The 129,865-nt window shown below is 46.8% G+C and overlaps 1 protein-coding gene and 1 long non-coding RNA gene across 4 annotated transcripts; both read right to left on the reverse strand.

Moving 5' to 3' along the window:
- Positions 1-254: 254 nt before the first annotated feature.
- ALOX5 (arachidonate 5-lipoxygenase) lies at positions 255-62,079 on the reverse strand. 3 transcript variants are annotated; one of them, XM_081158113.1, is made up of 15 exons: positions 61,808-62,079; positions 55,379-55,577; positions 52,305-52,386; positions 34,013-34,135; positions 14,425-14,531; positions 13,476-13,648; positions 10,250-10,396; positions 5,926-6,129; positions 5,125-5,211; positions 3,416-3,594; positions 2,985-3,106; positions 2,524-2,624; positions 2,037-2,207; positions 747-969; positions 255-532 (listed from the first exon to the last, which is right to left on the reverse strand). In XM_081158113.1, the coding sequence occupies exons 1-14, from the start codon at positions 61,955-61,957 to the stop codon at positions 790-792; spliced, it is 2,025 nt and encodes a 674-aa protein (XP_081014239.1). In that variant the 5' UTR covers positions 61,958-62,079; the 3' UTR covers positions 255-532; positions 747-789. The 3 variants fall into 3 exon arrangements, with proteins under 3 accessions (XP_081014239.1, XP_081014240.1, XP_081014238.1); XM_081158114.1 differs by lacking the exons at positions 55,379-55,577; positions 61,808-62,079 and adding an exon at positions 54,674-54,790; XM_081158112.1 differs by having other exon boundaries at positions 256-969.
- Positions 62,080-116,785: 54,706 nt separating this feature from the next.
- Positions 116,786-121,384, reverse strand: LOC308566752. The gene is made up of 2 exons (XR_014000229.1): positions 121,311-121,384; positions 116,786-118,750 (listed from the first exon to the last, which is right to left on the reverse strand). It is a non-coding gene; the product is annotated as an uncharacterized lncRNA (long non-coding RNA).
- Between the last annotated feature and the right edge of the window lie 8,481 nt (positions 121,385-129,865).

Here is a 129,865-nt window from a genome sequence, read left to right on the forward strand (position 1 = left end):
TCATTCCATTGTGTGTTATATGTGTCACCGCTTTCAAGATTTTCTCTTTAACCCTGGTTTTGAGGAGCTTGACTCTGACGTATGGCTTACTTTGTGTTTATTCTGCTTGGGTTTGGCTGAGCTCCCTGAAGCTATCCAGACGGGGGGTAGTGGGCGGCTTCTGCCTAGATGGAATCACAAGGACTGTGGCTTTTTCTGTAGCGGGGAGGGGTGTGAGCTGCTTGAGTTGGTTGGAATGCAGCATGTGGAAGCAAACCTGTTTTAAATGAACTTTATTTTTATGACAACCAATTCTTAATTCAACAAGAACTTATTTGGGCATGTCCTACACACAAGAAATTGAACTAAGCATAAATAGAACAGAAAACAACCATTCCATGTCTCCAGCAAGAAGCAGCGCCCACAGTTGTCCTGCTTGGCTGGGGCAGAGGCGCCGAGCTAGGCGAGGCAGGAAGTTGCACCATCCTGCTCTGCGAGGAGGGGCCCCTGCAGTGTCTCCACATCTCGATCAGAGTATGGGGTTCGCTCAAGACTGAAGAATGAAAAAGGAAGGGGCACTGAAGCTTAGCTATGCTGTTGCCCACCCTGGGCAGCCTTTGATTTGAAGCCAGTCAGCCTGGGGCCTGAGGGCAAAATCCCCAGGAATCCTGGTAGGTGTGGGAGAAAGAGATGCCAGGAGGCCTGCCCCAGGGCCGCCCTGTGAGCCCCCCGCCCGAACAGGCTGGAGTCTGGGTGCCGAACAAAACCTGGAGCAGGCGGCCCTGGAGTGCCACTGGCTCAGGCAGCCGCTCATATGGCAACGCTGTTGGGGATCCGGTCTGGAGACAGGTAGTAATAGGGCAGCTTCTTGTTCTTGTTGCGCTCGGCAATCACGCTGACGATGGCGTCCAGGTTCTTGCGGAATCGGGTCATGGCCTCCTTGACTGGTTTCTCTATGAAATGCTCCTCTGGGTACATGCCCAGGAACAGCTGAGAGCCCAGACAGACGGACATTCAGGTTAATCAGCAATGCAGCCATTTAATTGTCAGGCCTCGTCCCACCCATAGAGATCGTCCCTTGGTGGTCATCCTCTGCTGCTGCTGAGAATGTGGTGACTGCAGATATCACCTGTCACCTGGCTTTCCCTGAGGGTGGGGTTGGGGGTTACAGACAGATGGGAGACATAACTGCCCCTCTCGGGGGGGTTATGAGGACAGGTGATGGTGCAGGTAAATGTGGAGGCTGTTGGTCCCAGCACGTAGCCGTGGACTCCTGCTGGGCCCCATGCTGCTAGCATCCCCTCCCCCCTCCACCTTCCCATCTCAGCTCCAGGCAACCGGCAGCGGGGCCAGCACTGGCCTCCTCCGCCCTGTTGACGTGGCGTGCTCATTTGTACACTCATGCAGACATTTGCAAATTAAAACTAGATCGTGGGAGAAGCATCACAGGCTATTGATTGGATTTGGGGTTTAGTCTGTGGAGGGCAGTTCAGACTCAACATTCTTTGACCAAGAAACTCCCCTACTAGGAGTGTCTTCTCTCGTCCTACTGAACACGTGCAAAGACACGAATCCAAAGATGTTAGCGAGGGACCAACACACTAGCAAATGCCCCAGAGTAACTTAAACGCCCATGGTTCTGGGCCTGGGCCTGGTACAGTCATTCTGCGCAGCACCGAGCCAATGCCCAGGGTTGTGTCTGCTGAGATACCCAGCTTTGGGACCAGGCTAAGCAAGGTGTAAGTGCATGGAAATGCCTGGAAGGATACTCAGGAAACTCTTAGTTGTTGTCTCTGGGGTGCCAGGGAGAAACCCGCATGAGAGAGCTTTGTCCACAGCTGGGTGGGGGCCCCTGTGGGGAAGGTCACCATGGTGCAGAGTCCCCTCTGCTCTCCTGCCCCAGCCACCCTGAGATCCCCAAGCCTCCGGCCTGAGAACCCTGTGGGCCACTTCTGCCCGGGAAGTCAGGATTCCTGAGTCCTGAATCACAAAACCCCGTGGCTGAGGAGTGGGTTACACCTGGGTGACCTGCCCACCAGAGGGGCACATGGCCTCACCTCATTTTCTTGAAACTGGCTCAGCGCCCACACTGCGCCCAGATGCCAGCAGGAGCGGCCTCGGTCTGGCAGTGTTTCCACAATCTGCTCAATGGTGACCACACCCTTTGCCGTGGGTGGCGGGGCTCGCATGGTTGGGGGGGCATTGGGGATCCAGGAACACCAGTCATACTGCAGGGAGAGCCACAGACACACAGTCCAGCCGCTGCCTACTGTGTTTCCCGCCTCCCACCTGTGCACCCATCCCCCTCCAACAGGGCCCCAGCAGTGGGCCACAGCCCCCTTGCTCGGGGCCTCTGCTAAGCAGGCAGAACCCTCAGTGGGAACGCCAGATTCGGGCTCTGAGGTCGCCTAAGGTCCTCCTGGCTTCCTCTAGCTGACTGGCTGGTCGGAGGTGAGGCAGCCTCAACCTGTGGGTCAGTAGCCGTCAAGATCAAGGTGACCTCGGTGATTTCCTACCTGGAGGACTCGCCCTGCCCTTGCCCACCTGGCCGAAGTTCACTGCTGCATGCTGGGCTGAGGCCGTGAAGATCACCACCGTCAGGTACTCAGACAGCTTCTCCCTGGTCTTGACGGACTTGGGGAAACCTAAGGCGGAGCCAGAGGCTGGCTAAGGAGGGACACGTGGCCAGCAGAGGCCCACTCCCACCCCCAGCCTTCCCTGGGGCACCCCCACACCAGTGCTGAAGGGACCCATATGGGCAAGACACACTGGGAGGAGACAACGGCTTGGTCCAGTGTCCTGGTGTTTCTAACCCAGGCTATCAGAGTCACAGGGTCTCTGATATGTCCTCATGAAGCACCCTGGTGGCCAGGGGTCCCTTGGGGACTGTGGCCCCAGCATCAGGTGTTAAAGTGAATGGCACAGGCCAGTGTTGCCCAGGGAAACTGAGAGGTGCAGGGCAGAGCAGAGGAGAGGCCTGGAGGAGAGCAGGGAGCGGCCCCTACCTGACGCCTTCTTGCCCCGCATGCCGTACACATACACGTCCTTCACGAAGTCCTGCAGCTCCTGGTCCTCCACCACCACCTGGTCGCTCTCGTAGTAGATGTCCACCACGTCGGCTGTGAACCTGGCTCAGGAGGAGCGGCCCGGCCGGGAGTGGGTGATCCAGTGGGGTCCACAGAGCTGGGCCCCCGGGCCCCAAGGCAGGACCCCATCAATGACCCTGTCACTTACCCCTTAATGTCCAGGTCATTAAGGTCACCCCATCCCCATACACCCCCTTTTCTCCACCAGTGCCCTGACAGCAAAGCCAGGCCCCTGGCTGCCCAGGTCAGCTGTGCAGGCTCCTGGCTGGGTCGCTCAGTGCCCATGTCCACTCCCCCGCCAGGGCATCCACTTTGGCCACACAGTGGGCCCCCAGCCCTCCTGCACTCACGCCTTGATAGCGTCCCACACCAGCAGCCCGTCATCCCGGTAGAAGTAGTAGGGGATGTCCTCGGTGCTGTCCATGCCCCGGGCCTTGATGGCCTCAGGGAAGCACAGGGAGGTGTAGGTAAGGTCCTGCATGGCCTTCTGCACCATCTGCACGTGCCCGCCACCCCCTGTGGCGTTGGCCTTGAGTGGGAGGGAAGAGAGAGAGCTGTGAACCGAGGCCAGCTCCCCTCCAGCGTCCAGCCCCAGAGCTCAGGCACGCAGAGGGCCAAGTGGGAGGGATGTTCAACCGGGACAGTGCAGCGCAGACAATGAAGGGCCACGGGGAGGAGCCTCTGCCCGATCTAACGCACGGTTGAGCTGGACAGGTGTGTGCAGAGCCTGGGGCAGCTGCCGGGGGAGGCGAGCTCCACCCTGAGGGGGGCAGTGGGCACAGCCGGCAGAGGGGCACCTGGGCTGCTGCCCCCTGTGCCTGCTCTCGTTCTGAGCACAGGCTGCCCGGAGTTTGAGTGCTGCTCTCAGTGACCAACCTTTGGAGGAAACCAAGGAGCAGATACCAGCCCCCAGGACCTACGACTCTGAGGAGGGCCTGAAGTGCAAGGAGGGATTGGTCCTGCCAGCGGCTGAGATACAGGCGCAGGTGCTCTCGGGCTGGCGCGTGCTTGCACACAGACACGCACACACACACGCACACAGACACGCACACACACACGCACACACGGGGGGGCAGTCAGGCCACAGAGTCTTTCAAGGAGGGCTAGGGTGCGGGGGTGCCAGACATGCGTCCCCAGGAGTCCTTTGACCCAGGTGGGACTGGTCAGAGTTGTTCCCGGTACTGTTTGGAAGGTAGATGAGCTCACTGCCTGGAAACAGGGGCCTGCAGCTCCCCGTGATGTGCGCCCCCCCCCCCCCCGGGGAGGCCTCTTTGGTGGAACGAGGCCAGTACAGTGTAGAGAGAGGAGGCATGTGAGCCAGAGTGCGGGACCTGGGGACACTGGGTCCACTTTGGTCGGAGGTTCCCTCACCCCTACATGTCCAGGTATATGACAGTCCATTTCCTTTCCAGCTTCCTCTGGTGTGAGCTGGGTTTTGTCTTTTGCAACCCAAACAGTGGCTCAGCCTTAGTGATCCATCTGGCTGCTGGCTGATGGGAGGTGGGAAGGAGGGAGGTCGGGGTGAGGGCTGCAGGTTGGGGAGAGGATGGGGAGAATATGGGCTTGGTAAGGCTACGGGGGGTCAAAACAGAGCGGGGTGCTGCCTGAGGGAACATAAGGAATGAGTAGGGACCAACGCCCACTGGGGAGGAAAATGGGTTGGGAGCACTGATGGCCTGGAAGGACAGAGGGTGGGAGGCTGTGTTCAGAGCCATGAGCAGCAGAGTGGGGACACCCAGGTCCCTAGTGCATAAGAGGTGAGGAGTGGGTGCCAGGAGGCAGGTTCTCTGCACCCACATGCCAGAAGATGAAGAGGGTAGGGGTGGAAGAGGTGACAGGAGACAGGTGAGGAGGAAGAACTGGTGGCTGCGGGCAATGCACTCAGAAGAAGAGAGCTCAGCCAGTGGCCAGGTGGAGGGGCCGGAGACTGGCCACAGAGCCTGGGGAGCCCTCACTCTGCTCGCCTGGCCTCCTGAGAGGACATCTGTGCTGGTTTTGAGAAGTGGGTGCCCACCAGGCTGGGGTCTGCCCTGCATGGAACAGGGAAGGAGGCACCCACCTTGTCAAAGAGGCCGTACTCGCAGATGAGCTGCTCACGGGCCTTGGTGTTGATGGCGATGGTGAACCGCACGTGTGCCACCAGGAGCTGGGCGGAGGAGCCAGAGAAAGCATCAGGGAAGGTGGCCAGGGCCCCTGACAGGCCTGCATCTCCTCTGGAGCCCCCGGGACCCTCAGATCTCCATCCAGTCCACCATGGTGCTGGAGCTCAGAGAGGAGATGCAGATTGGCACGCTGGTCCTCCCACCGACAAGCTGCTGGACGTCTGGGGCGCAGCTCTGATGCTCAGTGATGGTGATAATAATAAAAGTTGACACAGCCAACGCTTGTGCAGAGCTTATCTACGTGCCAGGCACTGCTTTACGCTCTCTACATGTGTTAGCTATTGTCATTCTGACAATAATCTTATGGGGCAGGTCCGCTATTTCATCTTTGATACATAGATGGGGAAACTGGGGCACACGGAAATATTTTTAGCCTGCAGTCACCCCAACAGTCAGTGCTGACAGGACTCAGGAAGAGAGAGGGGCCGTGACAGCAGGGCTGCCACCTGGGCTCAGGTAAGGGTCATGCTGAACTAAGTTGCCTCTTCAACTTGGTTCTCCCCGCTCAGGCCACCATGAGGTCAGGCCCCAGGCCCTGTGTCCTCAGGAACCAGCGGGATTCAGCAGGCATTTCTGCCCCCTGAACACCTCTCCACCATCTCTGTCTGCTGGCCCTCCCAGCCACGGTCCTGCCCTCCCGCCTGATCTCTCCATATCCAGAAACCTCCCCCACTGGGGGAAGCAACAGCTTGTCGTACCTTAAAAATGGGGTGCACAGCGGGCAGCTGGCGGTACATGGCGATGCCGAAGACTTCGGACACCAGGTGTGTGCGCAGGAGGTGAGTGATGGTCTGGTGGACGTGGAAGTCACAGGAGCGCACCCAGATTTTGGCCAGAAGCCAGTCATATTTTGCATCGGAAGGAAGGAAAATGGGGTTTTCGTCTCCTGGGACTTGGTTGAGCTGGTACATAGAAGAGAGAAAATACGCTCGGTCTTCCACCCCAGACCAGAGCTCCAGGAGAGCCTGGCCGCTGAGGAAATTCCAGAAAACTGCGGATTTCTTAAACAGCGACTTCTGAATCATGGGAGGATCATGGGGGAGGGCAGGTGGCCCAGGGTTTGTGTTCCCATCCCAGCTACATCGCTGACTACCTGTGGGACCCTGGAAACTTGCTGAGACTTTCTGAGCTCCGGTGTCACCATCTGGAATAAGGGGCCTTTATTTGCTCAGCTCCCAGAGCCATCGTGAGCCGTGAATAAGAGGGCATGACTGCATCAGCAGGACGTGAGTGCCTTAGGTGCTCAGGGCACATGCTGTGGTCTCCCCCCGCCCCCGCCCCCTCTTGCCTTCTTCACCCTGCACACTCCCCACTCGTTCTGGCTGCCTTTTGGTCTCTGGCTCTATCCCTTCCTCTGCTCTTCTGTTAAATGCTGCTTGTCCCCAGACTCTGCTTCAGTGCTCCTGACTCCCTGCTTCCCTGACTAGCTCCTCCAGTTCCCAGGTCACTGCCCCTCTAGCCCAGACCTGGGGCAGGTGCCTCCCTAGTAGAGACCAGGCTGTCTTCCCTCTCCAGATGCAACTCCACACTGGGCCCAGGTGAAATTTCTTCTAAAATGGAAATCATGTCATGCCAACCCCTTCTTTTAAAATACTCAGTCACCTCGTAATGCCTGAAAAGAAAGCCCCAAACTCCATGGTCTGGCCACTGACAGCGGGTCCCTCCCTGCGTTCCTCCCCACTCAGCAAGTCCTGGTCCTTAGCTTTGCTCATGCCCATAGTCACTGGCATTCCTCACTCTGGCTCAGCTTTGGGACCCCACAGCGTGATGTCAGGTGCGTCTGCAAGGTATGCGTCCTCATGACCCCCTCTTTCAGAGGAGAACACAGCGTCTTGGAGCGGGGGACATTCATGATGACAATGAGTTATCCCGACCAGGGTGGGGAAGTGGCATTCCAGCTGCAGAAGCAGGTGAGGGCTGGGGCTGCACTGGGTGATGGGCGGCAGGCCCTTCGGAGCTCAGTGCAGCTACAGCAGGTGACCATGGAGAGCTTCCTGGGGGTGGGGTGGAGCCCGAGTGGGCCCCTCAAGGTCATACTAAAGGTTTTGGAAGGTAATTTCCCTGTCTCTCTCTCAAAAACAGTAGTGTCCAATAGAAATATAATGCAAGCCACATATAGAATTTTAAATTTTCAGGCAGTCACAGTAATAAAAGTAAAAAGAAACAGGTGAAGTTTATGTTAATGGTATAATTTTATTTTACCTAATATATCTAAAATTTCAACATAAAAATAATATAAAATTATTGAGATATTTACATTCTTTATATGGATATTATATTTTATTGTTAGCATGGAGAAAAGCTAATGGTGTTTTTGTGGAGTATATTTATTGACACCTTGTTAAATTAATGTTAATTCTAGTAGCTTTATAAAAAATTTGAGTCTCTTAGGTTTTCTAGGTCCACCATCAATCATATCATTACCAAAATATAGTCTTTTCTATTTTCTCACATGTTTATTATTTTCTTGTTTATTACATCCAGGACAATGCTGAATAATAATGGTGATATCAGCATTCTTGGATTTAAAAAAAAAATTATTGAATTTATTGGGTGACATTGGTTAATAAAATCATATAGGTTTCAGGTGTACAACTCTGTAATGCATCATCTGTACGTTGTATTGTGTGTTCACTGCCCCTAGTCAAGTCTCCTCCATCACCATTTATCCCCCCTGGCCCCCTTCTACCTCCCACACTATCCCTTTCCCCCTGGAAATCACCATTGTGTTGTCTGGGTCTACAGCTTTTCTTTTTCTTTGCTTAATCCTGTCACCTTTTGCACCCAGACCCTCAAACCCCTCCCCCTCTCTGTATCTATGAGTCAGTTTCTATTTGATTAGTTTAACTATTTTGTTCATTAAGCATTCTTGTTTCTGATTTTAATGAGAATGGCCATAGGATTGCTATTTTTGAATTATATTTCCTGACTTTATCATATGGAATTAATTTCCTATTATTATTTTAATTTTTATGAGTTGTGGCTACTGAATGTTAGTAAATCTCCTTTCAGTTTCAATTTATACAGCCAGAAGAATTTCCTTATCAGTGTAGTGAGTTATGCTGATAGTTTTCCTGCTCTGGAGGCATCCGGAATAAACTCCACCTGGCTGTGACATATTAGCCATTTCTTACACTGCTGCACTCACTTTGCTAATTTCCAGAGTTCTCTTAAAATCCGCAAGTGTAATGCGGAGTGGGCGGCAGCCTCGGGGCCTGCCCGTCAGTGTCAGCGCAGGTTGTGCCCGCTTCCCAGAATGGCCTGTGGGGGGCGGTATGCCCCCGAGAGCTCGGGAAATGTCTCTGTCTTTTTTCTTTATGCCCAATCTTGTATATTTTTGCTCTTTTTTACTTTTTCATTGGCCTCTTGAGGGGGTATTTTCTTGGGCCCTTTTCATAACCAGATTTTGAATCTTTTCTCCTCTGGCCTTCATTTGCATGGTTCTTTATAATTTGGAAAGTCTCCATTTTCAGGAGAAGGAAGACATTCAGGAACATTCTGTGACTTGCCCAAGGTCTCATGGTCTGTAAGTCCCAGCAGAGCTGGGACTCAGGCCCCTGACCCCAGGCTATCCTCTGGGGGACAGGCTCTGCAGAGGCACAGGCTGGTGGGAGGTGTCCTCCCCCTCCTAGCTGCTGATTCCTCTGTCATCACCTGTCCCTTTACCAGGTGCACAGGGCTTCTCTCTAACAGGCTGGGACTCTCCTGAGGAGCCCCGCCCCAGGGACTGGGAGACCAGGGTCGAGGGGGGAGGTTCGGGGGGAGTACAGACTCTAGACGGCCTGACCTGAGTCCCAGCTTTGTCACTGACTGTGCGCACCTGTGCCTCGGTTTCCCTCTCTGAGGAAAGTGGTCCCTAGCGATAGTGTCCGCCTACCTTGAGGGACTGTAGTGACGATTACATGAATAGAGGCAGGTCCTTCCTGGAAACCCTGGTGGCTAAATGTTTCGGCATCCAGGATTTCAAGGACTTTAGCAGTGCGCGTGCTTCATTGTGTGGCACCTTTCTCTCCCACCTGGGTCTGGGCAACATAGTATTTTACAGTAGAACATATTAGTGTTCCTGCAGAAGTGAATTTCACACCGAAGGGGATGAAGCCTCAGTAGCCTCTCCTTTTGGTTCAGAGCAAGTTTTTCTCCCAACAAATTTGCTGCCAATTTTTGATGAAGCTAGCAGTGTTAGAACTTTTTAGATTTCAGAGTTGAGGGTAAGGGATTGCGGACTGCAGGGGTGAACCCTTAGGGACAACCTTGGCATGTGGTTAGCACCTGGCAAAATCAGCGGCTGTTATGTCTCTAGCACCCAATGCCTGGCTCACGGTTGGCTCAAAGTGCTGCTTGCTGTTTGCTGTCTGCCTGTCGGCCACGGGCCCCTGTGCAGACCACCCAAGGGCCTCTGCCTGGTCCTGCCCGGGTGCTGTTTCCTGTCTGCACCCCAGCTCCTACGCGTCGCAGCATCCTGGTGCTCTGAGGAAGCAGGGGCAGCCAGGAAAGGGGGGAAATGAGACTCTGCCCCCACCTGCCTCTCCCCCTCTCTCCTCTTCCACTGTCCTTGGTGGAGACAACAGCCCATGGGCACTGGAAGGCAGCCTCCTGGGACTGGCCCAGCTCCTGGCCCAGCCTCCATGCTGCCTCTCGGTGGCTCAGTCTCCTGCTCATGTCATAGCTTCACCTGCTTGGCCCCTGCTGGCATTTTGATTTGGGGCCACTGCCCATGTTTTGGGCAAAGTATGTTATCCCAGGGCGGCTCCTCTGCAGAGCACCTTGCCTTGCCAGGGTTTCTCAAGTGTGTCTTGGGGAGGGGAGCCCTTTCTGCCCCTGTGGACAGCCCTCCCCACAGCTGGCAGGAAGCCCTAGGTTCCTGTCTACCTGGTAGAGCTTTCAGCACCCTCCTTAGGAGACGCAAGGCAGAGCTGCCCCCTCCTCCTGGAGGTTCGGGTGAGGCACCCAAGACAGTTCCTCCCTGAACACTGTCGGCCGAGGGTGAAGCCACCCAGGGAAATAACAAGGCCGGCAGCCTACCTGGATGGCAATGGGGGTCATCTTGTTGGCCAGGTTCTTGTACAGCAGGCAGATGGGTGCGGCCAGGAACTGCAGCGTGCAGGGGTCTGTCTTGTTGGCATCGATGCCATCCAGCAGCTCAAAGTCCACGATGAAGATGTTCCCTTGCTGCAGGAAGCAAGAGGAAATATGTCCAAACCAGTGTCAGCTGGAGTCGGTCCCTGGCACGAGGCCCAGAGGGAGGGACATGCAGCTGAGGAGGCCCCGGCAGCGCAGCGGACAGAGCTCAGAAGTTGTAGCTCTTTGGTTTCCCCACTCGAAGGCTGATTCACGGCAAGTTTTCAGGTTGCAGACAGTTCCCCTGGAGGGAAGGAATGACTGGCCCGTTTTGCATTTGCCTACCTGAAATCTGCTTGGCCTTTATGAAAGATGTTGAAGGACCACCCAGAGTGACATTTTAATAAGAAAGCAGATAGAGTTAAATGGAATGAAGACAAATCAAGTAGCAAAGAGTGTCACTGTAGGACTCCAGTTACAGCTAGTTCAAAACTAGGCAGACTCCACTGTCGGTTTTGGTGGGTTGCCCTTGGGAGAGAGCAGGAAAGGGGCGGGTCTTTGGGGCTGGGAGGTTCGCAGGGGGGTTCTGTAGCCGTGGGGTCTACAGAGGCAGGCAGGGATCTACAGGGTCCTCGGGTGAGGTGCTCTTCTGGAGCAGGGAGACGCTGTGGGGGCTGGGGTTGCCTGCAGGAGCCGTGAGCTCTGTGTCGGCGTCAGAGCTGGTGGCACAGTGGGGAGGGCCGCTTGGTGCAAGTTCATCGAGCTTGCTGGCGCTCCTGACCCTCGCCCCCTCTGTAGTTGTGATGTTCCACTACAGGACAAATGTGCCTGGGGTGTGGGGAAGGTGGAGAACTGCCCTTTCCAGACGATGCTGCGTGCTCTAGCAGGATTCGGCCTGCATGCCCGGGCTTCCCTTGTGCGGTCGGGCCAGCTCGGGCCAGAACTTGGAGTTTGGGGAGTGGGGAGAGGGCAAGCTTCGCTTCTTAAGCCGTGTGTGTGTGTGTGTGCACGAGCCTGTGTGTGCGCGTCAGGTGTACAGCACAGTGGTTAGACATTTATATGAATAGTTACTACAATGTCCCTGACCATGTTCCCTCTGCGTGCTCCACATCCCGGGACTGTGCTGTAGTGGCCTTTCCTGTTTTGAGTGCGTGATGGAGGCAGGAGTTGCGGGCAGCTGGGGAAGGGGTGGGTGGGTGGCTACCTTGTGGCACAGACAGGTCAGCAGGAGCTTAGAGGAGTTGCTTGTCCACAGCTCTGCCTGCTGAGGGCCCAGCGTCCACTGTGTGCCCTTCAGGATCCTGGCTGAGGGTACCAAGGGCCAGAGAGCTACAGCCCAGCTACGACCCTCCTCCACTGTGAGCGCAAAGGACCCCGCAGGCATGCAACACCAGCCCTGCGCTCTGAGCACCTGCTTGCAGTGCATGCAGGGCTGGGGTGCGACAGTGTGGGGGTCGTGCCTCGGCCACCCAGTGCAGAGGGAGGTCTCGGAAGGGTGTGTGATGGGACTCCTGAGGACACCTCGAAAGAAGGTGGAGACACGCGGGCTGGTGGGTCACAGGGCTGTCTGGGCTTCTGTGATGGGCTGGACAACCAGCCTTTCGAAGCAGACGTGACCATCAGTGACTGCTGCACAGAAGGGACGGCTGCCAATCCAACCGTGAGAGGACCCAGGTTGCTTACATGATGGATGACAGGCTACAGGGAGGGAGGCCCTGAGAACCCAGGCCTGGGCACCAGGAGGCCTGGGATGTGGGCCTGCGGCAAGGGTATTGTTCATCCGTCTGGGAAGTGAGGGAGCCAGCCCTGTCTCAGTTCTGACCTTCTAGGCTCCTGCTGTAGACACTGGTGCTCTCGCCTGCCCAGTGTCTGTCCTCTCCGTTTGGCCCTGGTGATTGGTTCAGGGAATTAAGAATTGTGCGGTCAGCGGTGGGGTGGAGCGTGTGTATGACCCTAGTCAATGGTGGCTATTAGATTACTGAGTGGCAACAACCACAGCTGAGTGTCCAGACCATTGGACAAAGATGGCTACAGCCCACCTGCCCTGGAGGCAGCAGGGGCCGGGAGCAGAGGGAGTCCCCTTCAGGATGACTGCTCTGTGCCTCCCAGTTCTAGGCTTTCAAGGTTCTGTGATTGTCTGGTGGGAAGTCTGAAACCTGCAGCACTGACTCAGTGTTAGCACACCCAGCAGTCGTTCTGCGGAGGGCAGCTGCCGTGTGTGCTGCCCGCGGGGGCACGTGCTGCTCAGCCACCCCCTGACCGGGCGGTGTCCGGGGCTGGGCAGCTCCAGGTGACTGGGACTGCCTGCCTGGGGCAGGGGCCTTTCCTGGCACTCATCTGGGAAGGCAGATCCAGAGTCAGGTGGGCAGGCCGTGGGGTTGGCAGATCTGTCCGCAGATGGTGCTGACCATCCCTCTTCGGCTGGGGCCCCAAGGCAAGCCGAGCAAGTGAGACAGGAGGACTGGAAACAGCAGAAGGCCACCTAGTCACCTGGGGCAGATGCTGGGAGGCTCAGTAGCCCTGGTTCTAGGGGGAAGAGGTCCACTGATGGGAGACTCAGGGCCATTCCTGGGGCCTCAGTCCCCAGCATGGAAAGTGCCTGACGCTGAGTCCCACAGACCCACAGCACGGGAGTTTGAAGCCTCCCTTTCTCAAGACTAGGTCTGTGTTGGGACTGAAGAGGCCCTGCAGGGGGTGGCTAGAAGAAGGGCTGGGAGAGGCTGGGGGCTAAAGCAGGGGACACCGATGTTTCAAATTAGAAAGTCAAACATCCACCAGTTTTCTCCCTTTTGTTCTGCTGCAGGCCTCTTCCTTTTACCAGTTTCCTCACCTGTGCAAGGTGGGTGACAGTCCCACAGTGCCTAAAGGCATCTTACCACGCCTGGCCCACAACAGGCCCTAGGCAGGGGGGCTCTGAATTGTTGATACAGACACTGAAAGTATTGACGTTATGTTCCTGGACCCAAGCATCACGGGGCGATGCCCCGTCAATTCCTCGTCCCACAACAGATGAGACCAATCCTGTGAATGCCCAGGGGAAGGAAGAAGCTGCTCCGCCAGCCTGAAGGTGGCGGCCTGGGGCCAGCAAGCACTGGCCAACGGGACGTGATTTCTGCCCAGCAGAGCGTGGCCTGGCCATCCAAGCTGGGCCTCTGGCCTGCACCACTGTCCCCCGCCACCCAGGCCCTACCTCGACCTCCTGCTCCAGAGTGAGCTGCCGCTCCAGGCTGCACTCCACCATCTCCGTGGTCACTGGCAGCTTCTCGGGCAGCTTGGTGCAGCGCTGGATCAGCACGGGGTTGCAGCCGTTCAGGAACTGGTAGCCGAACATGAGGTCTTCCTGCCAGTGGTTCATGACCCGCTCTGTGGAGGAGGGAATCGCTGCGGCCTGAGACCGCAGTGGGGGCAGCCTGGCCCTGCGGGGGCCCCTCTCCCAGGCGCTCCCTAGACAGCTGGCTGGCCACGGGCTCCACCTGTCATTTCCAGCTGCCTGTCCCCCTGCCTATCACTGGGTCAGGCCCTGGCACCATCCTGTCCTCCATGAGCTGGCCCTTAGAAGGTTCCTGGGGCACCCTTTTCTCAGGTACAAAAATTAAAAAGGCAAATGGGATATTGCATTAAACTAAAAACATGTACACAGCAACGGAAACAATCAAGAGTGAAAGGCAACCTACAGAACTGGAGAAAATGTTTGCAAAACATATATATATCAATGAGGGGTTAGTGTACAAACTAGGTAAGGACTCCTACAACTTAACAACAAAGAACTAACAGCTCAGTTAAAAAATGGGCAAAGGACTTGAACAGACATTTCTCCAAAGAAGACACACAAGCGGCCAGCAGGTGTATGGAAAAATGCTCAGTGCCACTAACCATCAGGGAAACGCAAATCAGAACGACCTCACACCTGTCAGGATGACTGTTACAGAAGACGAACGACAAAAGGCAGCCGGGGACGATGGGGAGCAATGGGAACCCTGTGCACTGTCGGTAGGAACACAGAATGCGCACCCGTGTGGAACCCGTGTGTGCGGGGGGGCCTGGGCAATGGGGAGGCTGGGCAGCGGGTCTGGCGGGCAGCCCTTCCCAATGCCCGGCCAGTCTCTCCGGCCCCACGAGAGCCCCACGGGCACACTCACCAGAAATAGTGTTGCTGATCTTCACGAAGATTTTTTCGAAGTCAGCAAAGTCGCTCCAGGATGACTGGAACATGTGCATGAAGCGGTTGATGAACAGGTTCTCCATCCTGCGCAAAGGGGGACAGCATCACCCTCGCGAGCCAGGCGCGGCCCCCTCCGCACAGCCCCTTCTCACCCTGGTCCTGTGGAGTCTCTACAACCCACCAGGCAGCGGAGACCTGAGCCCAGGGCAGCTCCTGGCAACAGCTGACCGGCCCGTGGAACCAGGACAGAAACCGGCACCCACGCCGATGCGGTCCTCCCGCACCTCCCCAGTGAAGGAGAGGGCAGCCTGCCATCGACGGCAGCTGCAGTGCCCTTCACCCCGCGCACGCCCCTCCGTCCAGGCATCCGTGCACCCGTGCATCCATTCATTCTCAGTGCAAGCGTCCAGGGCAGGAGGCCACATCGCCTATGCAGCTGCTCTACCAAGGCTCCTGGATTTGGGGCACTAAGGATTTCAGTTGACTTTAACCCTCACTTACTTTCTACCTGACCCTGGCTCTGTGCCTGGTGCCGAGGATGACAGTTTCCGAACGCACATTGCACAGGCTAACAAAATAACCCGGGACAGGAGCTTGATAAATTCAAAGTGCAGACTGTAGGCGATAAGGAGCGAGATCTGAGTGTCCTGAGCAATCCTAGGGGCTTCCTGGAGGAGGCAGGCCTGGGAAAGTGGAGAGGAAGGAAGAGGCTTCCCAGGCTTCCCTAGAGATCCCAAGCAAGGCACAGAAGAGAGGTTTGAGAGTTCTGGCCCTTGCTCACTGTTACCCAGTCTGCCTCAGTTTCTCCCTCTGGCACACATAGCAGAGAGTGACAAGCAGGTCCCTATTTCCCTCCCTCTGACAGCGCTTGCTCCCCACGCCTCCAGTATCCAGGCCTCCAAATGCTCTGTCTTCTGTACGTCCTGACTCAAGGGCCTTGCACGTGCCAGTTGCCCTGCATCCCTCTGTCTTCTGCTCCTGAGTGTGTGGGGTGAGTGTATCCTGAAGGTGCACCCATTGTACCCCAGTCCTCCTTCAGTGTCAGGGAAGCTTCCCCTTCTCCAGGCCAGGCTGGCCCTGTGACGCTGTCTTGGGGGCACTGATGGCAGGTTCCATACAGACCCGTCTGTGGGAGCCGCCTGTTGCCGTAGCGCAAGGCTGGTCTGCATGGCTCAGGGCCGAGCCTGGGCCCCCTGGCACGAGAGGGGCCCAAGCAGCACTGAGCGTGGTCTGAGAGGGGTGGCAGATGCCTGGGGCAGGGGACCATGCCAGAGGTGCTCCTTCAGTGGGCTCCTCTTCCTGCCCCACCCCAAAGTGCCAGGCAGAGCCGGTCCCCTCCCCGAAGAAGCAGCCCTGCTGGAGAGGGCCCGGCAACCCCAGGACTCTTGCCGTGGGCTTTGGCTGAGCAGTGTCACGGGAGGGTCTGAGAGCCCCGGGGCCTCCTCATGCTCTCCCCGACCAGCGAATGGAAGCACTGAGGTTGGAACGTTTTATCCAGAGTGCACCTGGCTGATCGGGACAGAGGCCTCTGCCATCCCAGGAAGCCACCTGTGAGCACGCATAAAGGCGACAAGTCCGGGTGCCCGCAGGGAGGGAATCGGCTGAGGAGCGGAGACGCTGGGCCCCTCCTGGCTCTGCCGGACAGGGCGGGCCTCAGACAAAGCCCCGCACGCCCCCTCGCGGCGCCCATTCTGGGTCTACCTCAGTTTAGCGGATGCTTTCCCTGCGGACCGATTGCCCTGGGACCCTAAGAGCCACGTTGCTCAGGGGAGGGCCCTGGGCCTCTGTGAGCCTCGATTTCTCCTCAGGCTGCCTGCAGGTCATTGAGACGCCGTGACGCCTGGACGGGGTTGGAGCAGCCCGGCAGCGGCCGCCCCACGGTCAGCGCAGCCCTGGAGGCTGGGGAAGGACCCGGCGGCGTCCTTCAGTCTCTGGCTGGTGTCCGCACCACCGTGATCCCCGCCCCTCACCAGGAAGGAAAAGCTCTGACACCCCTGCCTGTCCTACCCCCTGCCTGTCCCACCCCCGCCTGTCCCACCCCCGCCTGTCCCACCCCCGCCTGTCCTACCCCCTGCCTGTCCCACCCCCGCCTGTCCCACCCCCGCCTGTCCCACCCCCGCCTGTCCCACCCCCGCCTGTCCCACCCCCGCCTGTCCCACCCCCGCCTGTCCCACCCCCGCCTGTCCCACCCCCTGCCTGTCCCACCCCCGCCTGTCCCACCCCCGCCTGTCCCACCCCTGCCTGTCCCACCCCCTGCCTGTCCCACCCCCGCCTGTCCCACCCCCGCCTGTCCCACCCCTGCCTGTCCCACCCCCTGCCTGTCCCACCCCTGCCTGTCCCACCCCCTGCCTGTCCCACCCCTGCCTGTCCCACCCCCGCCTGTCCCACCCCCTGCCTGTCCCACCCCTGCCTGTCCCACCCCCGCCTGTCCCACCCCCTGCCTGCCCCCCTGTTGCTGGCTGCAGCCCCCCCTCGTGTGCAGGCTGCTAAGGCCCAAGAACGTCCCCGTTTACCTTCTTCCTCACCTGCCTCTTGAATGATCCTTGTTAGTGAGTCTCTGGGGACAGAAGCCCTTGCTAGGCTAGAGGAATAAATCTCATGTGGCATCTAGTGGGAGAGGAGAGGCCTTCCCAGGTCCCTAGACCCCCCAGAGCCCTGAGGATGGCCCAGTGCTAGATGGCGCCCAGGAAAGAGGCCCTGGACCCGGGATCTTGTGGGGAACTGGAGCAGGTGACAGTCCACGGCCCCGTCATACCCCTAGGAGTGGGTCACAGTCCACAATCCCCCCTGGGAGTGGGTCACAGCCCACAGTTCCCCTGGGAGTGGGACACAGTCCATAGTCTCCTCTGGGAGTGGGTCACAGTCCACAGTGCAGTCATTCCCCCTGGGAGTGGTCACAGTCCACAGTCCCCCCTGGGAGTGGGTCACAGTCCACAGTGCAGTCATTCCCCCTGGGAGTGGTCACAGTCCACAGTCCCCCCTGGGAGTGGGTCACAGTCCACAGTGCAGTCATTCCCCCTGGGAGTGGTCACAGTCCACAGTGCTGTCATTCCCCCTGGGAGTGGTCACAGTCCACAGTCCCCCCTGGGAGTGGGTCACAGTCCACAGTGCAGTCATTCCCCCTGGGAGTGGTCACAGTCCACAGTCCCCCCTGGGAGTGGGTCACAGTCCACAGTGCAGTCATTCCCCCCGGGAGTGGGTCACAGTCCACAGTGCAGTCATTCCCCCCGGGAGTGGGTCACAGTCCACAGTGCAGTCATTCCCCCCGGGAGTGGGTCACAGTCCACAGTGCAGTCATTCCCCCTGGGAGTGGTCACAGTCCACAGTGCTGTCATTTCCCCTGGGAGTGGGTCACAGTCCACAGTGCTGTCATTCCCCCTGGGAGTGGGTCACAGTCCACAGTGCAGTCATTCCCCCTGGGAGTGGGTCACAGTCCACAGTGCAGTCATTCCCCCTGGGAGTGGGTCACAGTCCACAGTCCCCCCTGGGAGTGGGTCACAGTCCACAGTCCCCCCTGGGAGTGGGTCACAGTCCACAGTGCAGTCATTCCCCCTGGGAGTGGGTCACAGTCCACAGTGCAGTCATTTCCCCTGGGAGTGGGTCACAGTCCACAGTGCTGTCATTTCCCCTGGGAGTGGGTCACAGTCCACAGTGCAGTCATTCCCCCCGGGAGTGGGTCACAGTCCACAGTGCAGTCATTCCCCCTGGGAGTGGTCACAGTCCACAGTGCTGTCATTTCCCCTGGGAGTGGGTCACAGTCCACAGTGCAGTCATTCCCCCTGGGAGTGGGTCACAGTCCACAGTGCAGTCATTCCCCCCGGGAGTGGGTCACAGTCCACAGTGCAGTCATTCCCCCTGGGAGTGGGTCACAGTCCACAGTCCCCCCTGGGAGTGGGTCACAGTCCACAGTCCCCCCTGGGAGTGGGTCACAGTCCACAGTGCAGTCATTCCCCCTGGGAGTGGGTCACAGTCCACAGTGCAGTCATTCCCCCGGGAGTGGGTCACAGTCCACAGTGCAGTCATTTCCCCCGGGAGTGGGTCACAGTCCACAGTGCAGTCATTTCCCCCGGGAGTGGGTCACAGTCCACAGTGCAGTCATTCCCCCTGGGAGTGGGTCACAGTCCACAGTGCAGTCATTTCCCCTGGGAGTGGGTCACAGTCCACAGTGCTGTCATTTCCCCTGGGAGTGGGTCACAGTCCACAGTGCAGTCATTCCCCCTGGGAGTGGGTCACAGTCCACAGTGCAGTCATTCCCCCCGGGAGTGGGTCACAGTCCACAGTGCAGTCATTCCCCCCGGGAGTGGGTCACAGTCCACAGTGCTGTCATTTCCCCCGGGAGTGGGTCACAGTCCACAGTGCAGTCATTCCCCCTGGGAGTGGGTCACAGTCCACAGTGCTGTCATTTCCCCTGGGAGTGGGTCACAGTCCACAGTGCAGTCATTTCCCCCTGGGAGTGGGTCACAGTCCACAGTGCAGTCATTCCCCCTGGGAGTGGGTCACAGTCCACAGTGCTGTCATTCCCCCTGGGAGTGGTCACAGGCTCTCCAGCTGGGTCCCTGAACTGGAACAGGGCGAGTGTGACAGTGCTCAGAGGGAGCGGCTCAGGGAGGAAGTGGAGTTAGGAGGAAACATTTGTGTGACCTCTGGAGACACATTTTTGTCTACTCACAGACAGCTGGGATACAGGGAACTTCAAAGATCTATTATTGTAAAAAGAGGAACCTGTGCCCAGAGAGGGCACCCAGCTCATTTGAGGTCACACAGCCAGGTAACAACATGGCCAGGTAACCGCACAACCAGGTGGAAGCCTGCAGGGAGCTGCTGGCCTGGGCTGGGAGAGGCAGGAGCTCTTGTTTCCTCTACTTTCCCTGCTACTTTCCTCCTAACAGTTTCTTCATTTTCCATTTCACAGTTTTGCCGTTTGGAGGCAGGGTGGGGGTGGGTGGGGGGCAGGGGTGAGGCGGCTTACTGAGGAAGGCTGGCCTTGATCCAGGCAGAGCAGGTGGCTCAGAGGAAAGACACCAGTTACTTAGAAATGCTGCAGAAACGGAACTGCCCAGAGGCGGAGGCCCAGTGCGGAAGCCTCTTTGCTGACCTCAGCCACGAGCTCCAGTCTTGCATAGGCAGGACTGGGTTCGGCCGTGGGCAGAACGGCACCACTATGGCCTGAGCCGTGGGGACACAGACCACTGGGGCCTGTGGATTCTATCAGGAACCTTCAGTGCAGAGCAGGCTGCCAGGCAATGGTGGGTCAGCTTTCCTCATCAGACCACTAGGGGGCTGGACCAAAGGGTCTTGAGCCCCAATCCATATGCTGGCATCCAGACACAAGAACTGAGGGTAGGAGAGAGGGCTGGGAGTCCGTGTGCAAGCCCAGGCCAAAGCGAGAGGGCAGCTGAGATGGGTGCAGATCAGCACAGAGAGTTAAGGACCTGGCCTGAAATCCCAGCGTCATCGCTTCCCAGCCCTGTATCCTTGGGTAAGTCCCTAAACTCACTGTGCCTCAGTTTTCCTCATCCTTGAAATGGGCATAATCATTGTCTCTGCCTCACAGGGCTGACATGATTAGAGAAAGCACCAGTATATAAAGAGATCAACAAACATCAGCAACTAGTACCATGATTTATTTACTGTTACTATTAAAGGCTGCAGCCTTAGGCCACAGTGTTCTGGGGGGACCACTTTTTCTCCCCCTTCCCCAGGGGCCCTCATCTAATTCACTCATCCCCTTTCCTCTTACCCAACTCGTGGAAGAATCTTCACCTATTGACTCCTCTTTACTTCCTCTCATCTGTCCCCCAAAGTGTTCTCGCCCAGGGCACTGGTGACTTCTGAGTGGCTGTATCCAAAGGGCCTGGTCAACCCTAAACTCCCCTGATCTCCTTGAAGCATCTGACAACCAACCCCTTTCTTCTTGACACTAACATGCAGCATTCGAGCCCTTGGACTCCGGCCCTGCTTCAGACCCCATGGTCCTGACCTCCGCTACCCTCCCCTGGTAAAGTTGGACTCTTGGCCACCTCTCTGCCTTGGCAGCCTCGGACCCACAGGCCCAAGTCTAGTCCTCCTGAGTGCCCAGAGTTTGCACTGCCTGGAATGCATCCCCTCTGCTCCTCCCATTGGAGTGGCGAACTCCTATGAATCTTCAAAACCCAGGTTGGGCTGCTCTCCTGGAAAGCGTTTTCTGACGCTGTCCCGGAGTAACTGCCTCCCTGGCCTCGAACTTCTCCAGAGCTCTTTCCTGAGGCATATCTACCCCGTGCTGTTGTGACAAGCTCTCCACAGCCCATCCCCCCCAGACTGAAAGCTTCTTGGGTTGGGACCAAGGGGCCGTTTTGATTCATCTGGGGCCCCACCCCCAGGCGCTCAGTAGCATGTGTCAAGGCAGAGCAGCAGGCAGCCTCCTCCTGGCCGGCTCCCCGGGCTGGGGGAAGCCCAGAGGAGCCAGCAAGCAGGCGGTGCCTGAGCCTGACAGTCAGCCCCCTGGTGAGCTCTCGTTTTTTTGGGGGGGGGGGCTCAGGACTGAGGAGAAAGTCCTCATAAGTACCCAGAACGGAGAGTCTGGAGGAAATTCACCTATAGTGTGCCATACGTCACCATGGGGACATCGCTGACACGAGTTCGTTTAAGTCTCATAACAATTTTAGCAGCTACACGTGATGGGGCTCGTATCACAGGAAGGAAACTTGGGGTCCAAAAACTTCACTCTCCCAAGATGGGCAGCTAGCGTCTGAACCAACCCCAGGTGGCCGGACCTTCAGTAAGCAACCTTTCGCTTTTGAAGGGTAATGAGGTGAGCTGACACTTGTTAATTTTAAGAGATTAATAGGCACCCCTCCCCCGCCCAGGAAAGCAGCAGTAACCTGGTGCTGCAAGTGCGGTCCATGGGCCAGCAGCCTCGGCCTCACCTGGGGGCTACCTGGGGGTTCAGACTCTCATCCCCCCACCAGAGCCTGAGGACCAGCGCTCCCCGGGGCCCACACGGGATGCCGGGGGACAGCCCCTGGGCCCGGTTCCCCCTGGGAAGCCTGGCTGCCCAATGACCAGGAGAAGCCCGGCTGTCCTGAAATGGGCCTGGAAAACCCAGCCATGTTAAGATAAACCTGCACCTTCCTTTATTGAGTATTTTTCAAGGAGAGAATCCGTATTTTCTTTTTTTTTAATCCTTACCTGAGGATATTCTTTCCATTGCTTTTCAGAGAGAGAGGAAGGGAGAGAGGAAGACATTCATGTGAGAGACACGTCGATTGGTTGCCTTCTGCACGCGCCCCGACCGGGCCGGGGATGGAGCCTGCAACTGAGGTACATGCCCTTGGCCGGGATCGAACCCAGGACCCTCCTGTCTGCAGGCCGGCGCTCTAACCCCCCAGCCACACTGGCTAAGGCAGCATTTTCCTTCCTAACCCCAGGGCAGGCTGAGGGCAGGGATGGAGCAGGGCACCAGGAAAGCCAGAAACCAAGCTTGCTGGGAACCAGAACAGCCCTGGAGCTGGCACACGGGAGGCCTCCGTGAGCGCCCGCTGAGCAGCGGCAAGGGGGAGAGGGAAATGAGAACGGGAAAGGCTCACGGTCCTCAACCCCGGTCCCACCGCGCACCCGGGGACACGGAGTCCCTCTGAGGAGTCGGGACAGCGCTGGGACGATGACAGTAAGCAGATTTCTTCACGTCAGGGTTCCTCAAGCCCTTAAAATCTCCTAGACAGGGGCTCTCACTGTGGTCCCCAGGCCGGCTGCATCTGTACCCCGGGACCTTGTTGGAAATACAGACTCTCAGGCCCCACACCTGGCCTCCTGAATCGGAAACCGAGATTTTAACGCGCCTCCAGGGGATCTGATGCAAGCCCTAGCTTGAGAATCACTGCTGAAAAGCTGCGATATTTTCAAATCAAACTGACTACAGGACAACCCCTCTAGGGAAGCACTACCTTATGCTTTGGTTAACTCTTGCTCTTATGCTTTGACTCATTTTAAACAAGAAAAAAAATGCTACTTTAGCAAATATAATTAAAAAAATTTTTGGTTTAACTTTTAGGTGGGATTCCTCCCCCCAACCCTACATTTTCTCAACAAGTTTCTTTTCCGACGGGACAGAGCTCTGATTGCGTAACTAAATTCAATAGAGGGAAACAGGATTGGTACAGAAATGCAGGTACCAGCCAGAAGGAGATGACTTTAAAGTTCCCGAGAAGATTGGGGGCTGTGGGGTGGCATTTGTGGAGCTAAGGGAGAGAGTCCTATTTCCTATGAGTGCTATGGGGACGTGGAGCCAACTGTTTCTGAGCTGTAGTGGCCATAAGAGGGACCAGTGGTCTTCCTCCCAGACCAAACTCCCGGCTTTGGCTTCCACAGCCAAGAGAGTGAGCTCTCTGGGCGCCCCTCTGCTCCACCCTTTCATCTCAGCCTCTCTTGCCCCCCCTGAGCTTCGCAGGGCCCTGCCCCCGGGCCTGCCAGCCTTCTTCCATCCCCTTCTTCTCTCCCTAGAACCCCGACCCATCTTTAGGGTTCCATCTGCTCTTGGCTCCTGCTCTTTGTCCCAGGGCCAGCTCTATCCTTCCCTCCACCACCAGCGTCTTTTAAGGAGCTGCCATATATGTAATGATTTTGTCTGACCTCCAACGAGCACTGGGTGGGTGGTGCGTGGGGCTGGGAGCCGGGGGGGGGGGGGCTGGGGGGACGGAACACACACTCCTCTTCCTGCCTCCCCCCAACAACAGAGCCTCCATCTGGCCTCCTTCCCCCGTCCCCGTCCCCCGCAGGGCTCCCAGCCTTGCTTGGCCTCAATGCTCTCTGAAGCCTTTCTGCACAGCCCCAAGCCTGCATGTCCCACTGCCCACCAGACCCGCCAGCAGAGGCTGCATATGCCTCTCAAGCTCAACATGCCCCCAAACTGGACTCCTCTTCCCTCCAAACCTCTTCTTCCTCAGCTTCCCTTTAAAAGAACCATCTACTTTCCCTACAAGCCAGATGCACATCAAGAACGCCTTGGGTTCTGCCCTCGGCCTCTCCCCATTGTGATCTGAATTCCCCCTGGATCCTAGGTCCGTCCGCACTACCTCCCTACTCTCCTGTTCCCTGTATCATTCAGCTTCTTCCCCACCTCTGGGCTCTCTCGTGAGACCCTCGAAGGCCCCCAGTTAAACTTCTGCATCGTGGCTCCAACTCTCCTCATCTTTCACTGAACATCACAACCCCAGACCCGTAGTGTCAGCTGCAGCTCGTGGCAGCATTTCTGGTGCAGCCTTTTCAGGAAGACGACTGGGGTATGGGTGAGGTGCCTCTGCCCAGTGAGCAGGCTGTGCCTTCAAGGAGCTACCCCACCCAATCTCACCTGATGGGAAATGCATAGTGGGTGAGAGTCTGAGCACCCCGGTCCTTGCATGAGGCTGGTCAGTTCCCCCCAAACTCAGTCACATTTCTGCACTGTCCTCTCTACTGGGAAGGAAACTCTCTTTCTCAATTTCCTTTAAAGAGAACTTTCCCCTATCAACCTGCCAACCTCCTGCAATCAAGCCCCAGACTGCAAATGGTGAGTAGTGAGTAAACACATAAGATGCTCCTCCTTTGATGCCATCAGGAAATTTCACAACTCACCTGGCCCTGTGAGCAGGCCCAGCCACCCGGACTTTGCATGTGGTGCTCTCTCTGCCCCAGCATACTTGCCCTACTTCTCTGTGTCTGCTTGGCCAGCAGCAAGGCCAGCCCTGATGCCCTTCTGCTGTGAAGCCTTCCTGGGTCCCATAATGAGATAACTGCAGAGAGTGAGAGTCCCTCTCCGAGCCCTTGAGGGCAGAGGCCATTAGAGGGAGTGGTGATGGAGAAGGGGTCCTGCCTGGCATGACCACATTACCAAGAATAAGGGAGACTGATGTATCTTTAGAGAGAAGCTTCTCTGTCCACGGCTGACATATGTGGTGCATATGCACACTACATTCTTACAAACCCCCAAGAAGGAGCCATGGTCTTGTTTTTCAGACGAAAACAGCAAAGCTGAGAGGAGTTAGACAGTTTTCCTAGAATCACCTTCTACTAGCCTAGGCACCTCTCCCATGCACCCCTCATCTCCCCGGGGTGGGGGGATTCTTCTGACCTGCTTCCCTGAGGTCAAGCCCCCTTGACTCAGGCTTCACCCTCCTCAAATGCAGAAGCCATGTCCCTTATCTCCTCCTTAGCCCTCCATGGGCCTCAGTTCGCTGTGCCAACAGAGGTGTTACTCAGCTGACTGCTCCAACTGTGCTTTGCCAGGAGAGGCTGAGAGCCCATCTCAGCATTTCTCCCATGTCACTTGGGCCCCATAGCTCAAGAGGCCAAGTCACATGGGAGATGTAAATAAATATGGGGTATGGTGTCATTTGAGAGGTGGTGGCCTGTGCGGCAAATACTGTGGAACACAGGGGAGAAAGCATCACTCAAACCCAGGGGCTTCTAGAAATTTCTGAAAAATACTGAGTTGGACTTCTTTGGGCAAAGAGAAAAAGTAGGGCATTCGAGGCAAAAGAAATGGAGGGCAAAAACAAAGGGGCATGAAGGCTCCTGGCAAACGAGTCTGGATGCACATGGCTGGAATGTCCTATGTGGGGGCAGGAGAGAAGGCTGGGCTCTTGCCTGTGGTTGGGGCAATCCTTGAAAGATTTTCGATAGGGGGGGTAAAAGAGATATACTTGCTTTTGCAGATGAAGCCTCCAATAAGTTATATGACCCCTGAGAAAAACCTTCCAATTGCTCTGTGGAGTGGACCCCAGAGAAGCAGGCAGAAAGATGTTTCTGAACATCCCAGAGAGAAATGGTGGAGCTGGGAGAGGAGGATTTGCACAGTGAGGCCCTAGAATGTGAGCCTGAGCCCAGAAGCAACTGGGAAGAGGGTAAGCCCAAGGAAAAAAATCTAGGCCAGAAGCTTCAAACTTAACTGCACGTTGGAATCACCCAGGGAGCTTGAAAAATATACCAATGCTGCCAGCTGGTGTGGCTCAGTGATGCAGGGTCAACCCATGCACTAAAAGGTTTCCAGTTCTATTGCTAGTCAGGGCACATGCCCAGGTTGCAGGCTCAATCCCCAGTACAGGGCCTGCAAAGACAGTCGATCAATGTTTCTCTCTCGTTGTTTCTATCTCTATCCCTCTAACTTCTCTCTCTAAAATCAGTAAAAACATAAAAAATCTACCAATGCCTCTGATTGAGGTTTACCCTTATAGTTAACCAGCCTGAAAGATTAACTCCACCCACCAAAGGGCCAAGAGCATTCAAGACTCAACTACAGCTCTAGCTGGTTTGGCTCAGTGGCTAGAGCATCTGCCTGCAGACTGAAGGGTCCTGGGTTTGATTTTGGCCAAGGGCACGTACCTCAGTTGCAGGCTTGATCCCTGGCCCGGGTCAGGAGGCAACCAATCAATGTGTCTCTCTCACGTCAGTGTTCCACCCTGCCCCCCCCTTTCGCTGTCTCTGAAAAGCAATGAAAAAAATATCCACAGGTGAGGATTAAAAAACAAAAAGACTCAACTACAACAAGGGGTGCACATAACCTACATTCTTGGAGCACTGAGCTCAGGTGATCTGGAAGATTGTGCCACTGAGTCCATCAAGACACCTACATTATAAAGCCATAATAACAAGTTAAGGAGCCATAGCAGATCTACCTAATGCACAGAGACAAAATGAGGAGACAAAGAAATATGCCCCAAATGAAAGAACAAGAGAAATCCCCAGAAAAAGAATTAAGTGAAATGGAAGTAACCAATATATCAGATGCAGGGTTTAAAACAATGGATGCTCAAGTACCTTAGGGGAAGAATGGATGATGTCAGTGAGAACTAAACAAAGAGATAGTAAACATTTAAAAACACATAGAAATTATAAAAAAGAACCAGTCAGAAATGAAGAATACAATATCTAAAATGAAGAATATAGTAGAAAGAATCAACTGCAGGCTAAATGAAGCAGAGGATCTAATCAGTGATTTAGAGAACAGAGTAACAGTAAGCACCCAAGTGAGCATTAAAAAGAAAAGGGAATTTTAAAAAATGAGGAAAATCTAAGGGACCTCTGGGACAACGTCAAGTGTAATAACATCTACATCATAAGGGTACCAGAAGGAGAAGAGAGAAAGCAAGACATAGAGAACCTGTTTGAAGAAATAATGGCTGAAAACTTCCCTAACCTGGTGAAGGAAAAACTCACACAAGTTCAGAAAGCAGAGAAAGTCCCACTCAAGATGAACCCAAACAGGCCCACACCAAGACACATCAAAATTAAAGTGGCAAAGGTTAAAGACAAACAGAGAATCTTAAAAGCAGCAAGGGAGAGAGAGTTAGGTACATACAAAAGAGCTCCCATAATGCTGTCAGCTGATTTCTCAAGAGAAACACTTCACGCCAGAAAGGACTGGCATGAAATATTAAAAGTGATCAAAAGTAAGGACCTACAACTAAGGCTACTCTATTTGGCAAGGCTATCATTTAAAATGTAAGGTGAATAAAGAGCTTCCCAGACAAAAAAAGCTAAAGGGGTTCACCAACCAGTATTGCAGAAAATGTTAAAAGGCCTGCTTTAAGAAGAAAAAAGAAAAAAAGAAATCGAAAGAGGGAGGCACATAGGTATGAAGAATAAAATGGCAATAAATGAGTACCTGTCAATAATAACCTTAAATGTAAATGGATTAAATGCTCCAATTAAAAGACATAAGGTAGCCGAATGGATAAGAAAACATGACCCATATATATGCTGTCTACAAGAGACACACCTCAGAACAAAAGATGCACACAGACTAAAAGTGAAGGGATGGAAACAAATATTCTAGGAAAATGCCAACCAAAAAAAAAGCTGGGGTAGCAATACTTATATCTGACAAAGTAGACTTCAAAACAAAGGCCATAACAAGAGACAAAAAGGTCACCACATAATACTAAAGAGACCAATCAAACAAGAGGATATAATCCTTGTAAATATATATACACTCAACATAGGAGCACCTAAGTATATTTAAAAAGTCTTGGTGGATATTAAGGGAGAACTTGACAGCAATACAGTCATAGTAGTAGATTTTGACACTGAACTAACATCAATGAGTAGACCTTCCAGGCCAAAAAAAAAAAAAAAAAATTCAGAAGGCAACAGCAGCTTAAAATGACATACTGGATTGAACTGATTTGATATTTACAGAACATTTCATCCCAAAGCAGAAGAATATACATTCTTCTCATGTGCACCTGGAACATTCTCAAAGATAGACCACATGTTAGGACACAAAATAAGTCTTAATGAATTCAAGAAGATTGAAATCATATCAAGCATTTCCTCTGGCCACAATGCTATGAAACTAGAAATCACTTACAATTAAAAAACAGGAAAACATTCAAACACATGGAGGCTAAATAGCATGTCATTAAAGAATGAGTGGGTTAACAATGAGATCAAGGAAGAAATAAAAAATTACTTGGAAACAAATGAAAATAAACACACAACAACTCAAAATTTATGGGATACAGCAAAAGCAGTCCTGAGAGGGAAGCTAGTAGTATAAGGGCTTATCTCAAGAAGCAAACAAAACCCTCAAATATACAATCTAACCCTACACCTAAAAGAGCTAGAAAAAACAACAGAGTCCAGAGTAACTAGAAGAAGGAAATAATAAAAATCAGGGCAGAAATAAGTGACACAGAGACTAAAAAAAATCAAAAAAAAAAAAAATCAATGAAAACAAAAGTTGGTTCTTTGAAAAGATAAACAAGACTGGTAAATCTTCAACCACACTCATCAAGAAAAAGAGAGAGAGGATCCAAATAAATAAAATCAGAAATGAAAGAGGTGAAGTAACAACTGACATCACAGAAATACAATGGATTGTAAGAAAATACTATGAAGAATGATATGCCAACAAATTGGACAACTGGAGCAAAATGGAAAAATTTGTAGAAACATACAATCTTCCAAAATGGAATCATGAAGAATCAGAAAACCTGACTAGGCTGATAACAACTAATAAAATTGAAACAATAGTAAAAAAAACCTCCCAGCAAACAAAAGTCCTGGACCAGGTGGATTCACAGGGGAGTTTTACCAAACATTCAAGGAAGAACTAACACCAATTCTCCTCAAGCTATTCCAAAAAATTCAAGAGGAGGGAAGACTTTCAAACTCTTTTTTAAGAGGCCAGTATTATCCTGACTCTAAAGCCAGATAAAGACACTACAAAGAAAGAAAATTATAGGCCAAATATCTCTGATAAACATAGATGCTAAAATCCTCAACAAGATATTAGCAAACTGGATCCAGCAATACATCAAAAAGATAATACACCATGATCAAGTGGGATTTAATCTAGGGATACAAAGTTGGTACAATATTCACAAATAAATAAATGTGATATATCACATAAACAAAATGAAGAACAAAAATCACATTATCATATCAATAGATGCAGAAAAAGCATTTGACACAATCTAGCACACATTTTTAATAAAAACTCTCAGCAAAGTGGGACTAGAGGTATCATACCTCGACATACTAAAGCCCATATATGAAAAACCTACCTCAAACATACTCATTGGGCAAAAAGTAAAAGTGTTTCCCTTAAGATCAGAAAAAAGACAAGAATGTCTGCTTTCACCACCCTCATTCAAGTTATTACTGGAAGTTTTAGCCACAGTGGTCAGACAACAAGAAGAGAGAAAAGGCATCCAAATTGGAAAGAAGAAAGTAAAAGTGTAATTTTTCTCAGATGACATGATATTGTACATAGTAAACCCTAAAGACTCCACTGAAAAACTAATAGATCTAATAAATAAATTTGTCAAAGTAGCAGGGTACAAAATTAATATTCAGATATCAGTGGCATTTTTATACACCAATAATGAACTATCAGAACAGAAACTAAGAAAACAACTCCATTTACTACTGCAACAAAAAAATAACAAGATACCTAAGAATAAACTTAATCAAGGAGGTAAAAGACATGTACCTACAGGACACTAAAAAAGAAATAGAAGAAGATCCAAATGAGTGGAAGCATATACCTGGTTGATGGATAGGAAGAATTAACACTACCCAAAGCAATCTATAGATTCAATGCAATCCTTATTAAAATACTAATGGCATATTTCACAGGTCTAGAATAAATACTCCACAAATATATGGAACCCAAAACAAACAAACAAACAAACAAACAAACAAACAAAAAATCCAAATAGCCTCAGCAATCTTGAGAAAAAAGAACAAATTTGGAGGGTTCATAATACTACATATCAAATTATACTACAAAGACATTGTAATCAAAATAGTGTGGTACTGGCACAAGAACAGGCATATAGATCAGTGGAACAGAATAGGGAACCCAGAAATCAACCCACACCATTATGGTCAATTAATATCTGACAAAGGAGGCAAGGGAGTACAATGGAGTAAAGACAGTCTCTTCAATAAATGGTGTTGGGAAAATTGGGCAGGTACATGCAAAAAAAAATAAAAAAAGAAGAAGAAAGAAAAAGAAAGAAAGAAAGAAAGAAAGAAAGAAAGAAAGAAAGAAAGAAAGAAAGAAAGAAAGAAAGAAAGAGAAAAGAAACCAGACCACCAACTTCCACCATACACAAGAATAAACTCAAAATGGATTAAAGATTTAACTGTAAGTCATGAAACCATAAAAATCCTAGAAGACATGGGCAGCAAAATGTCAGACATCTCTTGTAGCAGAATTTTCACTGATACATCTCCTAGGGCAGGAGAAACAAAGGAAAAAATAAACAAATGGAACTACACTAAACTAAAGAGCTTCTGCACAGCAAAAGAAACCAGCATGAAAATGAAAAGGAACCCCACGTTATGGGAGAACATATTTGCCAATGATACATCTGATAAGGGTTTAATTTCCAAAGTATACAAAGAACCCATACAACTCAACAAAAGAAAAAGAAACAACCCAATTAAAAAACAGGCAAAGGATTTGAATAGACACTTCCCCAAAGAGGACATATAGATGGCCAAGAGACATATGAAAAAATGCTCAAGGTCACTAATCATTGGAAAGATGCAAATTGAAACCACAATGAAGTATCACCTCACACCTGCCAGAATGGCTACTATTAATTAATTAACAATCAACAAGTGCTGGTGAGGCTGTGGAGTAAAAGGAACCCTAGTGCACTGCTGGTGGGAATGCAGACTGGTGCAGCCACAATGGAAAACAGTGTAGAATTTCCTCAAAAATTAAAAATGGAACTGCCTTATGGCCCAGTGATCCCACTCCTAGGAGTATATCTTAAAAATCCTGAAACACCAATCAGAAAGAATATAAGCACCCCTATCTTCATCGCAAAGTTATTTACAATATTCAAGACCTGGAAACAGCCCAAGTGCCCATCAGTAGATGAGTGGATAAAAAAAGCTGTGAGACATTTACACAATGGAATAATACGCAGCTGTAAAGAGGAAGGAAATCTTACCTTTTGTGACAGTATGGATGGACCTGGAGAGTATAACGCTAAGCGAAATAAGCCAGTCAGAGAAAGACAAATGCCATATGATCTCACTAATATGTGGAATCTAATGAACAAAATAAAGTGACAAAGAAAATAGAAACAGAGGCCTGGATACATGGAACAGACTGACAGCTGTCAGAGGGGAGGTGAGTGAGGGGACTGGATGAAAGAAAGTGAAAGGATTAGCCAAAAGACATATATACGTAACATACAGTCACAGACAACAATGTGAGGTAGCCAGAAGGAAAGGGGGATGGAGGTAGGTAGGAGGTGGGCAAAGTGAGGGGGGAGAATGGGGATGGAAAGAGACTTTGCTCAGGGCAATAAGCACATGATGTGGTGTACAGAGTTGTACACTTGAAACCTGTGTGGTTTTGTAAACCAATGTCACCCCAACAAATTCAATTAAAAGAAAGCATAAGGAAAAGGTAGAACAATTCCTTCTCCTCAGCACTTAATGAATTGTGTTGAATTGACAAAGAAATAAATAAATAAAATATAAAAATTGTCAACTGCATAAAATGGAAATTTAAATTTTGTAATCTAATTTTTATCTATTAGTATAACTGGTAACACTTGCAAGAATGTATTACTGGGATGTTAAGAAATATAGAAACTATATTATTTGCTGCAATAAAATAAAATATTTAATAAAGTATGAACATAAAAATATATATACCCATGCCTGGGATGGAAGATGCTGGCAGGTCCAGGTGTGGCAGGGTGGGGGAGGGGGAGGTGGCATGGAATCTGTAACATTAAATGCACAATCAGAACCAAGAACCACTGATCTAGGCTACCATTAGCTATGATGGGGATCAGGAGAATAAAAAAGTAATTGTGTGCATGTGAGTATATGTGTGTGTGTGAAGTGAGGGTCTATGAGGTGGCAACAAAGGCACCTGAGAAGCCAGTTGGTTCACACTCATTTCATTTTGACCAAGTTTACTTAGCACCTAGTCTGTGGTAGCTGCAAGGCTAGGCTCCTGAAATACAAAGATGGCCATGACCTTAAGGAACATGGGTCAGACATAAGAAAGGCACAGCCTGGCCTTCATTGCACCATCCATTCACCATCCATCTATCCATCTGCCCATCTGTTCACTTCTCCCTCCCTTCACCATCCATCTGTCCATCCATCCATCCATCCATCCATCCATCCATCCATCCATCCCTCCCTCCATCCCTCCATCCCTCCATCCCTCCATCTTCCTTCCTTCCTTCCTTCCTTCCTTCCTTCCTTCCTTCCTTCCTTCCTTCCTTCCTTCCTTCCTTCCTTCCTTCCTTCCTTCCTACATCCATTCATTCATCCTTCCATCCCTCCACAATCCATGAATCTACCCACCCACCATCCATCCCTCCAATATCCATCCACCTCCACAATTCATCCACTTCCATCTATCCATCTACCATCCAACCCTCTAGCCATTACCAAGCAAGGCAGCACTGCCCTCAAAGCCGTATCCTCTTCTTTGACCTCACTGTCTCTCCAAAGTTATCATTTTCTCTTGAAACTTCTGTCACAAAGGCCTTCTGTTCTGTTTGTCCCATCCTGGTCTGGGCTCTGCCCTACTAAACCCACATGCCTTTGACTCAATGCCAATCCCTGGGTTGGAAGTGAGACATTTAATTGCCATGATGTTTCCAGGGAGCCAGATGTTGGGTGCTGCTGCATTACTAACCAAGATGTTTGGTTTTATTTTCTCTCTCTAGTTGATCCCAATTGTAGTGGTGGTGGTGCGGGCAATCCCCAGGTTTGGACCCAAGTAGACCTGGATTCAAATCCTGGTTTTGCCAATTTCTGCTTAATTTTAGGCAAGTTCTTTGACCTGGACCCAGTGAAACCTAAGTTTACTCATCTGGAAACACAGTATCTGGTTCCCAGGTTAAAATAGATGATTCTGTGTAGACAGCACTACCCCTAGGAGACGGACACGGAGCAGAGGCTGTTGAGTCAGCCCCTTCCTACTCCCACTTTCACTTTCAGAGACATATGCATACGGTCTTTCTGACAGGAGGGGATTCCCTGCAGAGCACGACTGTAAGGCTGTGCAATTGTGTGACTCTTTGGGTGTGTGTGTGTGCAGTTCTTTCAAAATGTGCAAAGGAGGAAGCCCCTGGCCCAACCTGGTATGTGGCCTCCTGCACTTCCCTTTCAGAAGTCTGACCAAGTGGGGCACCCTTCTAGAGGGGAGCAGCTATGCAATTCAGCAAATGTTGCCATTGAAACTGTGTGGGTTGTGGTTCTCCACCCACGAGATTCCTGAATGTGCCTTCCTGGGGCCAGGGTTCTGCCCTGGGGCCCTCAGCTCCTGGCTGGGGGTCGGGAGGTCCTAGAGCTCCTCTGGGCATTCTAAGGCTCTGTCAGGCTGCAGAATGGGGATTTAGGGTTTTCTGTTTTTCCATGATGGTGAGAATCCCTTAAAGTGTCCAGGTACAGATGAAAGGTCCCTCCACTAGCCTTGGGTGGGGCTGTGGCTCCATATTTTTAACAAGCACCCAAGGGTCTCAAGATTCACTGAGCTTCACAAACCCTGCAGCAATACAGCCTCAAGGAGGAGGCACAGGACTGCTCTCTGCCACCTATCGGCAGGACTCCTGGGCCAAGCATTTGACTTTCTTACTCCTCAGGCTCTGCAGCTGCAAATGGGGGATCATGAGTGTGCTACCTCCGGGGTGGTTGTGACGGATGAACATGGATGGGGGACACAAGCAAAGGACCAGCATGGGCATGGGCACGGTGGCCACCATTACTGCAGAGTCCTGCCATCTAGGTGACAGCCTGCACACTGTTTCCCCTTGAGGTGGCCAGAGAGGGGAGAAGACGTGGGTGGGATGGGCATTCCCATTGAAGACCTCCACTTTGGGCAGAAACACAGCTATGTCTGGTGTCTGGAGTCTTCCCAGCTGTAATGTTTATACCATGTGATTGTGCCTTTAGGATTCCCTCTAAGACCGAGAAATGATCAGCAGCCTTTGGACAGAGGAGCTCAGCTGAGCTGCTGCCTAACCCAGGGCCCCACGAGGAAAGCAGTGAGGGTCACACTTGCAGCCCAGCCATCGGAGGAGCTGCCCAGTGTCCTTAAGTTCTCCTAGACTTACGCTTTTGAGTAGTTCAGGACAAAGTCCACTCCTTTCTCACTATCAAACTGGATGTCACGAGGTAAATCCTTGTGGCATTTGGCGTCGATGCTCAAGGGGAATCCAGGGTTCCATTCCATCCACCTGAGTATGCAAGAGAAGAAAACTGGGTTAAGTGCCTTTGGGTCAGGGACCTCAACATAAAGACTACCCATGTGGTCTGAGGGTGTGTCTGCCACCAGCTCATCATATTACAGGTGTCTCGTGAGGTACTGCCCCCCCCAGGTCCTGTGACAGCCCACTGTGCTGTCCCTGAGCATTACAGTGGGAGGCCCGAGGCCCCCTAAACCCTTACAGAGACTGAACTTATAGCAGAAGGAAAGCTGTGGTGGGCATGCATACTGTGTAAAAGGAATCAAAAAAGAAAACATCAGAATCCCTAAGTTATTGGAGTTGACACTGAACAGCAATGCCTCCCAAGTGCTCCATAGAACTGCCTTGCTGGTCCCATGTGGCTAAGGCTGCCCCCAGACCTGACCTGGGTGTCCAGTGTCCCACCAGCTGGGTCAGTGCACTCTGAACTGTGTGGTGGTCGGGAGTGGGGGGACAGGACAGTTGTTATGCCTGCACAGTAGGTGCACAGGCCACGGGTGGCTAAGGGAGTCTTCCCCTCCCAGCTCCCACCCAGCACAGAGAACTGCCAATAGCAGGTGCAAAGATTTTTGTAATCAAAATAGCTCCCCCTAAAAAGAGGCTATACACTCTATCCAGTCAAAGTTTTTAGATCCTGATGTTCTTAAAACTTAACCCGCAGCATTGGCCAATTATGTTTTGTTTTTTTAATTTTACTTTTCTTTTTGTTTATAGAAAACAAAAGACAAAACAAATCCTGTCCGTTTCTTTAGGGCAGGGAGAATGATCTTGTATTTGTTTAAAAACCAAAACTTATATTCTGAGATTTCAGCTTTTCCATTTGTATTCCTAATTCTCCTTCCTTTTAAATGTCTCTTATGAGAGGAAAGTAAAACACTGAAATTGTTGAACATTAAGAAGTCCCCTTTACTGTCACAAAAACCTCCCCAGTTTCTTGTGCTGTTGTTGGCCCAGGAAGCCTCTCATTAAACCACAGGTAAACAGGGACTGGGGGTAAGCACTCTCAGAGCAAACACAGTTTTGAAAAGCATTTTCTGTTGTATAGTGCCTTACATTTCTCAGTTTTCTGAATAAATCCTGGGGGGAGGGAGAAAGAAAAACGGCATACCTAGATATATACTGATTGAAATGTTGAAGAGAGAGAGAGTGTGTGTGTGTGTGTGTGTGTGTGTGTGTGTGTGTGTGTGAGAGAGAGAGAGAGAAAAGGAGAGAAAGGGAGAGAGAAAGATGGGGGTTGAGGAGGGATGAAGAAAGGGCTGAAGGGTGAGAGGGAAGAGAAAGATGCTCCTAGAAGCTCACAAGCTTCTGCGAGAAAAATAAATAAATCAAATTACCACTAGTTTCCTTGCTGGCCATACTAAAAATGGGAAGACAATGTTTATAGACTTTTTAAAAAATCATCATCTAAGCCATTTATATCAAGTCAAATAATTGGTGAGGGCAGGAGAATGGGGGGGTGGTGGTGGTGGCAAGCACATGCCCTTTCTAAAGAAATTAATTGAACAAGTTCAGACAGGCAAAAATGAAAGCAGGATGAACCAAGAAGTTCCTAAATATAGTAAAGAGTGTTCTTCTGAAAAAAAGAACAAGTTTAAATTTAAACAAACAAAAATATCAAAGGTATTTTCTCAAAATCAAGACCAGAGAGAATGTTCATTGTTACTACTATTATCTGTTTTGTGGATTTCAGCCAGGAAATAAAAAAAAAGTACCAGTGGTGTAAATAATGGAAAATAAGCTAAAAATTTGAGGAGGGAAGATGGCAGCACTCGGACAAGCAGAGCGACCTTGTTTCCAGCCATTGACTGGATTTACAGCTAAAATACTGCATAGCCAGCTTGGAAAAACAAGAGAAATATACCTGAGTGGACATATTTTGAGTAAGGAGCCATGAAGAAACATCAGAGGGTCTGCACCTGTACAACAGCTCACACGACATGGTTGTGGCTGAGCCTCGCAGTTAACCAAAATGAGAGGAGAGTCCTCCCAAGGATGGGTCAACAACAATCTAGACACAATCACAACAGGAGATCCCAAAGAACTCACAAAAGGGACACCCACAGAAGGGACATACCTAGAGCAAATATCTCAGAATTATAAGGAAAACACACCTCTGGGTCCCACTGGACATACACTACAAAATGCCACCCCACAAGCCTGGGAGACAGCAAATATATCTATACAGATAAAAACACTAAGTGTCACTAAAATGGGGAGACAAAGAAACAACCCACAAACTAAAGAAAAGGGAAAATCACCAGAAAAAGACCTTGATAAGATGGAGTTAAATTATCAGAAATAGAGTTCAGAGTAATGGTTATAAAGATGCTCAAGGAAATTAATGAGAACCACAAGACACTTAATGGGAAGGCCCAGGAACTCAGTGAAAGCTTCATCAGCATGATGAAGGAGCTAGATATGATAAATAAGAACCAGGCAGAAATGAAGAATATTATATCTGATACCAAGAATATGCTGGAAGGGATTAAAAACAGGCTCAATGAAGCAGAGGATAGAATAAGTGACTTAGAAGATAAGGTAGAAAAAAACAACACTCAATCAGAGCAGCAAGAAGAAAAAACACTTGAAAAGCATGAGGACAGTTGAAGGGAATTTTGGGACAACATGAAGTGAAACAAGATTTACATCATAAGGGTGGCAGAGGGGGAGAAAGTGAGCACGGAATAGAGAACCTGGTGGAGGAAATAATGACAGAGAACTTCCCTAGGCTGGCGAAGGAGAAAGCCGCACTAGTTCAGGAAGCACAGAGGGCTCCAAACAAGAGGGACCCAAAGAGACCCACTGCAAGACACATCATAATTAAAATGGAGAATGTTAAGGACAAAGCGAGAATATTAAGGGCTGCAAGAGAGAGACAAGCAGTGACCTACAAGGGACCCCCATAAGGTTGACAGCAGATTCCTCAACAGAAACACTTCAGGCCAGAAGGGAGTGGCATGAAGTTCTCCAAGTAATGAAAAGCAGGAACCTGCAACCAAGACTGCTTTATCCAGCAAGGCTATCATTTAAAAACGAAGGTGAAATAAAGAGCTTCCCAGACAAAAGAAGGCTAAAGGAATTCAGCACCACCAAACCAGCATTGCGAGAAATGCTAAAAGGACTGCTCTAAGAAAAAGAAGGAATAGTGAGAGAAAGGTACATCAGCATAAAGGGGGAAAATGGCATTAAATAAGTTGATATCAATAGTAACCTTAAATGTAAATGGAATAAATGCTCCAGTCAAAAGACATAGGGTGGGCTGAATTGATGAGAAAACAGGACCCATATATATGCTGTCTACAAGAGACCCACTGAGAGCAAAAGATTCACACAGGCAGAAAGTGAAGGGATGGAAAAAATTATTCCATGCAATGGAAACTTAAAAAAGCTGGAGTAGTAATACTTATTTCTGACAAAATAGACTTCAAAATAAAGACCATAACAAGAGACAAAGAAGGCCACTGCATAATACTAAAGAGATCGATCTAACAGGAGGAAATAACCCTTGTAAATATATATGCACCCAACATAGGAGCACTTAAGTATATAAAAAACTTCTTTTAAGGGGGAGATCGACAGCAACAAAATCATAGTGGGGGACTTGAACACCCCACTGTCAGCATTGGACAGATCATCAAGACAAAAAATCAACAGGAAAACAGAGACCTTAAATGACACACTAGATCTAATGGATTTAATTGACATTTACAGAACATTTCATTCCAAAGCAGCAGAATACACATTCTTTTCAAGTGCACATGGAACATTCTCAAAAACAGACCACATGTCAGGGCACAAAGGAAGTCACTACAAGTTCAAGAAGATTGAAATCATATCAAGCATCTTCTCAGATCACAATGCCATGAAACTAGAAATCAACCACTATAAAAAGAACTCAAATATATTCAAACACATGGAGGCTAAATAGCATGTTATTAAACAATGAATGGGTTACCAAGGAGATCAAGGAAGAAATCAAACACTTCCTGGAAAAATATGAAACTGAACAGACAACAACCCCAAATCTATGGGACACAATGAAAGCAGCCCTGAGAGGAACGTTCATAGCATCACAGGCCTATCTCAAGAAACAAGAAAAAGCTCCACTAAACCATCTAACACAACAACTGAAAGAATTAGAAAGAGAACAGCAAGAAAAGTCCCAGGGAAGTAGAAGGAAGGAAATAATAAAGATCACAGCAGAAATTAATGACATAAAGACAAAAAAAAATACAAAAAAAAATCAATGAAACCAAGAGCAGGTTCTTTGAAAAGAAAAAGATGATTGATGCACTTTTAGCCAGACTCACCAAGAAACAAAGAGAGAGGATCCAAATAAATAAAATCAGAAATGGAAGAGATGCTATAACAGCTGAACCAACAGAAATACAAAGGATCATAAGAAAACACTATGAACAACTATATGCCAACAAAATGGACAATTTGGGTGAAATGGAAAAATTCCTAGAAGCATACAATCTTCCAAAGCTGAATCAAGAAGAGGCAGAAAACCTGAATAGGCCAATAACAACTAATGAAATTGAAGCAGTAATCAAAAAACTCTCAGCAAACAAAAGTCCTGGACCAGATGGATTTACAAGCGAGTTTTACCAAACATTCAAAGAAGAATTAACACCTATTCTACTCAAACTACTCCAGCAAATTAAACAGGAGGGAAAACTCCCAAACTCTTTCTATGAGGCCAGCATCATCCTAATCCCAAAACCAGATAAAGATGCTACAAAGAAAGAAAATTATAGGCCAACATCCCTGATGAACATAGATGCTAAAAATCCTCAACAAAATACTAGCAAACCAGATCCAGCAATACATTAAAAAGATCATACACCACGACCAAGTGGGATTTATCCTGGGGATGCAAGGCTGGTATAATATTTGCAAATCAATAAGTGCGATACACCACATAAACAAAATGAAAGAAAAAAATCTTATGATCATATCAATAGATGCAGAAAAAGCATTTGACAAAATCCAGCACCCATTTTGGTAAATCTTTCAGCAAAGTGGGGATAGAGGGAACATACATCAATATAATAAAGGCCATATATGACAGACCTACAGCCAACAGCATACTCAATGGTCAAAAACAAAAACCATTTCCCTTAAAAACAGGAACAAGACAGGGATGTCCACTTTCACCACTCTTATTCAACATAGTACTGGAAGTCCTTGCCACAGCCATCAGACAGGAAGAAAACATAAAAAGTATCCACATTGGAAAGAAGGAAGTAAAACTGTCATTATTTGCAGATGACGTGATATTGTATATAGAAAACCCTAAAGACTCCATCAAAGTACTACTAGATATGACAAACGAATTCGGCAAGGTGGCTAGATACAAAATTAACATCCAAAAATCAGCAGCATTTTTATACACCAACAAGTGAAACTAAAAACACAATACCATTTACCATTGCAACTAAAAAATAGTTACCGAGGAATAAACTTAACCAAGGATGTAAAAGACTCGTACTCGGAAAACTACAGGACATTGAAAAAAGAAATAGAGGAAGGTATAAACAAGTGGAAGAATATTCCATGTTCATGTATTGGAAGAATTAATATCATTAAAATGTCCATACTACCCAAAGCAATCTAGAGATTTAATGCAATTCCTATTAAAATACCAACAGCATATTTCATAGAGCTCGAACAAATATTCCAAAAATGTATACGGAACCAAAAAATACCCCAAATAGCCACAGCAATATTGAGAAAGAAGAACAGAGTTGGAGGGATCACTTTACTGGATATCAAACTATACTACAAAGCCACTGTAATCAAAACAGCCTGGTACTGGCACAAGAACAGGCATATTGATCGGTGGAACAGAACAGAGACCCCAGAAACAGACCCACGCCATTATGGTCAGTTAATATCTGACAAAGGAAGCAAGAGCATGCAATGGAGTAAAGGCAGTCTCTTCAATAAATGGTGTTGGGAAAAACAAAACAGCTATTAACATATATTAGAAAGTTATTATATTCAAAAAACGTGCTGGTCTGAGGAGTAAATAATAGACTAACACCAAGTCCAGAAACAGACCCAAGAAAATAAGTGAGTATAATACCACAGCAGCTAATACTTACTGTGTGCTTTCTATGTGCCAAATACTATTCCATGTGTTTTCAAGGTTTAACCTATTTCATTCTCTCGAAAACCCTATGAGGTTGTACTATTATTCTGTCCATTTTACAGATTGTGGGGATTGAGGCACAGAGAGATTCCACAACTTTCCTAAGTAAATGGCTATAAGTGGGGCTGAGCCCAGGAACTGGCTACTGTGGCTGTCACCCCAAGGCAGCAGGAAGGAATGTGTTATGTAATAAATGACACCGGAGACCTTTGACCCCTACTTCACATCATTTATAAAAATAAGTGGCAGATGAAAAAATTCCTAACGTTAAGAAAAAACGAAATTATAAAACACTGGACAAAAATCTAGTATTTATGTAACATTGGGTGGGAGGGACTTCTTAAGTAAAGAAGAAACCCGAAAGCTAAAAAGGAAAAACAATATCCACAATTTAGAAAATAAAGTCCTCTGTGAGAAAAGCAACAGAGGACGAATGATAATGCTGTACACAGACCAAAGGGACACATCCTAACACACACGCAGGCAGTTCACAGAGGAGGCCACGCAGAACCGCTTAACTCCCCACCGTCAGGAAACGCAGATAAGGCAACGGCGCAGTCTCAGGAATTTTTAGATTGTCAAAAATTTAAAAGATCAGTGTCGCCAGGTATTGGCAAAGTATGGGAAAAGCATAGTTTCATAGACAATTAGTGGGACTGAGAATTATTATAAAATTTTGGGAAAGGATTTTTGTCATTTCTTTTAAAAAAACTTTTTAAATTGATTTTTGGAGAGAGTAAGGGAGTGGGGGGGGGGGAGAGAGGGAGAAAGAGAGAAGTAGAGAGAGAGAGAGAAACATCGATCTGCTGCCTCCAGCACACCCCTCATCAGGGACGGAGCCTGCAACCCTGGCATGCGCCCTGACCCGGGACTGAACTAGCAACCCTTCGGGGCACTGGACGACACCTAACCTCCTGAGCCACACTGGACAGGGCTGCCAGTATTTCTTAAAACGAAAAATGCTTTGGGTGGTGGACGCACAATGCAATATATAGATCATGTATCATAGAAATGTACACTTGAAATCTATAGGATCCTACTAACCAATGCCCCCCAATGAATTTGATAAAAATTAATTAAAATGAAAATGCTGATTTGGGCCGGCAGGGTGAGTTCTGGATACTCCTTGATGGCAACGAGAGCACCTGCATGCCTGGACGTTGGCACAAGGTTGCTGCTGCAGCACTATTTATAACACCAAAAACAAACCCACAAACCCACAAATGTACAAATGAGAAACAGGCTGACTGTCCATCAGTAGGAAATGGTGAATAAGTTGGGACACTACATATAAAGCCAGTTATATGTGAGTTTAAGGAGGGAAACAGTGAGATACTGTCCCACACAGATTGACGCGAAGGCAAATGTCTCCAGGTGGGAAGCGTGTCCCCGAGGTCGGGAAATAGTAACTCTCAGGGACAGCGGCTGGGGTGAAAATTGGCAGAAACACCTTAGAAAACAATCGGCAATATCTAGAAAACGTAAAATGTGCTCTCCTTCTAGGAATATTCCCTAGAGTGACTGCCACGAGCCCCGGGGAGTAAGAGGAAGCTCGCTGAAGCGCGGCTTGGACAGCCAGGAGTGACGCGGGCCCACAGCTCTGCAGCAGGGACGGGCACAGGAGGCCCGTTCAGGAGGTGCCACGCTGTGCGGGAGCCGAAGGATGGTGGCACCTGCCTGTGCCAACCGGCTGCTCTTTGAAACAGAACGACGAGTGAAAAAAGTAAGGCCCAGAACGATTAGCTTAAATGCTGTAGATAAAACCCCACCACAGTATGCATGGCTCTGCGTGCGGGTGCGGGTGCCACGCGGGTACATAAAGTCACAGCGAGGGAGCACGCGGTGGGTGATGGCCTGGGCGCTTCTCCGCCCCTGCCTGGCCGGCCCAGCGCTCCCGGCTCCTGGCACAGCAGAGGCTATCCTAGCTGCCGCTGGGCCTCCCTGCGCTAATCTGGAAGCCAGAGAGCTCAGAGAAAGGGGAACTCCAAGGTTGTGCAGACGGGGAAAGCCCAGCGTTTCCCCAACGGAAGCGCCGGGGGCGAGGGGAGGGTATGAAAAGGTCAGATTAGTGGAAGGAGGAAGAAATGGTGACGATTAGATCAATGACAGAGGCAAACTGTCTCACCAGAAAACCCCTCTGCCCTGTCTCCCTAGACTGCCAAACCCGTTCCCGTGGAAACCCCACTGACGCCCTCTCCCTGGCTGAGAGGTGTTTCCCAAAGGATGCCCCATGCAGCACTATTCCGCAGGATGGTAAGTCACAGGCCCAATTCTCTTGGGGAAAACTGGGTTAAAAAGCAATGAACCACCGTCCATCACCACAGAACTTCTCAGAATCCTCTCTGCTTATGCAAACTGTGAGCCTCCAGAAGGGGATGTGATAAACTGTTTCCCAAGCTTGTTTCACCCTGGGACCCTTTTCCAAGGAAAAAGTTTTGGGACCAATTCTCCAGGGCACACTTTAGAAAATACTGGGTTAAGCTAATGCCTATAAGACTAACATATCAAGTCATTAACATCTTAGTCTGAATTAGTGTGGAACTGATAAGACTTGCTGTCCATTCCCCTAACAGGACCCAAGCTAGCCTGATTCTCTGGAAGCTGTTTAACATCTTTACAGTCTAGGACTCCTCCCTTCCATAGTCTGGAAGCAGGTAGAGTGCTCACTGTAGGGGCTTTGCCACAGGCGGTCGAACGGAGGAAAGTTTATCGTTCCACTGCTATACAGGTTTCCCTAAACGCTGACTGCAGACCTTAGGGATTGGCCAGACTTGTGTCTGGCTGCTGTTTATTTGTCATCATGGTAGTTGTGAGTTTTGTCCACGTTGCTCTGTGCAGCAGCACTCGCTGACTTTCCTTGCAGGGTAGTATGATCACTATTTATCTGTTCTACTGTTGATGGACACTGGGTGGTTTCCATTTTTGGCTCTCATAAATAACAATGCTGTGGACCCCTGTGCACATGTACCCAGGTGCATAGGCACACAGATTTGGATCCAGAAACAGAATTTTTGGATCATAGGTTATAATGCAGTTTCAATTTTATTAGATACTGCAAAACTGTTTTTCACGGAGGATGTATTAATTTATACTCCTGCCAGAAGTGTGCGAGCCTTCCCACCAACAGCTTTGTTAACACTTGGGTATTGTCAAGGTTTAGTTTTGCCCACCTGGGGTGTGTGTGTGTGTGTGTGTGTGTGTGTGTGTGTGGCAGTAATAGTAATAGTGGCGGTAGCAGTGATCTAATTAATAGATCTTCATTGTGATCTTATTTTTGGTTTCTTTGACTCCAAATGAAGCTGAGCCCCCTTTTTTTTGTATATTTGCTCCTCGTGTTTTGTGCAGTGACTGCTCAAATCTCTTGCCTATTTTTCTGCCGAATTGACAACCAGCTTCTTATAGATTTGTAGGGGTCATTGGTATATCACAAATCATAATTCTTGTCTGTCACTCTGTAAGTTGTCTTCCCATCTTTTGTGCTGTTTCTTAGTGAACAGAAGTTCCTCCTCTTGAGGTACGCGACATTAATCTTTTTCTTTACAGTTAGTGCATTTTGAGTCTTTTTTGAAAAATCTTTTTAACTGGAGACCGTGAGGAATAACCTCCTACAGTCTAAAATTTTATGGTTTTGCCTTTAGTATGTAAGCCCACTCTCCCTATGCTGAGTTTTCCAAATGGGCTGAAGCAGAGCCCCACTCCTCCTCCTCTCTCCCCCGCTCCGGGCCGCCCAGCAGCCCTGGCGCCGCTCACGGCCAGTGCTCTGTTACACATCAGGCACCCGGGTGCGCACGGCCCTGGTGCCCATCCTTTTCGTCATGTTTCATGGAAATGTCAGTGTTATGGAAGGGGGACCAAGCCAAAGGTAGTCTGAGCCTGGGCAACCAGCGGGGATTTCTCGACGACTCAATACCACTCGACTGCTGGGTGTCTGGGGGGGGGGGGGGGGATAGGAGCTAAGAGATGAGAGACACCTCACAAATTAGAAAAGCCAGGAAAAAAAGATGCTACCTAACTCTGGCCAGAATTGATGAAACTGGGTACCCGTATGCTGCTTGTGAAAACTCGTTAAAGATTTTTGAAGAAAATTTGTCAATATATACTAATAACTTACACTATTTGCTTTAGTAATTTCATTTCTGGGCACCTACCCTAAGGAAACACTTAAAAATGCACAAAGTTCCACATGAAGTTTCCCCATTGTTTATATTAATAAAACTTAGAAACCTTCGAAATGTCTAGATAGACTGGTGTTTGAGTAAATTATGGTGCATCCACACAATGGAATGTGACACAAAACCTGGAATGTTTGTGGTGAGGCTCCTAGAATATGGGGACAATGCTGCTGCTATATCTCTAGGAGCAAAAAGGAGCCTGTCTGATTGTGTGTATAGTAAAATCCCCGATGAATTACTGGTATTTCCCTGCTTCTATATTACTCTCTTTCCTTTGCCTTATTGGATTAGGAAAACCTGCAATACTGCATATTCCCTGTGAGAAGTTAAATTAGGGTGGGGCATGTAGGAAGGTGTGACAGTCATCATTCCGCCAAGGTCCCTCCACAGCCTAGATAGCCGTGTTGACTGTCCAGCACGCCTCCTTCCATGCCTTCCTCTTGGAAGGAGTCTCATACTCAAATGTCTCCAGGGCCCAAAGCAGGAAACTAAATGAAAAAAAGTCTTGATATAGACATTGAACAGGTGTGGACTGAGGGAACCTGGAGAACAAACACCTTGTTTGCTCAAAACTCCACAATGACCCACACACACACTGAGGGGCTGGATCCAGCCCACTGACCACTGGTGTCCCCATGAGCTCTCTGGAGCATGGGTCCTTCTTATTTTTTTAAACAGATTTATTGAGATACAATTTACATACCATAAAACTCACCCCTTAGAATTATCCAATTAAAAGGTTTTTAGTATATTTACAGAGTTGTGCATCCATTACTATAATCTAGTTTTGGAATATTTTCATCTCAAGTAGAAACTTTGTACCCACTGATAGTCACTCCCCATTCCCCATCTCCACCTTCCAGCCTGAGGAAAACACTAATCTATTAATCTGTGTCCATACATTTGCTTATTCGGACATTTCATGTAAGTAGAATCCTACAATATGGTCTTTTGTAAATGACTTTTTTTAAAAAATGTGCTTACTTTATTTTTATTCTGGGAGGAAAATCTTGTATTGAGTGGTAGAATTTTGTTACCCTGCTATCCCTTTAATCAGTTCTCAAAGATGCTGTGACACCCAGTGAATTTAGTCTTCCAACCTCATTGTTTTATTCTACCTGAATTACAGGTAAATCTCTGTGACTTTGTTTTCTTTTTCTTTTTTAAAATTTATCTTTATTGTTGAAAGTATTACAGGTGTCCCATTTTTCCCCCCATTGATCCCCTCCACCTCACTCCCACCCCCTCCCCCGGCCTTCACCCCATTATTGTCTGTGTCTATGGGTTATGCATATATGCATATACTGTAACTTCTTTGGTTATCTCTTCCCCCCCACAACCCTTCCTTCTTCCCTCTGAGATATGATCATCTGTTGTGTGCTTCAATGTCTCTGTGTCTATTTTGTTTGTCAGTTTCTTTTGTTCATTAGCTTCTTCTTAAAGGGACCCTTCAACATTTCATGTAATACTGGTTTGAGGGTGATGAACTCCTTTAGCTTTTTCTTATCTGTGAAGCTCTTTATCTGATCTTCAGTTCTAAATGATAGCTTTTCTGGGTAGAGTAATCTTGGTTGTAGGTTTTTGCTTTCCATAACTTTGAATATTTCTTGTCACTCCCTTCTGCTCTGCAAAGTCTCTGTTGAGAGATCAGCTTACAGTCATATGGGTGCTCCCTTGTAGGTAACTAATTGCTTTTCTCTTGCTGCTTTTAAGATTCTCTCTTTGGCCTGGCTGGGTGTGGCTCAGCGGTTGAGTGTCAACCTAGGATTCAGGTGATCAGGGTTCGATTCCAGGTCAGGGCACATGCCCGGGTTGTGGGCTCGATCCCCAGTCGGGGGCATGCAGGAGGCAGCCGATCAATGACTCTCTCATCATTGATGTTTCTATCTCTCTCTCTCCTACTCATTTCCTCTCTCTGAAATTAATAAAGATATATTTAAAAAAAAAAAAAAGATTCTCTCTTTGTGTTTAACCTTTGACATTTTAATTATGATGTGTCTTGCTATGGGTTCCGCTTGGGTTCCACTTGTTTGGGATTCTCTGTACCTCCTGGACTTGTAAGTCTATTTCTTTTCTTTTCTTTTTTTTTTAAATATATCTTTATTGATTTCAGAGAGAGGAAAGGCGAGGGAGAGAGAGAGATAGAAACATCAATGATGAGAGAGTCACTGATTGGCTGCAGCCCGCAACCCGGGCATGTGCCCTGACCGGGAATTGAACCCTGATCACTCGGATCCTAGGTCAACGCTTAACCACTGAGCCATGCCCGGCCGGGCTGTAAGTCTATTTCTTTCACCAGGTAGGGGAAGTTTTCTGTCATTATTTTTTCAAATAGGTTTTCAACTTATTGCTCTCTTTCTTCTCCTTCTGGTATCCCCATAATGTGAATGTTGGGCCGCTTGACGTTGTCCCAGACACTCCTTATACTATCTTCATATTTCTGGATTCTTTTTTCTTTTTGCTCTTCTGGTTGGGTGTTTTTTGTTTCCTCATGTTCCAAATTGCTGATTTGATTCTCAGCATCCTCTACTCTACCATTGATTCCCTGTAAATTATTCTTCCTTTCAGTTAGTGTAGCCTTCATTTCTGACTGGTTCTTTATTATGTCATTGATGATCTCACTAGTTTCCTTAATAGTCTTTCTAAGATCCTTGAGCATCTTTATAACCATTATTCAGAACTCTGTATCTAGTAGCTTGCTTGGTTCCATTTCATTTAGTTCTTTTTCTGGAGATTCTTCTGTTCTTTCCTTTGTGACATGTTTCTTTGTCTCTGCATTTGGACTGCTTCCTGATGTTTGTTTCTATATATTCGGTAGAGCTGCTATGCCTCCTGGAATTTGTAGAGTGGCTTTGTGTAGTAGGTGTCCTGTAGGATCCAGTGGCTCAGGCTCCCCAGTCACCTGAGCTGGGCCGGGCTGTGTGCACTGTCTTGTTGTAGTTGAGCCTTGGTTGCTGTTGGTATCACTGGGAGGAATTGACCACCAAGCCAACTGGCTGTGAGGACCAGCTGCAACTATAGCTGAAGAGCTGTTGTGCTGGAGAGTCCCCTATGGAGCAGGATTTGCTTCAGTGGGGCTTTGGTGCTCACCAAGTGCACCCCTTGAGTATGTCACTCATGGATGTGGTAAGGTTGTAATCCAGCGTAGTTGAAGCTGACCACCAGGTGCACTGTCTCTGGGGCCTCCTGGGAGATGCAAAGTCAGCCTCTGCCTGTACCCTGCCCAGGGCCACCCAGCATGAGCTACACAGCAATCTATAGATGGCTGTTACTTATGCTGGGCTTGGGGGTGTCCAGGAGAGGTCAAGCTAAGAACCAATGCAGGCTGCTGCTAGTGCTGTGCCTGGGGCCATTTATTGAGAGGTATGGGGCATGCTGAGGCCAGCTGCTGCTTGTTTGAGACATTTTAGGAAAGTCTTAAGCATGAGGTTATAGAGGCCACTTGCATAGGAAAGCCACTGGAAATGGCTTGGATGCATTTGCAATTAGGGAGAGGTGGGGTCTCTGGGCATCACCAGGGTGGGGCCAAAGGTGTGAGTCAGGTTGATGGAGATTCAGAGAAGGTGCCTGCCTGCTGGCTCTGCAGGGGAGGGCTTGTCAAAGGAGCAGTGGGCTCTGCCAGCTCTTCCATCTGTGAGAAAGCTGCCCCTCCAGCTCTCATCCTGATTCCAGGCAAGTTGGTTCCTCCCTGAATGTCCCAGGTTCCTTTCAAGCTGCTGCCCAGTGCTGGAGCCAAGAGGGAGTGTGTCAGGGCGAGTCTGTGTGGGCGCTTTAAGGGAAGCTGCCTGGCACTCCTGCAGCCTCCGTGTCCCTCAGCCTCAATTCCCGCTGGTATTCACAGCTTGAAGTTGTGGGGACCTCTCTTCCCCGCCCTGGGACCCTGGGATGGGGGCCTAATGGGGTGGGACCCCTCACTCCTCCTGGAAACCTCCACCATCAAGGTATCCCTCCTGATTGTAAACCGCGGCACCAAGGCTGCAGCTCTGGAATTCAGCCCAGATCTGCCCTGCGTCTCTGCCCCTCCTACCAGTCATGAGGCTTCTTCGGTTCCCTAGTTGTAGGACTTCTGTTCAGCTAGATTCCAGGAGGTTCTGAATGATGGTTGTTCTGCATTTTAGTTGTAATTTTGATGTGGTTGTGGGAGGCAGCAGGTACTGCGTTTACCTACATCCCCACTTTCTTGTTTCTCTGTCTGTAAATGACTTTTTCATTTGGCAGAATGCTGTTGAGGTTCCTTATGGTTTAGTATGTATCCATGGTTCATTACTTTTTAATGCCAAATAATATTCCATTGTATGAATAGACCACATGCTGTTTATCCACTCATCAGCTAATGGAATTTAGGTTGTTTCCACTTTGGGGTTATTATGAATATATTGTTACAAATATTTGTGTACAATTTTTGTGTGTGTGGCAATACGTTTTCATTACTCTATGTAGGTGTCTAGGAGTAGAAGTACTAGGTCATATGGTAACTCTGTTTAAGGCTTGGAGGAACTGCTAAACCAATTTCCAAAGTGGCTATGTTGTTTTACATTCTACCAGCAATGTGTGAGTTTCTCCACATCCTTGGCAGCCTTGTCTTTATCTGTCTTTTTTATTCTAGTCATTCTAGTGCATGTGAAGTGATATTTCATGGTGCTGCCTTGACGACCATTAGTGTTGAGCATCTTTCCAAGGGCTTATTGACCATTCATACATTTTCTTTGGAGAAGTGTTTATTCATTCCTTTTTGTGGCTGAAATATATTCCATTATATAGATATACCAGATATATCAGTTAATGAACATTTGGGTTGAACTCATCTTTTGGCTATTATGGATCATGCTGCTATAAACATTCATGTACACGTTTTTCTGTGGACATAAGTTTTCATCTTTCTTGGGTACATGCTTAGGTATGGAATCGCACCATTTTACATTCCCCCAGCAGGATATGAGGGCTCTTATTTCTCCACATCCTTGCAAACACATTATTTTACCCCATTCTGTGGGTTATCTTTTCATTTTCTTGAGCATATCCTTTGAAGCATAAAAGTTTTAAATTTTGAGGACATCAATTTATCCATGTTGCTTTTGTAGCTTATGCTTTTGTTGTCACATCTAAAAATCCTTTGCCATAAGGTAGTTCTATTTTTAATTTTTGAGGAATCTCCCAGCAATTCCACTTCTGGGTATTTATCCAAAACACTAATTTGAAAAGACACATGCACCCTTATGTTCACTGCAGTGTTATTTACAATAGCCAAAATATGGAAACAAACGAAATGCCCATCAACAGACAACTGGATAAGGAAGATGTGCTTATATGCAATGGAATATTACTCAGCCATAAAAAAAGAATGAAATCCTATCTTTTACAACAACATGAATTGACCTGGAGAGTATTACACTAAGTGAAATAAATCAGACTGAGAGAAAAAAGTGCCATATTATTTCACTTATATGTGAAATCTAAAGAACAAAAATAAACAAGTAAAACAGAAACAGACAGATACAGAGAACAGACTTATGGTTGCCAGAAGGGAGGGTGTTGGGGGGGTTGGGTGAAAGAGAGAAAGGGATTAAGAAGTACAAATTGGTAGTTACAAAATAGTCATAAAGATATAAAGCACAGCATAGGAAATATAGTCAATAATATTGTAATAAGTGTGTTTGGTGCCAGGTTGGTACTAGACTTACTGGGGGGATCACTATGTAAATTATACAAATGTCTGACCACGATGCTGTACACCTGAAACTAACACAAAATAATATTGAAGTCAACTGTAATTGAAAAAAAAAATCCTTCATGAAATCCAAGGTTACGAAGGTTTACCCATGTTTTCTTCAAAGTTTTGCAGTTTTAGCTCTTACATTTAAGCATTTGATCCATTTTAAGTTAATTCATGTATGTGGTGTGAGGTAAGGTCCAACTTCATTCTTCTACAAGTGGCTATTCATTTGCCCCATTTGTTAAAAAGGCTATTTTCCCTCCACTGAATTGTCTTGCTACTGCTGTTGAAAATTAATTGACCATAAACATAAGGGCTTGTTTCTGAACCCCCAATTCTGTTTCATTGACCAACATATCTGTCCGTAGCCAGTACCACACTGTGTTGATTACTTCAGCAGGATAGCAATTTTGATACTGTGAAGTGTAAGTCCTTCAACTTAGTTTTCTTTTTTAAGGTTGTTTTTGACTATTCTGGGTTCCTTGCATTTCGATACGAATTTTAGGATCTGCTTATCAATATCTGCAAACAAGCCAGCTGGGACTGTGATGGGGATTGTTATATCACTTTGGGGAGTATTGCCATTTATTTATTTAAAAAAATTTTTTTAACCCTCACCTGAGGATATGTTTTTATTGATTTTGAGAGAGAGAGAGAGAGAGAGAGAGAGGGAGACAGAGGGAGACAGAGAGAGAGAGAGAGAAAGAAACATTGATTGGTTGTCTCCTGTATGCGCCCCACTGGAGATTGAACCCGAAACCTAGGTATGTGCCCTGACTGGGAATCAAACCCAAAACCTTTTGGTGCCTGGGACAACACTCCAACCAACTGAGACACTTGGCCAGGGTGGGACTATTTCCATTTAAACAACATTAATTCCTCTGGTTCATGATCATGAGACTTCTTTCATCTTATTTAGGTCTTACTTATCTTCAGCAATGTTTTGTAGTTTTCATTGCATAAGTCTTGGATATTTGTCAAATTGATTCATAAATATTCTATTCATTTTGATGCTATTGTAAGAGGAATTGTTTTCGTATTTTTATTTTCAGATTGTTGGCTACTAGCATATAAACAATTGAATATTATATATAATCTTGTATCCTGCTTTCTTGTGTGGCTAGTGAGATGATCACGTTTTTTAGTTGTTTACTGTATTGGCGCGGTATATTACATGAATTGACTTGGGGATGTTAAACCAACCTTGTGTATTTGGGATAAATCCTATCTGGCCAGGTTGTGTAATGCCGTTTATGTGCTGCCAGATTTGGTTTGATGGTATTTTATTGAAAATCTTTGCATCTGTATTAATAAGAGATACTGGTGTATAGTTTCCTTTTTTATGATGCCTTTGGTTCTGGTATAACACTTGTCTCATACAATGAGTTAGAACTTGCTCACTCCTCTATTTTTTGGAGGAGTTTATGTAAGATTGGTATTAATTTTTTAAATATTTGGTAGAATTCACCAGTGGAGCCATCTGGGCCTGAGTTTTACTTTGTTGGAAGTTTTAGAATTACTAATTCAATCTCTTTGCTTGTGATTGTTCTATTAAGATTATTTCATATCGAGTCAGTTTTGGCGGTTTCTGTCTTTCTGAGAATTTGTCTGTTTCATCTAAGTTATCTGATGGATTGTTTGTGGTATTCCCTTTTATCTGTTTTCATTTCTGTGAGTTGGTATTGATGTTACCTCTCTTATTTCTAATTTTAATAATTTGTGGCCTCTCTTTTTTCTTAGTCTGTTAACTAGGGATTTGTCAATTTTGTTCTGGATTATGTATCACTTTTATAATCAAGTTACTATCAGAAGACATAAAAAGTGAGGGGTAATCCTTATGACTGGAGGTGGGAGAACATCAAGATAAATTCAAGCTTTTGCTGCCCCATTCCTCCCACGCTCCAATATGGTTGATCCCAAGTTTTCCATAACTCTCTTCACCATCTCTGCTTGGAGAGGTGGGCAGGGGAGCTTGGGGACCACGGGCAGCTGGTGCCTTGGTCATCAGTTACCAGCAGTGATGGGCCATATGCTGTGGGCAGGGATCATATCATACCACTGCCCCGAGATAGAGGAAACTCTGGTCCCATGGCCATTCAGTCTGATGTCATAACTCACCTGTACTGCTTCTGCCGGGTTTCCAGTTCTTTACGTCTGTGCTGCTTGAGAATGTGAATTTGGTCATCGCGGGCCAACTTTGCTGTGAGGAAAGGACAAGTGTGAGAAGAGCCTGAGGAAGAATGATGCCTTGCCCATGCTGAGTGCCTCACATGAATCATCTTACTTAAGCCTCAGAACACTCCTGTTTTATTAAATGGGACTCGGAGAGGTCGAATAGCTTTGCCCTGGAACTGTACTCGAGGTCGCACACCTAATTAATGGACAAGACTCAAATCAGCACAAGACTCAAATCCCATGCTCTTAGTCACTACTTTTACAAAAGACAAATCCAGTTTCTCCTCCTGCCTGCTCACCCAGCAAGCTTGGTGGCCTGCCCCTTGGGGCCTGAGGGTCACGTCCAGATGCATGAGCCAGGCTTGATTGGCATTGGCCTGTATGGGGCCAGGCCAGTGACTCTCTGTCCCCCTCCTGCAGGGGAGCGTGTGCCCATCTCTGGCCTGCCTGTGGGTTTTCACCTGGGGCTCTAACCTTCCGCTTGCCCCCCACCAGGACATTGCCTCTGTCATGAACCCTGGGCTCTGGCACAGAGCTGCCTTCTCCTCATGTTCCTTGTTGGTCTTCTTTAAACACCGCAGAATAGTCCACTCCTACTTCCTTCTCACGCAGAGCAGCACTGAGTGGCAGCTGACTGCAGGCTCCCTGTGGCTGATAGAGCAGCAGAGACTCCTGGCTCTCCTGCTTCAAAGCCCAATTGGCTGCCGACATTGCCCAAGCCCCTGTGCTGCCTACACGGAGGACTGAAAAAGAAGCTTGATTCTAAAGCACTATGTAGCGTCTTAGAGTGTGGGCTTTAGAAGGGACACGCCTGGGTTTGGGTGTGGACCTGGGTTCTGTCACTTAAACCTGTGTGACCTGGAGCAAGTTGCCTTGGCTTCGGTACAGGTGAATGGAGACAATAGTGCCTACTTCAGGGTCACGGTGGGATCTAGTGAGGGTGCAGTGAAGCACCCACGCAGTGCTCGGCACCCAGGAACCACCAAGAAACGGGAACAGGCGTCATTGTCCTTAGAATCCTAATGGACCTGAGCCACCTCTTCTCCCCCCTGAGCCGGCTGCAAAGGGGGTAAGGGCAGGGTGGGGAGAGGCCAGGCCATGACTCCTCTTTATACTATTATTTCAGGTGAAGGCAGTGAGCACAGCCAAGGGATTCCCGAGCTCAGGGATCCCAGAGCTCCCCTGAAAGGGGGCTATAATAATGCTCTCCAGCTCTCTGTGGTGAAGGGCCAGACTTTTTAAACATCCATCCCATCAAGACTGATATTTTTGTAAAATACAATAAAAATTAACTACTTAAAAAAAAAAAAGAACAAGCCAAAGATGTTCAACGTACGTGCCCTGTTTTTATTATCAGATGCAAGTCATAGAATTTTCCTGGCAAGTTGCTAAAAGTTCATGAGGCTACTCCCAGCCTCTGCACTTACCCCATGCAGACCGGCCCCCAGCAGCTCCTAGCCACACTCCTGTCACAGGGCCACCACCAGAGCAAAGTCTGTGATCTCTTTCCTGCCATAAGGTCAGGGGACAAAAGTCCTTCTAGCTCCAGTCATTCAGTTCAGAAATATTCTTGGAATTTGGCTTCTTAAGTTACCAACTCCATGTCAGAAACAATGGGGTGTGGCCTGATGGTCTCCGAACACTTGGTAGAGAACTTTTCCTACTTTGCCTCGGGTTTCTTAGATGAGAAAGGGGGACAATAACCTCATTTTATCTACTCCGCGGAACTTCTGTGAAGAACCAACAACCTAGTTATGCACTAGGAGCACTACCTGGCCCCTGACAGGCACAGTGGGCCCCTGCTCCTCGCGCTGGTGGATGCCTGGCACCTGAAGGTGGATTGTCCAGGGTTAGAGGTGAGCAGACCCAAGGGCAGGGGCTTGAAGGTAGAAACCCGCCTGGGCCGGGAGGTGGCTCTGGAGCTGAGAGGCTGGTGTGCAGGGGGTCGCTCAGCGCTGGCAGCCTTGGCTTCCTGCACTGCGGGCCAGCCACCTGTCTCCCATGAGGAATGGCCCCCTGAGGAACAGCCAGGCTGGGCGCTGCACATCTGAGGGTCTTGCTTTAGAGGGCAGATTTTAGGTTCTTTCCTCTTTTGGCAAAAAGTGGGACTTCAAATTTAACAAGTGGTGAGTGCAGACCAAGCTGCCACAGCCCCCTGCGTGGGGGCCCTGGAGCCCCAGCCCTCGGCGATGTCACAGAGGGCAGTGTGGCCTGCTGTCTGATCTGGAGAGCGATGCCACAGGCTTGACTTCGCTCAGGAGAGCTGCTCAGGGGTACACCCAGGGGTATTTGTTATGCGGGAACCTACCTACCCTCTGACAAGGGGTGTGGCTTCCCCATGATCTTCCCCATGATCTTCCCCTTGAATGGAGGGAGGCCCTGCTGTCTGTGTGCCTGGGGCCTCTCGCTCAGCTTCGCCCTCCCCCTCGGAGCCCAGGGTTTATTAGTGACTGGAGGAAGTTCACGCCCCCTGCAGGTGGAGGAGTTCCCGCCCCCTGCAGGTGGAGGAAGTTCCCGCCCCTGCAGGTGTTGGAAGGTCACGCCCCCTGCAGGTGGAGGAAGTTCCCGCCCCTGCAGGTGTTGGAAGGCCACGCCCCCTGCAGGTGGAGGAAGTTCCCGCCCCTGCAGGTGTTGGAAGGTCACGCCCCCTGCAGGTGCTGGAAGGTCACGCCCCCTGCAGGTGGAGGAAGTTCCCGCCCCTGCAGGTGGAGGAAGTTCCCGCCCCTGCAGGTGTTGGAAGGTCACGCCCCCTGCAGGTGTTGGAAGGTCACGACCCTGCAGGTGGAGGAAGTTCCCGCCCCTGCAGGTGTTGGAAGGTCACGCCCCCTGCAGGTGCTGGAAGGTCACGCCCCCTGCAGGTGGAGGAAGTTCCCGCCCCTGCAGGTGCGGAGGCGCGGAGCGTCCCCAGCCAGGAGCGGGCACCGTCGTTATTCGCAAGGACACAGCTCTTTCGGGGCCGGGTCTGCGCGCCCTGCGGGCTCCCCGGGGCTCCGGAGTGAGGGGCCCAGGCCGCTCACCGCGCCCGTCTCGCAGCACCACCTCGCCCTCCCCGGTGATCCAGCGGTAGCAGGGGAACTCGATGTAGTCGCCGTAGGGCGTCTTCAGTGTGATGTACTTCAGGTACCAGTCGTCGTGCAGCCAGTACTTGCGCTTCTCGATCTTGACCAGCTGGATGTCGCCCAGCTCTTCATCCACGCTCACATCGTAAGAATCAACCTGAGGAGGAGAAAAGGCAAATCAGAACCCCCGGGGCCCCGAGGCTGCATATTCCCTGAGTTCATTTAGCAGGGGCGTCTGCGGGCTGCCTGCCGTCCCGGGCTCCGGGGCTGCGGCCTGGGCCACGGCTCTGGGGCCCCGTGTCCGCTCTCGTGGCAGGTGGAAGGAAGGGTGGAGGCTGGAGCAGGCATCGGGCCTTTCAAGACCGGCAGGTGTGGGACAGCCTGCACTCCATGCCCTCCTCGGACCCTTGCTAAGCCCGATCTCCCCAATCCTGAGCTCTCCCCTTGGTGGCAGGGCCCAGAGCTCTCAGCACGCTAGTCAAGTCGGTGGAGGGCAAGGGTGTTCGTGGTGCATGGGCCTCAGGAGTCTTCACTCTCCTGCCAGCTGCCAGAGAGCCCTGGAGGGCTCCATGGGTAAAATGAGAAGTTGGTTCCTGTCAGCAGACCTCTGGGCTTTGAGCGCAGTGAGCAGCTCGCATGTCGTGGTTGCCACTGATGCCAGACGCTTGTGGTTAGAAAGCGACCTCCTTGCTATGCCCTGTGGTCTTAGCCTGGGCCCCAAGGGCTGAGGAGCCAGGTGTGTGTGTGAGAAGACACTTCTCAGTCCCTAGCAGGTGTTTGAGCACATCTGTCCTGCCAGGATGTCTCCTGCCGGGTGAACGAATCCTCCTGCCCCGTGATATAATCCTGACCCCAGGGCCTGGGACCCTGGGGGTGCTGTCTCTGCCACAGGGCCTGTCTGATTGCTGGGGAGAAGCCCCAGGCCCTGTGTGCCGAGTTGGGAGAGGAGCTCCAACGGGGGCTGCATGACTTGAGGAGCTAGGAGGAGGGGAGGAAAGGAAGAACACAGCTCTGGTTGGGTAGCTTCTGGGGTTGGGAAGAGAAGAGACACCCTGAGCTGAGGCACCAGGGGTCCAGGACAGGGAGGTTCTGATGGGACCAGAAGCCCACTCTGAGCCCTGCCTGCCATGGGATCTGCAGAGATCTCAGCCCTCCTGTGAGGCCAAGACAGAAGTTTCTCCAGGAGTGTGGAGGAGGGCAGAGAGGTGCAGAGGATGAGGCGAGCCAGGTGCCAGGGCAGCACTGGCAGCCTTGGGGGTGCCCAGATGACCCACCCTAGGCCTGGGTAAATTGTTTTACTCCCTGAGGCTGTTTCTTCACCTGTCAGGAAGCCAGTACTTGTTTAGCTTTCAAGACCATAGAGAAATCCAGTGATGTGGTGCCTGAGGGGCTCCCTTCTCCAGGCTGCAGGCCACTGGCTGCTGTACATCAGAAGAACCACCTAGCCCTCCGCCCTGACTCCTGAGGCTGGGTCACAGGGCAGCAGGACCCCACACTTCCTGCGAGCCACCACCGCGAGCTAGCATGGGCTCCTGCGCTGAGGTCCACCCTAACTACACGCCACACTGAGTAGCCAGAAGTAGATGTGGAAGGGAGAAGTTGACCCTCAAACCTCACGCTCAAACCTCTTGGCTCAAAATCTGGAGGGGTTCCTGTGAAGGTGGAGCAGGGGCCAGGAGCAGAGGGAGAACTGGAGGGGGTGAGGGGGGAGCAGAGGGGGAATGGTAGGCGTGTTCGGTGCTGGCAATGCAGCCCAGCAAAGGGAAGTCCGCGTGTGGTGAGCCTGGGTCTGGGCTGGGGTGGCTGCTCCAGGGGAAGTGGCTTTTCTGTGGCTCTGAGGGGCTGGAGGGGGCTGAAGTTTTCTGGGGGTGGATGCCAGGAAGGCTGGGGCCAAGGGGGGGAGGACAGCCATTCTCAAGTGACAGGTGCCATGAGCATCGAGGTGGACACACTCATAGGAGGAAGAGCCAGCACCTCGGACACCCAGGAAAGGGAGGTGGGGCTCAAGGGGCCTCTACAGGTTCCCCGCCCACCCCTGTAGGCCTGGAAGAGGGCTTCGGAGTCTCACCCAGGATAAACAGACTGAACAAACTACAAGGATCCAATATGCCATCTGACAGGGTCCTCAGTGGGGTTAGAGGAATACATGTGCCAGTCTGGCTGGTCACTGCTGACCCCTGGCTTCAGACTCCTTGCTAGAGGAGGTGAACAAGGGTCCAAGGACCTCAGCCCCACCCAACTCAGGAAGCATTTTAGGCACCACGTGTGGCGGCTGTGGTTTTGGCATCCACGGGAGCCACTATCAGAGAGTCACAGAAGATAAAGGCCTCTAAGAGCCTGCAGGGTCCTAAGCATCAAATTGCAAAGTCAGGTGACAGGAAGGCCCCACCTTACTCCCCCCTCTCCGGGGCCAGTGCCAGGGCAGCTGCTCTGCTTATTGTCTATTTGCCCTGATGCGTTGAATTCCCATGCCCATTCAGCACAGTGGACACTATCGACAGTGGATGGCCCATAACTGGCCCTCAATAAATACAGTGTACGTGCATGGCTGTGTGGATGGTTCCCATTTCACAAACGGCAACTGAGGCTGTCAGAGGTCAGGGAGCTACCATGCAGCTGTGGAATTGTGGCCCCATGATTACAATCCACACCGGTCTGATGGCAGTTCCATTTCCTCCCACTGTTCCCTGTAGCCACATGGTGGGTAAAGCTCTGGACTGGGAGCCAGGGACAACGTGGGGCGGGGTGGAAGGACATGGAATAGCTTCCTAAGAGATGGCATTTGAAGCAGCTCTTGGGACTTGGTGAGATTTCAGAGGTGGGGTGAGTGGGAGGAGGTGGATGGCAGGGCATTTCAGTTGCAGGACACGAGAGAGCAAGATCCCCAAGGTGGGGAGGAGGCAGCTGGAGCATGGAGCTCCTTGGAGCAGAGGTGGCAGGTGCTGTGGTCAGATGCTGGAGAGAGACATGGAGCCAGGAAAACGTGCACTTTGCCAGCCTCATATTGTGGAAGGGCCGCTTTGCTGATTTCACTTGTTGCTCTCAACTCTTTTTTGAGTATTTCAGCAAAGTGTGTATTTCAAAGTGAATATTTCAGCAAGAGTTTATTTCAAAGTGAATATATCAGCTGGCAAATTTTCATTTTATTTTGGTATCAGCATTTTAAAAAAGGTTTCATTTGTCTCTGCCAGATCCCCGCTGTTGCTGCTGGAGCAAGGACAGAGGAGAGTCATGGCATGACCCATCTTGGAGGGCTGGTGGGGGGCTGGTGGGGGTTCAGAGGGGAGAGGAGGAGGCTGTGGAGCAGAGAGAGAGGTAGACAAGGGCGAGACTGGGGCAGAGAGGAGGAGGAAGGGGCAGTGGTTAGGGACTGGGGGCAGAGACTGGGGAGCAGGAGGAAAATGGGAGACAGTAGGAGAAATTGGAGCAGCGAAGAGAGAAATGGGGGACTGTGGGGGACGGGAATAGGGAGTAGAGGAAAGGGAAGAAAGAAGAGGCAGAATGCAGGGAAGAGAGCAGACTGGGGGGGGGGGAGGCGGGGATAGGGAGAGTGAGGGTCAATATTCACTGAATATATTTAAGTATATGTAATTGTAAGGATTGTTTACACTTACTGAATATATTCCAGGATAACATATTGCCCTTAGCTTTCCTAAAAGTGCCGCCATGGAATGAAAACGGGTCAAGCAAGATTTCCCAGAAACCTGTATCTGCTAAAGTCATCCCATCTCACCTGAGTTACTTTAAATCACAGAGTTAAGGAAACGCATGAATGCGTTAAATGTGCCTAGACTTGGGCTAGTCTCTGGGCTCTTCAGGTCCAGTCTGGACTTTCCCCAGCACACAGTGGGGAGCCAAAGAAGGTGTGACTGTTTACAGGAGAATCTTCCCTTCGAAGGACTCCAACTCCCTGTCTTGTCCTAAATCACTATGCAGAACTCTGATGAGAATAGCCAGGGATCTGTGACTCAACTTATTGAGAAAAAAATCAGTCCTGTCCATTATTTGACTGAATTGTGCAAGGGGACTGGGGTGTTGACCTGCCAGTGACCTGGAAATGACTGAGTCGGTTGCCTGGGCATAGTCTTTACTGTTACTGTTATTAACCATAATGATTGTAACACTTTTCGAGTAAAGGGATAGCTTTATCTTCTCAGCAAGTATTTCCTCTAACTTTTTGTTTCACCTTTACCCCAAAGAGACAGGTTGTCCTTAAAGAGACATGACTGGAGAATGAGGAAGTCGCTCTGGGCTGTGCAAGACAGAGTGTGGAGTAACTTTGTATCAACAGGAACTTTCTCAAAAGCTGATTTTTCCAAAGAGCCTTTCTGAGCCAGCTGGTTCCCCTGCACGGAGCACGGTTCTGACTAGTCCTCTCTCACCCCAATGGAAATGTGACATTCAAATCATCCCTGAAATTTGCTTCTGAGACAGACACTGAGGTGTTTAATCACAATGGCATTTGAATGAATTCTCGGGGCTAGGAAGACTGAAGAGAGGCAGGGAAATAAGGAACAGAATAGTGCTTTCCTCCCTCTCCTAACAACCTGTTATGGCCACATCACTGTCTCTCCTGGGAGAAGCCACACATGGGTGCCCTGCACGCAGTGAGCACACCGACGTGTCATGTGGTGTGTGGAGAACAGGGCCCGCTGTGGCCCACTTCTGAAGGGGAAGCAGCCTGTATCCTTTTCTCCCTGAGGTGTGGGGGGAATCCATAAAATAATAGAAATAAACCAAGCTGCTTCAGAAATGACAGAGGGCGTCATCATCTCAAATGGATGCCTAATTATCCCTACTGTTCTCAGGGCCAGTTCCCTGCGGGGAAACCAAGACTAGGAGGCTGTTGTGATGTTCAACACCTCCTCTTCAGGAAGGAAGCTCAAGCCTGGCTAATCCAGGGTGGGGCAAATGTAGGTTTACAGTAGTTCATATAGAAAATAATACAATACTTAATAAATAATAATACAAGAATAAACTCTCTACTCACAACTGTAAACCTATTTTTGCAGCAAGCCCCCCCCCCCCATGCTGAATCTGGCTAAATGCTCAGTGGGTCAGCTTATAGCGGGGTTCTGAGGCTCCAGGGTAGGATTCTAGGCCACTTTGAATTTGGAATCTGGAAAAGGAGTGGACTATTAGTACATGCTTTAGGCTCTGCAGACCTAAAACACACTTCACAGGTTTTATCCATAAGCATTTGGCTGAGACATATGAAAATGCCGTTTTGTCAAACAACTCTGAGCAGTTTTATATGGTTCAATCTTATAATCAACAAAGTGGTGAGAAGACAGTTTTGTGAAGTCTCAATTTCTCTGGTCCAGTTCAGGGGCTGGGGGTGGTGGTGGGGAACAGATATTCTGTGGGCATCTGCAGTGTTGCGAGACTATCGCAACAGTCCCTTACTGAGCACTTCCTATGTGCTTGCCCCTGGGCTGGGCACACGCTAAACACACTCCATGAGAACCGAGGCCTGTCATGTTCACAGGGCTGGAATCTGTGCCCAGGTCAGCCTAGGGAGCCCGTGTCCGAGGAAGGACACCTGTGCATGGCCTCCCACAGCACCTGGCACCACAGGCTGCAGGTGCAGTAAACACTGGCTCCCTTTGCTTCCTGAACTCCAACTCCACGGTCTCCAGTGAAGAGGGGAGAGGGGAAGTCCTCGCCCCCTTCTCCCTCCACTGAGCCCTCACCCGTGGGTAGAATGCTCCCTGGTGGGCGCACTGCCGGGAGCTGGAGACAGCCTCCAGCTTTGCGAGGCTTCTCCTTGCTTGGGTTCTCTTGTTCTTTCCCTCAAAATGCCCCTGGGACCTGTCCTGAGAATGGCAGCTGCTCAGTTGTGAGACATCTGCCAATGCACTTGGGGAAACTGAGGCCCAGAAGGGAGACAGAGTGAGCCAGCGGTCAGGCCCAGAGGGGACTCAGGCCTCTGGACCCCCAGACCTGCGCTTCCTCGCACAGCTGGCAGCTGCTCTGAGGTTCCTTCTGAGCTTCACAGCAGGACCAGGACTGCGGGGTGCACTAGACCCCCTCCCCCAGCCCCTGGAAGGAACCCCGAGAAGCGGTGCACCAGTGGTGCTGCCCATAGCCGTTGCCCAGTTAAGGGGCCTCTCAGCGCCTCGGGCCCTCGTCTGTGAAATGGAGAGGAGCCCTTGCGTCTTCCCTGCTCCCTGGGGAGAAGAGCCTCACCCTGGAAAGGCCCCGTCTTGCGTCCCAGCCCCCGACAGGGTCCTGGACGCGCTTCCCCAGGGCCCGGGTCTCCCAGAGAGTTCGCTGGACGCGCCCCGGCCGGTGCCCCGCCGCTCCAGTGGGTCCCGGGATCCCTCTGCCGGTCCCCCCCGCCCCCCCCACGGGCCCGGGGCGCCCCGCCGTCCCCCGCGCCCTCACCGCGCCGCGCTCGAAGTCGTTGTAGAAGGGCTTGTCCAGCAGGTGCTTCTCGCTGCAGCCCGCGGAGCCCACGAGGCTCAGGTAGATGTAGTCGTCGGTGCCCGCGAACCACTGGCTGCCGGTGGCCACGGTGACGGTGTAGGAGGGCATGGCGGGGGCGAGCGCCACGGACCCGCGCGGCGAGCTCTCGGAGCCTCGGGGCGCTGGTCCCCGCGACAGCCGCTCGCCAGGACCCGGGACGGCGGCGTTTCCACCCGGCCGCCCGCTCGCCCCGCCCCGCGCGCCCCGCCCCCGCCGCTCTAACCCGAGGGCGCCTCCGCCGCCGCAGGGGTTGCCCACTCCTGCTTCCACCTGCGTGGCTGGGCGTCTGCTTCAGTATTCAGGGGGCTGGGGCAACCTGGCCGCCAGCCCCCAGCCCCCAGCCCCCGTCCATCCCTCCATCCATCCCTCCATCCATCCCTCCATCCATCCCTCCATCCATCCCTCCATCCCTCCATCCCTCCATCCATCCCTCCATCCCTCCATCCCTCCATCCATCCATCCATCCATCCATCCCTCCATCCCTCCATCCCTCCATCCATCCCTCCATCCCTCCATCCATCCCTCCATCCCTCCATCCCTCCATCCATCCATCCATCCATCCCTCCATCCCTCCATCCCTCCATCCATCCCTCCATCCCTCCATCCCTCCATCCATCCCTCCATCCCTCCATCCATCCCTCCATCCCTCCATCCCTCCATCCATCCATCCCTCCATCCCTCCATCCCTCCATCCATCCCTCCATCCCTCCATCCATCCCTCCATCCCTCCATCCATCCCTCCATCCCTCCCTCCATCCCTCCATCCCTCCCTCCATCCCTCCATCCCTCCATCCATCCATCCATCCATCCCTCCATCCCTCCATCCCTCCATCCCTCCATCCCTCCATCCATCCCTCCATCCCTCCATCCCTCCATCCCTCCATCCCTCCATCCATCCCTCCATCCCTCCATCCCTCCCTCCATCCCTCCATCCATCCATCCATCCATCCATCCATCCATCCATCCATCCTTCCATCCCTCCATCCCTCCATCCCTCCATCCCTCCCTCCATCCCTCCATCCCTCCCTCCATCCCTCCATCCCTCCATCCATCCATCCCTCCATCCCTCCATCCATTCATCCATCCATCCATCCATCCATCCATCCATCCATCCATCCATCCATCCATCCATCCATCCTTCCATCCCTCCATCCCTCCATCCCTCCATCCCTCCATCCCTCCATCCCTCCCTCCATCCATCCCTCCCTCCCTCCCTCCCTCCATCCATCCATCCATCCATCCATCCCTCCCTCCCTCCATCCATCCATCCATCCATCCATCCATCCATCCATCCATCCATCCATCCATCCATCCACTCAGCCTCTCATTCATTGTTACCACTCTTCGCTCTCACCTCCTGCCTCAGCTTCCCTCACTGCCGGGCTCCAGTGAGGGATAGAGCTGAGGGGATAGGGCTGGGCTCCTGCGACCCCTAGAAAACATATGCTCCCTCCAGGTGCCCAGTGTGAGTGGGAGGCTGCATGTGACAGGAACGGTTGCCCTTACTGTGTGTGCTGGACGTCTACAGCAGGTGGAGCCCACCCGGGGAGTCAGGGAGGCTTCCTGGAGGAGGCCACGCCCGAGCTGGCACTGAGAGTGAGCTGAGCCTTCTGTCAGCGTTGGCCCCTTCCACAGCTTGGCTGAATGCCAGTCTGGGCTGGGTGCAGGTGGGCACCGAGGTCAGACAGGTGCCAGCCACGCTCAGGTACCTGGGGAACCCGCTGCCCGGGTCGTAATCTGTCGACTTTCTAAGTGGTGGGGGCAGAGCCTGGAAAGGGGGTTAGTAGAAGGCCCTGTGCTCTGGAGGAAAGCTTCCCCACTGCTGTGGCCCGATCTCAGCAATTCTCTATGTTCACCCACATCTCTTGCTCACCTTCATTGAACCGTCCGGCACCCAACTTCCGAACCGAGCTACACACTCAGTAACGAGCAGGACTCAGTGGAAAGGGAGTTGATTCCATGTGAGGCGGAGGGCATGTCAGGTACCTTCTACGTGCACTCACTTTGGGGGCTGAACCAAGGTGCAGGCCAAAGGCAGGCTCCCCATTTCTGGGAGCCTGGGCTCTACCTGGTGGCAAATCCTGCTTCCTCCTCTGCCTGGCAGGCCCCAGCCTGTGGGCAGGAAGAGGGTACCCTCCACCTCCACACCGGAGGGAGGAGGTCAACTTCCCGGGCCTCTGGCTTTATTCATCAAAAGACGGGGATTCCCTGGGAATCAGATTAGAGGACATGAAAGGCTCTGGGCACTGTTGCTATGTGGCGGGTGAATTCAGCACAGAAGTGGCACCCAGCCTCTGCCAGGCAAGGTACATGCTCCTGGAAGCCCTGAAGGAGGTGTGAAGACTGGCTCTGAGTTAGCCTCAAACCAAGAACAAAATGGCTATTTTTCTTTAAAAAGTAAATACTATATATATATTTTAACAAATGTAATGAGCTACCATTGTAGAAAACATAGAAAATTTTGATATAGAAACAAAGTTCATAACAACATGCATAAATAGCAATTAGTAAAAATTTATTACATTAGACATTTTTAAAGCATTAAAAACACATTGTATGTTTAATTTCATATCATTTTCTACTTTTCCTATTATTCTAATACACTCTCCTATGGCATTTCACTTTTTAAACATTTCAAAGACCGTGTAACATTTAATTGTATGGATATACCATCATTCCCTTAATTAGACATTATTATTGGACACTGAGGTTGCTATGGTACCTTTTTTGTACCTAAAACATTAAATTTTTTTTCCCTTAAGATAGGAACTTAGAAACCAGTCAAAGTGTATGAGCATGTTGAGACTTTTGTTACATGCTATTAAGCTACTTTCCCAAGGACTTTAGCAATTTACATTTATACCATTTACTCTCATGCAGAACATGGAATGTTTGCTTCATAGAAACCTTGCCATCATGGGACAGTTTCCAAAATCTCTCTCTTTCTCTCACCGTCTCTGTCCTGGTTCAGGCTTCAGCCTCTCCGGTGAGAGCTGCAGCACCAGCTCCCTGCCTCCCGTCTAAAGGCCCATCCTCCAGTCACCAGCCAGTCACTTCCCTGTGACATAGCCGGGGTCCGCTCACTGTCTTACTTTCTTTATTTTAACATTTTTACAACTTTCTTGAGATGTAATTGGCATCATACAATTCACTCATTCAGTGGACAGGTCAGTGGTGTTTAGTGATATCCACGATCAAGTTTGGAGCATTTCCATCACCCATGAGTCCCTTCCCACGCCCCGCTCCTCCTCCAGCCAGGGCAATGGCTAACCCACGTGCCATCTTTCGACATTTCATAGAATGGAATTATATAATATATGGCCTTTTGTGACTGGCTTCTTTCACTTGGAATAATTTCAAGGCTCACCCGCATTGCAGGACATGCCAGTATTTTATTCCTTCTGGTTGCAGAATGATATTCCATTGCATGGGTTCACTCTCTTGTGTTCGGTGTATCCGTCAAGTGGTGTCTCACTGTGGTTCTGGGCTGCACTTCCATAAAAGTTAATGGTGGTCAGCATTTTTTCACATGCTTATTGGCTATTTGTACACCTTTTCCAGAGAAATATATATTTAGATATTTGACCCACTTTAAAAACTGGCTTTTCATTTTACCATTGAGCTGTAAGTGTTCACACATCCTGGATAAAAGTCCCACATCAACTATGTTATTTACAAATATTTGTTGCTTCTGTGTGTAGTCTTTTTACTTCTTGATAGCTATGTTTGAAGCACAAACGTTTTTAATTTTGAGTAAGCCCAACTTACATATTTTTTCTTTTGTCTCATGTGATTTTAGTACCAAATCTGTGGACCCTAAGAAAGAAGATACTTCCCAAGAAGGACTCTGGTGGCTAATTGGGCTCAAATTGAAAACAAAACAGAACAAAACAAAGTGAAACCTAACAGCAGTTTCTACACAAGGCCTCTCATGCAAATAGACGGCAGGGAGAAGCCTGCTCTGAACTGCGAACCGCCTGCGCTGGGCCCCTGCTCCCTGAGCCGCTCTTACAAAGGAGTTCTTGGAATTTATTTCAGCCAACAGGACTGCACTTTCCTCACCCAGCTGGAGCTGTGCGACCACATCCCGGCAGCATCTCCACTGACCAACCAGAGCGGCTCCAATCTCACCAAACTGTAGGATCTGGAGTCTATTCGCTTGAGGATGGACCAATTAGAGAGCAGGGGAGGAGACCCCTGAAGACTCAGTTTCCCAGGCTGGAGGTGAAATACTGAAGAAGCCTCGTTGGAGCAGAGTGTGGGCTGCACAGAGGAGAGCAGGATGGAGTGTGTTGGAGCAGGTGGAATAGAGCAGAGCAGAGCAGAGCACAGCAGAGCAGAGCAGAGCACAGCAGAGCAGAGCAGAGCAGAGCACAGCAGAGCAGAGCAGAGCACAGCAGAGCACAGCAGAGCAGAGCACAGCAGAGCAGAGCAGAGCAGAGCAGAGCAGGGCAGGGCAGAGCAGGGCAGAGCAGAGCAGAGCACAGCAGAGCAGAGCACAGCAGAGCAGAGCAGAGCAGAGCACAGCAGAGCAGAGCAGAGCAGAGCAGAGCACAGCAGAGCAGAGCACAGCAGAGCAGAGCAGAGCAGGGCAGAGCAGAGCAGAGCAGGGCAGAGCACAGCAGAGCAGAGCAGGGCAGAGCACAGCAGAGCAGAGCAGAGCAGAGCACAGCAGAGCAGAGCAGAGCACAGCAGAGCAGAGCAGAGCACAGCAGAGCAGAGCAGAGCAGGGCAGAGCACAGCAGAGCAGAGCAGAGCAGAGCACAGCAGAGCAGAGCAGAGCAGGGCAGGGCAGGGCAGGGCAGAGCAGAGCAGAGCACAGCAGAGCAGAGCAGAGCAGAGCAGAGCAGAGCAGAGCACAGCAGAGCAGAGCAGAGCACAGCAGAGCAGAGCAGAGCAGGGCAGGGCAGGGCAGAGCAGAGCAGAGCACAGCAGAGCAGAGCACAGCAGAGCAGAGCAGAGCAGAGCAGAGCAGAGCACAGCAGAGCAGAGCAGAGCACAGCAGAGCAGAGCAGAGCAGAGCAGGGCAGGGCAGGGCAGAGCAGAGCAGAGCACGGCAGAGCAGAGCAGAGCACAGCAGAGCAGAGCAGAGCAGAGCAGAGCAGAGCAGAGCACAGCAGAGCAGAGCAGAGCAGAGCACAGCAGAGCAGAGCAGAGCAGGGCAGAGCACAGCAGAGCAGAGCAGAGCACAGCAGAGCAGAGCAGAGCAGAGCAGAGCACAGCAGAGCAGAGCAGAGCAGAGCACAGCAGAGCAGAGCAGAGCACAGCAGAGCAGAGCAGAGCAGGGCAGAGCAGAGCAGAGCAGGGCAGAGCACAGCAGAGCAGAGCAGGGCAGAGCACAGCAGAGCAGAGCAGAGCAGAGCACAGCAGAGCAGAGCAGAGCACAGCAGAGCAGAGCAGAGCACAGCAGAGCAGAGCAGAGCAGGGCAGAGCACAGCAGAGCAGAGCAGAGCAGAGCACAGCAGAGCAGAGCAGAGCAGGGCAGGGCAGGGCAGGGCAGAGCAGAGCAGAGCACAGCAGAGCAGAGCAGAGCAGAGCAGAGCAGAGCAGAGCACAGCAGAGCAGAGCAGAGCACAGCAGAGCAGAGCAGAGCAGGGCAGGGCAGGGCAGAGCAGAGCAGAGCACAGCAGAGCAGAGCACAGCAGAGCAGAGCAGAGCAGAGCAGAGCAGAGCACAGCAGAGCAGAGCAGAGCACAGCAGAGCAGAGCAGAGCAGAGCAGGGCAGGGCAGGGCAGAGCAGAGCAGAGCACAGCAGAGCAGAGCAGAGCACAGCAGAGCAGAGCAGAGCAGAGCAGAGCAGAGCACAGCAGAGCAGAGCAGAGCAGAGCACAGCAGAGCAGAGCAGAGCAGGGCAGAGCACAGCAGAGCAGAGCAGAGCACAGCAGAGCAGAGCAGAGCAGAGCAGAGCACAGCAGAGCAGAGCAGAGCAGAGCACAGCAGAGCAGAGCAGAGCACAGCAGAGCAGAGCAGGGCAGAGCAGAGCAGAGCAGGGCAGGGCAGGGCAGAGCAGAGCAGAGCAGGGCAGGGCAGAGCACAGCAGAGCAGAGCAGAGCAGGGCAGGGCAGGGCAGAGCAGAGCAGAGCACAGCAGAGCAGAGCAGAGCAGAGCAGAGCAGAGCAGAGCACAGCAGAGCAGAGCACAGCAGAGCAGAGCAGAGCAGAGCAGAGCAGAGCAGAGCAGGGCAGAGCAGAGCAGAGCAGCGCAGGGCAGAGCACAGAGCAGAGCAGAGCAGAGCAGAGCAGAGCAGAGCAGAGCAGAGCAGAGCACAGCAGAGCAGAGCAGAGCAGAGCCACCTTGCCAGAGGGCACCGCCCCGCCCCAGGGCTACCGCTTGGCCCTGCTGCTGGTTAACGCGCTGTGACGCGACTGCGTTGTTTCATAGCCTCGCTGTTCTCGCAGCTGTGCTGTATTATAATTGAGCCGTTTGCTCTAAATAAAGCTCCCTCTCCCATCTCACTCCAAATTGGGGGTCCCGCTGGTGCTGAACTGGCACCAGGACCGGGAGCTGATGTATCGTAGAGACTGTTGCCTGTTTCAAGGCCACAGGAATTTACTCCTATGCTTTCTAACAACCTTACAGCTTTAGTTCTTCAGTGACCTTTGATCCATTTTGCTAATTTTTATGTACGGTACGGAGGGACCCAAATTCATTACTTTGTATGTAACTATTCCATTGTCCAGGCACTATTTTTAAAGAGAATATTCTTTTTCCATTAAATTGTCTTGGCATCTTAGTAAAAAGTTATTTCACCGTAAGTGTAAGGGTTTATTTCTGGACTTTTAATTCTGTTCTGTTGACCAGTATGTGTACCGTTATCAGGGCCACGCTGTTTTGATACTCTAATGTTACAGTAAGTTTTGAAATTGAGAGGTGTGACTCCACCATTGCTCCTCATTTTTAAGAATGCAGATGTGCACAACCCAGGGACACACAAAATAGTGTGGTGAGGCCTGGGGGGGGCCGGGCGGGTAGAAGGGGTCAATGCGGGGGAGGGGACATCTGTAAGTCTTTCAACAATAAAGATAAATTGAAAAAAAAAGAATGTTTTGACTCTTGTATGTACTTTAAATTTTCATATAAATTATACGATCAAGTTGTCAATTTCTGCAAAAACACACACACAAAAACAACAAGCTAAGATTTTGATATGCTTGGGTTGCAACTGGAGATCTCCTTAGGGAGTAGCATTATCATAACAGCATTAAGTCACCTGAACCAAGAACATAGAATAAGATTCGATTTTCTTGAAACTTTTCTAATTTATCTCAACAATGTTTTGTAGTTTTCAGTGTATTTTTGGTTAAAATTTTTCATAAATGTTTCATACTTTTTTTGAAGGAAGGCTATTTATATATAATTTGTTTGTTTGTTTTCTTCCAGCTTTATTATGGTATAACTGACAAATACAATTTGTGTATATTGAAGATATACAGTGTGAGATTTTGATATACAGATACATTGTGGCATGATTACCACAATCGAGCCAATGACCACATCCATCACCTCACACAGTTATCATGATTTTGGTACCCTGGAAACTTAAGATCTACTCTATTAACAAATGCTAAATATACAGTATGGTATTATTAATTATAGCCACAGTGCTGTACATTGGATCCCCAGAACTGAAAACTGAGCCTTTGTATACTTTGGCCAAACTCTGTTGATTTTTCCCACCCCCAGGCCGTGGTAATCACCACTCTGCTCTCTGTTTCTGAGCTCGATTTTCTTATATTCCATCTATAACTGAGATCAGACACTACTTGCTTTCATGTTTGGTTTATTTTCCTTGGCATAATGTTCTCCATATTCATTCATATGGTCACAGATGGCACACGATAGCATCGCATCGTGAGCGTGTGCGTGCATATCACATTTTCTTTGCCCATTCGTACACTGACAAACACTTCAGTTGTTTCCATATCTTAGCTATTGTGAATTATGCTGCAATGAACATTGAAGTGCAGATATCTCTTCAAGATCCTGATTCCCTTTTCTTTAGATGTACACCTTGAAGTGGGATTCCTGGATCAAATGGTGGTTCTATTTTTAATTTTTGAGGACATTCATACGGTTTTCTATAGTTGGTGCAACAATTTAAGTTCCCCCCTGCAGTGTCACAAGGGCTCCCTTTTCTCCACACCCTAGGCAGCACCTGCTAGCTTCTGTCTTTTTATACTAGCCAGCCTGGCTGGTGTGAGGTGATGCATCACTGTAGTTTTGATTTGCATTTTTATAATGATTAGTGTTGTGGACCACCTTTTCATGTACCTGTTGGTCATCTGTATGTCTTCTTTGGAAAAATGTTGATTCAGACCTTTGTCCATTTTATAATTGGGTTGTTTGGTTTTTGCTTTTGAGTTGTATTAGTTATTTACATATTTTGGAGATTAAACCCTTATCAAATATTTGGTTTGCAAATATTTCTCCCATTTGGTAGGTTGCATTTTCATTTTGCAGATTTTTTTTTTTTTTTTTATTGTGCAGAAGCATTTTAGTTTGATGTAGTCCTACTTGTTTACTTTTGCTTCTACTCCCCTGTGCTTTGGTATCATATCCAAAAATTATTGCCAAGGGCCATCTCAAGGAGCTTTTCCCCTACATTTCCTTCCAGAAGTTCTAGGGTTTTAAGGTCTTATATTTAAATCTTTAATCCATTTTCAGTTGATTTTGTATATGATATAAGACAAGGGTCCAATTTCATTCTTTTGCTTAAGATATGTTTTCCAACATAATTTAGTGAAGAACCTATTTCCTCCCCATTGTGTATTCTTGACACCCCTGCCATAGATTAGTTGATTATATATATGTGGGTATATTTCTGGGCTCTCTATTCTGTTCCGTTAGTCTATGTGTCGGTTTTTATGCTGGTACTATATTGTTTTAATACTATAGCTTTGTAATATAATTTGACATCAGAAGTGAAATGCCTCCATCTTTGTTCTTCTTCCTCATACTGCTCTGGCTATCTATGGTTCCATATGAATTTTAGGATTTTAAAAATATTTTTGTGGAACATGCTGTTGTAACTTTAATAGGGATTGTATTGAATCCAGAGATTACTTTGGGCAGTATGGATATTTTCACAGTATTAATTCTTTCAATCCAAGGGCATGAGATATCTTTCCATTTAAAAAAATATTCTTAATTGATTTTTAGAGAGAGAGGAAGAGAGAGGGAGACAGAGAAACATCCATGTGAGAGCGAATCACACTGATTGGCTGCCTCCTGCATGCCCCCCCACCCAGGGATTGAGCCCAAAGCAGGGCGTGTGTCATGACCAGGAATCACACCGGAAACTTCTCAGTGCATGGGACCATGCCCAGCCAAGTGAGCCACACTGGCCAGGGCAAGCCTTTCCATTTTGGGGGTGTCATTTAATTTCTTTAATCATTATCTTAAATTTCCAGTGTACACATTTCACCTCCTTGGTTAAATTTATTCCTAAGTATTTTATTTTATTTTTTAATACTATTGTAAATAAAATTTTTTTTAATATTATTTTCAGACTGTTCATTACTAGTGTATAAAAGACATGTACTTTTTGTATACTAATTTTATATCCTGCCAGCTCGCAGAACTTGTTTACTATGTGCGTATGTGTGTATGCCTTTTGTGTTACATGAGAATAGAGATAGCTTTATTTCTTTTTAAAAGCATATATTTATATTGATTTTAGAGAGAGAGGGAGGGAGAGGGAAAGGGAGATAGAAGCATTGATGAGAAGGAAACATCCATCGAGAGAGAAACATGGACAGGCTGCCTCCTGCAGGCCCCTTACTGGGGACTGAGCCTGAAACTCGGGCATGCGCCCTGACTGGGAACAACCAGTGGCTTCTCGGTGCATGGGTGGAGCCCAACCACTGAGGGCTGAACGCTTCTTTTGAGGGTAAGTGTTTCTTTTTAAAAAATTTTTCTTTATTGTTGAAGCTATTACAGATGTTCTCCCCTTTTCCCCCATTGATCCCTCCACCCGGCTTCCACCCCACTGCCAGGCCCCCACCACACTATTGTCTAAGTCAATCGGTCATGCACATATGCATGCAAGTTCTTTGGTTAATCTCTCCACTTCCACTTCCCACCCCGCCTTCCCTCTGAGACCCCTCAGTCTGTTCCATGATTCTGTGTCTCTGGATCTACTTTGCTCATCAATTTATTTTGTTTATTAGATTCCACATATGAGTGAGACCATGTGATGCTTGTCTTTCTCTGCCTGGCTTATTTCACTCAGCATAATACTCTCCAGGTCCATCCATACTGTCCCAAAGGGTACGAGATCCTTCTTTTATCCATTGGGATTCCTTTTATTTCTTTTTCTTGCCTAATTGCCTTGGCCAGAACCTCCAGGAAAAGGTTAAATCGAAATAGCGGAAGCAGGCATCCTTGTCTTGTTCCTGATTTAAGGGGTGAGCATCTGGTTTTTCATCATTGAGTATATTAGTTGTAGGTTTTCATAGGTTCCCTTTACCAAATTGAGAACTTTTTTAATTTCTATCATTTTGTAGTGTTTTTATCATGAAAGGATTTTGAAGTTTATTAGATGCTTTTTTCCCTGCATCAGTTGAGACATGCCGTTTTTCTCCTGTATTCTATTAATATGAAGCAGTATGTTAATTGATTTTCAGTTAAACTTACCTTGCAATCTAGATAAATTCTGTTAGGTCATGGTGTACACTACTTTTTTATGTATTGGACTCAGCGTTAGTATTTTTTGAGAATATTCATGTCTATAATATTGGTGTCTATATATCAATAAGAAATACTGATCCTTAGTTTTGTTTCTTATTTTATTATTTATTATTTATTTATTTATTTAATTTTTAAAACACAGTTTACATTCTGTATCATTCTGCACCAGTTTCAGTTGTTTCGCAAAATGGCCAGAAAACCATGCACTCTACAGAGTGGTTCCACCACTGCCCCGAGCACCCACCTGTCCCCATACCCAGCATTTTGCAGCACTGACCATATTCCCCAAGCTGCAACTCATGTCTCTGTGGCTGTTCTGCAACTACCGATTTGTACTGCTTAATCCTCTCACCTTTCCCACCCAGATGTTCAACCGTTCTTCCCTCTGACAGCTGTTAGACTGCTCTCTGTATCTATGAATCTATTTCTATTTTGTTTGTTCTCTTATATTGTTCATTAGACTGCACATACAAGTGAAATCAGATGGTATTTGTCTTCCTTTGAATGGCTTATTTCACATAATGTAATGCCCCCAAGGTTCATCCATGCTGTTGCAGAAAGTAAGATTTTCTTCTTTTTCAGGGCTGAGTAGTATTCTGTTGTGTAAATGTACTACAGATTTTTTATTCACTCATCTACTGTTGGGCACTTGGGTTGCTTCTAAATCTTGACTATTGTAAATAATGTTGCAGTAAACATAGGGGTGCATATATTCTTTCAAATTAGTGCTTCCAGTTTCTTCAAATATACTCTCAGGAGTGGAATTTCTGGGTCATAAGGCAGCTCCATTTTTAATTTTTTGAGAAACCTCCACACTGTTTTCCATGGGCATTCCCACCAACAATGCACTAGAGTTCTCTTTTCTCCACATCTTTGCCAGTGCTTGTTGCTTGTTGGTTTATTGATGGTACCCATCCTGACAGATGTGTGGTGGTATCTCACTGTGGTTTTAATTTACATTTCTCTGACAGTTAGTGATGTTGAGCAATTTTTCATGTATCTATTGGCCATCTGTATGTCTTCCTTGGAGAAGTGTCTGTTCATGTCTTCTGCTCACTTTTTAACTAGGTTGTTTCTCTGGTGTTAAGTTGTCTGAGTTATTTATAAATTTTGAATATTGACCCCTTCTCAGATGTATCATTGGCTAATATGTTCTTCTATTCAGTAGGTTGTCTTTTTGTTTTGTTGATGTTTTCTTTGCTGTGCAAAAATATTTTAGTTTGATGTAGTCCCACTTGTTTCTTTTTTCTTTTTCCCCCCTTACCTGAGGAGATATGGCAGAAAAAATATTGCTACAAGAAATGTTCAAGAGTTTACTGCTTCTATTTTCTTTTAGGACTTTTATGGTTTCAAGTCTTACATTTAATCTTTAATCAATTTTGTGTTTATTTTTTATATGGTGTAATAAGTTGGTCTAGTTTCATTTTTAAAAATGTATCTGTCCAATTTTCCAAACACCATTTATTGAATAGTCTGTCTTTACCACATTGTATGTTCTTGCCTCCTTAGTCAAATATTAATTGACTATCAAGTTGTGGGTTAATTTCTGGGCTCTCTAGTCTGTTCCATTGATCTGTATGTCTGTTTTTATGCCAGGAGCATGTTGTTTGGTTACTACAGCACTGTAATATAGTTTGATATCAGGTAGCATGATTCCTCCAAGTTTATTGGAGGTCTTTTCTGGTTCCACATAAATTTTTGGATTAATTGTTTTAGTTCTGTGAAATAAGCCATTGGCATTTTGATAGGAATTGCATTGTCTCTAAAGATTGTTTTGGGGAGCATGGACATTTTAATGATGTTAATTCTTCCAATCCATGAACATGGTATGTGCTTTAATTTATTTGCATCTTCATCAATTTCTTTCTTCAGTATCTTGCAATTTTTTGAGTACAGATTTTTTACCTCCTTGGTTAAATTTACTCTTAGGTACCTTTTTTAAAAAATGCAATTGTAGATGGGATTGTTTTCTTAGTTTCTCTTTCTGATATTATTGGTGTATAAAAATGCAACCAATTTCTGAATATTAATTTTGTGTCCTGTGACTTTACTGAATTCATGTATCAGCTCTAGTAGGTTTCTGGTGGATTCTATTTTGTTCTCTTATTCTGTCCTTTTCGGATTTGGTATTTGGGTAATATCAGCATCATAAAATGAGTGGGGAATTGTTCTTTCATTTCTACTTTTTTGGGAAACGTTTGTAAATAATTGGTGTTAATGCTTCTTTGAATGTTTGATAGTATTCAGTTGTAAAGACTTCTAGGTCCGAGCTTTTCTTAAGAGGTAGTATTTTCATTATTGATTCAATCTTTACATTTGTTATGGTTCTAGTCAGATTGTCAATTTCTTCCTGAGTCAGTTTTGGTGTTTTGTATTTTTCTAGGAATTTGCTCATTTATCCTAAATTATATAATTTGTTCATAGTATTGCCTTATAATAATTTTTTTTTTTTTTGTAAGACTGGTACTGCTATCCCTCTTCTATTCCTGATTTTCGTCATTTGAGTCTTCTCTCTATCCCCCTTCCCCTATTCTACCTCTCTCTCTCTTTCATTATTTTAGCTGAAGACTTCTCAGTTGTGCTGATCAAAGACCAACTTTTGGTTTTGGTTTCATTAATTTTCTCTATTAATTTTTATCCTTTATTTCATTCATTTCTTTGATTTTTATTTACTTTCTCCTGTTAGTTATCTTTTGCTAGTGTCTTCAGGTGAAGTTTAGGTTACATCTTTGAGATCTTACTTCATTTTTAATATAGATGTTTACAGCTATGAAATTTCCTCTAAGTAGTACTTATAAGTTTTGTTATGATGTATAATTTTCATTCAACTCGAAGTATGTTTTATCTTCTCTTGTCATGTCTTCTTCGACCTATTGATAATTTGGAATGCATTGTTTAAGTTACACATATTTGTGAGTTATCCAAATTTCTTTCTATTACTGATTTCTAATTTTTTTATTGTAGTTAGAATATATACTTCATAAGACTTTACCTGTTTACATAATTTAGGCTTGTTTTATAGCCTAGCATGTGGTTTATTTTGAGGAATGTTTAATATGCTTTTGAGAAAAATATGTATTCTGCTGTTGTTGGGTGGACTGTCTTATAGGTGTGTGTTAGGTCTAGTCATTTTATACTATTTTCAAGTACTCTATATCCACTATTGAAAGTAGGGTATTAAAGTTTTCAAATCTAACTATTGTTATAATAATTATTTCTTTAATTTTACATCTTTTAAAGAAGCTTAGAGAAAAAGGAAGAACATTATATAGAATTTGATATGTTAACCTTTTTATTTATTATATCTGGCTTTCTTTACTTTTTTTGTAGATTTGAGTTGTCACCTGGTCTTGTTTCCTTACTTCAGTACAATCTTGCTGTCATCTACATTTTTGTGTGCTGTTATTGTAAAATACACTGTATTTGTACATGTGGATCCAATTATATATATGTATATGTAAATTAGATGGACATACATATGTAAATAAAATGAAATTGCTTTTTAAATCAGTTAAGAGAGGAAGAGAAGAAAAAAGAAATATATATAATTATATTGAACTGCACTGTCTTTTATAATTACCTATGTAACTACATTTCCTGGTAGTTTACTCTTTGTGTTTCTGGATGGGTTCAACCTTTACTAATCTGAAACAGTACAAAGTGAAGAGTGTCCCATGCTTCCTGAAAGCGTTATGCCACTTTGCCTTTATGAAAGACCAACATCAGTACCTGTTTTAGCTAAATAAAAGAAATTTAAAGAGGATTTAGCTTTTACAAAAAAAGCTGTTACCATACCAACATAGGATTTCTATGAAGGCAAAATGATATAACTCAAAACTTTCAGATAGTGGGAGGATACCTGCATGCTATGTTTGGTTTATCCATTCATCCATGACGAACGTTTGGGTTGTTTTTACCCTTTGGCTGTTGTGAATTATTCTGCTGTGATCTATGTAAAGTATCTGTTGAAGTTCCTGCTTTCCATTTTTTTGGGCATATACCCAGAAGTGGTATTGCTGAGTCGTATGGTAATTCTATTTTTAATTTTTTGAAGAATCATCATACTGTTTTCCACAGTGGCTGCAAAGTCTTACATTTCCACCAGCAATGCACAGGGTTCTGACTTCCCCAAATCCTCACTAGCGTTGTTGCATTCCATTGTTCTGATATTAGCCATTCTCACAGGCATGAGGTGGCATTTCATTGTGATTTTGGTTTGCGTTTCCCTAGTGATTAGTTCTGTTGAGCATATTTTTATGACTTACCACCCCTCTGTATATCTTCTCAGGAGAAATTTCTACTTAAGCCCTTTGTCCAATTTGGAATTGCATTGTTATTTTTTTTTGTTTTTAAGTAGTAGCAGTTCTCTATATAATCTGGATATTAATCCTTTATCATGTATGTGATATGTAAATATTTCTTCTGTTTCATGGGTTTTATTTTTACTATTTTGACAGTGTTATTTGATGTACAAAAGTTTTGAATTTTGATAAAGCTCAATTTATTTTTTCTTTTATGTTTTGGTGTCATATTCAAGAAATTATTGCCAAGCCCAATGTCACGAAGATTTCCCCTGTTTTCTTATAAGAGCTTTATAGTTTTAGGTCTTGAGTTTTGGTCCTTGGTCCATTCTGAGTTAATTTTTGTATGTCATGTGAGATACGTGTGAACTTCATTCTTTGAATGTAGACATCCAGTTTCCTAGCACCTTTTGTTGAAAAGACAAGGCTCTTCTTCCTCCACTGAATGGTCTTGGCACACTTGTTGAAAATCATCTGTCTATATATGTTAGAGTTTATTTCTCAGCTCTCTATTCCCTTGGTTTATAAGTCTGTCTTTATGCCATTATCAGACTGTTTTGATGGCTGTAGCTTTGTAGTAAGTTTTCAGTGAGGAAGTGTGATGTTAATAGGTTTACTTTGTTTTTCAATATTATTTTTCTGTTTAAGATTCCTTGCCCTGAGGAGAAAGGAAGATGGTGGCACTGTGACAAGAAGCTAAACGCCCTTGCTCCCAGCCACAGACTGGATTTACAGCTAAAATACTGTGTAGCCAGCTTGGAAAAACAAGGGAAATATACCTGATTGGACATATTTCAAGTAAAGAGCACTGAAGAAACATCATATAGTCTGGTAAGAGAGAGGGTGTCATAGAAAGGAGGAGTCCCCCCCTGGAGCTAGTGCTGGGCTCTGAGGCCCCAGGGCTAGAGGCTGCAAAGCTCCCTCCCCTTGGGAGTGTACACTGGCATCCAAAATCTGGGATCTCAAACCCTGAGCAGAGGAGAAGGAAAGAGAGCCTTGCGTCAAGGGCTGAGGGACCCAGGGAAACAGTGTGCCTGTGAGGAGGGGACCGCACCTTCCTAGTGAAACAAAGCTTCTAATGGAGTCTTTCACTGCGGGTGCTGACCATAGGAAAGGCTGTCCTGTAGTGTGTGGCTCCTGAATAGAAAGAGGCCAGAGGGCTCCACTGAACAGCCACATACAGGGACCCTCTGCCTTCCTGTAAGGCATTTTGCAGAGCCCTGGAAAGCATTTGAACTGTGCGGCGCAAGGAAGAGGAAGAGAGCTCTGCCACCACCAGAGACGGACTAGAGCTACCTGTGGGAGGGAGTTTTCCTTCAGCCGCCAGAGCGCTCCCTGGGGCGATTCTGGGATTCTTGACCAGCCCTGAGGGGTGCCATGGTGGCATGCATAGAGCTACTTCAGTTTTACTGAGATCAGCAGTGCAGGGGAGCTCCATGGGGCTGGCTATGTGACTACTCCTGCTTGGTGACTAGGCGTGGGGGAGGTGGGACTTTGCAGGGCAGATTCTGTGCTTGTGTGTTGCATTGTTGGTTTTTGAGTTTTTGATCACTGAATGGATGTCTACCTTCCTGGCTTGCATTGGGGAGACAGACCAGCAAGGGCTGGGATCTGTGTTTGCATTGTGGAGAGTTTGAAATAAGCGCCCCATGTGACCAGCCAACCAGATCTGGGAAAGGAGGGGCAGAGCATGCCTACCTCTCCTGCAGGCTAGGAGCACCACCCCCAACAGGAAAGGGGCTGGTTCAGCTCACTGAAGCCCCAGATATTCCCCTCAGGGCATAGTCATGAGGGGGAAGGGAGAACAGCTCACAGGATGACAAGAGAAAAGTGAGACTTTCAGGGACTATTGTTTGGGAACTGGAGGAAAAGCTTAAAACCCCTTCTGGGGGCTGGGCAGGCAAAGTGCTCACTGGAATCTTTTTTTTTTATTGAATTTACTAAGCCCAGGCCACTGAAACTGCCCATACAGGAAAGGCAACATACTAAATTCAAACTGAACCTGCAGCAGGACATTGTATGGGGAACTAGAATTGGAGGACAGGGTAGAGACTGAGGATTTGGCTTTGAAGCAGAGACTAACTTCCCACAGTGAGTGCCTGACCGCGAAATCTCTAAGTAAGGGGAGCAATATCCTGAGCTACACTAGCTGGCCTGCACCTTAGACTCTCTTCAGAAGGCTCTGGAGAAAGACTAGACAACCACAAGGGGAAGGCAAAATAGCTGCCAGGAGGAGGTGGTCCACAGAGAGCTTCAGACCAGCCAACTACCTAAGGGCACCAGAGCCAAACCTAGACAGCTCCTGACATTGGCTGACTCACAAGTACCTCCCAGGGACCCGAAATCAGCATAAAAAACAGTGAGCTTCAGAAAACATAAGCTACTCAGATGAAACTCACCTGGTTGACTTTTAAAATTATTCTCATTATTTTTTTTTTAAGAAAAAAGAGGGAAATTTTAAAATTGATTTTAACTTTTTAATTAATTTTGGGGGGATTTGTTTGTTTTGTCTTGCTTTGTTTTGTTTTGTTTTGTTTTGTTTTTTTGGTTTGGTTTAGGTTTTTTTCCATAATCAAGATTTTCTTGATATTGCCTGCTTTATTATTGGAATATTATCATTATAATCAATAAGTTTATTGCTTTTTTTCTATTGTTTCTCCATATCTCTTATTGGCCTCCTTCCCTGCCCTTGCTTTACCTCTCTCTCTCTTCTTGTTTCATTGGCATAATTTTTTTCTCCTTTTTTCATCTCTGTCTTCCTATCCTTTTGGTTGGTTGTTTGTCTTTATCTTTTTCTTTATCAACCATTTTCCTATTTGTACTCTCTACCCTTATTTTTTTGCTTGCCCTTCTTTCCCTTCAGAATCTTTTCTCTGCCCCCTTTAAATCCAAGTAACTTCTCTATTTTTAAAATTTTTATTTTACTTTACTAGTAGCAATAATATCCTTACTCTCTTACTTTTTTGCTTTAGTATTTGTGTTCTCACCTCACTCTCCCAATTCTAATTTCTCTTGGGTGGTTTTCAATATGATTGTGAAGATATTTTGTAAGTTCCTGTTTATTGCCTGACAATTTGGTTGTGTTTTGTTTTGCCCTGTCAGCACCTGTACAACAGCTCACCTGACATGGCTGTGGCTGAGCTTTACAGTTAGCCAACCTGAGGGGAGAGTCCTCCCAACAATGTGTCAACAACAATCTAGACACAATCACACAGGACAGACCAAAGAACCCACAAAAGGGATACACACAAAAGAGACACTCACAAAAGGGACACACCTAAAACAAATAGCTCAGAAGTATAAGGAATACATACCTTTGGGTCCCACTGAACATACACTACAAAATTGCACTCCACAAGACTGGGAGACAGCTAATATATCTATACAGATAAAAACACTAAGTGTCACTAAAATGGGGGGACAAAGAAACAACCCCGAAACTAAAGAAAAGGAAAAATTGACAAAAAAAGATCTTGATGAGATGGAGTTAAGCAAGTTATCAGAAATAGAGTTCAGAGTAATGGTTATAAAGATGCTCAAGGAAATTAATGAGAACCACAAGACACTTAATGGGAAGGTCCAGGAACTTAGTGAAAGCTTCATCAGCATGAAAAAAGATATAGATATGATAAATAAGAACCAGGCAGAAATGAAGAATATTATATCTGATATTAGAATATGCTGGAAGGGATTAAAAACAGGCTTAATGAAGCAGAGGATAGAATAAGTGACTTAGAAGATAAGGTAGAAAAAGCCACTCAATCAGAGCAGCAAAAAGAAAAAAACACTTAAAAAGCATGAGGACAGCTGAAAGAAACTTTGGGACAACACTAAGCAAAACAACATTTGCATCACAGGAGTACCAGAGTGGGAAGAGAGTCAGCAAGGGATGGAGTACCTGATGGAAGAAATAATGACAGAAAACTGTCCTAACCTGGTGAAGGAGAAAGCCGCACTAGTTCAGGAAGCACAGAGGGTTCCAAAAAAGAAGAACCCAAAGAGACCCACTGCAAGACACATCATAAAATGGAAAGTGTTAAAGACAAAGAGGGAATATTAAGGGCTACAGGAGAGAGACAAGCAGTGGCCTACAAGGGAACCCCCATAAAGCTGACAGCAGATTTCTCAAAAGAAACACTTCAGGCCAGAAGGGAGTGGCATGAAGTTCTCAAAGTAATGAAAAGCAAGAACCTGCAACCAAGACTGCTTTATCCAGCAAGGCTATCATTTAAAAATGAAGGTGAAATAAAGAGCTTAGCAGACAAAAGAAGGCTAAAGGAATTCAGCACGACCAAACCAGCGTTGCGAGAAATGCTAAAAGGACTACTCTAGAAAAAGAAGAAATATTGAGAGAGAGGTACATCAGCATAAAGGGAAAAAATGGCATTAAATAAGTATATATCAATAATAACCTTAAATGTAAAAGGAATAAATGCTCCAATCAAAAGACATAGGATAGCTGAATGGATAAGAAAACAGGACCCATATATATGCTGTCTACAAGAGACCCACCTGAGAGCCAAAGATTCACACAGGCAGAAAGTGAAGGGATGGAATAAAATATTCCATGCAAGTGGAAACTTAAAAAAGCTGGAGTAGTAATACTTATTTCTGACAAAATAGACTTCAAAATAAAGACCATAACAAAAGACAAAGAAGGTCACTATATAATACTAAAGGGATCGACCCAATAGGAGGAAATAACCTTGATAAATATATATCCACCCAACATAGGATCACCTAGATATATAAAAAATTTCTTGGTGGCCTTTAAGTGGGAGATCAACAGCAACACAAGCATAGTGGGGGACTTTAACCCCCCACTGTCATCATTGGACAGATCATTAAGACAAAAAATCAACCGGGAAACAGGGACATTAAGTAACACACCAGTTCTAATGGATTTATTGACATTTACAGAACATTTCATCCCAAAGCAGCAGAATACACATTCTTCTCAAGTGCACATGTGACATTCTCAAAAATAGACCACACATTAAGGCACAAGTCTACAAGTTCAAGAAGATTGCAATCATATCAAGTATCTTCTCAGATCATATTGGCAAGAAACTGGAAATCAACCACTATAAAGATACTCAAAAATATTCAAACACCTGGAGGCTAAATAGCATGTTATTAAACAATGAAAGGGTTACCAATGAGATCAAGGAAGAGAAATGAAAATGAACAGAAAACAACCCAAAATCTATAGGATAAAGTGAAAGCAGTTGTGAGAGGTAAGTTCATAGCAGTATAGGCATAACTCAAGAAACAAGAAAAAGCTCCACTAAACCATCTAACACAACAACTGAAAGAATTAGAAAGAGAAGGGCAAGAAAAGCCCCGAGGAAGTAGAAGGAAGGAAATAATAAAGATCAGAGCAGAAATTAATGACAGAGACTAAAAAAAATAAAAAAATACAAAAATCATTTTGAAAAGATAAGTAAGATTGATACACCTTTAGTCAGACTCACCAAGAAACAAAGAAAGCGCACCCAAATAAATTAAATCAGAAATGAAAGAGGCAAATAACAACTGACTTAATAGAAATACAAAGGATCATAAGAAAACACTATGAACAACTATATGCCAACAAACTGGACAACCTGGATGAAATGGACAAATCCCTAGAAGCATACAATATTCCATAGATGAATCAGGAAGAATCAGAAAATCTGAATAGGCTGGTAACAACTGATGAAACTGAAGCAGTAATAAAAAAAACTCCCAGCAAACAAAAGTCCTGGACCAGATGGATTTACAGGCAAGTTTTACCAAACATTCAAAGAAGAACTAACACCTATCCTCCTTAAACTATTCCAGAAAATTCAAGAGGAGGGAAAACTCCCAAATTCTTTTTATAGGCCAGCACCATCCTAATGCCAAAACCAGATAAAGACGCTACAAAAAGAGAAAATTACAGGCCAATATCCTTGATGAACATAGATGCTAAAATCCTCACCAAAATACTAGCAAACCAGATCCAGCAATACATTAAAAAAAATCATACACCACGACCAAGTGGGATTTATTCTGGGGATGCAAGGCTGGTACAATATTCACAAATCAATAAACGTGATACATCACATAAACAAAATGAAGGACAAAATTATATGATCCTATAAATAGATGCAGAAAAAGCAATTGACAAAATCCAGCACCCATTTCTGATAAAAACTCTCAGCAAAATGGGAATAGAGGGATCATACTTCAACATAATAAAGGCCATACATGACAAACCTACAGCCAACAGCATACTCAGTGGTCAAAAACTGAAACCATTTCCCTTACAAACAGGAACAAGACAGGTTTGTCTGCTTTCACCCTCTTATTCAACATAGTACTGGAAGTCCTTGCCACAGGCATCAGACAGGAAGAAAACATAAAAGGTATCCAAATTGGAAAGGAGGAAGTAAAACTGTCATTATTTGCAGATGACATGATATTGTACATAGAGAACCCTAAAGATTCCATCAAAGTACTACTAGATATGATAAGTGAACTCGGCGAGGTAACTGGATACAAAATTAACATCTGAAAATCAACAGCATTTTTATACACCAAGAGACATATGAGAAAATGTTGAAGGTCACTAATCACCAGAGAGATACAAATTAAAACCATGATGAGATATCATCTCACACCTGTCAGAATGGCTGCCATCAACAAATCAACAAATGACATGTGCTGGCGAAATTGTGAGAAAGGGGAACCCTGGTACATTGCAGGTGGGAAGGCAGACTGGTGCAGCCACTATGGAAAACAATATGGAGGTTCCTCAAAAAATTAAAAATGGAGCTGCCTTTTGATCCAGTGATCCCACTTCTAGAAATATATCCTAAGAATACTTGAAACACTAATCAGAAAGAACTCATGCACCCCTATGTTCACAGCAGTGCAATTTACAATAGCTAAGATCTGGAGACAGCCCAAGTGCCCATTAGTAGATGAGTGGATAGAAAAGCTGTGGGACATTTACCCATGGAGTACTACGCAGCTGTAAAGAAGAAGGATCTCTTACCCTTTGGGACAGCATGGAGGGACCTGGAAAGTATTATGCTAAGTGAAATAAGCCAGTCAGAGAAACACAAATATCACATGATCTCACTTATATGTGGAATCTAAACACTGTAATCTGATTAGCAAAATAGAGTCAATGACATAGAAGCATGGAACAGACTGACGAATCTCAGAGGGAAGGTGGGGGTGGGTGCTTGGGTGCTGAGAGATTAACCAAAGCATTTATATGCATATATGCATAACCCATGGACACAGACAATCGTGTGGTGGAAGCCTGGGGCAGCGATTGGGTGGGCGGGGTTGGGGGGTGGAAGGCGTCAATGGGGAAAAAAAGGGACATCTGTAATATTTTAAACAATTAAAATAAAAGATTCCTTGCCCTTCCATATGAATTTTAGAATTAACTTTCTATTTCTGCAAAGATGTCCTTGGGGTTTTGATAGCAATTTCATTTAACCTGTACATTGTTTTGTGTAATGTTGCCATTTTAACATTAAATCTTCCAATTCATTAAAATGAGATGTCTTTTTTTTATTTGTGTCTAATTTTTTTCAGCAATGTTTTGTAGTTTTTCTTGTATAAATCTTTTGTCTACTTGATTAAGTTTATTTCACAGTATTTTATTTTTTCAATGCTATCTTAAATGGAATTGTTTTCTTAATTTTCTTTTCAGATTGTTTATTATTAATGTATAGATATTGAACTGATTTTTGTTTGTTGGTTTTTTATCCTACAACTTCATTGAATGTGTTCATTTGTCCTAACAGGTTTTGTTATTATTATTATTTTTTTAATGTGGAATATTTAGGGTTTTCTACACATAAGATCATGTCATCTGTGAACAGAGATAATTTTACTTCTTCCTTTTTAATTTAGGTCTTTCCTATTTATTTCCTTGCCTGATTATTTTGGCTATAACTTCTTATACTGTGTTAAATAGATATAAGATTCTTTTTTGACAGGTTGTTCCCCCCCCCCCCCCCAGTACTTTGAATTTCTATTCCACTGCCTTCTGGCCTATATTTTTTCCTAATGAATAATCAGTTGTTAACCTCACCGAGGTTATCTTGTATGTGACAATTTGTTTTCTCTTGCCTTTTTCAACATTTTTTCTTTGTCTTTCAACATTTTGACCATAAAGTGTCTGATTGTAGATTTCTTTGTGTTTATTCTTCTTGGAGTTTATTAAAGTTTTTGGATGTGTATATTAATGTTTTTCATCAAATGGTAGTCTTAAGTCATTACTTCTTTGAGTATTTTTTTCTGTAAATTTATCTCTCTCTTTTTTTTTAGTGCTGCCATTAGGTAAATGTTGGTATGCTTAATGGTTTCTTATATTCCTGTGAGATTGATTGTTTTTATTATTATTATTATTATTATTATTATTATTATTATTATTATTTTTGTCTTTCTGTGTTTTTTTTTTCTTCAGACTATACAGTCCATATCAATGTGTCTTAAAGTTCTTTGATTATTTTTTCAGTTACCTCAAGTCTACTGTTGATTCTCTCTAGTATATTTTTCATTTTTGTTATTGCATTTTTTTAACTTGAGAGTTTTACTTGGTTGTTTCCTTTTTTCTTCTGTGTGGGTCACACTTTCTTATTTCTCTGCATGTCTCATAATATTTGTTCAAAACTGGATGTTTTAGATAATATTTTTAGTAACTCTGAATACTCATTTCTGCTCCTTCTCCTGGGTTGCTGTCACTTGATTTTTGTTTTTTGTTGACTTGACTGTACTATATGGTGACACTTATTTCCTCTGCAATGTGGGGGGCTTCTGATATCACACCTCTGGCACATAGCCTTGGACATGTGTATTCTCAAGCTATGCTCAAGTTTTTTTAGTAGTGCTGTCTTTGTCTCTTTTCCTAATTTGTTAAATTATCCTCCTCTTTGACACCATACCCCACAATTAGCTTCCGCTACTTGCTGGCTGATTGCTCCATTGTTTTTGACAGTTTCCTGAGACAGAAATTGCTTCACTGTCTAATCCAAATAAATTTGGATCCTTTACAGTAGTAGTCTTTGAGACCTGTCTCAGAAGTTTGTTTTAACCTAGGGAAGTTCTTCTAAGCTGTATCCATCTTTGGTTTATATTGAACATTTCTAACTGGTTTATGGTTTAGAGTGTTTCTCTCCAACAGATTAACATGTTAGATTAACCTGCAATCTTCCTCTTAATTGCTTATCACCAAAATCTTCACTGTTTTTGACAGCAACCTTAGGGTTGTACTTCCTCATGCTCTTCTAAACAAAGTCAGACTCTTTCAGAGATCTTTTCTTATCCTCCCTCCCCCTTTTTTTTTGAGCAGGTCCTCCATGACATTGCTCTGGAGCAGTTTGACAGTGATGTGCTTTTGTCAGGTCACTTTCCTCTCTATGAATGGGGCAGTAGCTTCTGTATTCTGCCTATTTTGGCAATGGAACTTCCACTACTGGCATACAATTTCCACCCTGTCAGTGGGTGAAGGAATTCAGGATCCAGTATCCTCAGTCTGCTCTACCTGGGATAAAACTTGTGCCCCAAGATTGGAGGCTGGGTGGAAAAAAAAGAGCCTCAGACCACTCAGCCAAGCTTGCCTGGAATAGAACTTTTACAATGTAGAACCAAACTAGATGAGAGAAGGTGGTGGTCTGACCTTCCCAGGGTGATACTATGGCCCTAAACTATGAGCTGGGGGACAAGGGAGTCTTATCATTTTTGTTACAAATCCCTAGAGTAGAGTTCTGTTTTACTGAACTGGGTGAAGGGGAGGGTGGGATTTGGTCAAGGTTTAAATGCCACAGACTCTCTTACTGAGATTGTTAGATTTTCTTGAATAAATATTTCTTCATTTGTTATATGTCTTTTGGAGAATTTCCACTTGCTTAATTTTTTTTGTTTTAATTTTTACCAGTTATGGATGTTTCACTCTGACAAATGTGTGTGGAACTCCTCATGCTTCTGTCCTTTTTTTTATTTTTTATTTTTTTTTAATATATCTATTGATTTTAGAGAGAGGAAGTGAGAGAGAGAGAGAGATAGAAACATCAGTGATGAAAGACAGTCATTGATTAGCTTCCTCCTGCACACCCCGCACTTCGGATCGAGCCCACAACCTAGGCATGTGCCCTGACCAGGAATCGAACCTCTATCTCCTGGATCATAGGTTGATGCTCAATCACTGAGCCACACCCAGCCGGGCTCATGCCATCATTCTTGAAATGCTTCTTGCATCATTGATTCCTAACACCTAAAAAGTGAATTCTTTCTTCTCCTCCTTCCATCTCCTCCTCCTCCTCCCCGTCCCCTTCTTCTTCCTCTTCTACTCCTCCTTAAAGAAGACCCTTAAACATTTCATGTAGTACTGGTCTGGTGGTGAACTCCTTTAGCTTTTTCTTATCTGGGAAGCTCTTCATCTCTCCTTTGATTCTAAATTATAGCTTTGCTGGGTAGAGTAATCTTGGTTGTAGATTCCTTTTCATCACTTTGAATATTTCTTGCTACTCCCTTCTGGCCTAAAGTGTTTCTATTGAGAAATCAGCTAACAGTCTTATGGGAGCTCCTTTGTAGGTAACTAATTGCTTTTCTCTTGCTGCTTTTAAGATTCTCTCTTTGTCTTTAACCTTTCGCATTTTAGTTATAATGTCTTGGTGTGGGCCCCTTTGGGTTCATATTGTTTGGGACTCTCTGCACTTCCTGGACTTGCATGTCTATTTCCTTTAATAGGTTAGTGAAGTTTTCTGTCATTATTTTTTCAAATAGGTTTTCAATTTCTTGCTCTCTCTCTTCTCCTTTCAGTAACCCCATGAAGTGAATGTTGGTACACTTGAAGCTGTCCCAGAGGCTTCTTACACTATCTTTATTTTCTTGAATTCCTTTTTCTTCTTGCTCTTCTAATTAGATGTTTTCTGCTTCCTTATTCTCCAAATCTCTGATTTGATCCTCTGCTTCATCTGCTCCACTGTTGATTTCTGTAATATATTCTTCATTTCAGTTAATGTATCTTAATTTCTGACTAGGTGTTTTTTTTAATGTTTTCTAGTTTTGTTTTTATGTTGCCTGTTTGTTGACGTTTTCACTGAGATCACTGAGCATTGTTATACCCAGTGTTTTTAACTTTACATATGTTGATTGCTTGTTTCCATTTTGTTTAATTCTTTTTCTGGAGTTTTGTTCTGTTCTTTCATTTGGGACATGTTTCTTTGTCTTCTTGTTTTAGCAGCCTTTTTGAGATTGTTTCTGTGTATTAGGTAGAGCTGCTATGTCTCCCAGGCTTGGGAGAGTGGCCTTATGTAATAGGTGTTCTGTAGGGTTCAGTGGCACAGCATCCCTGATAATCTCAGCTGGTCACTCCAGGTATGACCCTGTGTGGGCTTCATGCACCTGCCTGTTGTAATTGAGCCTTGATTGCTGTTGGCATGTCAGTGGGAAGGATTAATCCCTAAGCTTATCAGTTGCAAGGACTGGCTGTGACTACTGACCACCAAGAAGGATCAGGTGTGCCCACCCTACAGAGCAGGAGCTTACTTCAGCAGGGCTCTGGTGCCTGCTGAATCCACTCCTTAATGTGTGGCTTGTAGAGGTGGTTGGGTGGTGCTTCAATGAGTCTGAACCTGTAAAGCCACCGGAAATAGCTTGATTTGGCACCTGTACACCAGGTGCTCTGGCTCTTGGGCCTCCCAGGAGGTACAGTCCAAGATCAGCTGCTGCCTGTGTTCTACCTGGAACCACTAGGCATGAGCTACATAATGATTTGCAGATGGCTACTACTTGTACTAGGCTTGGAGGTGCCCAGGCAAGGCCAATCTGCAAACCAAGGCAGGCTGCTAGTGCCAGGCCTGGGGCCGTTTAGTGAGAAGTACAGGGTGTCTGAGGGCAGGTGCTACTTGCTTGAGATATTTTAGGAAGCATTAGCCAAGACAGGTCATTTGTATGAAAAAGCCACTGGAAATAGCTTGGTTTGGCCCACAAGCTGGTTGGGGTGAGGTCTTAGGGAATCACCAGGGTGGGGCAAACAGTGTGAGCTGGGTTGATGGAGACAGATATGGAGCCCATCTGCTGGCTCTGTGGGGGAGGGCTCAGAAAAGGAACAATAACCTCTGCCAGCACTTCCATCTGGCAGAAAGCTGCCCCCCTCAAGCTCTAGCCCTGATGCCAGACAATTCAGTTCCTTCCTGTATGTCCCTAGTTTTTTTCAAGCTGCTGCCCCAGTGCTGGAACCCAGAGGGAGTGAGTCTGAGTAAGTCAGTCCCAGGGCTCTTTAAGAGAAACTGCCTGGGACTCCAGCAGCCCTCTGTCTCACTCAGTCACAATCCCTATTGGTTTTTACAGCCAGAAGTTATGGGGACTTCTCTTTCTGGCACTGGAACCCTAGTATTGGGGACCTGGTGTGGGACTGGGACCCCTCACTCCTCAGAGGTACTTCCACGGCCAGGGTACCTCTTTTGATTTAACCCCCCACACATGGGTGTGGGGCCAGCCTGTTCCATGGCTCTGCCCCTCCTACCAGTCTTGATGTGGCTTCTTTAAATCCTTAGTTGTAGGACTTCCATTCAGCTAGATTTCAGGTGATTCTGAATGATGGTTGTTCTGTAGTTGTAATTTTGATGTGTCATTTTTCCCCCCAAATGATATCCTACAAGGAAACAGATAAAAATGGAGATGTTTGGGTTGAACATACAGTGAACTCATGCAGGGGCTTGAAGTGATTGGCATTTCCCTTGTTTCATCCCTCCCTTCTCTCCTATCCTCCACACCTTCGTAGGTGGAAACACTTTTTGAGAATCATTTGCCTTTACGATGAAGCACTAACTTCATGCATTGGCCCTTCACAGTCTTGCCCTCCCTGCCCTCATCCATTCAATCCTTCACTCTTCCCATGTGCATCAGTCAGGGTTCAGTCAGAGAAACAGGACCAGAAGGATATATGCACACATGGAGAGACTTATGGCAAGGGCTGGCTTATAGATTTGTGGGAGCTGGCTAAGCAAGTTTGAAATTTGAGGTGATGCTGTCAGGAGGGCAGGGTGGAAACTCTCAGGCAGGAGCTGATGCTGTTGTTTACAAGAGAAATTACTTTATCCTCAGGGAAAACTCAGTTCTTTTCTTAAAGCCTTTCAACTGATTGGATTGGGCTCATCCAGATAATTCAGGATAATCTGTCATAAAGTCAAAAGATTGTAGATGTTAAACACACTGACAAAATTTTTTCAGAGCAACACCTATTTCAGTGTTGGATTGAATACCTGGGTACTGTAGCCTAGCCAATTTGACACATAAAATTCTGTTAACCAGTGGTCATTGGTGCCAATTCAATACCAAAAATATCCTCCAATTTAGGGTGTAGCGAAGGAAACTTTATTCAGGGCGAACAGCTCAGTCCTGACACAGCCCAGCCGTGAGAACCGCACAGCTATGAGAAGAGCCCAGTAGTGTTACCGCTCGATGAAGAGGCGTATGGCTGTGAAACAGCATGGCCCTGAGGCAGCCGGGGCTGGACCGCTCTGCTCTGCTGTGGTCTGAGATGTCTTCGGTGTTTGAGTTTCAGCTGGGGAAATTCAGTTTTCAGTCTTTGGTGGAAAGGGAAAGCACATTTCTCAAGCCAGAGGGAAGCTGACTAATATAGATAGAAGTCCCTTCCCCGGGTCTCTGACTTACCCATCCTGGTGCAAATGAAGACTCCAAATCCTTGCAGTTTGATTGAACAGAATGGAGCTGCTCTGATCGGTCAGCGAAGATGCTGATGGGGACAGAGCTGTGCTGTTCCAATTGGACAGGGAAAGCCTCAGTCCTACTGGTTGAAATACAATTTCAGGAGCTCCTTAAGGGCTGTCTCAGACATCAGGAACACAGTGCAGGCAGTTCAGCGCAGGAGGCAGAGTTCAGTTCAGGCTTTTCCCTGAAGTGCAGTTTGTGTAAGTGGCCCCTGTTTAGAATTGGCTGCTGGGCTCTGTTTTTAAACTTTAGCCCAGTTAGCCACCAGGAGCCCTTCTTAGTAGGTATCTTTTTTGTCAGGGTGCTTGCTCTTTCCTGAACACTACATTTTCCATACCCATGAAATCTTGGCATACTTCCCCCACTTGGTCCTTCTTAGCCTCTTTCTCTGTCTCCTGATATCCTCCAAGAACCTGCACAAATGTTGCTTCTTCCATGGAGCCTTCCTTGAATCTCCCAGGCAGAATTAGTTGCACCTCCTCTGAGCTCCCACCACTTTTGCTGCCCATATTTTGGAACATTGCTGCTGTGTCCCATCAGGATTTGCTCCTGTCTCCATCTCTCCCTGCACGTTCTGAGGTGCCTGAGAACAGGGATTGGGTCTTATTTGTCCCTTGGTCTCCAGCATGATGCCAGGCACAGAGAAGCTGTAAGTAGATTCTAGATAGGTTGAGTTCCTGCAACTTCCCTCCCAGGTTTTTGTGGTTGGAAAGGCAGACAGGCAGCATGAGCCTAAGCTCAAGAGAGCAGTTCTGACTTCCTCAGCAGCTGGTTGCGTGATCCTCTGACTCACGGAGTGGAACTTGTGGCGAGTCCACAGGAAGCCCTGAGGACATTGCACTCGAAACTGCAGCAGGACAAGTGACCTTCCTGCAAGATAGCACGGCCCTGGTGCCCTGGCCGGCCAAGGACGTGACTAAGGACAGGTCTGTCTGATTAGTCATTTTCCTCTGGTTCTTTTGGTCAGTTTCAAACATTTATAGTCCTTTTCAGTTTCTCAAGCATAGATGCAATTAAACACTGTCTACCACTGAGTATTAAAAAGAAACATTCATTGGAGATTTAGAGAAAGAAAAAACCCCAAATGAATGGTCCAGAACCCCATCTCCCCCACCCTGCCCGAGGACAGATGGCCTCAGAGTTTTGGCCGACTCCACTCAGGGTGGATGTTACCAGCTCCTCCCAGCCCATCACTTGTTTAGTGGTCATTTGTCCTATTCCAGGAATAATAAAATAAGAGGCTAGAGACTAAGTTTTAAGAAGTCCCTGTGTACTTGTAAGTACCCTGCTGAGAGGGTGCTGATGAAAGCCTGTGACGGCCTCTTCAGCCTGTGATCGGAGCTCAGGCAGTTTGGGGTGGAGGCCTTGTCCCACCTTCTCCCGCTCTGTGCTTTTGGTTGTCTCCCTCCCAAGGCTGTACACAAGAGTGGGGTGGGGCACCCACACTTCCTTACCTTGCTTTATGCTCTCCTAAAACCCAGACAGGTGGCCCGGCCGGGCGTGGCTCAGCGGTTGAGCATTGACCTAGGATCCAGGAGATCGGGGTTCGATTCCCGGTGACGGCACATGCCCGGGTTGTGGGCTGCAGCCGATCAATGACTCTCATCATTGATGTTTCTCTCTCTCTCTCCCTCTCCTTTCCTCTCTCTGAAATCAATAAAGATATATTTAAAAACGAACCAAAAAACCCAGACAGGTGTACGGTCTGGGGCTCAGCTGAAGGCTTCTATTTTACTTAGGAAGACAGGCTAATGAACATTTCCCTTTGGAACTTCTTGACTAAGTACAGATACTTTTCAATCCAACAGAAAGATTCAAATAGACTTGCTATATTTGTTATTAGTGTTTTTTCCCCCCCAAAAGAGAACAGTTCCCATACTCAGGCTGACATTTTCCATCCCAAGGTAAGATAGTCCCAAGAGATTATCTCTAGAGCCCTGACTGAACAAGCACAAGAGAAATAATTCACTCCAAGGGGTCTGAGCACCATCGTCTTTCCTTGTGTATCGTCCGTGTCTTCAGCTGCAGGCTGAGCAGGGCGAGATTTTGCCAGTTTTGTTCCCTTTCACGTGTGTGATTCCCACAAGAATTTATGGGAACACAGAGATGGGGAGAAAGGGAATTGATACTTTTTTAGGTACTCTGTGCTAAGAAATTTTACATAGTCTATCTTATTTATTCTTACACAGCCCCAGGAAATAAATATCATTGCTAAATTTTACAGAGCAGAAAGTCCAAGTTCAAACATCTCCTGAATGGAATTGTGTGTGTGTGTTAAAATGTCTCAAGTATGTGAGAACTGCAATCAGTACCCAAGAAAGTGCCCCAAGAGTTAAAAAGTTTAACCGAGGAAAATGCCCCAGTGTGATGAAAATGCCCCAGTGTGATGAAAGCCAACACCAGAAAACGTCAATCCTGCGTGTGACGTTAGCTAACTTTACTGGGGCTTCATGCTCCCAGGCGCTCTACTGAGCATCGTATCCGGGCAGGTACTAGTCGCACCCTCATTTTACCAATGGGAACACTGAGGCACAGAGGGACCAAGTCATATTCCAAGGCCACGTGGCTGGTAAGTGGTGGAGCTGGGATCTGAACGTTGGCCATCTAACCGCAGGACCCCAGATCTTAACCAAAGGTGTGGGGAGAAGGGCGGTGTGGGTGGTAAAATGAATGAAAGAGAACACTTTCTTTTCAAGGCTTGGGTTTAGAGTTTAAGCCTTTTTGTTCCATGAGACTAATGATAATTGTATCAACTAACCTTTGCATAGTACTTCGTACATTACAAAGAATTTTCTCTCTGATGACTTTGTGGTACGTCCCACAATAACTTTGAGAGGCAGGACGGGAGTGTGTCCGTTGTTATTCGCAGCTGACAACCGGGGAGAGGAGCTCAGAGAGGTGAGGTGACTTGCTCAGTGTCTGTTCCATGCGGCGGCCACCGTGGCTCTCATCCGTCTTCTTACTCCGCAGGACTGGAGGCTGGCGGGATTTGACCCAGATGCCAGCTTCCTGGGTGGGGGCAAGTCTGGAACAAAGGCCCTGCTTGGGAAGGGGGAAGAGGGAAGCCTGAGGTGGGAGGAAGTGGGTGAGGAGGGGTGTGCCTTCCCCCCAGCTCTGTGGACAAGCGCGTCACATCTTTGGTCTTTGCGGGCTGGTGCTGCAGAGTTAAGAGTTGCTCCAGGTGGGTAGGGAAGGGGAGGAGCGTGATTTAGGAGGCTAATCCTCCTGGACTTTATCTCAGTGGTAGACCCCCAAGTGGTGGTAGCAAAAGGGGCTGAGAGTGAATTTACGGTGCCAGGACCACAAGGTTTCCTGGCTAAGCCAGGCCCTTCCTGGAGGTTTTAGAAATGTCTGAGGCTTTCTGCCTTTGAGAGGGGCTGACTCCGTCACTAACCACTTGATGCTCAGCCCTGTGATTTGCACTTAGTAGGTGCTTAGTAAATGTTGAATCAACGTATTTGCTTCTTGTTTAAATCCTGATTTTTGTAACCAGGCAAACCACTCTGTGCTTTGATTGTTTTGCACTTTGTCACATCCCACCTAATCTTGCTATTAAGCCCTGACATTTTACCAGTGGGCTTGTCAGCTGACAACAGTCCTTGCTAAATTACTGCAACAGCCTTGTCACTCTAGATGTTCGATGCGCCATCCAGGAATGAGCTGTCTGAATCCAGATTTCTTCATGTGAAGGGCACCGTTTCTCACTAAAAGGACCAGAGCTCCTTGGAGAAATGGTTAATTTCACGCCTGGGCCAGGAAGTCCTCAGAGCAACCTGGAACAGCCTGTGGCGTGGGAATGAAAGGAAGCTGCCCGGCCGCTGGGATGGTATCAGAGAACCTAGCCCAGCTCAAGACGGTCAGACAGGCTCATCTGGGCATCAAAAAATAACTAAAATGAATGATACAAAATAAAAACAACTGGTTGCTAGGACACCTAGTTATTATTCTGGAAACAGGTAATAAGAAAAAATAATAAAGCGAGGTGCAGCAGTTTTTATAGTGATTGACAACGAAACGTAACTGCTCACATACACCGCGCCAGTCGGAGCCGTCCCTGTGGCCTGCAATGGGCAGCAGGAACTTGAGGTCCTAGGACAGAAGGAACTGTAGGGATCATTTAATTTCCCCATGTGGGAAGTCAGAGCCTTCTATAAAATCTCCAATGAGGGTCTGCCTACAACATGCTTGAACACCTCTGGGAGTGGGAAGTTCGCTGCCCTCCCAGGCAGCCCACCCTTCTCAGACTCACTCTGGGTATTTGAAAGCCCAATCTGGTGGGTGTTAAGTGGTATCACAGTTTGGTCTTAATTTTTATTTCACCAATTACTAGTAAAATTGAGAAATTATATATGCTTAATAGCAATTTTCATTTCCTTGTTGGGGATATATCTAACTTTTTGTCCATTTTTTCAATCTTACTTTTTAAAAATTAGTTTGTAGGATTGTCTTAGTCTGTTTGCGGTGCTATAACAAAAATACCTTAGACTGGGGGCTTATAAATAACAGACATTTGTTTCTCACAGTTCTGGAGGCTGGGAGTCCAAGATCATGGCACTATTTCCTGGTTTATAGATGGCCATCTTTTAGCTGGGCATTGACAGGAAGGAAGGGGTAAGAGAGCTCTCTGGGGTGTATTCTATAAGGGCACTAATCCTACTCACGAGCCTCCCCCCATCTAATTATCTCCCAAGACCCTACCTCCAAATACCATCACATGGGGATTAGGTTTCAACATAAGAATGTTGCGAGGACACAGTCTATAGTAAGGGCCTTCAGCTGTATTCTGGCTATGAATGCTTTGTTGGCGATATGTACTGTAAAAAGCTTCTTCTTGTTGAGGTTTTATATTTTTACTTTCTATACGGTGTTTTTTTTTTTTAGTTGTAATGACAATTTATTTTATTTCCTCTTTTGTCTGGACCTGCAGTAAAGTTACCTAATTCATGTTAATAGCACATATTGAGACCTTCCACCGCATCATCTGAGGGGTGGTCCTCTGACTCGAGTTGTATTAATATCTTCCACTCGATATACATTCTCAATGTTGGTCAAGAATTAAAGAAAACAAGGCAAACACCTGCTGGGGACAGGATCATGTCACAGGGAATAAATAGCAACGAATAAATTCATAATCTGGGCCAAAGGGGATAGAATTTCCATCCTTCTTTCTTCTTACATTGGAGACCACAGACTCAGCCAATACCTCTGTGTTGATACTCTAATCAGTGGATAAAAACCATACCTGCTACAACCCATATTCATATGGCCTTTCACAGTTTACACAAAGCTATGCATATGATATGGTTACCTGGTTGAGCCCTCACAAGCACCAAGCTCTCTGTTGCTGTCTCCATTGGGGAAACTGAGTCCCAGCAGAGGGGAATGACTCGCTGCCTGCCGAGGAACTATCAGCTAACAGAGATGAGCTCCTGACCCTCGATCTGGGGCTGTTTCTGTTAAACTGCATAGGCTTTCATGGTAAGTTAGTCTTCAAAACAGAGGGAGCAATAGGACAAAACCCTGATTCATTGATTCACAATTTTTCCCCCTCACTCTGGATACAAACTGGTCCTTAGTCACAAAATACACGTATTCGGGGCCTGGGGGTTAGAGACAGTGATGCCTGCAAAATGAAAGCATGCTCCAAGCTGGAGTGATTCAGATTACACATTTTAACATTGTTTGCTGAAAATAAATACCTAAAATACTGACAGTTACAAAGCTGAAAGAGACCTTGATAATAGGTGTTCTTTTTCCAATTTGCAGGGAGCAGAGGGCTCCATCAAGGTGACTCTGGTCATCTAACTGGGAGCCGAGCCAGGACCACACCAACCGGGCTCTCTTCTGCTCAGTGTCCTGACTGTGTTTACAAATTAAAGAACTAAACACAGTCCAGATATTTACAAGGAACCATCACAGTGATAGATTAGAAAATTCCATCTTACCAACATCAGGAGTGTAAAAATTATTGATATTTTACATAGCATTTAAAACAGCAGGAACTTCACTTTGCTTCCCATAAGAAACATAATCAGTGTGTATACTTTAGGCTCTCATTGCTCAGGGTAATGTCTAAAACATAACTTTTTCTTCCCTTTAGATTCATATGTTAAAAAATTTTTGTTATTATAATAGACTTAAGTACATTCAAAAACAGGATAGTCTCTCAAAAATGTCACCACTTTTAACTTACATGAAGAATAAAAAACAGTAACAGTATTTCACCCTCTTTGCTAGATACGGGTCTTTTCAACCTATTAACTACAATATCCCATCCCTGTCTGCACCCATTGCCTGTCTTTTTCAGGAGTCTTCAGGAAGTTATTAAGCTATTTTGAATGTAAGCCATTTGCTACTTAAACAATATTAATTTCAATATTAAAAAATAAATAATCTGGTTAGACTTTATTGCACTTGTGAGTCATTTAAAAGGTTTCTTCACCCTCCAATTTAAATCTGATATGAAATTTTTTTTGAAGAGGCAAAAATATAAGACTCGTCCAAACAGTACTGAACATTATTCCACAGGGGGAAGCAAGCAAACAAACAAATCATCCATGTCGAGCAGCAGTAGGCCACGCAGATGATAGACAATATTGACAGTAAAATTAATGTTTGTCTCTCAGCCACAAGATCACTTTTCCACTTTAATACAAGGTCTCAGCTAAGCAGATGTTGGTGCTACCAGAAGGTAAGGGCATCCTTCAGGTTCTGATCAGCGTGAGGAGGGTTTTCTCCAGAGGCAAAGGGCTGCTTGAACTCTGGAGTGTAGTCTACACGCCACGGAGTAACCTTTGTGGTTGTTTCTCGCAGTCCAGGGCCTTTGCGGCCTTGTCGATCTCCTCTTGGCTTTTGGACTTTTGAGACGTATAATTTCCTAATTTTGACATAGTCAGATTTGTCAATCTCTTTCTCTGTGGTTTTGATGTTTTTGGTCTTAACATGTCCTCTCCTACCCCAAAGACATAAATTAAATTTTTTATAAAAAATTATAATTTGATTATTTAAAATTTAAAAATTAGAACTTATTTTTGCATATGGTGTGAGATGGGAATGCAATTCCTTTCTATCCAGTCGATATCGACTGTCTCAGAACAACATGTGTAACAGTCTTGCTTTTCCCACGGATGCGCGCATCATGCCAGGTCTGTAGTAACTAGAGTTACATGGTCTCTTCTTGAAAAAAAATTCTTGGTGACTCTGGGCTAGGCAAAAAGAATTTTAGCTACAGTACCAAAAGCACAACCCGTAAAAGAATAAAATTAGTAAATATTGATTTCCCCCAAATGAAAAACACCTGCTCATCTCAAAAATTGTTGAGGATGAAAAGGCAAGTTCCTGACTGGAAAAAAATATTTGCAAAATCGTATTTGAAAAGGACTTGCATTTAGAATATGTAAACTAATTAATAAGAAAACAAACAACCAAATTTTAAAAATGGACAAAAGCTTGAGTAGACACTTCACCAAAAATAGTATGTGAACTAAGCACACGAAATGGTGCTCAGCCCGGCCGGGCGTGGCTCAGCGGTTGAGCGTCAACCTGGGATCCAGGCGATCGGGGTTCGATTCCCGGTCAGGGCTCATGCCCGGGTTGCGGGCTGGATCAATGACTCTCTCATCATTGATGTTTCTGTCTCTCTCTGTCCTTCTCCTTTCCTCTCTCTGAAATCAATAAAGATATATATATATATATATATTTTTTTTTTTTTAAAAAGAAATGATGCTCAACATCATAACTTAATAGGGGAATTCATTTTAAAACTACAGTGGGTGTCACTGCAGAATGGTTTAAGTGGAAAAGATTGTCCATCATTTTAAAACTTACTTGCAATCCTGTAAGAAAAGTCACTTTTATTTGCTAATATTAATGAGGTTTTGCATTCCTATTAATTAGTGTGCTTTTTGTCTGAGGAGTGTGTGTGTGTGTGTGTGTGTGTGTGTGTGTGTGTATCTGTGTGTGTATCGATGACATCTTTGTCATTTTTACTTGGCCTTCTCTCAGGAATCTCAAACTCTACATGTTAAAATTAGACTCAGGATCTTCATTGCCAAGTCAGCTCTATTCCCCTCTGTCTCAATACAAGACACTGACACTTACACGGTGCACAAGCCAGGATTGTGCTAAAATTCTACCTGTCCCACCCCACCCACTATACTAAATCAATCACCAATGAAGATTCTACTTTCTAAATAGTGCCCCAAATTGTAATTTTCCTGTATCCCTATGGGTACAATTCCCTTCAAATCCCTTTTCCAAACTGCAGCCAGATTGATCTTGTAAATGCAAAAATCTCATTATATAACCTCATCATCACCACCACCAATGCTGCCTGCTTAAAATGCCTCAAAGTTTTCACCATTCATTTGTATAAAGTTCAAAATCACTGAATGATTTGTCTTTGTCTGCTAGTTTATTGTAATGTTTTAAATGATAAAACTTTGTCAAGAATTATTACAATCGCATTTTGAATTATAATTGTTATTTAAATGTAAGTTCATATCTAAATGAATTCATGCTCATGGCCAGATCCTTCTCATCATTTCTCCATTTATGACATTTTAAGATTTATTTTTATTTCTATTTCGTCTGTTATGTATGCAAGCATGCATATTGTGGAATGGTACTTGGATGCCATTTTCAGTTCTTGAATAATGGAGACTGTTTTTATGCTGCCTTTATATTTGAATAATAACTTGGCCATGTATTAAATTATGGGGTCAAAGCTCTTCTATTTCAAAACTCTGTGGACACTGCTCCGCTACCTTCAAGCATCTGCAGTTTTGGGGGAGATGCTGACCACCAACTTTGGACACATGAATGTTTTTAGCCTAAATGTTTGTGTGTTCTTTCAGGTACTGAAAGTTTTCTTCAATGATATTTTTAATTTTGTTCTATTCCACTTCTTGTTTCATTTTCCCAGAACACCAAGTATGTATATATTGGGTCTTCATTGTTTCTTCCCTGTGACAACCACTTTTTTACTAACTTAATTTCTTACCACATTCTCAAGATTGCTCTCCATGTCACTCATCCAATTTCCTGTGGTGGCAGTTTTGCTCTTACTGCTTCTTAATTAAGATCTGCATAGTTTTTATTTTTATTTTTCTTTAAATAAAATTTCCTTATTTTTCTCAGCTCCTTTTTTCTCTTGTAGCATTTTTTATTATTCCTTCTTTGATTTTTTGAATATATTCTCTGATATGTAGTTTCAATTTTTTTTAGTCAGAACTTTTTTTGTGTGCCTAGAATGAGACTTCTTTAAAATATATTAAATATATCTTTTGTACACTGTGTTCTTTCTTTCCCCCTTAATATTCTAAGTGAAATTTTTGCATTGGTCTTATGCTGTTTTCCCTTGACATTTTATTGGTTTGGATTTGATATTTTTACTTTATAGCAACTATTGTACTTAATCCTAATAACAACATTATTATTATTCTCATTTGGAAGATTTAAAAACATGGGAAAAACATAAAATTGGAATATTATGACCTTTGGAATATAAGGAGTACAATCAACAATAGGGATCTAACTTTTTTGAATCTTATCTGTGCAATGGACTGAAACGTATCCCCCTTAAACTCCAGTGTTGACGCCCGAACTCACAATGTGACTGTACGTGGAGACAGGGTCTTTAGGAGGTAATTAAGGTTAAATAGTGTAATAAATATGTATGTATGATGCCAGTGGGTACTTGAAATATTGGGGGTCACTTTGTAAATTATGTGATTGTCTAACCACTAAGCTGTACACCTGAAAATTATATAAAATAAATAATATGTCAACTGTAATTGAAAAATAAAATTTAAAAAAGGGTTAAATAAGTTACAATAGTAGGACCTTAATCAATAGGACTTAGACTTTATAAGAAGAGAAAGAGATCTTTTTCTTTCTCCTGCCTGGTGAGGACACAGTGAGAAGGTGGCCATACGCAAGCCAGGAGGAGTCCTCACTGGAAATGGAATTAACTCGCACCTCGGTCTTGGACTTCCCAGCCTCCCGAACTGTGAGAAAATAAGTTTCCGTTGTTTATGCCACCAATCTATGGTATTTTGTATGGCAGCCCTATCTGACTAATAAAATGTACTAATACAACACCAAATTTCACAAGGCAAAATTGCAAGAAATATAAGCATAAACAGATCAATTTAACTCATTTATTAGAAATTACATAGAAATTAATAAGTGTAATTTTTGCAAAATTAAACAAGAATGATGGTAGAGAAAAGACCTATTTATAACAGTCACAAAAAAGATAGAATAACTAGAAATGTACCTGGTAATATCTGTGCAAGATTTACATGTTAAAAAACCCTTTATTCTTTTACTAAGAAACATAAAACAAGACACTAAAATGAAAGGCACAGCCCATTCTTAGAGAGGAGGATTAATGTTGTAAATACGTCTAATGATCCTAAATTAATCCATAAGCTTTCAATAAAATATCAATTTTATTTTTGGAATATATCAAGATTATTTTTGAAACGGTACAAGCTGATTTTAAAATTCACATAGGATAAAGTTTAGGCATATACTCTTTCTGATTGGTGTTTTGGGATTCTTAGGATATATTCCCAAAAGTGGGATTACTGAGTCAAATGGCAGTTTCACTATTAATTTTTTTTTTATTGTTCAAAATATTATAGATGTCCTCCTTTTTCCCCATTGACGCCTTCCATCCCACACCCACTCCACTCCCCAGGCCTTCACCACACTTGTCTGTGTCCTTGGGCTATGCTTGTAAATTCATTGGTTAATCTCTTCCCACAGCCACCTTCCCTCTGACATTTATCAGTCTGATCCATGCTTCCATGTCACTGAATCTATTTAGTTCATCAGTTTATTAAGTTCTTTAGATTCCACATATAAGTGAGATCATGTGATGTTTGTCTTTCTCTGCTGGCTTATTTTGTTTAGTATAATATTCTCCAGGTCCATCCATACTGTCCCAAAGGGTACGAGATCCTTCTTCTCTACAGCTGCATAGTATTCCATGGTGTAAATGTCCCACAGCTTAAAAAATTTTTTTTTTAATATCTTTATTGTTGAAAATATTACAGATGTCCCCTTTTTAAACCCATTGATCCCCTCCACCCCGCATCCACCCCATCCCCAGGCCTTCCCCATACCAATCTCTGTGTCCATGGGCTATGCTTATACACATATAAATTCTTTGATTAATCTCTCCCCACCCACTCCCCCACCCCCGCCTTCCCTCTGAGACCCCCCAGTCTGTTCCATGCTTCTATGTCTCTGGATCCATTTTGTTCATCAGTTTATTTTATTACATTCCACATATGAGTGAGACCATGTGGTGCTTGTCTCTCTGACTGGCTTATTTCACTTAGCATAATACTCTCCAGTTCCCTCCATGCTGTCCCAAAGGATAAGAGATTCTTCTTTTTACAGCTGCGTAGTATTCCATGGTGTAAATGGACCAGAGCTTTTTTATCCACTCATCTACTGATGGCCACTTGGGCTGTTTTCAGATCTCAGCTATTGTAAATCACACTGCTATGAACATAGGGGTGCATAAGTTCTTTCTAATTGGTGTTTTGGGTTTCTTAAGATATATTCCTAGAAATGGGATCACTGGGTCAAATGGCAGGTCAATTTTTAATTTTTTGAGGAACCTCCATACTGTTTTCCATAGTGGCTGCCCCAGTCTGCACTCCCACCAGCAGTGGATGAGGGCTCCCCTTTCTCCACACCCTCACCAGCACTTGTCATTCCTTGATTTGTTGATGGAGCCATTCTGACAGGTGTGAAGTGACACCTCATTGTGGCTTTAATTTACATCTCTGATGATTAGGGACTTTGAGCATTTTCTCATGTGTCTCTTGGCCATCCGTATGTCCTCTTTGGAGAAGTGTCTATTCAGGTCCTTTGCCCATTTTCAAATTGGATTGTTTGTCTTCCTTTTGTTAAGTTGTATGAGTTCCTTATGTATTTTGGATATTAACCCCTTATCAGATGTCATTGGCAAATACGTTCTCCCCTACAGTGGGCTTCGTTTTCATTTTGTTGATGGTTTCTTTTGCTGTGCAGAAGCTTTTTATTTTGATGCAGTCCCATTTGTTTATATTCTTTGTTTCTCTTGCTCTAGGAGATGTATTGGCAAACATATTGCTATGAGAGATGTCTGAGATTTTGCTGCCTACATTTTCTTCTAGGATTTTTATGGTTTCATGTCTTACATTTAAGTCTTTCATCCATTTTGAGTTTATTTCTGTGTATGGTGAAAGTTGGTGGCCTGGTTTCATTTTTTTCCATGTACCTCTCCAATTTTCCCACCACCATTTATTGAACAGACTATCTTTACTCCACTGTATGCTCTTGCCTCCTTTGTCAAATATTAACTGACCATAATGGCGTAGGTCAATTTCTGGGTTCTCTGTTCTGTTCCACTGATCGATATGTCTGTTCTTGTGCCAGTACCAGGCTGATTTGATTACAGTGGCTTTGTGGTATAACTTGATATCTGGTATTGTGATCCCTCCAACTCTTTTCTTCTTTCTCAGGATTGCTATGGCTATTCTGGGTCTTTTGTGGTTCCATATAAATTTTTGAAGTGTTTGTCCTAGATCTGTGAAATATGCTGTTGGTATTTTAATAGGGATTGCACTGAATCTATAGATTGCTTTGTGTAGTATGGACATTTTAATGATGTTAATTCTTCCAATCCATGAACATGGCATAATTTTCCATTTGTTTATATCTTCCTCTATTTCTTTTTCAGTGTCCTATAGTTTTCTGAGTACAGGTCTTTTACATCTTTGGTTAAGTTTATTCCTAGGTGTTTTATTTTTTATTTGCAATGGTAAATGGTATTATTATTTTAGTTTCTCTTTCTGAGAGTACATTATTGGTGCATAAAAATGCCATCGATATCTGGGTGTTAATTTTGTATCCCGCTACCTTGCTGAATTCATTTATTAAATCTATAGTTTTTTGGTGGAGTCTTTAAGATTTTTCTATGTACAATATCATGTTGTGTGCAAATAATGACAGTTTTACTTCCTCCTTTCCAATTTGGATGCCTTTTATTTACTTATTTATTTTTTTAATCACTGTGGCTAGGACTTCCAGTACTATGTTGAATAAGAGTGGTGAAAGTGAACACCCCTGTCTTGTCCCTGTTTTTAGGGGAAATTTTTTAGTGTTTGCCTATTGAATATGATGCTGGTTGTAGGTCTGTCATATATGGCCTTTATTATGTTGAGGTATGATCCCTGTATTCCCCTTTGCTGAGGGTTTTTATCAAAAATGGGTGCTGGATTTTATCGAATGCTTTTTCTGCATCTATTGATATGATCATGTGATTTTTTTTGTCTTTCAATTTGTTTATGTGATGTATCACGTTTATTGATTTGCAAATATTGTACTAGCCTTGCATCCCTGGAATAAACCCCACTTGGTCATGGTGTATGATCTTTTTAATATATTGCTGGATCAGGTTTGCTAATATTTTGTTGATTATTTTAGCATCTATGTTCATCAGGAATATTGGCCTGTAATTTTCTTTCTTTTCAGTGTCTTTATCTGGTTTTGGAATTAGGCTAATGCTCGCCTCATAAAAAAAGCTTGGAAGTGTTCCTTCCTCTTGAATTTTTTGAAATAGTTTGAGGAGGGTAGGTGTTAGTTCTTCTTCAAATGTTTGATAAAACTCCCCTGTAAAGCCATTCGGACCAGGGCTTTTGTGTGCTGGGAGGCCTCTGATTACTGCTTCAACTTCATCAGCAGTTATCAGCCTATTCAGGCTTTCTGACTCTTCCTGATTGAGTTTTGGAAGGTTGTATTTTTCTAGGAACTTGTCCCTTTCATCCAGGTTGTCCAGCTTGGTGGTGCACAGTTGTTCGTAGTATTTTCTTACAATCCTTTGTATTTCTGTTGGGTCAGTTGTTATTTCACCTCTTTCATTCCTGATTTTGTTTATTTGGGTCCTCTCTCTGTTTCTTGATGAGTCTAGCTAAAGGTTCATCAACCTTGTTTATCTTTTCAAAGAATCAGGTTTTGGTTTCACTGATCTTTTTTTAAATTTTATTTTATTTTTTATTTTTCAGTTTCTATGTCATTATTTCTACTCTGATCTTTATTATTTCCTTCCTTCTATTTACTCTGGACTTTTCTTGTTGTTCACCTTCTAAGTTTTTAAGCTGTAGGGTTAGATAGCCTATAAGAAGTTTTTTTTTTTCTTTTTTTTTTTCTTTTTTTTTTGAGGTACGTTTGTAGTGCTATGAACTTCCTACTCAGGACTGCTTTCATTGTGTCCCATAGATTTGGAGTTGTTGTGTGTTCATTTTCATGTTTCCAGGAAGTTTTTTCTTTCTTTCTTTATCTCTTTGGTAACCCACTCATTGTTTAAAAACATGCTATTTAGCCTGCATGTGTTTGAATGTTTTTTAGTGTTTTTATTGTAGTTGATTTCTAATTTCATGCCATTGTGGTCCAAGAAGATGGTTGATATGATTTCAATCTTCTTGAACTTGTAGAGACTTATCTTGTGTCCTAACATGTTGTCTATCTTTGAGAATGTCCTGTGTGCACTTGAGAAGAATGTATATTCTCCAGCTTTGGTGTGGAATGTTCTGTAAATGTCAATTAAATCTGTCTGAACTAGTGTGTCATTTAGGGTCACCGTTTCCTTGTTGATTTTTTTGTCTGGAAGATCCTCCAGTGAAGTCAGTGGGGTGTTAAAGTCCCCTAGTATGACTGTATTGCTGTCAGTCTCCCCCTTAAAGTACTCTAGAAGTTTTTTAAAATAAATTTAGGTGCTCCTATAGTGGGTGCATATATGTTTATCGGGGTTATATCCTCTTGTTGGATTGATCCCTTTAGTATTATGAAGTGACCTTTCTTGTCTCCTGTTATGGTCTTCATTTTGAAGTCAATTTTGTCCGATATGAGTATTGCTACCCCAGCTTTTTTTTTTTTTTTTCATTTCCATTTGCATGGGGAAATTTTTTCCATCCCTTCACTCTCATCCTATGTGAGCCTTTTGTTCTGAGGTGGGTCTCTTGTAGACAACATATATTTGGGTCATGTTTTCTTATTCATTCAGCCACCCTATATCTTTTTATTGGGGCATTTAATCCATTTACATTTAAGGTTATTATTGAAAGATACTTATCTACTGGCATTTTATTTCTTCATGCCTATGTTTCTCATTCTGTCTATTTCTACTTCTAATTACAGCAGTTCCTTTAACATTTCCTGCAATGCTGGTTTGGTGGTGATAAATGCCTTTAGCCTTCTTTTGTCTGGGAAGCTCTTTATTTCACCATCTAGCTCAAATGACAACCTTGCTGGATAGAGTAGTCTTGGTTTCAGATCCCTGTTTTGCATTACCTTGAATATTTCATGCCATTCCCTTCTGGCCTGTAGAGTGTCTGATGAGAAATCAGCTGACAGCCTTATGGGAGCTCCTTTATAGTAACAGATTGTTTTTCTCTTGCTGCCTTTAAGATTCTCTCTTTATTTTGAATTTTTGGCATTTTAATTATGATGTGTCTGGGCATTGACCTCTTTGGGTTCTTCTTGCTTGGGACTCTCTGTGCCTCCTGACCTTGTGTGACTTTTTCCTTGACCAGGTTAGGGAAGTTTTCTGCCATTATTTCTTCAAACAGATTCTCTAACTCTTGCTTACTTTTGACCTCCTCTCGCACTCCTAAGATGTGAATATTGTTACATTTCAGGTTGTCTCACAGCTCCTTAAAATTGTCTTCCTGTTTTTTAATTGTTTTCTCTTTTCAGTCCTCTGATTGATTTTTTCTACCCTGTCTTCTAATTTCCTGATCTGATCCTCAGCTTCATTTAATCTGCTGTTTATTCCTTCCAATGTATTTTTTATTTCTATCATGTCATTCTTAATTTCCTTCATAGGTTCCACATCTTTTCTCATGCTGTTGAGCATCATTATGATCAGGGTTCTGAACTCTATATCTGGTACATTGCTTATCTCCATTTCATGTATCTCTTCTTCTGAAGAATTCTCTTGTTCTTTCATTTGGGGTTTGTTTTTTTGTCTTCCCATTTTGGCTGCCTGTTTGGGTTTGTTTCTACGTATTAGGTAGATCTGCTAGGACTCCCAGTCTTTTGGATGGTCTCTCAATGTCAGATGTTGTTTGTGACTGGCCTTGAGAGCCCTGTTTGAAGCTTTTCACACTCCACAGCTTATGGTTCCCTCTGCTGTTGCTGGGTGCATTTGGAAATGACCAAGATGTGCACCAAAGTCTGCTTTTCCAAGGTCTGGGTCCAGAAGCAGATCATTACAAAATATCCATCTTTGTCTTTTGTTACCTTTTTTATCTTAAATTCTATTTTGTCAGATATAAGTAAGGCTACATGCACTTTTCTCTGGATGCCATTTTTAGGAGAATCATTTCCCACCCTTTCACTTTTAGTCTACATTTTCCTTTCAGCTGAGATGCGTCTCTTGAAGGCAGCGTATGGTTGGGTGTTGTTTTTAGATCCAGTCAGCTACTCTGTGCCTTTTTATTGGTGAGTTCTGTCCATTTACATTTTAGGGTGATAACTGATGCACGAGGATTTCTTATAACCATTTTATCATTTGTTTTCCTGTAGCTCTATGTCTCCATTGTTTCTTTTCCTTTGTGTTTCTGTCTTTCTGTTTCATTTTAGTTTGGTGGTATTGTACATATTTTTCCTCTGTTTCCTCTTTTTTTAAGTTATGTGTGTCAGTTTTAGATTTTTGTGTGTGTTTAGGTTTAATGCAAAAGATAGTTTCATATATACAAGTCTTTTTCCCATTTGCCTTTGAAAATTCACACCTTTACTCCATTTCCTTTTGTTTTTGTTTTCACAAAAGATTCCTATTTATGGTGTGTGTTCATTTTCAAATTGCAGTAGCTATTGCCTTCTTCTTCTCTTTTTAAAATGTTTTTACTGCCCTAGTGGGTTTGGCTCGGTGCTTAGAGAGCATTGGCCTGTAGACTGAAGGGTTCTGGGTTCGATTCCTGACAAGGGCACATACCTCGGTTGCAGGCTGGGTCCCGGCTCCGGTCGGGGCCCTCTCTCACATCGATGTGTCTCTCTCACGTCGATGTTTCTCTCTCTCTCTCTCCCTCCCTCTTCCACTCTCTCTGAAAAGCAATGGAAAAAAATATCCTCAGGTGAGGATTAAAAAAATAATACTTTTACTTCCTTTAATCTCTATGTTATATTTAAGTGTATAACACCCTATTCTGAAAAAAGGTTGCAATTTCCTGCTTCTGTCTGTTTGTTAGTCACCTTACTCATAATGTTGTATCCTTTTGTCTTTTTGTTTAAGGTGGAATTTCCCCCTTCAGTAGTTCCTGGAGGTTTTGTGGTGGTAAACTCCCCCAGCTTTTGTAATGTCTGAAAAAGTCTTTATTTCTCTGTAATATCTAAAAGATAACTTTGCTGTATATATTCTTCTTGACTGGTAATTACTCTCGTTCAATATTTTGAATTAAATATTCTGCTTAAAAACCTGATGATAATCTAATGGTACTTCCCTTATAGGTTACTCTCTTCTTTTTCCTGGTTGCCTTGAGAATTGCTTCTTTGTCATTAATTTTTGAGTTTTAATATAATGTGTTTTGGAGATCTTTTTTATAACCCTTACCCAAGGGTATGTTTATTGGTTTTAAAGAGAATGAGGGAGAGAGAAGGCCTTCTTAGACTGAAGTAATTAGGTGTTCTGCTTGCTTCTTGGATTTGAGGATCCAGCTGATGGGTTTGGTAAGCTCTGACAACTATTTGTTAGAATAGGCTCTTTCCTTCTGCCTCTCTTCCCGTGTACCGGTTATTCCTACATTGCCCTTACCCATGGAGTCACACAGTTCTCGCAGAGCTCTTTGATTTTTTTACTCCCAAGTTCCTCTTCTTCCATCCGTGTCATTTTTAGATTTCTATCTCCAGTATCACTAATTCTTCCCTCTACCTGATCAGCTCTTTTTCCTGCTTGTTAGTTCATTCTTCATCTCTTTTACTGAGCTCTTTATCTCCAGAATTTATATTTGGCTCTTTTTAAAGTTTCAGTCTCTTTGGTAAAGGACTCCTTTTGTTCATTGATTTTATTCCTGAGTTCATTAAACCCCCTAACTGCCTACTGTGCTTTCTTATATCTCATTGAGGTTTTACAAAACGGATTTTTAAAAATATATATATATACTAATAAGCCAAGAGCTTTTTTGAGGCAGCAGGCACTTCACACTGAACCCAAGAGAGCCCGCCTTCTGGGAGGGTGGGAGCCGGTCCCAGCCCTGGGGGGTGTCCGGTTCAGAACCACCAGCTCGCCCTGTCCCGCGGCCCTCGGGCCTGCACCCGCCCAGAGCACCCTCCCGGGTTTAGACGGGCGGCGCCCACAGGTGCGCCCGCCCAGAGCACCCTCCCCGGTTTAATCAGGGGGCGCCCACAGGTGCGCCCGCCCAGAGCACCCTCCCCGGTTTAATCAGGGGGCGCCCACAGGTGCGCCCGCCCAGAGCACCCTCCCCGGTTTAGACGGGCGGCGCCCACAGGTGCGCCCCCCCAGAGCACCCTCCCCGGTTTAGACGGGCGGCGCCCACAGGTGCGCCTGGCCAGCACCGGCCACAGCGCGGGGTCTGCACTGTTCGTGGACGGAGGCTCAGGCTGTCAGGTCCGGCAGAGGGTTTAGGGAGCAGTGAGACGATCTCTCCCTCCGCCTTGAGGTAGATGCAGGGCCGCGGGTGCGGCTCTGAAGCAGGCGGGCGCTCCGAGGAAGGGGCCGCCCCCGTCCCGTCCCCAGCCCGCGCGTCCAAATCCCTCTGGAGGAGCGCGAGTCTCTTCTGCAGTCTCCCTGCGCACGGAGCTCGGCCGCCCGGCTCCCGCGGCCCCCGCCTGCGCCCGCCGCCCGCCGCCCGCGCCGCTCCCGGGCCCGGGCCCTGCGGACGGAGCCCCCCGCGAGCCGGGCGCTTCTCGCGGCCCTGAGCCTCCCACGCGCGCTCAGCGCGCCCCGGGCCCGCGGCCCGCCTCGGTGGGGCGGGGGAGTCCCGCGGGGCCGCAGGACGGGCCCGCAGCCCGGCCCCCAGGAGCCCGGCCGCCGCAGGTTCGCTCCCGTCAGACTCGCCCCCGGCGTCTCCCGGCGGAAGGGGGGGCCGCGCGCTCGGGCCGGGGGGGCTCGGGGCTCGGCGCGCCCCGCCGCGGCTGAGACCGTGACTGCTCTGTCATCTGCATCATGTATTTCCGTGTCTTTAGGTTTTTCCTGGATATTTTTGCCATTTTTTCCTGAGCTGCCTCGTTACCTTGGGTCTTCGCGGTATTTGACGGGGGGTCTCTCCGCCTGGGAGTCAGCGGGAATGAAACCTTTTGTCTGAAGACGGGCAGTTTCGGGCCTTCGGTGGCACGCGTTCCGCCTTCCAGTAGGTGGCGCTGAAGCGCACGGGCTGAGCCCCCGCCCTGCTGCGGCTTCTCCGCTCTGCCGGAGGTGGAGAGGCCCCGCGCCCCCCGCAAGGTGGGAGGTGCCCCGCGCCCCCCGCGAGGTGGGAGGTGCCCCGCGCCCCCCGCGGGAGGTGGAAATGCCCCGCGCCCCCTGCGAGGTGGGAGGTGCCCCGCGCGCCCTGCGGAGGAGGGTGTCTCCCCGCTGACCTGCAGGCACCGGGCTCCTGGGGTGACGTGGTGGGCAGTGGGGCCGAGCCCGTGGAATTCCAGCCCTGTCCCCTGCAACCAGGCCCTGCCAGCAGCACTGCGCCGCTGGAGGCGTCCTTGGTGCCCCGCGGGGCTCAGCTGCGACGGGGGGGGGGGGGGGGGGGGGGGGGGGGCGTGGGGTGAGTTGGGGGGGCTGCTGGTATGTTTGTGACTTGGTTTCCCTCCCAGTCATGAATGGCGACCGCCAGACCTCAGCTGCCTCGTCTCCGTATTTCCACTCCCGTCACTGGGATTAGCCACAGCGTGCGCCTGTCAGGGCAAAACAACACCCACTGCTACCCCTGGAGGGCACCGGGCAGCCACCAGACAACCGAGGCCGCGCCTCTGTGCCCCATGTTTGCCCGGGTCCGGGCTCAGCCGCACGTGCCGAGCGCTCAGGCAGGAAGGCCCCGTGTCTCCCCCGTGTCTCCCGCCGTGTCTCCCCCGTGTCTCCCCAGTGTCTCCCGCCGTGTCTCCCCCGTGTCTCCCGCCGTGTCTCCCCCGTGTCTCCCCCCGTGTCTCCCGCCGTGTCTCCCCCCGTGTCTCCCGCCGTGTCTCCCCAGTGTCTCCCCCCGTGTCTCCCCCCGTGTCTCCCCCCGTGTCTCCCCAGTGTCTCCCCCCGTGTCTCCCCCCGTGTCTCCCCCCCGTGTCTCCCCCCCGTGTCTCCCCCCCGTGTCTCCCCCCCGTGTCTCCCCCCCGTGTCTCCCCAGTGTCTCCCCAGTGTCTCCCCCCGTGTCTCCCCCCGTGTCTCTCCCCCGTGTCTCCCCCGTGTCTCCCCCCCGTGTCTCCCCCCCGTGTCTCCCCCCCGTGTCTCCCCCGTGTCTCCCCCGTGTCTCCCCCGTGTCTCCCCCCGTGTCTCCCCCGTGTCTCCCCCCCGTGTCTCCCCCCGTGTCTCCCCCCGTGTCTCCCCCGTGTCTCCCCCCCGTGTCTCCCCCGTGTCTCCCCAGTGTCTCCCCAGTGTCTCCCCCCCGTGTCTCCCCCCCGTGTCTCCCCCGTGTCTCCCCCGTGTCTCCCCCCGTGTCTCCCCAGTGTCTCCCCCCCGTGTCTCCCCCCCGTGTCTCCCGCCGTGTCTCCCGCCGTGTCTCCCGCCGTGTCTCCCCAGTGTCTCCCCCCGTGTCTCCCCCCGTGTCTCCCCCCGTGTCTCCCCCCCGTGTCTCCCCCCCGTGTCTCCCCCGTGTCTCCCCCGTGTGTCTCCCCCCGTGTGTCTCCCCCCGTGTGTCTCCCGCCGTGTGTCTCCCGCCGTGTCTCCCCCCGTGTCTCCCCCCCGTGTCTCCCCCGTGTCTCCCCCGTGTGTCTCCCCCCGTGTGTCTCCCCCCGTGTGTCTCCCCCCGTGTCTCCCCCCCGTGTCTCCCCCCCGTGTCTCCCCCGTGTCTCCCGCCGTGTCTCCCCCCGTGTCTCCCCCCGTGTCTCCCCCCCGTGTCTCCCCCCGTGTCTCCCCCCGTGTCTCCCCCCCGTGTCTCCCCCCCGTGTCTCCCCCCGTGTCTCCCCCCGTGTCTCCCGCCGTGTCTCCCCCGTGTGTCTCCCCCCGTGTGTCTCCCCCCGTGTCTCCCCCCCGTGTCTCCCCCCGTGTCTCCCCCCGTGTCTCCCCCGTGTCTCCCGCCGTGTCTCCCCCCCGTGTCTCCCCCCCGTGTCTTCCGCCGTGTCTTCCGCCGTGTCTCCCCCCCGTGTCTCCCCCGTGTGTCTCCCCCCGTGTGTCTCCCCCCCGTGTCTCCCCCCCGTGTCTCCCCCGTGTCTCCCCCGTGTCTCCCGCCGTGTCTTCCGCCGTGTCTCCCCCCGTGTCTCCCCCCGTGTCTCCCCCCCGTGTCTCCCCCCCGTGTCTCCCCCCGTGTCTCCCCCCGTGTCTCCCCCCCGTGTGTCTCCCCCCCGTGTGTCTCCCCCCCGTCTCTCCCCCCCGTCTCTCCCCCTGTCTCTCCCCCTGTGTCTGTTCCTCGGGGCGCCCAGAGCGTGGGGGAAGCCGGACTCCTCCCCCACCCCGAGGTCTAGGGCGAGCTCTGGGTGCTCCCAGGGCACCCATCTCTGCTCGTCCCCCCTCCCCGTTCACCACCTTCAGATGTTTCAATGTGTGAATCTCGCAGCGTGTTTATGTGCTGAGCAGAGAATTTTGTGGAATTATAGCTGTTCAATTTTTAACTTCTTTTTTTTAAGGGGAGAGACCAGGGGAACCTCTCAAGCCACCATTCTTCTGAAATAAATTTATATTACTTCTGAGAAGATATGACTTATTTACTGAATTCCTTAGAAAACCTGATTTAATAAATACTTAGTATTTTTGTAAGAATGGATACAAACATAATACAAAGACATATACACACAAGAGAATTACTCCTTTCAATGGAACAATAGTCATATCAGAAAGGCTTGGGTTCATTGTAATGGTTCCATTACTTAACATATTGTTAGATCAATAATTGGAAATTATCTCCAGAGCTAATGTATAAGTTTCAAGAATGTAAGTCCTATTTCTTTAATCTTTAAAAAATTTTTTAAAATTAAACTTATTGGGGTGACATTGGTTAATAAAAGTAGATAGGTTTCAGGTGTACGATTCTACATCTTCTGTACCCTGCATTGTGTGCTCGCCACCGAGTTCGAGTCTCCTTCCATCCCCATTTATCCCCTTTACTGTCTTCTGCCTCCCCCCCACCCCTCCCTCTGGCACTCACCACACTGGTGTTTGTGTCCAGGAGTCTTTTTTTCTTTGCTTAATCCCTTCACCCTTCTCACCCAACCGCCCCCCCCACCCCAAGCTGGCTGTTCTCTGTATCCATGAGTCTGCCTCCACTTTAATTTTGTTCATTAGATTCCACATGAGTGAGATCATATGGTACTTTTCTTTCTCTGGCTGGCTTTTTTTATCCACCCACCTACTGATGGGCACTTGGGCTGCTTTATTCTTTGTGTCGTATCTCACCTACTCTTCACTTTTCTCCTCTCTCCACCTCCCCCCTTCATCCTGCTTTCTCCCACTCCTTCCTTCAACTGTTGGAAATGGTATTACTCCTTCCCCTTGCAAAAGATACACATTAAAGACAGGAGGTCATCACAGCTACTGGGCAGATGGTAGCTAGAGGGGTGAACTTCCAGTGACAACCCCGTACAGATTTGCCCATGACCTTGATATCCCTGGGGCTGCCTTGACTCCCATCCTTCCTAAGGCCTAGTAATTCAGCTCTTTATCTTTTTTTCACTTTTTATTCTGCTTTAGTTAGCCCAAGTTGGTCTTAGCAGCTTGCAGCCATCAGGTTGTAATAAAACAACTGGTTTAATTGCCAAATTTGATTTAATTTGGTAGATGAGTAGACTTAGGGCCAGAGAAGGGAAATGATTTGCCTAAGGGCACATGGCTATTCCACAGAGAAATGGATTTAGAACTCAGAGCTCATCATGCCAACTCAGAGGTCCTTCTCCAACACACTGCCTCTTACATTCAACACCCCTCCCCTCCCAGACCCCCAGATGCACCCAACACTGAGCCTGGAGATGTTCCTATACTTAGGCTCTGTGAGATAATTCAGCCTTTGGAAGTGGGACAGAGAAGAGCACCTGGAAGGGGATTAGTGGAATAAGCCCCCAGGTGCGATGGCAAGTTTGTGAAATGCAGTGCTGCGAGGACTTCTCGACGCCAGGCCAAGGTGACAAAGCAGCAGTCACTGCTCTGGAGTCCCATCTCATTTCCCAGACTGTTCCCATCTGTCGTGCTAGGGAATGTAATTGGCCTTAAATTTATATGTTAATTGTAAATGTAACGCATGCACATGATAAAAAGTTCAAATGATGGAAAGCAAACTGTTCTCACCACTCTGGCACTCCAGCATCAGTCTGCACAGCTGGTCTCGGCCTTCCCTCAGCCCTCCTCTCCGCGGGCCACGCCACTGCCCGCACATGTCCATGGAGGACCCGTGGGCAGTGTTTCTGAGCAGAGGGGTGGAGTAGAGCTTGACGGGGATGGACTGAGGGGAGAATGCCAGGTAAGGACCGGAGGAGGTACAGACAAATCCTTCAAGGAGCTGGCTATCGAGCAAAGTAAGAGGGGAGAAAATAGCTAATTTTTTTAGCAAACACTCTGCAGGAGTCATTTTTTTTCTAGCAGGAAGAGACTAACTGGTAGAAAAGATATATCTATCTTCCTGTGCCTTGTAAGTTGTTTAATATCTAAGTTACAGTGGAAATGGAAAGAATATTCAGGTAATTTGAATAAATTGCTCAATTTTAAAAATTATACTTGCATCTTCAAAGAAATTTTACTGTGTCCCACCTGACTGTAAAGAGTGGCCTCAAATTTTCCACATTTTGAGTATGGTATTTTCAAAGGAAGATACAAGTTGAATGTACATGAAGGACTTGCAGGTTTTCATTAGATCTCCTTTGCTGCCATCTAGTGACAGTTGTAAGTAATGTAAAGAAATGTGAGACGCCTGGTGTCTGGAACGACTTGTGTGACTGAGTACTTAATACTTCCCTTGCCCGACTTGTGTGACCGAGTACTTAATACTTCCCTTGTCCGTGCAGTGCCCTCACTGAGTTGGGGTGTTTCCGTCTGAGCCTAGAGATTGAACATTTACTTCAACAAAATGAAATTACTTTGCCTCCCTAACATGGGGAATATGCCCCGTGTACTTCAATTCTGAAGTACTCCTATTACCTGTCAAATAATTCATACAGGTTATTTTTGTTTACTTATTTTTATTAATTTTAGAGGGGATGGGGGAGAGAAAGAGAAACATCAATGTGAGAGAAATACCACTTGGTTGCCTCCCTTATGCACCCTGACCAACCTGGGTATGTGCCCTGATTGGAAACTGAACCCGCCACCTTTTGATGTAAGTGGTGCTTCAACCGAGCCACACTGGCCAGGACCATACAGGTTCTTAAAATTTTCCTTAGGAACTTATAAGATGGTTCTTGCAAAAAAAAAAAAAAATAGAACTCACCTTTAAATTCATGGAAAGTATTACTTTTGCACTGACAATTTCAGATTTGATTCAATAGCTTCTCTGCCTTTGATGACCTAACAGTAAATTCTAAACAATGTCCCAGATTCTATGCTAAGCTCTCTACCTGCATTATTTCATTTAATTCTTCCACAACTCAGCTGTAACTATCTTACCCAAAGTCTTCATCATTAAATCCGGCCTACCCTTATCAAAGATTAGTATTATGATGTATGACTTAGACACCGTCTTATGTAAGCACATCACTGCCCCCGTGATAGGTTATAGCAGTGGTCCTCAAAGGGTGTCCTGGACCAGCATACCATAATCACCTGGGAGCAGTTTTGAAATGGAAATTATCTGGCTACAGCCCAGACCTACTGAATAAACAATTCTGGGAGTGGGCCCGGAACTCAATGTTTTAACAAGCCTTCCAGGTGATTCTGACGCATGCTGGGTCAGAGGGACCCCTCTGTGCTCTCACAGTACCATTTTTTTTACTCATTTACATGGGTTTCCAGTTCCTCTACTTGACTACCCACTTAACCTAAGTCCCTTTCAGGCTTTAAGCTAAGGCTGTCTTGATCAGTTTTATTTCGACACTTACTAGATGACTGAATAACTGAATAAAAGAATGTGGAAGCCAAGGAATTTCAGTATTTTTTAAAAAATTACCTTGGAGCTCCCCCCACCCCCCACCTCCACCAAGTAAAACTTCCAGAGACAGTATAAGGAGCCAGAAGAATAAAAGGATTCAGCTTGGTAAACCTGAGTTACGGTGGAAATTCAGCAGAACAGTGAGGGGCAGTGTATTTTCATGCAGTGCTTAGTCTCACATTTACTATTACTCCACTTCTAGTGGTGGAACATTTCCATCCACTCATTAATTTAAAGCAGCTGTGATTTTGTCTCTTCTAAGGTGCTCCCAAAAGGAGTATAAGGCTGCAGTGCCACGTGTTAGTTACCACAAAGGCTACCAAATGTGCTGACCTATGTACTCCACTTTATGGCTCTAAGAAGAAATGCAAACCACAGTCAAATTGAGGATACATCAAAATCTGACATCAAAATCTGATGAGTATTTGCTTTATTTTTATAGAAAACAGAGAAACCTATTCAGGATAAAAATGTGAACTATGAAATCTAACAATATACAGAAGTCTTTCTGTTGCAGGACCCTGTGGTTGCTGTCAAAATTAAAAAAACTCATTACATTTAAGAAAATGGTTGATCTCAGTCAAGAAGTTACTCCAGACACAAAACTCTTAGAAACATCACCAATGGTAGATCCTCAAAAGGCCCTGTAGCCACAGGCCTGGTTCAAAGTGACTTGACTATGACTAACAGGACACCTGCTAAGCAGTCAAAGCTCAAGTCTTTTGTGAGAGATAACTGTAATCACCTCATACACAGAACTTTGTGGCTATCCCACTGGATGAAACTATTGCCAGCAAGGCCATCCTCTATTACCCTGTACTAAGTACAAGGCCAGGAGGGAGGCAAAGTTCAAATTTGAGGAAGTCATAATTAGGCAAAACGTGATTCTTCCAAAGCTGTGATTTAAGATGTCGCCAAAATTATTAAAACAATTTCCCAGGAGAAAAATAAATAGAAGGTGGTAGTATACAAAATATTCCATTTTTTATTTTTATGGATAATTGTCATTAATACACCAGAAACTGTCATGATTATAAAAGATATAAAAAAATCAGAAAAATGTTAGCATTCAAAAGAATTAAAATCTGAGCTGGAGGGTGCTGATCAGAATGTTGGGATGGTAGCTGAGATGTTTGCTAGACTTTGTAAATAATTCATGTAACTCAGAAAATTTTAACTTGGATTTCAAAATCTACATATTGAGCTACAATGTCCTGACATTTGGATTAAGTAACTTTTGCTACTGACAAACATTTGTTTAGGGTTACATAAAGCTCTCAAGGGGGTAGGTAGGGACGTTCATACATTGTAGATTTTTAATTAGCAAGTTGAGACTGTTCTAGTTAAATATGGTTTAATTACTTATTCAGGGGAATCTAAAATGCTATCTCAGTTTGTCAGAGCACAAGAGAACGCCAAAAGAAGTCATAAGAATGGATCAACATAAATCCATCCCAACTTCTGGAAAACAACTGACACAGTGTAACACTATCACAAAGAACAGTGCTAATAGGAATAAGATTTGTGGTCTAATTCAGTTTTCACTTTGACTTCTAGAGTATCTCTTAACAAGAATTTAGTGAAAAACAGGGAAATTCTACTCCTTTAACAACTGTCCACAAGAAGGAAAAAAACAAAACAAAATTAATATAGAGTGATAGGCCTTGCTGATTAAGAATCTGTGAACATCGATACATTTTAATACAGTGAATCTTGAGTTATACTTACAAACTGATGATTAATATACTACAGAACTTTACAAACATAAAATTTCATGTTACAGAACTCCAAAACCAATGGAATTAGTCTTTTCCCCTTTATTACTCCTTCAATAGAAAGTCTTAAAACTGAGTCATAGAAATGCCTACATTTTTATATATGTCATTAAGACATGATTGTTTTTGTCAAAAGTATGCAAGAAACACTTTCAAATGAGGTCAAGGGTCTTCTCTCAAAAAATGTTTTCAGTTACATAAAAAAGAAATGAGGACAGTGGGACTCCCACATAATTTCTGTCTGCCCAATGTCATTCAACTCCCAATGTCTCAATGTCTCCATGCTAAGAAAGAATACAGTACGTAAATGCTCTATTATAAAGTATCTCTAGTTCTGAGAGACAGGATTTTTTTTTTTTTAAAGACAGGGTTGAAACAGTGTCCCTTGTTTAGCGGAGACGAGCCACTGACTTCCTTCTTGTACCAGTTTTCCAAGATGATACTAAGTGAGTTTTTGCCCTAATATTTTTGCCTGGAGTTTTGCGGGACTTCTCTTCTTTGTGCACCTTCATGTGCTGCCTAAGATGAGAGCTCTGGCTGAAGCATTTGCCACATTCACTGCACTGGTAGGGCTTCTCCCCTGTATGGGTTCTCTGATGCTGAATAAGGTGGGAGCTCTGGCTGAAACATCGACCACACTGATCACACTGATAGGGTTTTTCTCCAGTATGGATTCTCTGGTGCTGAATGAGATTTGAGCTCTGTTTAAACCTTTCTCCACACTCATCACATTTGTAGGGCTTTTCCCCAGTATGGATCCGTCGGTGCTGAATGAGATTAGAACTCTGAAAGAAACTTTTCCCACAATCAGCACATTTATGGGATTTCTTTCCAGTATGGATCTTCTGGTGTTGAAAAAGCGTTGAGCTCTGACTGAAACTTTTTTCACATTCAGTACATTTATAGGGCTTCTCATCCAAGCTTCTTCTCAGTCTACTCAAGCTTGAGTCAAACCGAACAGTCATTCCCCATTTCTGCCGCTGCCGGCCTATTTTGTGATGGTTCTCAGAGGTCTTTCCTTGGCTTGAGCTCCGTGAAATACTTCCCTTAAGTTTTCCTAACCGCATTGTGAGGAGCCAAATATATTCTTAACAAGTCTACTCGCTTCTTCTGAACTAATGTTTCTCTTCCTAGAGCTACACAGCTCAGAATTTTCTGGGTGTAGAAGAAAAAATAAAAACAAATTATAGTTGTTTTAATTATTCAACTTGATACCTCTTTAGATGCATCAAAATTGCATCCATTTTTAACTTAAAAATGCATTCAATACATATGAAGACAAAAACAATTCTGGGGAAAAATACTTGCAAAATAATTCTAGTAATTCCAGAGTTTCAACTTAATAAATAAATATTACCAAATAAGTATTATTATGCTTTAATATTTACTCCCATGTTAAGTTTCTACTCACTTACTGGTGACTGTCTAATTAAGGAGTCCAAATTAGAAAGAAATGATAAACCAAACTACTTGATTAAATATTTGTCCTTATTTGTTTAGCTGTTCTACTTTCATACCTAGAGATAACTTAGCTCTAACTTTAAGCATAAGCTGTTCTGGAAATAGGAACTACTCTATAAGGAGTAGTAGGTTTCTGTGAGCTGATTCAACAAATGCTAGATGAGAAAACGTCAATGAAGAGATGCTTTGTATATTATTTTTCTTAGATTTGAATAATCAAAGAGAAAAATTCTTTGAAAACTTGAAACAAGATGATTGTTTTCTGAAAGAGGAAGATTTTTTAAAAACTTTCAAAGGATAGTGAAATGAAACTGAGTAGGAAAAAGGGCAAGAAGGAGGAGAAAGCTTACATGTAAAAACAGGACTGTAATTTAAAAAATACCCAAATGCTGCAAAAATTAAAAATTTCAAATAAATTAATTTCATTTATTTAATTAGAGATTAAATAAATGTGTTCCGCTCTAGGAACACATATAAGGTTATTTAAAATAAAGGCCATAAAAAAACAAGCCACAAACTCCAAACAGGTGAAAATGTACAAGAAGCTAGGCTGCAAAAATAATAAAATTATTGGAGCTATTTTCCATATCATATGTCAGGAAGTAGACTTTAAAAAATTACCCTGGGGCTCTGCAAACAAGCTTTTAAAGCAGATAACTGAAAATACAAATGACACCATTGTTCTGCCATTTCTTCGTCTTATTGTAGAACTGAGACTTTGGGCTTGACAGGGCGGAGGAGTCTGTCGGATATTTAATAACTGTATCTGCTGCAATTACGGTATCGCAAGGAGCAAACTGCACACAAAACAGTAATGGCAATACCACCACTCACTCTTCAACTTCAGTCAATATTTACAGAACATCTATTACAAGGAGACATTTGTTAGGTCCATGGTGTTGGAGTTCAAAAAATAGCTATAATAGTAATTATACATTTATAAATGGGAAAAAACACATTTACGTTTTAATACTATACAAGTCAGATGTGGCCGGAAACGCGACTACCGCATCTACCTAGGCCGCCGCAGACGAGGAAATGATGCTGCCAGGCAGCCGTGGGTCACGCCCGCACCTCTCTAACGCCCACCGTGCCTGCAACACTCTCCACCCTGCGCCCTCCCTAACGCCCACCGCGCGTGCGAGCCCCTCCACCCCGCACCCTCCCTAACGCCTACCGAGCCTGCGACCCTCTCCACCCCGCACCCTCCCTAACGCCCACCGCCCGTGCGACCCCCTCCACCCCGCGCCCTAACGCCCACCGCGCCTGCGACCCCCTCCACCCCGCGCCCTCCCTAACGCCCACCGCGCCCGCGACCCCCTCCACCCCGCGCCCTCCCTAACGCCCACCGCGCCTGCGACCCCCTCCACCCCGCGCCCTCCCTAACGCCTACCGAGCCTGCGACCCTCTCCACCCCGCACCCTCCCTAACGCCCACCGCGCCTGCGACCCCCTCCACCCCGCGCGAGACCCCCTCCACCCGGCGGCCTCGCCCCGGGGCCGCGCTCGGGGCCGCAGAGCTGACGCGCAGCCGCCGCTCCCAGCGCCCAGTTCGGCCCCGCGGCTGGCGCGGGCCGCGTCCCGCTCAGGTGCGGGGTCAGGGCGGGCTGGGTGACTGCGGCCGCCAGGCGCGGGAACACGCGTGGCCGTCCCCGGAATGCGCCTCATTTTCATACATGAAATGGGACCATAAGGCAGCTACACCACCGGGTTACGGGTTTAGTGAGTCAGTATCTGCAAACGCCTCAGAACAGCCGCGTGCCTCCCAGACGGCTGCCCGGTTTCAGTCCCGGACGTGCGGCGGGCCCGAGGCGCTGGAAGCAGCGCCCCGCCCGGGCCGCCCCGCCCCCACCCGCCGCGGGATCCGTCCCGCCCGCCGCGCGCGGGAGGCCTCGGACCGCGGCTCCGCACTCGCCGCCCGCCAGCCTTCTCCGCCCCGGCCCGACGCCCTCCGGCGGCGCGGGCAGCGGAGCCCGAAGCCGAGGCCACCACCCGGCACCTGCCCGCGCCGCGCCGCCCCGCAGCGCCCAGTTCGCGCCGGGCGGCCCCGGGCACCGACTGCGCCCCCCGGGCCCACTCACCGCGCCCGACCGCGCCCCCCGGGCCCACTCACCGCGGACGACCGCGTCCCCCGGCCCCACTCACCGCGCCCGCGGGCCTCCACTCACGGCGGCCCCCGGGGCCCACTCACCGCGCCCGGCCGCACCCCCAGGCCCCACTCACCGCGCCCGGCCGCACCCCCAGGCCCCACTCACCGCGCCCGCCGCCGCCCCGGCTCCCTCCCTAGGAGCCCTCCAGCCACCGGAAGTACGGGCCCCACCGCCCGCCGCGCCGCCGCAGCCGCTCTAGGAACACGGCGGAGCGACCCTCTATGGTCCCTGCGGAGGAGGAAGCGGGTCCTCCGCGCGCTCCCCCCGCCCGCTCCCCGGGCCTCCCGCCCCCGCCTCGAGGCCCAGGAGCGGCCCGGCCCGCGGCGCCGGCCGCCCAGCGCCAGGCTTCTTTCTGCAGACCTTGAGCGGTTACCAATTGTTAAGGGTGCCTTTGGAGAGCCCAGACTGTTCCTGATCTTTTTCCCGAGTCACCTCATTTCTTTATCACGGAAAAGCCCCGCGAGACCCGCGTGGCCTCACTCATTTTACGCAGAAGGAAGCCGAGGCGTAGAGCGGTTTGCTCAGGTTTACAGGGTGTGAGTGGACGACCAAGGGTCGGGACGGGTCTTTTCCCACGGAAGCCCCGTGATTTCCAACACCCCTTATTTGTCTTTAGTGATGACCCGTCCGGTTCTCCTCTCTTGCTGGACCCTCCTCTGGAGCCAAGCTGGCCGGTGCTGGGCCAGCTGCCCCTCCCCCAGGTGCCCCGTGCCCCTGCCAACGCCTGCAGGCTAGTGGCTCAGGGACCCTGCCTGCGCTGCGACTCCCCAACTGCTAACTCCGGTCCCACCCGAGACGCAAATATTACGTCTGTCCAGTTGCTTGCTCAGCACGCCGTGCTGCCTGATGAACACTGTGAACTTAACAGCCTCTGAAAGACTTTATGATGCTCCTGGAGCCTGTGCTTCAGCAGTTGTCATCCCAGCAACTGACGGCAGCTCCATCTCTCCACTTGCTCAGCGTCAAAACCTTGATGTCACTGTTGACTCTTTTTCATGCAAAACCAAATCCAATCAATTGAAATTATACTGACTTTATCTTCAAAATATATCCAGAAACGAACCACTTTCACCGCCACTGCGATAACCTCCTGCAAGCTGCTGTCACCTCCTGTCTGGTTTGTTGCATTGGCTTCCTCACTGGTCTCTCCAAAGTCTACTCACAGCCCCAAGGCGATCCTCTTAGAACCCAAGTCAGATCATGACATTATGTTTGTTCAAAACTTCCACAGGTTTCCCATGTCATTAGAACAAAAGCCCGCACCTCACGGTGGCCCCCAAGCTGCCACGGTCTGTTTTGTGTCCTTTGCTGTGTCTGCATTGCTAAGAACAGTGCTCAGCTGGCAGCAGGCACTCAGCAAGTACTTGTTGAATAAATGAATTTATCAGATACCTCATTGTTTACCAACTTTTTATATATACTCTGGTCATTTATCTTTACTATAGCCTCATGATGCAGGGATTTTATATCTGTCTTACAGATCAGTAAAATGAGGCAGAGGGAGGCAGACTTGCCTGAGGTAACACAGCCAGTTGATGGTAGAGGCCAGAGTAGCTCAGACTGGAGCTTTCTGCTCTGTAGCTGGCAAAGCATGAAAGTTACAAAGTCCTGGACAAGGAATGTCAAATAATAGCTAGTCTGTTGTAAAGATTAAATGAGATAAATGTAAGGCACTTAGTACAGTGCACAACATAAGAAACATGAGGCCTTGCTATTACTTTTATTAGTAAATTATTATTAGTTGTTGATGCTGGTAGTTGGAGGGGGTTCAGGGTAGGGAGCAATGGCTAGAGATAGTTTAGGAAAAGTCGTGTGGACCTTGAGAAAGAACTTATCTACCAAGAAGGGCTCCAGTTGGCTACTGAGGCTCAAATTTAAAAGCACAGCCTAGCAGCCCTTTCTAAACAGGGGCCTTTCACGCAAGCCACACTTCAGGGAGAAGCCTGTTCTGAACTGCCTGCCTCTGCTGCATTTCTGATTTCTGAGCCAACCCTTATAAAGGAGCTCCTGGAATTGTATTTCAGCCAATAGGACTGAGGCTTTCCCCATCCAATCAGAGCTGTGCAGCTATATCCCTGCCAACATCTTCACTGGCCAATCAGAGCAGCTCCATTTTGATCAATCAAATGTTTATTAGAAAACATTTTATTAGCCAGATAGTTATTAATTAGCACTAACTACTTCCATATCCCACATAAAGGTGGATTATCCCTTTTTCCAGTTCCTGAGAGAACAGTTGTGCTAACTGCAGAAGGCCTGGAGATGTGCAGATTAGAGAAGCAGAGAATCGAATAAAGATGAATTTTAAAAAGGAGAGAGATGAAAGTCACAAATTAAAGGGGTGTGGGTAGCCAAGAATGGACAGAGTAGGAGGAAAGGAGAGATGCAAGAGACAGAAAAGATAGGAGATGGGGAGGCGGAGGAAGAGTAAAGGGAACAGGAGAAAGAGGAGAGGAGACAGGCAGGGTTCTGTGCCTTCTATTTGTTAGTATAATTCTAGTCAATACTTACTGAACACTCATTATGTGCCAGGCACTGTTGGAAGCCTCTCGTTCAGTATTCCTGTGGTATGATTGTACTGGAGCATTTGCTCTGACCTTCTTGGACTTTACACCCCTGCCAACTGCTGTGTGACTTTCAGTGCCTCCTAGTGAATGACGCCCCATCCCACTTATGTTGACTTTATGTGTGAATAGCATTGGCCCACTGCATGTGAGTGGACACGAAGTATATCATGTCCCAGAAGAAGCTTTGAATCCCTGTGTCTGCCACCACCCTGTCCTTTCCCTTTGCCTTGAGAATACTATGTGCCAAGTAGGGGCTGCTCTTCAGTCTAGGGCCCGAGAGAAGACACGTGGAGCGGAGATCCATATGCCTGCCTGCAGCCACTTATAGCCACACATAACATGAGAGAAAAATGCTCTGGTTGTAGTCACTGAGGTTTTTGGTGTTATTTGTTACTGTAGCAAATCTGACTGATACACTTCCCACAACTTTAAGAGGTAGGAACTGTTACTGTCCTTATTTACAGGTGAGAAAATGGAGGCAAGTAACTTACCTAAAGTCACACATTCACATGACAGAGCCAGACTTTGCTTTAACCTCTACAGGATAGTATCTCTCAAATGGGGTTCCAGGTTATTTTTAAACAAATTACATTATTGAAAATGGGACACATATTTACAAAACACAGAAGACAAAGGGGGAGAGAGTGGGACAGAGGGATAGAGCAGCAAAGACAGGCTATGCCACCACCTCCTAACAGCACGTCTTTCTAGGGAAACTGGGTTGAGACCAGACCCCTTAATGGCTGGGGCTTCTCTGGAACAGTACCCAACAGTGTGCCCTTGAGTCCTGTGCTATTTGAAAGGCTCATTCTAAGAAGAAGAGGTTTCTGGGCTGAGAAAAGTCCTGGTAAGACAGCGTCCTTTTACTATGGTTTGGTCCTCTGCATTCCCACTCCACTGTATGTGCATGAATGGAAAGAGGAGGGGGAGGGAGAGAGAGAAGGAAGGAGGGAGGCAGAGGGAGAAGGAGGGAGCACCGCTGCCCTGGGTCTGCATTTAGAAGCAATGCAAGGAATGCCAGTCACATGTGTGGCCCAAGTGCAGTAACAAGAGTGGTCCATCTCCCATGAAAGTAGCCTGAACAATGGTTCTATCCACCAACCTGCAGCTTTGATTTCTGTTTCCTTGAGTTCTCTGGGAAAGGAAACTCAGGGAATTCCCATTCCTGGGTTTGCAGAAAAACATCTCAGTTAGAAGTCCAGCCAGGAGGGAGCAGAGCCCCACCCTGCAAGCTGTGAGTCCAGGAGTAGGTCAGCAGCTGGCTTTCTCCCAATCACAACTTGTGGGGTCTAAATACAGTGTGTGCATTTAGCTGCTTTTACACTTGGAAGGGGTTGGCTCTGACTTCGCCTGATCATGGCAGAGGGACTGAGGGGTGGGAGGCTGCTGCCAACAGAACACCTGCTAAGGACATCCTGCTCCTGTTCTGCAGCTGCAGGGCACATCTGTCCTACCCACACGGGCACAGTGTGCATTGCCAGGTCCCCTGCAAATCACCTGGTCAACGCTGTGCTTTGTTTCCCTGGAACTAAGGGACCAGATGTTCCTGGGTGAACAGCTTTATTTTGACATCAGGAAGGTCTTTAATCAACTTTCTGGTAAACATTCCTAGCAGGTAGCATATGGCTGTCACCACGGGAAAAACAAGCTGTTTTTCTATGTCTTTCTATTTGTTCTGGCCAAACCACCCTGTTTTTCCTGAGTCCATTTGCTCTTTTGCAATCACGTTGACTTCATCCTGTGTTTATTGTTTTCTCTGGTTCCTGAGCCCTGGCCTGGGAAGACAGCCCTGTTTCAGGAAAGGACACTTTCTCACAGGAATCTTCACTTTATCTCTGGATACACTTATCACCAGAGATACTAGCTAGTGAAGGAGTATCTGAGAAATACTGTAAGGTCTGTCCCTCAGAGTGCTTTGAGTCTTTGCCTGATCTGCTTCTGGACCTGGGACTTGGAAAAGCAGGCTTTGGTGTGCATCTTGGTCGTATCCAAGCTCACCCAGCCTCAATAGAGGGGACCTCAAGCTGTGGGTTGTTGATAGCTCCAAACAGGGCACTTAAGGCCAGTCACAAACAGCGTCTGACATTGGCCTGCACCAGGGACCTTCCAAAAAGACTGAGAGTCCTAACAGGCCTACCCAATACATAGAAACAAACCCAAATAGGAGCCAAAATTGGGAGACAAAAAAGCAAGCTCCAAATGAAAGAACAAGAGAAGTCTCCAGAAAAGGAGCTAAATGAAATGGAGATAAGCAATCTATCAGATATAGAGTTTAGAATATTGATTGTAAGGATGCTCAACAGCATGGAGAAAGATATGGAAACTATGAAAAGTGACCAGTCAGAAATGAAGAATAACATAGCAGAAATAAAGAATAAATTGAAAGGAATAAAGCAGATTAGAGAAAGCTGAGGATCAGATCAGCGAATTAGAAGACAAGGTAGAAAAAATCAGTCAATCAGAGAACAAAAAACAAAAAACAATTAAAAAAACAGGAGGTCAGTCTAAGGGAACTGTGGGACAACGTGAAACCTAATAATATTTGTATCATAGGAGTGCCAGAGGAGGTTGAAAGTAATCAAGGTTTAGAGAACCTGTTTGAAGAAATAATGGCAGAAAACTTCCCTAACCTGGTCAAGGAAAAAGTCACATAAGGTCAGGAGGCATAGAGAGTCCCAAGCAAGAAGAACCCAAAGAGGCCCAGGCCCAGACATATCATAATTAAAATGCCAAAAGTTCAAGACAAAGAATCTTAAAGGCAGCAAGAGAAAAGCAAGCTGTTACCTACAAAGGAGCTCCCATATGGCTGTCAGCTGACTTTTCCTCAGAAACTCTACAGGCCAGAAGTATTCAAGGTAATGAAAAACGAGGATCTGAAACCAAGACTACTCTATCCAGCAAGGCTATTATTCAAAATAGATGGTGACATAAGGAGCTTCCTAGACAAAAAAAGGCTAAAGGAGTTTATCACCACCAAACCAGCATTGCAGGAAATGTTAAAAGGACTGCTGTAATTAGAAGTAGAAATAGAAGCATTGCAAGAAATGTTAAAGGGACTGCTGTAATAGTAAGAAGAAATAGAAAGAGAAACATAGGCATAAAGAATTAAAATGCAATAAGTAAGGACCTGTCAGTAATAACCTTAAGGACTTTAAGGGAGAGATCAATAGCAATACAGTCATAGTCGGGGACTTTAACATCCCACTGACTTCACTGGATAGATCTTTCAGACAAAAAGGCAACACAGAAACAGTGACTCTAAATGGCACACTAGATCAGATGGATTTAACTGATATTTATAGAACATTTCACCCAAAGCTGCAAAATATACATTCCTCTAAAGTGCACATGGGTCATGCTCTAAGATAGGCCATATGTTGGGACACAAAACAAGTCTCTACAAGTTCAAGAAGACTGAAATCATTATCAAGCATTTCAGATCACAATGGCATGAAATTAGAAATCAACTACAGTAAAAACATTCAAAAACATTCAAACACATGGAGGCTAAATAGCATGCTATTATACAATGAATGGGTTACCAATAAGATCAAGAAAGAAATAAAAAACGTCCTGGAAACAAAATGAAAATGGACACACAACAACCCCAAATCTATGGGACACAGGGTAAGGAGTCCTAAGAGGGAAGTTCATAGCACTGCAGGCCTACCTGCAAGAACCAAAAGCAAGAAAAATTTTTAGCAAACTATCTAACTCTACAACTTAAAGAATTAGAAAGCTCCCCTGTGAAGCTGTCTGGACCAGGGCTTTTGTTTGCTGGGAATTTTTTTATTGCTGCTTCGATTTCATCAGTTGTTACTGGCCTATCCAGATTTTCTGATTCTTCCTGATTCAGTTTTACATGATCTCACTCATATGTGGAATCTAATAAACAAAATAAACAGAGGAACAAAATAGATCCAGAGACATAGAAGCATGGAACAGACTGATGGATCTCAGAGGGAAGGCAGGGGAGGGGAGTGGGTGGGGGGAGATTAATCAAAGAACTTATATGCATCTGGCATAACCCATGGACACAAACAATAGTGTGGTGAAGGCCTGGGGTGGTGCGGATGGGGGCTGGAGGGGATAAATGGGTAAAAAAAGGGGGGATATCTGTAATACTTTCAACAATAAAGATAAATTTAAAAAAACACACCAAAAAACCCCAGAACAAACAAAATAAAAAAAAAGAAATACTGTAAGGTCTGTGGAGAGAGGAACATGGAGCTCCCACATAAACCAGGAAACCACAGAGCCTAGTGGAGAGAGTCTGAAATTGTGGTATCACAGTGAGCTGAATTAAGCAGATTTTCTAATTGCCTCTGAAGGGCAAATGTAGCATTGATCATGATTGTAGAAGTATACATTCCCCCTTTCTTGTGCATTTTCCCTTTTCCTGTGCTAGTGAGTTTTGTCAGCTATGATATTCAGAAGTTAGTTTTGATAATGTCTATTTTGAAAGTGACACTTACTTAGACAAGCATTAAATTAGATAACATTGTAAGAATAGCAAAAAGCACCCTCAATCTCTTATCGATGGAAATGGGGTTCTTTCACAAAGTCGCAAAGAAAGCATCAGGGAGACCCGAGTATAGGAGGGTGTGGCATGGTGCGATTTATTGTGGCGCCAGATGCAAAATCAAAGGACTGACCCTGGGTTCCCAATGTCTCACCTCCATCTGTCCCTCTGTAAAAAAATCTAACCTTGTCTTCATCAGGCCCAGAAACAGGGCCAATGCCCAGAGATTTAATGCCACTGCTTCGGCCCATGTCTGTCCCCATCCAGCTAGTGTAGAGTGCTCAGGGCTGGCCTTGTTGCCTGCAGAGCCGGTGCTAGGGCCGCATGGTTGCTACGGAGAGAAAACGCAGGAACAAACTGCGAGCATGTTACCCAGCAAGAGAGAGCTCTGCTGAGCTTGGGTTATATTATCTCGGTCTTGGGAAGGACCAGGCGTCCTTTCACACTAACCAATCAACTTCCCAGCCTTTCCTGGACTGGCACCGGAGCCTCCCCGTAACCAACCCACTTCCTAGATCTTCCAGGGCTCCGTGTCCCTTGTCCAATCCGATCCTTTTTGCAGGCGGGACCGACAGGCCTCTACGGTGCCTCTTGGCTCCTACTGCACATGCCTCATAGTAGAAGCACCCCCCCGTGCCATGTTGGCTCCTACTGGGCATGTGCTGTTTCTATTCCTCCCCTGGTAATGACCAGGAACAATCTTTTCTGCTCACTTTGGGGACTTAGAGGTCCCCTGGGGAGTGTGTGGAGCTGTAGCTGCCCAGTGGAGCAAGCAGGCTCAGAGTCGGATTTAGCTCCCCAGTTCATCATGTTTAATAATGTCGGAGTCCCTTTGCTCCTTTCCTTTATTAATATCTAGCTACAGCCTTGGCCAGGTGGCTCAGTTGGTTAGCATTGTCTCGAGCATTGTCTCATACATCAAAAAGGTTGTGGGTTCGATTCCTAATCAGGGCACTTACGGGACATAACCAATCAATGTTTCTCTCTCTCTCTCCCCTCCTCTTTCTCTAAAAACTAATAACAACATATCCTCAGGTAAGCATTAAAAAATATATATATCTAGGTACCTACGCTAACAAACCCACTACTCCCCCCCAAATAACCTGTGAGCGCTTACAGAAGGGCTCCTGATCCTACGGCTTCCTGTGTGCCAGGCGCTGGCCTGCCCCTGGCCTGGCAGGTATCTCTCAGGCTGGAATGCCACACAGTCTAAACCACTCAGGCTCAGCCTCAGGCCTCCTTCCAGGGACCTTCCCTGGCTCTCTGCTCTGCTGGGCCCTGACCCTCAGGGTGGCTCCCCTGCTTCTCCTAATGAGGAGACCCCTGCACATGAGATGGACTGTGGCTCTGTCTTTGTCCCTCTAGGGCCAGCCGAGCAGAGGCCTTGCATAAGCAGTCACTCAATTACTGCTGAACAATGGATGGCAGTTGTCCTAGACCTGAGGTTGTAAATATGGGCTGGGGAGTAAATGACCTGGGGAGGCCTGTTTGGTTTCTTTTCTACCCTCTCCTTGGTCTTGCCACCATCCCACCTGAGCCCCTATCTGGAAAATTCCTGATGCCGAGAGTTT

This window comes from Miniopterus schreibersii, assembly GCF_964146895.1.
Source record: "Miniopterus schreibersii genome assembly, chromosome: 14".
In the NCBI taxonomy this organism is placed as follows: Eukaryota; Metazoa; Chordata; class Mammalia; order Chiroptera; family Miniopteridae; genus Miniopterus; species Miniopterus schreibersii.

Coding starts and splice junctions, on each gene's coding strand:
- ALOX5 (XM_081158113.1), bottom strand. CDS start 61,957: ATGCCCTCCTACACCGTCACCGTGGCCACCGGCAGCCAGTGGTTCGCG. Junction 34,136..52,304: donor ACCCGGCAGAAGCAGTACAG/GTGAGTTATGAC, acceptor TTGCATACTCAG/GTGGATGGAATGGAACCCTG. Junction 3,595..5,124: donor AGTACGGCCTCTTTGACAAG/GTGGGTGCCTCC, acceptor CTCCCACTCAAG/GCCAACGCCACAGGGGGTGG.